This window comes from Thermobia domestica, chromosome 15 (assembly GCF_964235325.1).
Source record: "Thermobia domestica chromosome 15, izTheDome1.hap1.1, whole genome shotgun sequence".
Taxonomy (NCBI): Eukaryota; Metazoa; Arthropoda; class Insecta; order Zygentoma; family Lepismatidae; genus Thermobia; species Thermobia domestica.
In genome coordinates, this window is record NC_137468.1 from 4,817,604 (window position 1) to 4,939,590 (window position 121,987).

Consider the following 121,987-nt stretch of genomic DNA (forward strand, 5'->3'; position numbering starts at 1 on the left):
TGAATGACCCCTATGTTTGACTAAGTAATTAAAGCCGTGACTTCCATAACCGCTCAAGTCCAGCTGAAAAGATATTGAGAAACTCAATAAAAACTGAATATTGGTTGGAAATCAGATCTTTCATACTTAGTAACATTTGTTATTCAGCAAAGTGTAAGTATGAAAAAAAAAGTCTGATTTCCAAGACGACTCGATCGGGAGAGTAATGCTCCCGCAAGTACGTTTTTCGCGCGCTACTCTAGCCAGCTGTTTTACGCGCTATCCTAGCCAGTTGTTTTAAGTCGGTCACAAAATTTATATCATGGAGTACAAGGGGAACAAAACGAGCCCTGCGGGGCTTCTAACCCGTTCCTACTACTACTACTACTTATCTGTACTAAAGTAAGTAAATCACTTTTTTGAGTATTTTCATATTATTTTAATTTAAAAAGTGTTATAAAAATGTAAAAAAAAAAACTCCCTCGGGCCAGGTTTGAACTCACACTACAAGAGACTTTTTGTTAATGGTATATAGCGCTAGCCCACTCGGCCACGAAGACTAACAGCAACAAGCGTTTGATTTCTGCTATTTGACTACAATGTGGCAAGAAATGAATAGCGCCAACCAATCACAACTGCGTTTTTCGTTTCTACGTCCGGGAGCATTACTCTCCTGAGCTAGTCCTTTTCCAAGTTCACATTTCCAACCAATATTCAGTTTTTATTGAGTTTCTCAATATCTTTTCAGCTGAACTTGTACGGTTATGGAACTCATCTCTTCAATTGAGTCTGATATTTCATGCTGATTTGAAATTAAAGATACTTAGATGTTGTTTTTTTTCTTTTTACGGAAATGTTATTGGAAAAAAGTGTAGAGGACAAACCCTTCTTCCAATTTTCTTCCTTTTTCCTAATTTATTGTCATCTTACCTTTCCTTTCTTCCATAGTATCCAAAACTAATTCCCGTACTTTGGTGCCCCATTTTGCAAGCCTAGGGAAATGAAGAAGTTCAGAGTAGCAGACATAATTACTTAAGCAGAACAATGGACGAATAATTCAATAATAATAATAATAATAGTCACAAAGTTGCTTAGGAAGCGTCTATACAGGGTATTTCAAAACAACACGACAACGTTTGGGAGGTGATTCCTGACACCAAGATAAGACAAAAAGTATAGACCAACCTGGGTGCACAAATGCTTCCTTTCGGAGTTATAAGCTGCCGAAAACATGAAAAAATGAACTTTGAAGGTCCATAGCTCCAACGTAGTCGGATCAAGGCTTGACTTAGGAACTAGTATTTCTATGTGCCCTAACCAAATATCCTTTTTCAGAACCCTGCGATACACATGCAACAATTTTTATACAGGGAATTTGGCTACAGCTATATAACTTGAAGTACTCCCCAACTACCTCTATAAAAATTGTTGCGGAAGTACTCAAGATTCTGAAACTTAGGTATTTGGATAGGGCACATACTAATTCCTAAGAGAAGTCTTGCCCCGACTACGGTAGGTTCCATAGTTTTGGAGCTACGGAACTTTAACCCTTTTAAATTATGATGGCACAACACCTGTGCCATGGCGTCGACCTTCGGAATTTGCTTTATAAGTCTCTAGTAAAGCTTTCTAAAGCGTGTTTTTTGCATTCATTCAAATATGGAAGCATCATAGAACATATTTTATGCGCATTTTGCAGCCTCGTGTGCTCTGTCTCAGGGCAGTGACGTCACAAACATGGACGATGGGTTTTAAAAAAAGGGTATATTTGGGAAGTTTTTTCAAAAATTCCCTGACACAGTACCATTTACCCTAGAATCATGGTTTGTACCTCGTTGGTTTCGTTATAAGACATGCTTTCGAAATGTACTACTCAAATTTCCCTATCGTGTACCAGAAGCGGGAAAATCTCGTCCAAAATGGAAAAAAAGGGGCTTTTTTAGAAAAATTCCCCTTTTCCCCATATTTCTCTTTACACGATAGCGAAATTTGAGTGGTACCATTTGAAAGGCTGCCTTACGCTGAAGAAAATGAGGTATGACTCATGTTACTAGAGTCAACAGACGTGTGTCAAAAAAAACTCGATTTCTTTATTTTTTTAATTTTTTACACATTTTTAGTCAATTACTTTAGTAAAGTATCTACAGTATTATCACTATTTATTCTAAAGTCATCGTACATACCTCGTTTTCTTTCGCATGAACCAGTCTTTCAAACGGAACCATTCGCATGTCTCTAGCGTGTACCATACTGGAGAAAATTTGCAAAAAAGGGAAATTTTTGTTAAAAATTACCTTTTCCCCGATTTTGGGCCCCTCTGGCCGGCCCCCGTGTCACCCCACAGAGCCCTAAAAAATCTCAAACATACTAAATACTATGCGTAATAACTGTACGAAGTTTCAATGTTATATCTTGAAAAATGTTTATATAAAAATGGGTTATCCATTGTTCACATAGGGGAAAGCTGATACTGTTTGCACATGAGGCAATATTTTTTCCTCTCTTATTTTGCAAGATATAACATTGAAACTTCGTACAGTTATTACACATAGTATGTAGTATGTTTGAGTTTTTTGGGGCTCTGTGGGTTGACACAGGGGCCGGCCAGAGGGGCCTAAAATCGGGGAAAAGGGATTTTTTGACAACAATTTTCTTTTTTCGCGAATTTTCTCCACTATGGTACATGCTAGAGACATGCGAGTGTTGCCGTTTGAAAGACTGGTTCATGGTAAAGAAGCCGAGGTAAATTCACGTTCCCACAATGAACAGTCATCATGATGATAATGATAGTATAGAAATTCACTAAAAAGGTATTATCAAGGGAAAATATGTAAATCGGCTGTAGCATCAAAACTATTCATCCCAAGGCCACTCTTTGTATCTCATTCTCTTCACCATAAAGCAAAGTTTTTTTAGTAGCATTCGCATGATCGTATCCTATACCAAAGGGGATATATTCGCGATAAAAAGGGATTTTTAAAAAAGAAAATCCCTTTTCCCCACTTTGAGCGGAAATTTCCCGCACTTGGTACACTTTAGGGAAATTGTACGGACGCAGTTGGAAACACTGTTTTACTAGAAACAAAGCGGGGTATAAACCATGATCCTACGATAAATAGTCTTGATGCAATACATGATTGAGTGAAAGTCTACGAAATACCTCAAAAAAGCCATAATTTAAAAGGGTTAAAGTTCATATTTTCATGTTTTCGCAGCCTGTAATTCCGAAAGGAAGCATTTGTGCACCCAGGTTGGTCTATACTTTTTGTCTTATCTTGGTATCAAAAATCACCTCCCAAACGTTGTCTGCGTTGCTATGAAACGCCGTGTATTTGATAAGTAACTGTACAGTTTGGATAAACAACCTTCATCATTATCAACAATGTTGGGGGAACTTGCGCTGCGATCACATCATTCCTTGTAAGATAAACTTGAGCATTCTTGTTCTAATGTTTCGAAGAGTGAAAACATTTGTCAACTTGTATGTTTGAAGAAACTTTAAAATTTGCCCATACGAAACAGAATGACAAAAATTAATATATATTATATATATATATATATATATATATATATATATATATATATATATATATATATATAGTATTAAAATAAAAACTTACTAAAATAAAAAATAACTCCTTAAATTTCTTCGTGGTGGTTTATATAAAACAGGAATAATTAATGTGAAAACATTAACAGTAATCTTCTTGGACAAATTGCGTTCTGGAACATGTTAAAAACAAGTTAGCTCTGAACGTTTACAAAATTTACGCATCGGAATGTCAGCTGAGCCTAATCACTGAGAAATTAAAATACAGTTAATTTTACAATAATTATGTGATATCTTCAGATAGATAAAAGAGATCGAAATGAGCTCCTCCGTGGCTAAGTGGTTATCGTACGTGCCTTTGGGTTCGATTCCCGGCGGGGGCACATGTGGTTCGGATTCCATATTAATTAGTAAGCCTAGGTTCCGTCTCATATAGCCTCGCTGCTGAAAGGGATGTTAAACTCAAAATCAACTCAACCCATAATCGAAATGAGGGACAAGAACGCACTACATAAAAATATTTTGCATGAGGTACCGTTATCACGACTCACCTAGTAGCTTTGCGTTTGCATAAACGCGAAAATAAATGCCGATTTTCTAAGTGGATGGAAATCAAAAGCAGATAACTGAGTCCTGATAACAGTATATCATGCAAAATAATATTGTCTAACGCGCTCTTGTTCCACTTTTCGATTATCTTTTATCTATTTGAAAGTATCACATAATTACGGTAAAATTAGCGGTATTTTAATTTCGCCGCGATGGGGCCTCTTTATCTCACAAGAAGTGAAGTGACGGCAGCGAAAGTTCTCTCAACACTGTTGATAATGATGGAAATTATCCATCGGAACTGTATGGTTATTTATAAAGTATAGACTCTTACTAGTTATTATTAGGTAAATAATTATTACAGATAACTTAAATGCATAATATTGCTGAGATAATGTAAAATATCAACTATGTGATAAACATCGAAGTATTTCTATTAAGCAGTCTTTTTTACTATTATGTATTTGGTTTTTGAGTTTTGGGTCCTTTTCAACACAAAGGTACCGGTATAAAGATAAAGACAAAGATCAACATGGGTTCCGATTTACATAAGTACCAGCCAGGAATAGAACACGCTATAAAGTCATAAACATTAACTATTTATCCAAGAAAAAAGCTCATATTTCATAAATCCGATTTAAACTACTCGCCGAGCAAATCAATACGTTTACTGTAAAAATTAGTAACGTGTAATAGTTTCGCCAACTATCCACTTGGCTCCATTAGACACTATCTTCAATCTGATGGCTCAGTGGTACAATGCTCAGCTCTGCTGTGAGGAGCCTCTGGTTTGATTCCTGGTCGTTGAGTTTGTGGAGGACGACATGGCGACCGTGAGATCTTCAGGTTTATTCTGTTTCCTTCCAGATCCACATTCCACCAATATTTCATAATCTTCCAGAATTTAGGATTTAGATTTCTGGGCTTTCGGCATTTATGGCCATTTAGCATGAGCGCCCGAAGGTGGGGGCAGGGTGGGGCCTGGGACCCTCCCTGACTCAAGAAAATATATACGTAATATAGCAAATAATGTATATTAAATATCAGAAATACCAGACGTAATATACCAACCATGGAGATGGGCTCCCCTCTAGAAAATTTTCTTCGGGCGCCCCTGCCATTTAGCCTGTCACGTATCAGGGATGACGTCCCCCGGTGAGCACACTATCCGGCGAAAGGGAAGGAAGGAAGCGGCCTGGGACCTATAATTTAGGTACCATCCCAGCATTTGCGCAGTATGAATGTGGAAAACCCAGGAAAACCTCATTCAGGATAACTGGCCTGAAAAACCTTTTTACACTTTTCCGACCGGGTGCCCCCACCGGGAATAGAATCATAATTTTCCAGTCTCATTAATCATTCATGTCGTTATCCTAAAAGGCATAAATATGGATATTAAAATTACAGCAAAATCATGTCGTTCAACAAAATATATATATATATTTACATTATTTCGTCTACTATCAGATTACGTATTTATTTTTAAATAATAACACATTTAGTAAATGAAAATATTACTGATAGTTTTCCTACAATGAAAATTTTTGATGGGATTACGAAATAAACAACTGTACTCACACTGATTTATCGTAGTAAGTAGTCGTTCCTCGATCATCTGGTTGAGGAGACATCCGACAGATATTAGAGAAAGAGCAAATGTAAGTTTGAGCAAAGGCTAAAAAACCAGAGGACGGTAGGGCTTTGGCGTCGAAGTAACCTGCAAAATTATACACACATCCTTTGGATTAGTTTGTAGTAGAAAAATATACTATTACTTGCATTAAACGAATAATAGTTACCATTTCATAACACACTCGTGATATATTCCTGTTCTTATCAAGTTTAATCAAAAAGAAATATTACCAAGAGTCACCATACTTTGGAGAAAATTGAAACAGAGATCAACTTTAACATGGTGCTGAGCTGTTTTAAAACAAAAAAAATACCAGAATAGAGTACACATGGGGTTACCAGTACTTTTTTTTTAACTAGCCATGAATGATTCTAATGTTGAACCTTGCATCTGGGGACAACCTTTATATTTCCTGAAAGGATTTGTCGAGCAACTTCCAAACAGGTCTCAATTTCTTGCCCGGAAGTGACTCCGCCAATCAGGGGTGGAAATATATAGAACATCTTGACCAGGACCGGTGTTAGAAGTTTTGCCACCCTGGCCGGTACTTTCACATGCCGCCCCTTTAATATTTTCTTTCTCAAATTTTGCCGCTCCTCCATTCTTTTCTTTTTCAATTTTTTCCGTCCATCAGACTTGCCGCCCTGGGCGGTAGCACGGCTAGAACCCACCCCCTGTGCCGGCCCTGATCTTGACCTATATGTCCCATATATCAAAATGCTCTGCATGACTAGTAGATTAAGAATATATAGCCACAAAGAAAGAGCTTTTCGGATGGAGTAAATAAGCTCAAATTATCACCATGATTAGTTTTCACCTAATTAGTACCTCAAAATCTATTGAACATTTTTTTTTTACCGTGTCACCTATCAAACAACTTGTCTAGATGAGCAGTTGAAGAATATATAATGAACATACTGATTTGACAACGCATATAGGTGAAATCAAAGAAAATATAGAAGTTGAAATACACCGAATGTGTCACATCTAGCCAAAATGTTTGTCTAGTTGATGAGTCACATTAGTTGTGATACCAAATGACTAGATACACGATTTTTTGGTGACACGCGAAAACGCGAAATGTATCAGTTTTGTTTGAAAATGTTGTGTACCTAAAATATATTTTTTTCACTATTTGTTAGGCCATATAACGCTCGCGATTAAACGCGAAATTCTGTCGAATTAGCGAAATTTTGCCACAAGTCTCGATATTCCACGAAATTTACGCAAAAGTGACAGTTTTTCGACGCTTTTACGATTTATTCATTACCATTATTTGGCAATTACTAGCAACGTGCTGAAAATTCTCTTTTTTGAGAAAACAGACCACCATGAATTTTTCAAATTTTACATGCAGTTACAAAATGAGCTCCAAACGGTATCTACTGGTAAAGTGGATAGTGGAAGGAGTGTTGTGGGGTATGTTAGATACAGGGGTAAAAGTGGATCTGAAAATGTAGGGGGACGGATGATGACAAACCGTTCCCCATGCCTATCTTTGCCCATTGTATTTTTTTTTAGGAAGTGGAGGTTCGTCATGGATATTTTGTGGAAGTGGAGGAACGAAGTCTTCCCGCGACCTCCTCACTTTTAGTGGTTAGATGAGCATTCAGAAATCGCTAGAAAGTGTTTCCAACAAATGTATATACATATCAGTTTCGAATGTTGATGTGGAGAGGGTTCTCTCTTCTTACAATGACATACGTATCGACAAAAGAACAAATTTAACACCAGAAAACATTGAAACAATACTTACGTATTATTTGCATAAGTAAACTGTCAACACTAAAATTATTTTTTTTATTAATGTTCTGTGAGTGTATGTGTGTGTGTATTTTTTCCTTATATGATACTTTTGTTCAATAAGGATGCTTAGTGTTATTTTTTAAAAAACTCAAATATTGTTTAATTTAGTTATACGTGAGCTCATGTCATGATAATTGATGAGTGGAAATTAAGGTGAAATAAAAGGTAACTAATTGTAATTGCCAGGAAAAATAGTGTTCTTACATTAAATTTTTATTCACCGATTTTATCCCGCTTTACGTATATTTTTATAACGAAATTACGAGTTCTTATTTATCACAAAATCGTGTCTCTATAATTGATTTGTTGTTGACTGGATATTATGGATATGCTTTTCTTAACTTTATAGGACCACTAATATACGATATTTATAGTGAAATAATCAATTTTTTGGCTTTATTACCTTAATATACGATATAATTGGGTAGTTTACATTATATTCTTAATCTACTAGTCATGCAGAGCACTTTGATATATAGGGCATATAGGTCAAACTGTTCTATATATTTCCATCCCTGAAGGGGTGGTGTCACTTCCGGGCAAGAAATTGAAACCTGTTTGGAACTTACTCGACAAACCCTTTCAGGAAATATATAGGTTATCCCCAGATTCAAGGTTCATCTCTGGAATCATCCCGGGTGCATATTATTTCATGCTCGAGCTTAGCCATAGGAACTAAATACACGTTTCTGATTGGTTGGAACTTGAGAGTGTCCAAACCTTCTGGTGCATGTATTGTGTATTGTAGTAATAGAAGAAAATTGTCACTTTGTTCAAATTGAAGAAGAAAATTGAAGAAGCAGCTGAGGTTAAATTTATATCACTGGGTCAAAGTGGAACAAAACGAGCCCTGCAGTGCTTCTAACTCGTTCCTGATACTACTACTACTACTACTACTACTACTACTAATAATAATAATAATAATAATAATAATAATAATAATAATAATAATACTGTGAGTTCGTATAGCAAAACTGCACGCATAACGTAAGTAAATCACTTTTAGAGTATCATTTTTATCTTATTTTAATGAAAAAAATGTTATGAAAATTTAAAAAAAATAAAAAAGAACTTTCCTTGGGTCGCGTTTGAACCCACGCCGAAAGCAATTACTATTACCAGCCTGTTGCGTTAGCATGCTCCGCCACAAGGACTGTCAGCAGTAAGTGTTTCCTTTCTACTGTATGTGTGCTACAAGGTGAGAAACGAAAACTTCTACCAATAAGAACCGCGTATTTAGCTCTGATGGCTAGAGTCAAGCGTGATTAACATTGTGCATCCCGAGCAACAGAAATTGTTACGACCTTACGATTATTATCAATGATAAAATATTTGAGATTCAAAACATTTTGTTCTATAGTGCCGGACATAAGTCATTGATCAGGTACTGGCGACTGCTTTGAAAAAATCCGAGTATTAGAATTAAATCTGTGATATCTGTAGTTTCGTGTGGAGAAGAAACAAACTTGTGAACCAAAGGTTTAAGAACAACTCAAGTTATTAATATAAACTTTGCCGAAGACTATTCACTTATGTCATAATAAAAGAAATACGATTTGAAACGACGGTTTGAAACGAAGAAATATAACTTTGCAAGCGGAGGCAAAGAAATCTAAAGTAACCAGACTAAAGACAAATTACTTACCACGTAGTGATCTTGGATCAGATGTCAAGGCGCTCGACCAATAATCTGGAGGTTCTTGGTTCGAATCCACGTCGGGATTAGTTTACTTTAGGATTTTTGATGGCGATTGATCAGCGATGACACACGTTTTATTATATCCAGATATTTGAATACTCGGATGTTTCAATACTTGAATTATCAAATCTTCAGGAATAATAATTATTATCTCGGAGAAGATTAAAAGCTAGGAGCTAATTATCGCTCAAGTCATACCATTACAAGCAGAAACGTGACATTTGGAAAGAATATTTCGGTTTGGTTTAATGTTGCCCACGAGAAGAGGAATTTCTCATCTCGTTTCTAAAACAAACAGAATAACATGAGAATTAACATTTTACATTCGAGGCGTGACAAGGCTAACTCAAATTATCGTCTCGCTTTGGAGATGAGAATTGAGACGAGACGAGACGAAAAGTATCGTAAACATTTCTAGTCTTGTTTCGATTCTCGAAATTGTGTATGTCCATTCTTTAAGTAACAATTGCTCTGTAGACTGAATCTTATAGGCTAATTTGTTACTGTATATTTCAGAGCTCATTGAATTATGTTCTGTGTGTGCGAATTAGATAATCTATATTGGGGGGGATAAAATTAGGCCAAATGACATAGTCTGAAGGTTCAAATTTCAAAATGAGACAATAAATGCCTTACCCCCCATTATATATATATATATAATGTGTGTGTGTGTGTGTGACATCTGTAATAAATAAGAGATTTATTAATTTAATAAATCTACCGACAATAACTATGCATATATATATTGTCTGACATACACACACCTCACTAAACCTTTCTGAACGTGTTTTAATGTTGTACTCACTCTTGTCCCCGTAGCTCTCTAAGGTTTATTTAGTTAATAATTCGGCTCAAGCGATAGCCATGATCACAAGCATATGTTAATTTTTCCACTCATATTGAAAGCTTCCACTTTGCATTAATACATACAGGTTGCAAAAAGAAACCTACTTCAGTCTTGTGAAAACCACTAAAATTATCAGTTAAACCGGACATATCTTTTTTTCTTTTTCTTTTTTTTAAAAAGAAAATCTAGATATTAGCCTATCAAATAAGAAATGGATTGTTGCTGGTCCCGATTTTTCACATCAAGGTCAAATCGAAGGCCAAATATTTAAAATCTCGCAATTCAAATTTTGAGCTTGTGCTTCTACTTCCCGCTAAAGCTGTGCTCATCACGACTTTTTTTCTCCAAATATCGATTCCGTGATGGGCACAGAAAGTCAACACTTAAAAATTACTTTACTGTTAGGTTGAAGATGAGTTGATTCAATATGGGCTACGTTATTCAAATAAAGTAAAACATTACACTGAAGTTTTTTAGACAACATTAATTGCGTGGACAGCAAACTGTACAGCGAAAAGATGGAAAAATGAAGGGTTAACTTTAAAAAAACCCGCTCCAGTTGAAATGCTTATACAGACACGGACAATGACACGGAGAACCAGCCGTATTAACAAATGCTCAAAAAAATCTTGAATTATTCGCTTATTCACCTAAAACTCACTTTCATTAACATGTCTGCTCACTAGGAGCGTATCCCCCAGCGTGTACGTTAACATATACTTACGAGAGAATACCTATATCTCAGATTTTGAGTACAGTTTCAAAAGTTCATTTCCGTAAACTGTAAAAGCAGTGATTACTATGCTAATTATCACAAATTAAATGCAACTTTTGAGTTGCATACACACAACCTACTAGGGAATGAAGACCATGTGCTAACAAAGAGTACACTGGAAAATGAAATAAAATGTTATAACAAAAATTAAAATAAGATGATAATCGATACAAATATAGAGGATGAATATGACATATCCGAACTTCGCCAAGTATGGTAGAAGAAGCTATTTGTTTACTTCTTCTTGGCCAACCGCTAAGAACATTTATAAATCTATATGTGGCTTTGTTATACGCAATTAGTACATTCAAATTCACAAACGATGACGAACTGAAGGGTACGAAGGTACAGTTGCAAGTAACAACCGTAGTCATAATAATATAGTTCTACTAAACAACGTTGAAAATAGTGGGTAAATAGGTGGTAAGTAGAAATGACCAAAACTGAACAGTTTACATCGATCATTTCGAAATATAGCTAGAAGATTAAATTTACAAGAAATAACAAAAATCAGTGAAATTTGGAGTTATACTAAGCATAGTTTGAGGGGGAAAGCGAGCATCCCCGGTGGGGATACTTCAGCTGACTTCTTTGGGGGGGAACAAAATGTGATTGAGGGGGAAAATCCCCCTCATCCCCCCCGGTAATTCGCACCCTGTGTGTAGGTATTTTATAGCAAAGCTTTTATAATTACTCTGCATATCCTAAAAATTAGTTTATTATATACCTTACTGTTCAGTGATATTCAGTTATTTTTATTAGAGTTGTTTTCCGTAAAACGTTTCTGCTTGTGATGGTATGACGTGAAAACGATAATTAGCTTCTAGCCTTTAATCTTCTTATTATTCCTGATTATCTAATTATTATTCCTGAAGATTTGATAATTGAAGTATTGAACCATCCGAGTTTTCAAATATCTGGATATAATAAAACGTGTGTCATCGCCGATCAATCGCCATCAAAAATACTAAAGTAAAAAAACCTGACGTGGATTCGAACTAAGAACCTGCAGATTATTGGTCGAGCGCCTTGACCACTGATCCACGATCACTTTTTTTTTTTTTTGAAATCTTTATTAACAGTTCTATCACATGTACATTAGACAGTTATAAAAGCAATACAAGAGCTAGTTGATTAAAAAAAAACTGGTTATAAATCTGAAAAGTTTACAGAATTGTTATGGAGCTAAGACAACAAAATAATTTGCGAAGTGTTGTTTATACTGCACATTCATTTGCTGCAAATGGTACCTTAAATAAGACAAATACACATCGACATGATATGGTCGATGTGTGGTAAGCACATAAAGAAGCGTATATGCAGCGAGCCAGACTACACTGTTATTTTTTGCTTTAGGAAAATAGTTAAAATCTGGATATATCAGAACATCAGTAGCAGTAATATGAGATGGTGAAGAATGACAAATCTTACTTATGAGTGTACTAAATTTGGTCCATATATGTTGAATCTCTGTACAGTATTGGAAGCGATGCTCAAGAGTATCTATATTATGACAGTAGTCGCACAGATTACAAGACACTATACCGAGCTGATATAGTCTGTCTCGCGTTTCGTATTTATTATTAACGATAAAATACCAAAGAGATCGTTGCTGGGTAGTTAAAAAGGGAGCATTAATATTTTGCCAAATATAATTCCAATGAAGTTGTGGTTCTTTCAATTGAATGTGGGGCATGACGATATGTTGCGTTCTGAGATAATGTCTGTAGAGTGCTTTGACAGGCATTAACTCAATTTGTGCTCGTTCAATTAATGCATAAGCGATATCTAAGACGGGTTCACACAAGTGTGGGAATTTAATTCCCCAAGGAAAAATATGAATCGGAGCTTCAAGGTCGATGCAACCTAAACATGCGGAGAGAACAGATGACGACACACTGACCCTATCGTTCGTAAACAATTCAATGCTTCTTTTCAGCAGTAATGATTTTGCCTGGAGGGTTATGTTTACATACGCTACGCCACCCTGAGCTGGTAAAAGCTCAAGTTGATCACGTGCAATTCTCAACAGCTTGTGTTTCCACAGAAAGAACAAAGCGTGACTGTTGAGGAAGTTATATGTTTTTGTGGGAAGAGGGAAAATCTGACAGAAATACCACAAAAGACTCAATGCTTTTTGTTTGAGAAATGAATTCCTACTGATCATGTTCATATTGCGAGGCTTATGCTGTATTAAAAGACCACGTATTTTGTTTGCAATTATGACAGAATTGTAGTGAATGGTTTGTTTGGTGTTATTGAACCATTCAATACCTAGGATTTTAACTGAGTCAGCAATCGTATAGTGCGAACTGTATGTAGTTCGGTATTCGGGGTGTATACATAGTAGTTTTGTTTTGTCTTTATTTAAAATCGCTCCAGAAATTTGTTGATACCTGTGTAAAAGGCTCTGAATATCTTCTAAGGTAGATATACTGTTAACATAGAAATGAACGTCATCAAGATAACTTGCGACAGAAATGGAAGCTTGATAAACGTGTATGCCAGTGAGTCTGGTTTGTGCCGCGTATATGAGAGGTGCAACCGAGAAACTGAATAAAAGGCTCGACATGCTATCACCTTGAAGAATACCATTGCAGAAAGGAATGACACAACTGAGACTACCATTGAGTTTTAATGTAGTTGTCCTGTTATGATATACTCCTTGGAGCATGGACAAAAAGGCGCCATTGAAACCAAATTTTTAAAAAGATACTCGTGTGATACCCTATCAAAAGCTTTCGAGAAATCGGTAGATAAAATAGCAACGGGCGTAGGAGAGGCAGTCTCATGATAGGCTATAAAATCTCTTATGTTAGCTAAGGCTTCATGAATTAAAGCTTGTTGCCCATGTCCATATTGACAGGAACTTAATAACTCTCCCACATATTGTTTCATACGAAGCGCGAGACATCGTGTTAAAATTTTTAAGTCTGCACTTAAAAGGCTGATAGGACGATAATTGTCTATGAAGTTAGAGTTAGGCAGTTTAGGGATTAATACAGTAATACCCGTGGATAGAGATTCCCCTAAGGTACAGGTATCTCGATATTCATTGAAGAGATCCGTAAGAAACGGGGCAAGAATATCAATGAAAGTAATATAAAATTCTAATGGTAAAGAGTCAATACCAGTAGATTTACCACGTTTCCCTAATTGAATTGATCTCTTGACTTCATCAAGTGTGAAGGGACTGTTGAGATACTCTTGAGCATTTACATCTAGGTTTAGAGGAATAAAGTCCAAAAGAGATTCATCTTCATTATGTACATTAGGTTTTGTATACAATTGTTTATAATACTGAACAAATTGGGGAAGGACCTGCGAACCTTCATAAAGTTGGCCATCCTTGCCCTTAATAGAAGAAATTAGCTTTTGTTTGCCTCTGAGTCGTTCTTTGTGAATTTGCACGATGTTAGCTTGTTCCGTGTCATCGGCCTGGACAAGTTTGCTTCTAACAAAAAAACCGCGCATGCGTTGTTTATGCAACGACAATAAATGCGCTTTGATTTCTTGAATTTGAGGCCTGACCGGACGGCCTCGTAATTGTTCTTGCATGTATTCTTTGAGAAGACTAGAGTAATAGTTGTATTGAGTATTGTATGCCTGGGTCCGTTGAATACAATATTGTTTACTTATGGATCGAAATCTAGGTTTAATTCGCTTGTCCCAAAAATACATAAGTTTGCCCTGATAGCGTGATATTAACGGAAACAAGATCCGCCATTCCTCTCGAATTAAATGCTGATACTCAGGGTCCATAAGTATAGAGGTGTTAAAATACCAAAGGGGACTACTTCTCAAAAATTTGGATACTGGTAGGGTTATTCTCATAATTAGAGCATAGTGATCACTGAAACAAACAGGTTCGAGCTTAATATGGCGCACTTGTGCAACAAGTGAGCGGCTTATGTAAAAACGGTCCAAGCGACTAGATGATTGTGAAGTATGAAATGAGTGACCCGGGTCAGCGGGTCGAAAATGACGCCACACATCCACTAAATCATACGTATTTACTATGCGCTGGAGTTCGGGAGAAAAGTTAAAGTTCGGAGTCTGGTCAATGGGTTGTAAAACGGAATTAAAATCTCCACCTAATATACAAGGGTAAGTACCATTAAATAGAGCCTGAGCAAGGTCAGTATTGAAGAAATCTTGGCGCTCTCTCTTGTTATGAGAACCAGAGGGGACATAAATATTGCATAATTTGATGCTTTCAAGCATACCAAGGGAGATTCGTTCATTTGGGTAATCATTAATTGTCTTAAAAGCTAGATCACTACGATAGATAATTGCTGTACCTAGCCCATTCTCTGTAAAACGAGAATAGCATGTATGATTGGAAAGAGAACCATATTCTGGAAGGGCCACTTCTTGAGCGAACAACACATCAATATCTGCTTTGTAAATAAAATCTCTTAACGCTTCTTGTTTAACAGGAGAAGTAAATCCATTTAGGTTAATGGTGGCAAAACTAAAACTATACATAAACAAAAATAAAGTGAAACGAAGTGGTAAACACTGCATAAAGGGCTGAAAATGATACCACAATAATACAAAGAAAATAATTATAAATCTTCCCCAACAGGGGTACCAGCTTTCAACTTTTTCAAGGTGGCCCGTGTTCGTGCACCTGAAACAGGTGTAACATCTGAAGAACGACCTCCTTTAGAAGTTTTTGAAACTCCAGTAACAGTTGCCTTTAATTTGGAAAGTTTACGTTTTTCATATACAGGGGCACTAAGATCGGATTCATTGGCGGAATCACTTGTGAGTGATTGCACATTCCGGTCACGGGTGGTATTCGATTCGGCTACCAATGGCACAACAGACTGATTATCGTGGTCCAAGGGAGCACTAGAATCCATTTGTAAGTCCTTTACTGACTGTTGGTCACCTACCTGAGCTAGTTGTCCTTCCTTGAGAATTTCTTGGGCCTTGCATTCAGGAGTAGACTGAGGTACTGCAGTAGATTCCAGAGGGACAATAACTTCCGGGTCAGTAGTACGATCTTCTTCCATTTGTAGGTCGGGGCGAATGACGGGATCGTGGGATGTTTCAGGTGCTGGAACGTCAGGACTTGAAGAAATACCAGGGTGAGCAGAAGTGAGCAGAGGAAATTCCGTATAGTTATCAGTATGCAGAGACACCTTTTCATGTGGGAGATTATAAGGGGTACGAAGCGGTGGCAGTGGAGAGCTGCGAACTGGAGGGTGAACTTTGAAGGGCGGACCTTTTGTTCGGGGGCACTCTTGAACAAAATGGTCCTGTGAATTGCACAACGCGCAAGTTTGGATTTGACCGGAATAACTACAGAAGAGGCGCAAACCACACACAGTAATAAATGAAGGAATATTTTGTTTAACCTTCATTTTAATTAATTTACGTCCAGTACGGGTGACATAGACATGATCCGCAGAATACTGTTCGTCTAGGATTGACTGTATTTCACCATACTGAGAAAACACTCGTGTTAACTGTTGATTACTAAGTTCCATGGGGCACAAAGACACCTTAACGACGGTAATACTGTTGTCAGCGAGATCAATAGGAAGTAAATATTCCTTGTCACTATCGGTAAATTTGACTTCACCATGAGTAGAAGATAGAATTCGTTCACACAGAACCTTGTTGACTAACTTAATATACAGTTGTTTCTTGATATAGTCCAGTTCAATGCTGTGGATTTGATCTATGGTTAATTTAAACGTGTTTCGGATCCATTCATGGACAAAAATTGTAGAAGGCTTTTGACTTACTTGACCAAAATTTATGCGTAAGGTATTTTCACGTAAACAACTCATGTCGAAATTTCGTCGTAGAACGACCACAAAATCACTCGAAGAAATAAAGATATGAAGAGCTAGAAGACACTAATAAATTCAATATCCCACTAAGATAATCGCACAGTACACAAACTTAAATCGACTCGTCGTACACTAAGAGCGAGCGAGAGACGATGTGAATAGCACGAAGTCTCACGAACGTATATCACTAGGTGGTAAATAATTTGTCTTTAGTCTGGTTACGTTAGGTTTCTTTGCCTCCGCTTGCAAAGTTGTATGTTATATTTCTTCGTTTCAAAACGTCTTTCGTATTTCTTTTATGATGATAGTGAATAGTCTACGGCAAAGTTTATATTAATAACTTGAGTTGTTCTTAAACCTTTGGTTCACAAGTTTGTTTCTTCTCCGCACAAAACTATAGATATGACACATTTAATTTTCATACTCTGCATTTGTTTCAAAACAGTCGCCATTAATTGATCAAAGACTTCTGTTCTGCATTATACAGAACAGCTATAAAATGATTTGAGAGTACAGAAGATGAACTAATGTTCTGATTTGAAGCTGTTTTACTTACAACTTTGATAGCAGCAACATTGCTCTCTTTGGCAGTATTTTTGAATTGATATTTTGTCTTAAGTGTATAAAATTCGTCATAGAGATTATTTTTCAAATATATACTCCACAGATTTAAATGGCATTTCGTGGTGATTTCTTTTTAATACGGGAGATATAAAGTCCCCTATTAAATCAAATTGGGAGACGGCGCACCCGTATATGTAGGAAAGGTAACAACCCTAAACAACTATTCAACATCCATCAACCGGGTTATGAGATAATTAAATTATTGTGCGTTGTTTTTTTGAAATTTTGCTAGAAATATTTTGATAAATCCTATAAAAATATATCCAAAAATTTACAGATCTTTAAGTTAACTATGTGCAACTATTGATTACTTATACAATCATTTGATAAATCTGTTGAATGTGACTGTCCGTATTAGAACATTTTATAGATTTTCTTTGTTTTATTTGTTACCAGTAAATAATGTGTATCTATAAAGTAATTAATGTTGTCAACTGAAGGCACATGAAATGAAATTTTGAGTTTTACGTCCCACAGACTGAAGGTACCAAATATAACAGAAGTAAATCCCCACGTTAAGCGGGTTTGCATATCCAGGCTCCTAACTATGAAAACATTTACGATCACTCCAATCCCAATCATTTCACAGATTCAACCTGTTGTATATGTTATTAGCACGTAAATTTGAATGTAGTTTATACAAAAAAGACTTTTATGCATTGCAAGACCTGTAACGCACAAAAATTCACCACAAACTTATAGTGGTATCGACATAAACAAAAAAGTGTGGAGCAGGAAGCTACTTTACACAAAAGTCTAAAGAAGCTCAGTGAAGACGTACGAACTGGTCGAACGGTTTGGGTCAATAGTCTATCAATCATAAGTGTATATGTTCAAACCCTGTAGGAAGTAATTGTTTTGTTTTTCCCTAAAAGTGTGTTCCTATTTTCATCAGAGGACTGAGAACATTTCTTTGAATAAATCTTTGGCAACTACTTTTATCTCAAGTTCGATTAGAAGGGAACATTATATGAATTGCAAATCTAAAATACAAAGCAGAAAACAAAATATTAAGTATGTTCAATATTTCATTATTATCCTTTAATTTGTAATGAAAAACTAATTATAAGCATTGATGATTTCAGATTCTCCCCGGGTAATGACCAATATATATGAATGAGAAAACTGATAGAACATTATTAGTCCACTTTGAGCATGATCCAAGATCTGGCCACGAAGGGGGAAATTTATGTCGACAGGGTCTCAAATTCTCCCACAGGTCATGCCCGGAAATCATCACTGCTTGAAAAGTTTCCTTAACAAATACCTATATAGAATATTACATTTATTTCTCGTTCTACGTTTTGAAATGACAAAATCATAATTTTAAAGATAATTATAATACGATATGCATAAAGGTTTATAGAACTAATGAAGTAGATAGTATTGTGTAAGTTGTCGATTTCTACTCGGATTAAAACTCGAATATTCCTTTGCATCGTACTTTAAAGTAAATACTCTCTCTATATAATTCTTACTGGAAAGCATGTTTAACTCCAATTACTTAATCAATATTTTTAATAATATATTTTATTGTAATATTTTTACTATTCAATGTCGTATACACTTCATTTCCTAAAGCAAAACCTCGCAAATGTATAGTGGGCTAGTGAATATTATCAAATAAATTATCATTTAGTTTACGTAGATACTTGTTTGCTGATTTGAAACTTCGTACTTTAACTAATAATAATAATAATAATAATAATAATAATAATAATAATAATAATAATAATAATAATAATAATAATAATAATAATAATAATAAAATCATAGCCATATCTCATAAGAATTTAAGGCTTACTCAATAAATGAATTCAACGTGGTCTCTATCCGAAGTTCTATTTGTTCGAATCCGATAGAAATACAAAGAAAAACTTCGAGAACAGGTAAAAGAAAAATGTTACTTTGATGGGACTGGAACTAACCTTTAAGAGTTCTTTACAAATTAGAGACAAATGCCTTAGACACTTTGTCTCTTTTCTTTAAGTTAACTGATTCATGAACGTATCTGAGTAAGTTGTCTCTCTTTTCTACTCAGTTATACGTGTTTTACAATCATTTCCTTTAACTTTGAACGACAGGAACACGAATACAGAAACATTTAGGATAATTAAAATTCCAAAGTTCCCTCACGGAATCGAACCCGGGAATTCCAAAGTTCCCCCGTACACCAAAGGCACACGTACTAGCCACTATACCAGCGGTAAGAGCGAATGAAATGTATTTTGAATTGTCTGAAATTTATGCCTATTTCGCACTGATGTAATATGTCTATTGATGTTTTTATGTTTGCAGTATTCGTTACTTTGAGGAATGATATATGTTATTCATATGGGTTTTATTACGTATTTGTTCATAAATATTATATAAATTATCATATTCATGATCTTTCATGGAAATTCGCTGGTGCATGCACAGTAGACAGACAGCGTAATTGGAAGGTGAGTTCAACAGAGATTATGTATTTCGCCGACATTATTTAATAGCTATGTAGAAGAGATAGCAAAATCGAATCTACCTAATGAAGATGGAATTTCGGTAGGAGATAAAATGATGATGTGTATACGGTTTGGGGTTGATATGGTTGCTGTTGCAGAATCTAAAGGAAAATTAATAAGATGTAGAAAACTTGAGAAAGGCTTCTGAAGAATATGGAATGAAAATAAATGTTAGAAAGACAAACTCCATGGTGATTGAAACGAAGCGATCGGTGTCAAATATAGAAGAAGGAGAGGGAAAAAACAACAGGTGACTAGTTTTAGATATTTGAGTACTATTATTAGTGATGATATGAAATGCGAACCTGAAATAAAAGCAAGGATAGAAATGGCGAAAGAACCATTTAGGATGAAGAAAATACTATTTTGTAGGACCTTGAATAAAATTGAAAAAAGACTCATAAAATGATTCGTGTACTGTATTTTACTGTATTTATGTCGCAGAAATATAGACATTACGCAAAAATGATGAGAAGCAATTCAAGGCTTTCGAAATATGTGCATGGAGAAGAATGGAAAGAAAGAGCTGGGTTGAGAGGAAACCGAATGAGAGGGTGTTAGAAATGGAAGGAGAAAATTATTATTAAGAAGAGGAAGAGAACCTGGTTGGGATATTGGTTAAGAAGGAAATGCATCATGAGGGATGTGCTAGAGGGTATGGTGGCAGGAAAGATAGGGAGAAGATTAATTAGAGTACTGTATATAGAAACAGAATTAGGCTATTGGCGATATCAAAACAGAAAAATCGTATGTGAAGATGGAAAGGTTAACAGAAGATCGTGGAGCATGGCAGTTTCTCAACCGCGGTAAGTAACCCGCTGGTAATGGCGGAATACATCTGATATAATGATGCTGATGATGCACAGTAGAAACAGAAAAATCCACTTTACTGTCATTGCTAATACGAATCACAATGCAAATTTCTACAGGCTGTCGAAATGCCTTTCTCTAAAGGCTGTAGAGAACTGTCTGTTACTATGCGAGGGGAAATCATAGATCGAGTAACTATGTGACAAACTGCCATTCAGATAGCTAGGGATATGGGCTGTGACAAGAAAACAGTGAGGAAATTGATTTAGTGGTATGAAGAAGCTGGTGAATATTTCACATCTCGGCCAAGAAGTGGGAGACCAATAATAATAATAATAATAATAATAATAATAATAATAATAATAATAATAATAATAATAATAATAATAATAATAATAATAATAATAATAATAATCTCAGGCATGTATATTTATTTTCAGCAAGTCTTTAGCTTACCCTTCTGGTGCAGTATTAGTTTTTAAACAGTCATTATAAAATTGTCAAGCTAAATTTTAAAGAGTCATTATAAGTGGTGCTTTATTTATTTATTTCACAATTCCTGTCTGCCAGTAGCTTTCGCCCCCTTACTCCCTCTTCATGCTTAACCTGGAGGAAAGTGCGTGTCCTCAGGTTGGGAACCACTGCTTCCACTAAGGAATTCTGACAGCCTGTTAGAAATTTGTATTCGTACTAATATCAGTAAACTACATTCTTCTGTTTCTACTGTGCATGTACCAGTGGATTTCCATGGAAGATCATGAATAATTCTGATAATGTATATAATATTTATGGACGAATACGTAATAGAACCCATATGAATAACATGTATCATTCCTCAAAGTAACGAATACGGTAAACATTAAAAAATCAATAGACATATTACATCAGGGTCATATAGGTATAAACTTCTGACACTACAAAATACATTACATTCGCTCTTACCGCTGGTATAGTGGCTAGAACGTGTACCTTTGATGTACGGCGTCCCGGGTTCGATTACCGGTGGGGAACTTCGGAATTTGAATTTTTCTGAATGTTTTTGTATTCGTGTTCCTTTCGTTCAAAGTTAAAGGAAATGATTGTAAAACACGTATAACTGAGTAGAAAATAGAGACAACTTACTCAGATACGTTCATGAATCAGTTAACTTAAAGAAAAGAGACAAAGTGTCTAAAGCATTTGTCTCTAATTTGTAAAGAGCTCTTAAAGGTTAGTTCCAGTCCCATCAAAGTAACATTTTTCTTTTACCTGTTCTCGAAGTTTTTCTTTGTATTTCTATCGGATTCGAACAAATAGAACTTCGGATAGAGACCACGTTGAATTCATTTATTGAGTAAGCCTTAAATTCTTATGAGATATGGCTATGATTTTTTTATTATTATTATTATTATTATTATTATTATTATTATTATTATTAGTTAAAGTACGAAGTTTCAAATCAGCAAACAAGTATCTACGTAAACTAAATGATAATTTATTTGATAATATTCACTAGCCCACTATACATTTGCGAGGTTTTGCTTTAGGAAATGAAGTGTATACGACATTGAATAGTAAAAATATTACAATAAAATACATTATTAAAAATATTGATTAAGTAATTGGAGTTAAACATGCTTTCCAGTAAGAATTATATAGAGAGAGTATTTACTTTAAAGTACGATGCAAAGGAATATTCGAGTTTTAATCCGAGTAAAAATCGATAACTTACATAATAATATCTACTTCATTAGTTCTATAAATTTGAATGCTTATCGTATTATAATTCTCTTTAAAATTATGATTGTGCCATTTCAAAACGTAGAACGAGAAATAAATGTAATATTCTTGTTAAGGAAACATTTCAAACAGTGATGATTACAGGGCACGACCTGTGGGAGAATTTGAGACCCTGTCGACATAAATTTCCCCCTTCGTGGCCATATCTTTGATCATGCTCAAAGTAGACTAATAATGTTCTATCAGTTTTCTCTCATTCATATATTGACCATTAACCGGGGAGAATCTTCTGAAATCATCAATGCTTATAATTAGTTTTTTATTACAAATCAAAGGATAATAATGAAATATTGAACATACTTAATATTTTGTTTTCAGCTTTGGATTTTAGATTTGCAATTCATATAATGTTCCCTTCTAATCGAATTTGAGATAAAAGTAGTTGCCAAAGATTTATTCAAAGAAATGTTCTCAGTCCTCTGATGAAAATTGGACCACACTTTTAGGGAAAAACAAAACAATTACTTCCTACAGGGTTTGAACACATACACTTATGATTGATAGACTATTGACCCAAACAGTTTGACCAGTTCGAACGTCTTCTCTGCGCTTCTTTAGACTTGTGTGTAAAGTAGTTTCCTGCTCCACACTTTTTTTTTTTTTTATGTCGATATCACTGTAAGTTTGTGGTGAATATTTGGGCGTTACAGGTCTTGCAATGCATAAAAGTCTTTTTCATATAAACTACATTCAATATTACGTCCTAATAACTTATATACAACAGGTTGAATCTATGAAATGATTGGGATTGGAGTGATCGTAAATGTTTTCATAGTTAGGAGCCTGGATATGCAAACCCGCTTAACGTGGGGATGTACTTCTGTGAAATTTGTTACATGTTGAATATGTATGTATGCAAAGCGTTTCAAAATAAACACCGACAACGTTGTCGGTGCCCATTTTGGGCTTCTCTGGGAATCGTTTTGGACTTCATGAGCCTCGTCGTGTAGCGATTTGCGTTAACGCAACGAAAATTTTGTGTTTTACAGTAGTTTGCATAGCTCTTATAGACTGAGACTCCTACTTTCCTAATCGCCTGTTTCAGCATTCATTATTACTCGGACAGCTTCCATTTGCTCTGGTGAGTAGGGTTACCACCTATCCAATGCGAAATGTAGTGATACCTCATGCAATAAATAAAGCTAGAAATGTACGATCGTTTTTTGTTAATACTAATAAGATAATATGTCTTACTAGTAAAGAGAAAATGATATTTATCTACTTGATAAAAGGATGGTGTAAGTTTTTTTCTTATTTTGAAGATTGTATAATAACGTGGAAACTAAAGTATAATAATAATAATAATAATAATAATAATAATAATAATAATAATAATAATAATAATAATAATAATAATAATAATGTACAGATGTTATAAAGGTTAGTGGTAGCCCAAGCCATCAAACCAGTATACGCCACTGCTGCAAGAGTATATTCTTAGTATAAGTATATTTTAGGTCCACACTAACTTCCCCCCCACCTCGAAGTGCTTCAATTTCCACACTGCTATAGGTAGAACAAATTATAGCCTGGAATCGTTTTCTCCAACTACCAAATTTTATTATAAAATCATCCATAAACAGTATAAAACATCAGTTTAATGTACATTCTCTAATACTGGGTAAAGAGATGTGACCCAAGCCCCGAGCAAACTGGGTTGAGGGGTTTTAGGATCCCCAATGCTCCATTGGCGTGAGAAACTCGGGTTCGATTCCCGATGGGAGCTCATGTGGTACGGATTCCACTTTGATCAATAGGTCCCGTCTCATATAGTCTCGCTGCTTAAAAAGACGTTAAACTCAAAATCAACTCAACCCGATTGTTCATGCAAACAAAGGGGGTTAAGAGTCACAGAACTCCGACGCAAGCTAGGCGACTCAGTTTAGGAGTCCCAACAAAGCTCCGAACAAGCTGAGTGGGAAGAGAGGAAGCCTCGAGTTACGAGCAAACTAGAGCCTTTGGGTTAGGTATCTCCTTGAGCTCCGAATCAAGCTAACGGAGGGAGATGACCATTCGCAGACTGATGCTTGTTGCTAAAATCCTCTTGGTTATATAAGTGCTCCCGGTAGTGTCGCTGGTGCCTTTCGTCTGTAGCTGTAGTAATCCGTAGTAAGACGTATGTTGTAAGACGTAATGCGTTGTTGGTGTTTATCAATATAAGCATATGTTGGTTGTTTGTAAACAAAATCATGTGGGATATTATAATATTAAACTAATATTGTTATTTTGACTATGGCTAATATTATGTTTCCCCTAATACATTCTATAAAGAAGGTATCTTATACCACAACGTACTCACATGTAGGTTGACGTTCTGCTTTACCTTTGTTTCGAATAAACATTAGTATAATAAATAGGATCAGAGGCCACAAAATCTCCGCTAGGAAACGGATCTAAAATAATGCAAGAAAAGAATTTCTTTTAATATTAAGCCACAGAAACATACACTTGTTTAAATATTCTAAGAAACAACTTTTTTTTTAAGAAAATAAAAGTGAATCGTAGTATCATTAATAAATTAATTTGATTAAATCCTTAGTGATAGTATATTAATATGCAGAACCACACTGTATTTTTAATATGTTTTCTAGTACTTAAGATACCAGAGTCAAATGATGGTCCGGGTGATTTTTTACCTTCACCAAGTTTTATTACAAAATATAATAAATACAAGTGTCTCTAATTCAATGTCTCTTTCTCAATGACCAAGTGAAGGAATATTAAATTGTTTTGTCGTGTGTCCCTTCCACTTATGGCAGTTTCCAGAACACTTTGGCAGGTAGCAGGTTAGATTTGGATTATAAGTTTAAGATGGGATCCCTAGTCCAGTGCGACATAGGGTAAAAAAGAGGTGTTCCTAGTCCACAGCGACATAGGGTAATAAAGAGGTGCTCCTAGTCCACAGCGACATAAGAAAGTAAAGGTTAAGCGATTGTGTTGACTGATGCCGGGTACCTTGGTGGTTCGGTTTTTATCTATCGTCTTCGAGTCCTTCCGTGAGGTACGTCTTCTTTCGGTGTTCCTCGGTGTCTTTCGTGTCGGCTTTTCTTCTGCTACGCTGTTTACAGTCAATAGCACGTGTTGTGTTGACATGTGCTCTTGTTATGATGTGGGGATCCTTACAATATATATATATATATATATATATATATATATATATATATATATATATATATATATATAACTTTTTTCTCTTTTACATTATGCTGTAACTCTACCCTGTCAGGGGATTTTTGAGACACCCTGTATATATCTTTCCCTAGCACTGTTTTTCACAATCTTATGTATTTGTGTATATCTTTTCTCTTCTAACTTTTGAAGATACGATTTACACATGCTGCAGTGTTGAGACATGATTCTTAATTTTCTCTAGCCTCTCACTATTGGGAATGTAATTGTGTCTATATGCAAACCAGTTCGTTTCTGAAACAGTGTGTTCAATTTTCTATCAAAGTTTGCGTTCCACTCACTTACTACTAGTCATTGTTACTAATATCATTGAAATACATATAATGCTGTTCTTGAAGGAAGTTACATCGACATATACAAGGTCATTCACTAAATAACCGGAAAAGTTGTATAAAAACCACAAAGTTTTGCATCTTTGTTATTTATTGATTGTTATTATCAGCAGCGTTGAATTCAGACTTTTGTACAACGAGGCAATAAAAATTTAGGGGGTACCGTAAGACACGGTTACTTTGTACATCAGGGGTTACTTTGCACAAAATATGAAAAGTCGGTAAAGCCACTCGGTAAAGTTGTTCTTAAGTTCTAATGTCGCCTAGTGAAAATGTCTTAAAATATGCACTGATATGTAGATTTTCTGGTACTTAAACATTGTTCAACAAAAGAGGCTATTTTCTAATAATGTGGATTTATTCGTAACTGAACGTTGTTCTACTCATCTATAGTAAGATTTACTAAGAAGTACTGGTAAAAATCACAAACAAAAGATTTCTACGTTTTTGGATCAGTGCCTGGACATAGCTTGTGTGCTCATTAAAACATTGGATACATTGTATCCATCTTTCACCATCTTTGTCAAGTTTATACGGCTGTGAACAAAACACACATTCGTCATCCACTCTATTTTCCGCATCGATTGAAAGAAAAAAACTTAATGAATCGTCTGAAGAAGATGTTTCATCTATGATTTTTTTTAGAAGAACGCTTGCTCATAGGATCTGCGTTGCAGCAACAGTCTGGAACATAACCTCAGGATCCCACTTCTTCCTTCGAGTGATTTCTGTCATATGTAATAATCGAAGAATGACATCAGCAATACCGTTCCCTAATATCTGATATCCGATATTTGGCAACATAGGTCGTGTGGCAACTTTCAACTATATACATCAAGTCAACATAAACGAACTACCAAAACATCACGTAATATAAAACTACTCTTCTTACTCTATATTACAATTATAGTATGAATATAATTAAGTTACCTTCATGGACGACATAATGCAATAAACTACAATAAATATTAGAAATATTTTACGAGATCAAAATCACAAAACACTTCACCACACAAGTAAACATGTTGCGGGAGGTATTGTAACTAAGGCACTTAATGGCCCACCGATTAGTGTGCAGTTACGATAACGGCCGCTAGGCTGCAGCACTTTACATCGAATATTTCTCAGTATCCGATATTGGGAAACCATCCGATATTCGGCATCTCAATCTTATGGTATTTATAGTTATTATAACGCTTTTAAGATGTAATTCTCTTATATTTCCCACAATATAAGAATTGTTGGTAGCTTTTGCTAATTTTTAAAACACCTCCTAAAATATATTATTATTGTATGCATGGCCGCAAGCAGGATGGGGCAAAAGGATCAGTTACATCACCTATATTTTAGAAAAGTGTTCAATTCTTTGAAATACGTGTCAAAGTTGTTAAATTTTCTTGCTGATCCACTGTTGTATTTAATATATTAGTACGAAATTCTATAGTACTATAGATATTTACTATATTTAATATGGGCATATTGGCTTAGCCAGGATTTTATTTCGGGATGGGTCCGGGAGTCCTCCCCCGGAATGTTTTCGGCAATGAGGAAACTAAACGGAATTTTAATGGTTTATTTTAACAACTTTGAAACTTTCGGGGTCCAAGGGCCCTCAGTGTTTGGTAATGCTGGGACTGAAAACGTAAATTTAGGTTTTACTTTAACAATTTTCCAAAATTTCGAGGGAGGTCATCAAAACAAATAGTATTACGATTATGTCCTTTTCAGATATGATATACTAATATTGCTAGTTGTAGATTTACATATATATAATTTTATATTGAAATGTACCTTATATATGTTTAGTCGATTAACTTTCACGCACTATTTAAGCACACATTTTGATTGCCATCCATTCTGATTGCAAAATCTCTATTAAACTTTTGAAATGAAATGAAAAATGACATTTTTGTATTTGACATCTCAGGATTTGTTCTTAGGAGATGGATGATTAATGAAAGGAAGTGATTATGAAATTAAATTTTGTGTGCTGTTCCGCCAAAAATCGGGCTCGAGACTATGTACACAACAGGCGCACGCGCTAACCACTAGACCAGCAGGGTGACCGACATATATATATGCACAGACCTTGGTGCAAGTTAGCTGTAAATCTGGGGCCCCGCATCACCTAAGGCTGGCCCTATTTATGATAGTTTACTGCGTCCGCAATATTCATGTCCTTATTTCATTTAACGTTAATCTTAAGTTAATAATTCGCTTTGTTAACAAAACTATTAAAGGAATTCAACACAACTCCAAATGCTTTGATGAATGATAAAGTGGTTTATTCTTATGAGCATACAGCGACACTTCGTGTAGGGATTAAGACCTTTTTTGAAATCGATTTTCACAGCGTGGAATTATTTTAACGAATGAGGGAAAATGTAGACCGATACAAGGGGAACTTCTACATACTTAACTTGGGTAGCATCACTGTCGTAAGTTAAAAAAGAAACCTTTTCTACCTTACCGATATCTCAATAAGCCCTTCTCATTGTCAGTAAAAACAATGGTTTGTTGATTGTTCTCCTTCCCTAATCTTTTGAGGAGTATCAAAAAACACAACGGTTCACCGTTCAGGAAAAGAATGCCTGTACACAGAGAAAAATCCGTTCTCCGGACAGCGGTATATTGTACAAATATACGGTATCCTCCTGCTTACTATAGAAATCAGTACAGAGCATATGTTATCCGTATGCTACATAGGCACTGCCCTTAGATGTTACATCATGCCATTGCAGGATGTCTGACATCTAACAGTTTTTCGTATATCACATGCATATACTTATGTTACCTTCGTCAGCTATAGGTTATATATGTCCATTTCTATGTGAGATACTGACCGCCTACATTGTTTCATACAGAAAGTACGAATAGATGGAACACTTATACAGAAAGTATTATAAAACATGCGTTTTCAGTTATACTTCTGCTGTACGTTAAGTCCAAAAACTATAGGAATTACGCATGTAACCTATCTTTTTAAGTACGCCACCTACTTTTTTTTTTCTCAATGTAGTTCAAAATGTTTTGAATAAAGAACGAAACATGAAAATATTGCTAAGTTAACTCAGGACATTTTAAAAAAGGACATTTCTCGATTTTCCAGGCGTCTTCGCAACAATGCAGGACAGCTCTTTGAAAAGCAATACTGTACTGCGAAAATCAGTACGTCTGGTCACCCTAGGTTATAGAAATAATATGCATAACGGGTCATCGTTCACAGTAGAGAAACGGGAAGAATGAATTACTTAGACTTAGGGATCTACAAGATTGGCAGTATATTTGTTAGCTTAGTAAACCCAAAATCTCCCTTACGCATTCATTGTATCAAAGAATGTTAGCACACTCTCGGCTAATGAAAGCCAATACATGCCAGATAAGCAGAAAAACAATAACTTAACGTGTTTACATGATAAAGAGGCGTAAATTGTATATTTGACAATACAAACTGGATACAAAATTCTTACTCTTAAAAATTGACTTTTTGATGTCAGGAAAACATATCAAAAAAATTACATAAGGACGACACAATATGTTACCACATTTTAAAAGAGGAAACAGAACAGGTACACCTTGTCTCAAAAAGGTTGAGCGCATTCTTTATTGCTGTTTCGAGGCAAAAATTTTTTAAGTCCAACTTCGGGTATCTTCGGGAAAAAGTAAACCAGGTTCGAACCTCGAAGCCAACCTTTGCAATCGGGAAAAATCTTGCAGATGTGTTTTTCTTCTTTTAAATATAATAAGACTTGTTACCAATTATATATAAAAAAGCAACATTGATTGAAATACTTATTGATACAATATTTCGAAACTGTATTAATGCCAGCACATGCTTGTTTGTCATTTTGCTCTCCATACTTAATGGAATATTTAGATACGTAAACGAATCTTTCCATATGTAAAAGAATGGTGAAAGTTAAGACATAGAACATTATTCTCTCCTGAGTACTAAAATGAAAGTCAAAGTAGAACAAAAACAGCGTTTGCAGTGGATATGAATGTAATTATTATCTTAAATACCGGTATATATCGCTAGAAGTATTATTCGTTGAGCGCTTGTGTTAGCTCAGTGGTACGCCGTTGGATTTCAAATCGTAAGGTCGATGGTTCGATTCGCATTTGAGTCAATTTTTTTTTTATGAAATTCTATTTTCCGCAATGCATGAAAAATTATATAAAATAATTACATTAAAATACGTCAGTTGTATATATATAACATACAATCATTGCAGAACAAAGTGATTATTATGTTTAAAATATAACAGGTGTTCACAGTACGTTGGTATTCTATGATATATGTGAATGTTAAATACAAATTAAGAAAATAATATCATCGCAATGAATAAATTATGTAGTGTATTTATTTGCAGCTATTTGTCATCGGAAGTTACTTCTGAATTTTCTCATTACAGCAAGTGATTTACGCTTTCTGAAAGGTAAAGAGACTATTCGGGTATAAACAGAAATTATTATACAAACTCCAATCTTCGTTACAGACACAAAACTCCCGATCCCCAAAACTATGTAAACAGGAAATTTACGAACACGAAGTCATGTCTAAGAGACTTATTCATACTCGAGAAAGAAGGCAGAATAGGATTTCTTTCCAAAGGATTTTAGTTCAATAATCTGCAAGTCTTTTGTATATGGATGTGGTCCCTTTCTCTCCGCCAATATATATACAGTAAAAGCGATCGATATTAGTGTCGAATCCATAGTTCTCGTTGTTGCCGAAATTAATAATTACAACTCCGAAAGCGTTAAAGTCCAAATTTAACTCTCATCGTAAAGCTCATTTGTGGTTAAGCGTATAGCGTACACGCTTTCGGTGTGGGAGACCCAGATTCGGCTCCCAGCGAGAGCTCATGTAGTTCGCGTTAATTAGTAGGTCTACGTCTCATATAGCCTCACTGCTGACGGGACGTTAAACTCAAAATCAATTCAATTGATTCTAAACCCATTATTATAGCGGGCGATAAAGGATGAAAAATAAAATGTCTCAAGTGACTGAGATTAGTGTCAAATCCATAGTTTGAGTTCGTGACACTGTTACAAACACAATGTCATTTAATGCCACGTTTTGGTATGAGCGACTATGCCTCCTGAATTTTGAATTTACAGGAGCAACATCAAAAGCATTGCTCACACAGCTCTAAATGTTTTGATGTATGTATACGTGTATATTCCAGCGAAACTTCGGAACACTTTTGAATTCAGACATTTTCACCCGGGGGGGAATGTGAACTCCTCGGGAGGGAAGGGTTGTTTTTCTGTATTTTTGCAAGAAAGCAGCATATTTAACAATTCCATTCACATGCACATCTTACCTAATATTGAGACTAATTGCTGATATTAAATATTCAATGAGAGATTAATTAAAAAAAAACAATCGTTTAATTTTATCTAAAACATTAAATAAAGACTGGCAAAAATATTTTAGACTAAACTTTAACTGCTATTTACAGTAGCTATTTTTGTTATTATTTCCTATGTTCAGTAGTTACTAATGTAGAAGTTTTCAAAAAGATTTAAATTAACGCATTTTTTTTTTTTTTTTTTTTTTTTTGTCCTAAAACAAACACATAGGAAAATCTTAACAAAAACTTATCATTCTTTCTCACACTTCTGATTCTGAATCAAGCATATTAGCCTTGGTTTCTTCATTGCATATACATCAATAGTTTAGTTTACGAAATCTTCAGTAGGATTTTCCACGACTTTGTGCCGTGTCATGGAAAATCAGCGCTTGGGGCGAGAGTATACGACGGTAGCCCCGTACGTGTGAGTGAGGTCGACAGACCAGCTGCGAAAGGTGAGAAAATTTTAAAAAGTAAACCCTGCTTTTCCTTGATTTTGAGCACTTTTTATTACTTTTTTCCTTTCATTTTATATATGTGCACATGCCCACATGTGCATATGTGTTTCATTCCTCTCTTTTTCTTTCCTTCTTTTCTTTTCCTTTTCCCTTCCGAATTTTGCGCCCCTTACTTCGGCGCCCGGGGCCGTTGCCCCTCCCCCATTGCACGGCACTGAGCAGGATCTTCGTCACCTTCAATAGCAATCTTTCACTTATATACTACTATTATATTGATAAATTCTATATAAATCTCTAACCCAGGAGGGATAACTGTTCCTCCCTGATCCCTCTGAATCTCACCCTTTAACTCACTTATTTTTAGTTAAAGAAAGGTGTGTTTACTTTAACAATCGTCAAACACATGGAATTTAGGCGCTCTATTTCAAATAATGCAAGAACCGTACATTTTCAAGAACTGAATGAAGTCTGCTGACATCAGAGATCATATGGAATGATCAAAGCCCTATCTTTCCTTTCCTATCTCAATCTGTGCTAATGCTACCTACAGTACTAATATATAATATAGGGCGAGAGTATAGTACTTACTAAAATACAAACTTTTCTTCAACAGTTGAAAATTTCATGTTCTGCCAAACTCGGTCATAGCGTTAAGAAATATAGGTTTTATTGACTATTTTGGTATTCTATCTTAGTTTAATATTTATATACAATGGGTCTGCGTTATTTATATGTATATTGAGAGATCGGATTTCGTCTGCACGTGCACGGAAAGAAAAGCAAATAATTGGGTGAAGTAATTTCTACATTTTGTGACTGAAATTTTGGAAGTTTCTCCGGGGGGGAATGAATTTTCTTCGGGGGGAGATTTCCCCCCGGGCTACCCCCTGAATTCATCCCTGCTTCGGAATGTCTGGTGCAACTTTTACCTAACATGGGAGACATATTACTTTCAATCTAAGGAAAAAAATATTGTGGAATTCAGATACCTCAAGGGATTGAAGTTGGGAAGAGTGGCATGTAAAAATAGTGTAAAATGACTGATTGTAGAGTGTTATCCATTGTTTTCTCGGTCGTTGAGATGAGTAGTGAGGCACTCAATGGCGTTATATCCAAATTCATCCCCATCTTTACAGGATGAAGGGCTTGGAGATATGATTAATAAAATGTAAAAACTTACTTAAGTATTTGTCGAAGTAATAGTTTTCTGGGGTCGCGAAAGCGTTTCTAATAACTTTGGAGTGTAGTTTGTAACCACTTCAAGATGGGCTCTTTAATCATATCAATTTCTCACCTTAAGAAGAAATTACCATCTCAACTAGTATATGTATCAAGCTAGCCTTCGCAATCGAGAAAAAATTGTGTAGATGTATGTTTCGTCTTTTAAATGATACCGGTATACTAAATGTAAAATCAGAGATTGAGTTGGTCGGTGGGTCAAATGGGTCAAGATTTATGAGTGGGTCAGTGTATCGTAGGTAAGCAAGGCGTGACCCACTGCGAAACACCATCACTGTGACTCACACTGACCCATTGACCCACCAACCCATTCTGCTCAGTGCCTTCTAGATAGCATTTTCTGCACACTGGCAACTTTGTCTACGTTTTACTTTCAAGACCTCCATTTTTCTTCTTTTTTTTCATTTGGTTGTAATGAAGAAAGAAGTTCAGGCTCTTTTGGATTTTGATATTTCCAGTTGTAACAATGGCAATAGGACTTACTGCTTGGCTTTTGAGATGCAGGCTATGAGTTTTTAGAGGAGCTAACTACTGGGAAAAATTGGTTTATTACAAATATAACCTCTTAAGTCAGTAGAGAGGATGGCGTGGATAATGGATCAAACTTAATGACGATGTATTTTAGTGGGTCGGAGTTGGTCACAATGGTTCAGAGTTGTTTATATTTGGTGGTGGGTCAGAGTGGGTCATGGTGGGTGAATGGGTCACGTTGGGTGTTGAGTCATTGTGGGTCACGATGTGTAGTGGGTCAGTATTTTGTGGATCAAGGTTTCATTGACCCACACCATCTCTTGTCAACATTGCACTAAAGAGCAGAGTTTCCGAAGGTGCGCGTCGGCGATTTTCTCAAATTTTGCACATAGATAGGACCCCACAAGAAAGCAATAAATCTTGAAACGGTTCACAGTACCATCTCACAGAACTCGAGATAGAGGGATTTGTTTGATTGGCTAAATTAAGACATCAATAATTTATCCTTCTACAAGCGAGATTTTCTTCATCGTTTCCGTGGCGAAGTCAGAAGAATATGCGGCAAGTAAACTTAAGGTTGAAGGTTCGCGCCCACCTTGGGATACTTGCTTTTTTCCCCTAGTGTTTTTTACACTCACCTGAATATAAACAAATCAAGCATATGGGCGATTTAACATATTTTGGGGGAGAAATTTTGTGGTTCGTTGGCGTTTCGTTGAGTCTCTGCCGCTGGTGGTATAATTTTCAAAACCGAAGTGGGGCCACCACGGATCGTAGCTGCGGGATCACCAACTTTTGGCGAAATGTCGCCAGTTGCGCATCGGTGGTCCACTGACGCTTACGACATGGGGGCTTGTATCTGAAAACTAAGAGAATAAAGAAGCGTGGTATCCATGAAGCCCGTTGACACTAATAAAAGTCTGAAACGATGAAACAGATGTCAACACCGGAAAACATGTATTTTATAATTTCAAAGGTACCCCGTGTCGAGGAAAAAGATTTGCCCCAAGGTTCCCCGGTGGGTCTCAGGAGGGGTGCAACTCAAAATTTGAAAATGGTAAGGGGAATCAAGTAGTATGTCATTTAAAAGTATTACTAAAATTTAAAAAAAATGGTAAGAGTCCCGAGTCTTTATGCTAACTTGTGCAAAATAGCGAGCGTTCAAGATGGTAATAAATCCTTCATTGAAAACTCCTTGACCACCTCTACAAATGTGAAACTGTGAAACTACCCAGAAGAGGTAAACACTTGTCTTACCATTGCAAAAGTATAATGCACCAAGGTAAAACAAGAAGCGACCCATTATGGGTTTATTACATCACTAATATTAAATTCTACGTTCCACAATTGTGTCTTTAAGCTAAAGGACAAGGTGATTGTGAATTATGAAATTAATGGTAGAATACAGAATTGACCCACAACCAACTATGAACCACTCTGAACCATTGTGACCAACTCCGACCCACCAACGTAATCAACTCTGACGCATGATCCACGTCCTTCTCTCCATTGACTAAAGAGGTTACACTTGAAATAAAACAAGACTGTGAAATTTTCACTTATCGGAGTTTGAATTCCTACCGTCAATCGCTCAAGCACCGCTCTGTTACAATACCGGTGGATCTGACCTTTGCGATATACAATGGTAAAGTGTTTCTCATCTTCCAAATTAAGATGAATTTAAATTTATCATATATAATTATTTCTTTCTTTGCTTACATATACATATCAGTAGAAAACAGGATGAAATTTGAAAGTATCAAATCAAGATAAAGTAGACCAACGTAAGAAGAAAAGAAAGAAAAACTAGTTTTCCATATAATTAAGCATGCCGTACTAATTTAAAATGCTCATAAAATTAAGCTTGGAATACAAATGTTATGTCTATTTTTCTCACAACTTTGTGGTTTGATTGCCTTATGCTGTGAACGCTCCATATATTATACAACAGCTTCAGCAATCCTTAAATTAGAAAGCAGTGGGTATAAAATGCAAAGGACTGTAGTTTTCATCCTCAATTAGTTTCTCAACTAATATCAATCGTTTTCGATAATTTTTACAAATCAACCCACTACCAATTTTCAATATATAGAAAATCCCCCCCCCCCCCGCTCATAAAACACATTTTTAAAAATGCCAGGACACGTTCTGTTTATTTTTAGTAAAGAATTATATACTGAATTTAAGCTCTCTAAGTTGAACGGCTTGTAAGATACTCAGTTTTTCGCAAAAATTCGGAAACCTACTCCCCACTTAGGATATGTGTTATAATGAAAGTGATATGCGTATGATAACTTCCCAGTTGGGATTGGGACCTGATTATATACCAAATGTCATGTCATTTGACTTTGCAATTTGACCGTGATAATCACGCAGACGTAGTTACTTTCAGTTTTTATACTAGGTATAATAATTCATATATTACAGGTGATTCAAATTTTTTTTCAGCAGTTAGCTCCTCTAAAAGCTCACAAGCTGTATCTCAAAATTGAACTCCTCTTGGTATTGCCACTCTTACAATTGCAAATATCAAAATCCAAAAATGCCTGAGCTTTTTTCATTAGAAATGGAGATTCAGAAGAAGAAAAATGGAGATATTGAAAGTAAAACGTAGACAAGTTCACCAGTGTTCAGAAGATGCTGTCTACAATGCGCAGAACAGAATGGGACGGTGGGTAGTTGGGGGTCGTTTCGTCCAAAGATATTTCGTCCAAAGGATTTTCGTCCAGAGACATTTAGCCCAAACACATTTGGTCAGGGACATTTGGTCCAAAGGGTAATTTCTCCAAAGAACATTTTGTCCAAAAGACAATTGGTCCAAAGGACATTTCGTCCAAAAGACATTTGGCCCAAAGGACATTTCGTCCAAAACACAATTGGTTTAAAGAATATTTCGTCCAAAGGACATTTCGTCCAAAAGCCAATTGGTCCAAAGAACATTTCGTCCAAAAGCTAATTGGTCCAAAGAACATTTCGTCCAAAGGATTTTCGTCCAGAGACATTTAGTCCAAACACATTTGGTCCAGAAACATTTCGTCCAAAACACAATTGGTACAAAAGACAATTGTTCCAAAGAACATTTCGTCCAAAACACAATTGGTCCAAAAGATATTTGGTCCAAAGGGCATTTCGTCCAAAAAACAATTGGTCCAAGGGACATTTCGTCCAGGGATGTTTAGTTCAAAGCACATTTCGTCCAAGGAACATTTGGTCCGGTAACACTTGGGGGTCAAGGGTTTGCTTCTATTAGAAGAGTAAAAGTGATGCATATAACATTATGACTCACAAGTAATACCTCCCAAGTGTAACTCCGATTTTGCACCAAAAAAAAAAGGCTGGTAGATACTACACACAAAATAAACGAATACGCGTTTTTCTGCGGAAAAGTGGTTTTAGGGGGGGGAAAGCCCCTACTCAAAATTTTGAAAGTTGACGCCCGAAAGGCAAGAAGAAGTGGACCGAAGTGAACAAAATTGTGCACAAATATTGCAGACGTAAAATGAGGGAATACGTGTTTCGTATTTTCCTGGAAAAAATGGTTACGTGGGGCACAGACCCCTCCAAACCTTTGATCACGAAATATCAAAAATACTAATAACAGTATGTCAGATGTGTGTAAAGAACATGAAAAATTGCAACGAAAATTTGAGTAGGGACAATACGCAAAAAATAAATAAATACGTTTTTTTTATTTTCTGCGAAAGAACGGTTTTAGGGGGCAAAAGCCCCAATCCAAAAGTTTGAAACTTGAGGCCCGAAAGGTCACAAGAAATGAACCAAAGTGAATGAAATTGTGCAAAGATATTGTAGACATAAAATGAGGGAATACTGGTTTCGTATTTTCCTGAAAAAAAGAAAAAGGTTTGGGTGGGACACAGACCCCTACAAAACTTTGATCGTGAAACATCAAAAGTGCGAATAACAGTATGTCAGAAGTGCTTAAAGGACATGAAGAATTGGAACGACATATTGTGTAGGGACAATACGCAAAAAATAAACGAATGCGAGTTTATTTTCTGAGGAAAAACGGTTTTAAGGGACAAAATCCCCCACCACAAATTTTGAAATTTGAGGCCTAAAAGGCAAGAAGAAGTGTACAGAATTGAATGAAACTGTGCACAGATATTGTAGACGTAAATTGAGGTAATTGGGTTTCGTATTTTCCTTTTAAAAAAACGGTTGCGTATATCACGGACCTTTTAAACTGTTGATTACGAAATGTCAAAAGTGCAAATAATTATACGTCAGAGGTTCTTAAAGAGTATGGAGAATTGCAACGAAACCTCGTATAGGGACAATTCGCAAAACAATAAACGAAACGTGTTTTAATTTGTGCGGAAAACAGTGTTGGGGCCTAGGTCTTCTCCGAAAAAAAAGTAAATATTACCGTAATAGCGCAGGAAGTAGTGGACCAAAGCAAATGAAATTATGGGTAGACATTTTAGAGACCCTATGTAAAATAAGGTCTTTCGTGTTTCTGAAGTATCCCTATCTGTTTTGCTTCAAATTTGGCACATCAACAGCAAACAGGAAATTAATCGACACGTGTTTTTGTTTATGCGGAAAAACATTATAAGGGTTAAAGGTGCCTCCTGAAATGCTATAAAATACACTATACTGTTTGTGCTTGTTGTTGATCTGTCAAATTTGAAGAAATCAGATGGAGACACTTGTGAAACACGAAAGGCCTTATTTTACGTATCCAATATCTACATACAATTTCATTCACTTCGGTTTACTTCTTCTTGGCTTTCGGGCTTCAACTTTCAAAACTTTGGGTAGGAGTTTTTGCACCCTATAACCCTTTTTTCGCAGAAAATAAAAAACCTGTGTTCATTTATTTTTTGCATATTGTCCATACACAAAGTTTCGTTGCAATTCTTCATGTAAATTTAGGCACTTCTGACATACTGTTACTAGCACTTTTGATATTTCATGAGCAAAGGTTTATAGGGGTCCGCGCCCCACCCAACCATTCTTTCTAGAAAAACACGAAACCTGTATTCCCTCATTTTTCGTCTACAATATTTGTGCACGATTTCATTCATTTCGGCCCACTTCTTCTTGCCTTTCGGGCGACAATTTTCAAAATTTTGGGTGGGGGCTTTTGCCCCCTAAAACCGTTTTTCCGCAGAAAATAAAAAAAACACATATTTACTTAGTTTATGTGTAGTATCTGCCTGCCAAATTTTTATCAAAATTGGAGTGTTACACTTGGGAAGTGTTACTTGTGTAGCTTCTTATTTCTAAAGGAAATTTTGAAATAGAGATTTATTCCGCAATTTTCTTTTCGATAAAACAAATATATATTAAGATATTCAGAAAAAACGTAAACGCCTGAAAACTAAATGGCCACCTTTCTTTGCTTTCATTAATAATTTTACAAAAATACAGTTTTAGCTCCGCAGAAATACAGTTGTAGCTTCGTTGGTTAAGGAATTCACCTTCCAAAATGATAAACAACCCTTTGAAGAGCATACTCCCTCTTCGTTTGCGGACAACATTGCCTCCGTATGGTCATGTGAATCTTGTATTTGGTTTGAGACTTTGCAATGGATATCTGAAATGTACTGTGCTGTACCGAGAAAATTAATATGAAAGCAAAAGTATATAGTATATTTGCATAAGGAGTAACACTGAAATAAAAATACAAGACAAGTTAACAATTCTGGTTTGTCATACAACTCACTAATTATATAGAAACGTCTGCCGAAGTTACACACTATCAATAGTCTACAAATAGAAACCAGACTTGTGGTTAACCTGAAAAGATACGTATATTCTACACGAAATGTTCCAACTTTCATCTATAACAACCCGATTTTATGGTCGTAAAAGAAATGAATACATATCAGGCAAATTCTGGCTTGGATCGCCACTTATAACAATACGGGTTTTAAGTTATTATGTTCTGATGCTAAAGTACATAGAATCCTGGCTAAGATAAGCCAATTATAGCATACCGTTCTCAGGGTATTGAAAAAAAAAAAACAAAAAAAAATCAAGGTTATATTAGATTTAATGTTCAGGTTGCATTAGCTTTAGCAAAAGAAAAGAAAGACACAACGATAAAGCTATTATTTATCATCAGAAGTTTCCAGATTCTTGTTTTGTGGCCAACCAAGAATAAGAGTCAACATCGTCCAGCTTAATTAGTATATATAAAGAAAATAAGCAATTAGAACCTTCTAAGTTCAAGTTTATGAATTGCATTTGAAATCATAAAGTCAAATTCTCAAGACTAATTTATTTGTGCCATTAATTAACGATTACATAATAACAGATTTAAAAAAAATTGTGTCATTAAACATTTGCCTCCATCATGGTATCTCAAAGATACTTTATCAACATCTTATATGGAAATATGTTATCATAGTGGTTTAACATATTCGTATTATCAAACATGATTCTCAACATTGATACATATAGAAAATTCTTAATACTAAAACAAAATTGGCGATCCATCCTCTCTACTTCTATATTTCTAAATAAACATCTTAATTAAGCGTTCATTCTTTATATTATCCCTGTCGTATATCAAATAAAATACAAACATAGGCCATATCATTACTACTACAACGTCATTCTTTTAACTTAAAGTAAATAAGTAGCATTATTACTTCACTTTAGCCTATTCATCATTTTCATAATATATATAACGTGGAAAACACTGCTATCAATGAAGAATGAAATATTTACAAATGTATAGTGAGTGAAAGAAAAAAAAATCTACTCGACAGGTTCAAATATTAAAACGCCTTTCCAACTATTATTATTTTAACTTATTATTGTTTCTGTTCATAATCAGTTAAGCTTGAAGAGGGATGGATACGCGTAAGGAATCATATTCTAATTGGGTGAAGCAAGTTGAGACATATTCCAACGTTATTAGTTTCGATGAGACAAAATATATGTTTAATGGATAGGCACGTAACTATAATCGTGGCACGTTCAAAGTAAACATCTACCTACAGAAGAAAAGAAGGAAAAAAAACGTTGCACGAAGTGATAGTTTTAGGAATAATGATATTAAACCCAAAGGTATGTCCAAATAAAATTTCACCGGATTAGCACAGACCGATATCAACATCAAAGAATACGTTAATTTTCTCTTAAATTTTTCCTAACCTACGATACTAAATATATGTTGCGAAAACAATGTGACAAGACATATGAAAGAGAATTTTAAATTATGAGCATATTACGAGATACTATGAAAAAGGGCACATCACTAAATAATAGAACACGTTCAAAGTACAATTTTCCCGATTTCACACGTATTGCGCATGCAGAAATGTATTACTAATCAGTATTAAAAAAAAAAACACGATGAAATATGGAAAGCGCACATACAAAATATATATTACGAAATAATATCAAAAGAACACACGGCAAAATATGGAAAAACACGTTCAAAGTACAATTATTACCGGCTCTACACTTACGATATACTTTTCCCTAACCTACACAAATGTATTTTTTAAAAAAAAAAACACAGTAGTATATAGATGAAGACACTCCCAAAGAAATTTCATCATCATTAACATTTATCAATGGCATACGTTAAAGAGCATTTAATATTCTAACATAAACCGTCAAGTTATCACGAGTGCGTTCAAAGTGAAGCTCACCCGGCAAAATAAAATATATCACATGGCAAAACAAAAGGCACATATTAGGTTTGAAATCACAGGCAAAATTAAATTCTCTAACCTAACCAAAATATTATGGGACACATCTTTCAGATTTAACCTACCTACAGAGACATATTAAATTCGAAAGCACGGACAAAATTTAATTTCCTAACCTAGCCGACATAAATATTATGGTTTACACATTTAAGTTTGACCTAACCTAACCTACAGCAAATATTCCACAAAATAAAACGTCATCAAGGGACATGCGTTTAACTGAGCTTACCTAACCTAAACATTCAAAGATCTTAAAGTACATTACTATAGAAGAGTGCGTGCAAAGTAAAGGTTTACCGTATCAACACACAAGATTTTCAGGTTCACGTATCAAGTACATAAGATTTAATACTTCGATCATACATGCTTATGGCATGCAATTATAAGTACATGAATGGACTATGATAATGAGCTTGAAAGACGCGTAACGCTTTTCGATTTAACTACGCATAGTAATCTTGAAGCACTTCATGATTGAACAAGGAAAAAAAAACAAAGAAAAGATATTACCAGTTAGGAAGTTCCACAGGTTATGCAAGTCCAATCTTTCAGTTCAATAGGCAGATTTCGTATGCCCACTTCTTAAAATCCAAAAATTGATTCCACTGGATCACCAGTTCAATACCCTACAGTCGTAGGAGACCGTCCGTGTGGCCCATTGTCGTCAACTTTGAAAAATTACATCCCCTTTGCCATCACTATACTTCACCAGTAATGGCGGAGATGGTATTTGGCGGCCTTGGGCCTAAATGTGTTTAAGTTAATTTTGAAGTCAGGCTCCTCGGTTAATTTCTTCACTTTCTAATTGTCTCGGTTCACCAAAAGATTAGAATTTAGATAAGGTTAACTTCCCGAATATATACTTTAGCTATCAAATTTCCAAATTTAAAGGAGCCTAACTCAGACCGCCTTCTATGTTCTTTAATTCATGGTGGTCAACTACGTCATCTTAGTCGCGTCACCAGACCTTAATAAGCGCGGTTTTAATATTACATAATCGCCTACGAACTAAAACAAATTTATATGTCTTCTGTTACTATACAAAACCCTATTCAAATAAGCAGTCATTCTATCTATTAAATGACATTTCCTAATTATCAGAAATAACCACATAACAGAAATTTCAAACTCACCTAACCACGTCTTGAAAATAATTCCCGTTGCGATGACGACCGCTGCTCTCACTGTTTAAACAGGTCGCCATTTGTAAAATAGATGCCCGCATAGCGATTTAAGCGCCCTCTTGTAATGATAGCCAGACTGAGTAACAACTGAACATCAGAATGAGTAACAGATGAACATCAGAGTGCATAAAAAAAAACGATGGGTAGTATCACGTGAATAATTGACAGAAATACGTATATGAGGTAAAGTGAAAGTGTAGACTAGTTTTTACTATATTAAACTATGAATAGAATTATTACAGTAACGCGAAACAGTTGTAGAAAGAAACAGTTCGAAGTTTTAGTGGTAAATTATTGTTGTGTTTGCATATCTCTCATATAAAACTGATCACCTTTTGTGCCATTTATTTCATTAGCAACGAAACAAATTAACATCAAAACAAATCTTCGGAGGCACTCAGGTGCAGTATTACAATACACGAACCAACTTTAACACTGTGTAAACCACCGGTAAACATTAAAATACGGAAACCAACCCAAACAGAAATGTAACCGGTAATCGGTCGGTTACACATCTTATATTTGTCAATCTCTTTTCACAATGTTCCAGCCAAGAATGTGACTGTTTAAGAGTATTATCTCTGGACACTAAGAATATATTTCACACATGTGTATTTTTCTATTCTCAGTATTTCTTCAAAGATACATGACACATAATTTTTCACTTTTCTAACACAAGGGTTTGAATACCTAATATTTAACTTACTCAAATTTAAACTCCATTAATTTTAGTTACCGGTACTTATTTTAAAACTATTTCATTCACAACATGAAAATTTTAGATGTCATGTTAGCAGTTATTACAGCAACATACTTCACACTACAACCTTTCCCTCACTCCTGTTGTTCGGCCATCTTGTTTTCAGGCGTTTACGTTTTTCTGAATATCTCAGCATTATTTGTTCTATCAAAATGTAAATTGCGGAATAAATCTCTATTTCAAATTTCCTTTAGAAATAAGAAGCTACTGAGTCATAATGTTATATGAATCACTTTTACTCTTCTAATAGAAACAAACCCTTGACCCCCAAGCGTTACCGGACCAAATGTTCTTTGGACGAAATGTGCTTTGAACTAAACATCCCTGGACGAAATGTCCTTTGGACCAATTCTCCTTTGAACGAAATGTCCTTTGGACCAATTGTATTTTGGACGAAATGTCATTTGGACGAATTGTCCTTTGGACCAAATGTCTTTAGATTAAATGTCTCTGGACGAAATGTTCTTTGGACGAAATATCTTTGGACTAAAAGGGTGGCCACCGGGTGGGCCAGTGTGAGTCACGGTGAGTGGTGTTTCGTAGTAGGTCACGTCCTTTTGACCCACGATCCATTGATCCACTCACAAATCTTGACCCATTTCACCCACTTACCAACCGACCCACTGACCCACTCCATCTTTGATCTTAACATGTCTTGTTTCATTTAAAAGACGAAACATACATCCACATAATTTTTTCATCGATTGCGAAGGTTGGCTTAATATCATAATTGTAATGGTAATTTCTTCTTAAGGTGAGAAATTGATATGATTAAAAAGCCCATCTTGACGTGGGTACAAATTACCTTTCAAAGTTATTAGAAACGCTTTTTCACCCCGAAAACTATGAATTCGACAAATATTTAAGTAATTTTTGAGATTTTATTTTTAGCTCTCCCAGGCCATCATCCTGTGAAGATGGGGATGAATTTGGATGTCACCTCCATTGAGGGCAGCACTATCCATCTCAACGACCGAGAAAATTATGGATAAAATACTAAGATCAGTCGTTTTACATTATTTTTACATGTCACACCTCCCAAGTTGCATAACTTCATACTACTACAATATTTTCTTCTTAGATTGAAAGTAATATGTCCCCCAAGTTTGATAAAGATTGTCCCAGACATTCCAGAACTACGCTCTCCTTATTAGATGTGCTGGGGGATCTTACTCTTACTGGAAGTTGAACTTATAAGGTCATCAGAACTGCTCCCAATGAACTTGGCGACCACGAAAGATATGGGTTGTATACTAACATTGGTTATTTTAAATTATTTCTACATGTCACAAATTTCACAAACTCCTTCATTGTGTTAATGAGGGCTTAACTTACATAGCATCTGAAGTTCCAATCTTTACCTAAGAGACCCCCAAAATTATAGATTCGACACTAATGTAGGTCTTTTTTTATAATTTTGATGTCAGTCCCTTTCATTCCTCCTAGGACAGCAAACGGATACTTCCACTGCTAGGACTAAATTTGGTCTTAAATGGCATTAAAATTTCTACCAATTAATTTAGCGAACAGTGCTGCATTTAGAAGCTCGGCGTCCCTACGCACTTTTGCTCTCGGCGCCCCCAATAACTACACATTTCTCCGTTCCTTGATCCCTAACTTACAAATAAAACTTAATTCGAATATGCTTAATTAGTGAATTTATTGCAGTTAAATACCACTCACTAGATGCTACAGCTACAATTACGTAACAAAAAATAAATGGGAAACATGTTCTGAATTATTTTCAGATTTCTTACGCTATCATTAAATATATTAGAATAGTAAAAGAGGACTGCTCATGAAATAGTATATTTGCTCTCGATTTTTTAAACTTTTTCAAACGAAAAAAAAAATAAAAATTTAAACTTTGCGCTCTTCAAATATGTTGCCCTCTAGGCACGGGCCTAGTTGGACTAATGGGAAATGCGGCACTGAAAACTTACGCTTCGACTCTAATATTGGTTGATTTCGATTTTTTTTTTTTTTGTCGCTACGTAACCACCCTGGGTGCTAATGGGAGCTTAATTGGACTTGAATTGAAAGTAGAACTGTTTACCTAAGCGACCACAAAACTGGATTCGATACTAATATCGATCCTTTTCTAGCATTTTTGATATATATCCCGACAGTACTCTTTTCCAGACTGTAAGAAATATGGTTAAAATTGCTCTAGACATATCAGAATTATGTCGAAACACACACATACATCCACTTTCATATATATAAATACAGAGTGAGCGAGCGAGAAAGTGAGAGAGAGCACATTGCAAAAGCATATATCAGGTATTGAATTGAAAATCTATGTAAAGACTTTCTGCTGTGGCATGCTTCATAAGGACAATTCCAGTCTGCTCACGTGACCTTTGGGGTTCATGAATTTCTTGCGAGCGTTCCGACTTTGGATTCTCTGTTTATACCCTCTTTTTATGCCTCGGATAATTTTTCAAGAATATCAATGACATGCTGTAATACGAATGTTCAGAAGTAACCCCTATATGACAAATAACTGCAAATAAATACACTACATAATTTATTTATTGCGATGATATTATTTTCTTAATTTGTATTTAACATTCACATATATCATAGAATACCAACGTACTGTGAACACCTGTTATATTTTAAACATAATAATCACTTTCTTCTGCAATGATTGTATGTTATATATATACAACTGACGTATTTTAATGTAATTATTTTATATAATTTTTCATGCATTGCGGAAAATAGAATTTCATAAAAAAAAATTGACTCAGATGCGAATCGAACCATCGACCTTACGATTTGAAATCCAACGGCGTACCACTGAGCTAACACAAGCGCTCAACGAATAATACTTCTAGCGATATATACCGGTATTTAAGATAATAATTACATTCATATCCACTGCAAACGCTGTTTTTGTTCTACTTTGACTTTCATTTTAGTACTCAGGAGAGAATAATGTTCTATGTCTTAACTTTCACCATTCTTTTACATATGGAAAGATTCGTTTACGTATCTAAATATTCCATTAAGCATGGAGAGCAAAATGACAAACAAGCATGTGCTGGCATTAATACAGTTTCGAAATATTGTATCAATAAGTATTTCAATCAATGTTGCTTTTTTATATATAATTGGTAACAAGTCTTATTATATTTAAAAGAAGAAAAACACATCTGCAAGATTTTTCCCGATTGCAAAGGTTGGCTTCGAGGTTCGAACCTGGTTTACTTTTTCCCGAAGATACCCGAAGTTGGACTTAAAAAATTTTTGCCTCGAAACAGCAATAAAGAATGCGCTCAACCTTTTTGAGACAAGGTGTACATCAATTTTTCAACTCATCAAAAAAAGCTTTAAAAAATTCTACATAACTTTATTAGTTCTACCCCAAAAATATCAAAAAGTCACTGATAGATTGCGAGAGTTATCACACGGACAAGAACATAGGTTTGGGAATGTACGAAACCACTTGTTAATCCACAGTAAATTATAGAGGAATGGCAAACAAACATATAGAGTAGAATTAAGGAACATAGCAGGGATTCAATATAATATAAAGTAATATTTTTAAAAAAAAACTTTTTTTACCTTAGTTACCAAGCATTGTTAGAGTAATCAAGTATAGGAGCCTCAGTTGGGCAGGCCATATAGCCAGAATGGAAGAAAGTGGGAACAGTTTCAAAGTCTTAACTGGAAGACCAATCGGAAAACGACCATTAGGAAGACATAGATGCAAAAGGGAGGACAACATTAAGATGGCTCTCTCAGAAATAGGAATACAAAGTAGAAACTGGATCCAGTTGGCTAAGGATAGAAGTCAGTGGAGAGATTTTGTGAACGTGACACTGAACCTCTGGGTTCTATAGGCCATAGAGTTAGTTAGTTAGTTTACCTTAGTCCAGAAACTAATTAGTAATTAAAAGCAAAATTAATCAGAAGAAGAAAACATACAAAGGTAATATTAGCTCAAGTACAAAGTTAAATACAATACTATTATTAACATACATATTAATATTAATATATTAATATTACAAAGGTAATATTAGCTCAAGTACAAAGTTAAATACAATACTATTATTAACATATTTTATACTCACCTTTTGCCTTTTACGTAATAGAAAATTCTTCCAAATGATTAACTTCAATTGCGTACAGAAATGCATGATGACTGTATATCCTGTAAAACAAAAGTAACAATATCAGTCTCGCTTCAGTTGTACAAAGATTTGTTTGTTATAATACAAGCCTAAATACTTACGTCGTAATAAATATGAGTAGGTAGTCAGAAATAATATTGTAATTTCTGTAGAGTAACGGTACACGTGTTATCCCTCACCTTTTTTATTATAAAGATTTCTATACTGTTTGTACACTATATTGCAAATAAGTAAGTTTCTAAAAGTTCCTTCCTCCATTAGTTCCTTCATAGCAGCTGGGAGGTTTAGGGTTTGTTGGTTAAAAACAACCCGTCCTGTTGCAGCTGGGTCTAAAGAAACATCTTGCCCGATGCAGCTTAGAGGTAAGGTTGATATCTCCTGCTCGTTGCAGCACGGAGATAGGTGAGGACACCTCTTGCCCGACACAGCTCAGAAGTAAGGTTAGAGCAGTCTGTCCCGCGCAATGAAGCTTGGAGACATAGGTAGGATGTGACCAGTTGATAACTGGTCTTCTACCTCAGTGTGTCCATTTTCATAGACAGTCTTTGGAGGCAGAGCTCGAAGGGGTCCTCCTTGTACCTTTTCGTGTTCCTCGGTGACGGTATCTGTCGGTTGATTGTAGGTGCCTATGTCGAAGCACGTAGTTTTCTTCATTAATATGAGGAGATAGTCCACCGTGATCGTAAATTGGCAACAGACACTTGATTAGCCCTTTCGGTCCTGACGGTAATATATATGTACAAACTTTTTAAGGTTAATATAATTACTATGGAGTATTCAAAATAGCTGGGTTTTCATGTCAGTATTCTTTGAACTTGTATAAATGACTTTCCGCTATTTCTCTTGTGCCAGTCATTTGAATCCTCTAGAGTAATTATATTAATCTTAAAATATGATCTACACATATGTTGCTGTCAGGGCCGAAAAGGTTAGTAAATGGTTAGGAGTTCGAGCACTGTAGCGACCAAAGCATTTGTTGAAGATACTAATAACATAATTGACTAATATAACCCGAAAAGATATGAGGTATACAGAACAATTAGTCTTATATCACATGCAGTAAAAATTATAAATCGAATACTTAGCAGGAGGCTGTATGGGAAGAATAAATACGAAAGTTGAGAAGAGACAGTTCGAATATAAAACGAAAAAAATAGAAGATGAATCACGTAATTTTGTTACTTCCAATGATAACGAAAGTACAACACTTCGAAAGATATGTTATTGGTTTCAAAACTAGGAATGTCAGGTAAAGAAAAATAAGTTGATACATGAATTACATTCATTTTCAAGCAGGTACAGTTACTCACTCAAGGGTGCCCATCGCCGAAGGCCTTGGGCGTAATCCTCCCGAAGTTACCATTCTTTTCCCAAAAATTTACCATTTATCTCATTTACGATTCCAGCTCTTATATGTTGCGCTTCTCCGGTTTTCCTGTACCATCTTCAATCAATAACTATGTATCCTCCCCTCCAAAAAAATCATAGCGCAATCTATGCCTTAAAACATGGCTTTGAGCACTGTGAGCATCTTTGTATTTGCTCAATGTTTGATCCATTTATTTTTAGAGTGGTCTTCTTTCGAAACTATAGACAAAAAAAATACAATTCTAATTTAGATTCTAACGTTTATAGGTCAAACAATACAAATCCGTATTATAAATTTCTCACGTCCATTGTACATTTGTTGGGAAACTACTCGAAGTAAATAATACTAGAAGAACTTACCAAACATGAGTGCCAGAAGAATGTCATGTTTGACCCACGCAATGGTTTATAACGAGTAATCGGCAGAGATTTGTAGGAAAAGTCAAGGATATGTATGTAACGCTTTTGATCTAGAAAAGGCTTTGGACAGTGTGAACTAAGGAAGTGATAGGTGAACTAAGGAAGTGATAGTTTATTAAAAGAGATTGGAATGGAATAGAAGGATTGAAAACTCGTAAGAAACTTATATATAAACCAACATGTAATAATTGCAACAGGGAAAGAAGTTACAGAACAAAAGGAATTCGAATCAGATATTGACTTTGATCAATAATATTCAGAGTTTCTATTTGAAGCAGTGGTCGTCAAACTTACGAAGCTTCTGAGCAACCGTACCGCTTTTAGATCATACAACGAGCTATCAACCAAACGAACTACCGACTTTTTAAATCTTACTTGTTTATTGCCTATAAACTTACATTTCTAGTGAATATGAAGTCAAACTATCCAAGTTAGCAAATGTATAATATACACACGAAAAACATAACGTTTAGCAAACACCTAATATACACACGAAAAACATAACGTTTAGCAAATGTCTAATATACACACGAAAAACATAACGTTTAGCAAATGTCTAATATACACACGAAAAACATAACGTTTAGCAAATGTCTAATATACACACGAAAAACATAACGTTTAGCAAATGTCTAATATACACACGAAAAACATAACGTTTAGCAAATGTCTAATATACACACGAAAAACATAACGTTTAGTAAATGTCTAGTATACCCACGAAAAACATAACGTTAAGAAATGTCTAATATATCCACGAAAAACATAACGTTTAGCAAATGTCTAATATACACACGAAAAACATAACGTTTAGAAAATGTCTAATATACACACGAAAAACATAACGTTTAGCAAATGTCTAATATACACACGAAAAACATAACGTTTAGCAATTGTCTAATATACACACGAAAAACATAACGTTTAGCAAATGTCTAATATACCCACGAAAAACATAACGTTTAGCAAATGTCTAATATATCCACGGAAAACATAACGTTTAGTAAATGTCTAATATACACACGAAAAACATAACGTTTAGCACATATCTAATATACCCACGAAAAACATAACGTTTAGCAAATGTCTAATATACCCACGAAAAACATAACGTTTAGCAAATGTCTAACATACTCACGAAAAACATAACGTTTAGCAAATGTCTAATATACACACAAAAAACATAACGTTTAGCAAATGTCTAATATACCCACGAAAAACATAACGTGCACAACCCAAGCGTATACAATCAACTGGGAGACAAGGTTGACAATGGCAGCTGTGCGGAAGAAACAAGCAGTTGTTGTCGTCAGCTCAGTGGAGGAATCAAGGCTAGTCAATCGGATCGTTAACGCGATCTACCGAAAATGTCCCCGCGAGTTACGTACTAGTAGCCCGCGATAGACGGTTTGGTGATCACTGATTTAAAGGAAGCAGTTGAGAAGATGACGCTGACAAATTAAACTGGTTTCAGTTGATATTATAAACATATTCAATTCCATTCCTCTCGTGTAGACGTCAAAACGACTCTACATAAGGCGGAATAAATTTAATAATTTGAAAATCTATGTACTTACTAAAATTCCACAAGTTTGTGTAGAATACAATTATTTTAAATTTAAAGAAAACACACAAGCAAACTATGAGGAAAGTTTTCTATGCTCTTTCTCAGTGTTGGGTAAGTTACTTGTAAAAATGTAACGCGTTACAAGTTACGTTACTTTCTCTTAAAATGTAACGTATTATTTGTCCCAAAAAGTAACTGTTACTTTACTTCGAAAATAACGCGTTACTTTTAGGTCCGAAAGTTTGATTATGTGAAAGAAAAAGTTAATACTTTAAGTTTCCGTACTGCTATTACTACCGCTTATTATTATTATTATTATTATTATTATTATTATTATTATTATTACAAAAGTTTTACTTGACAGCTTTATGAACATTTTCAAATAACGTAACATTGACTAAAATGCCATTCTGCGTTACTCGTAGAGTTGGGCACGAGCGAGTTCGAGCGAGTTTTCTTTGAAACTCGAAACAGATATCTTTGAGCTCGACCCGAGAACTCGGCTCGAAAAATTTCACCCAACTCAATTCAAATTCGAGTCAAGTCGAGCCAAATCCGGTGTGTAGTTTCGAGTACTCTCTTCAAGTATCTTCCATAGACAATATAATTATTATCAATACTACTACTACTACTACTACAACTTATATTATTATTATTATTTATTAATTGATTATTTAATTAATTATAACCATTTAATTTAGTTTATTATAATTAACTAAACTAACTTAACCTAACAACCTAATATTGACTAATGTTTAGCAGAAGAGGTCCAGCAATTGTTTCTAATTAAAAAAATGTTACAACTACGGTAGTTTCTGTTCACATTAGTTTAGTTTAGGCTAGGGTAGGTTAGTTTAGGTGAGTTTAGGTTAGTTTCGGTTAGGTTAGTTTAGTTTATGCTACATTATGTTAGTGTAGGGGCCCAGCATAATTTTCCAAAAAATGAAAGAATTTCGCTTATTTCTACTAATATTAGGTTAGTTTAGGTTAGCTTCTGTAAGTTTAGGTTATCTTAGGTTAGATTTTGTTACGTTATGTTAGGTTTAAGCACTTGCATCATCCATTTCTCCTGTAAATTTTGTTTTTTACGTGCTTCTGGACCCCTTCTGCTAAAATATTAACAGAAATAAGCGGAATTTTATAAGTTGTTCGAAAATAAGGCTGCACCACTTTAACTAAACATAGGCCGACGGGTGATTAATTAAAACAAATGATTGTGAAATAGTAAGTGGAACAAGAATGTAGAAGGACATCGGAGAACTTCGAGAAAAATCATGGAGACATTATTGTCCACCAGGAATTCACATGGTTTTGGATTGAACCAAGGATCTCTCATACTAGAGGTGACCGCTCTTTCATTGAACCACTTTACCTGTTTACAGTGTAGTAAGTTTCTCATACCCCGAGAATTTTGGTATTGAACCTTCTACGGAGATTTTGATGATTAATATAATGGAGTTTATATATTAATTGTTCTGATTAACGAATTTTTCGAGTAACACAATTTTTTTTTCGTAGTATGTAACTTGGCTAATAAAACCTTTCCTATTGTCCATTCTTAGAAAAATTAAGTCTAAAGTATGCTCTATGAATATCTAGCTCTACTTAACTAACATATATCCTTACTTGACAAGTGATTTACAACTGGTCTCTAGTTAATTTCACAATAAATTTTCCGAAGTTCATAATCAGCAAATAGCATGTGTCATCATGACAATCTTGAAAGTTAGAAGTTTTAAATGTAAATATTATCATTATTATTCACAAAATAGCACACCATTTCTCAATTGTAATGTAATCTTTCTAAATCTTGATTAAGTTTTCTAACTTATTTTGTTTCTCTTTTCAAGTTACGGATCTTCGATACTATATATCGTGTTGTTCACTTTTCTCTAAGCATTCATTGCCCAATCATTATACCTATTTAAATTGATTCATATAAAAAGATTTCCAGGATTTTTAAAGAGGGAATAAATACAATGTCCTGGTTTAATTGAGGGAGAATACCAAATATACTTATCGAAAAGTTCAAACTTGTGTTCTTCCATTACATATACATATAGAGAGAACAATGGCTTAGTGATTGAGTGCTTATCTCTGATGCTTGAGGTCCTTGATTTGATCCCTAGCCTAGTAAGATTGCGGTGTACAACATCGTGTGCTTGGGTTTTCTTGTGATAGTTCCGTTTCCTCCTACATTCTCATTCCACTAATTCTTCTATCATAAATCATTGGCCTTAATTATCTATCTCCCTTAGCTTAAAGGGTGTAATCCTGGGTGTTAATCTGAAAGAAAACACATATTTGCAACATGCTTAAATAGAAAACCCTTTGAAAAGAGAAAATAGGTAAGTTGAATTCAAATGTTCCATTCCGCAACAGTTTTCGTCAACGCAATGCAAAATCTTTATTTTAGTTTGGGATAGTCAGCATGCCAGTTATCATTGATTTTTGCATGTTTTGTATGCATGTTTTACGTTTAGTGATGTTTATTTTTCTATGTATGGAAATTTGTGGGACATCCTTCAGATTCCACGTGTATATTCAGTTGTATGAACTGCTTGCAGAAAAAAACGGAGAGCAAAACTATGTTACGAGAAGAAATAATATCAATACCTCTTTGTTCTCTGCTCTGGCACGGCTGTCTCTGACTTGAAGAAGAAGATGCAAACTGCAAAGTTTGGAATGTTGTTTATCTAGTTGTCAATAATGAGTAGAATAAGTGCAAGCGTTGATAATTACGGTTTTAGTTTTCTTACAAAGTGAACAAAGTCGTAGTTTCAAATTACTTCATTGTTTTTGTGTTCAGCTTGATAAGCGCTCTTGAAACTGATAATTGACGTAAAAGGGTAATGTCATTTAAAATAATAATAAATAGGTACGAATTAATATAAGGGGGGTTCGATCCCAGCTCGCGCCTTGTGGACTTTGTGCTGGACAAACATTGTGCTCGTGGATTTTCTCGGGGTTCTCCCGTTTCCTCCCACTTTCTTCATTCCACCTTTTCACTCATCTCTCATCATCACCGTCTCCTTTAGCCTAACCGGCATAAACGTGGGACGTAAAACTTAAAAGATTTCATTTCATTTTTTCATTTTAATATAAGGGGCAGGAGCCCCGGTGGATCAGTGATAGAGCGTTCACCTCTGGTGTATGGGCTCCCTGGTTCGATCCCAGCTAGCGCCAAATGAACTTTGTGGTAGACAAACACCGTGTGCATGGGTTTCCTCGGGGTTTTCCATTTCATTCATTCCTCATCAGCACCGTGTCCTTTAGCCTAACCGTCATAATCGTGGGACGGAAATCTCAAAGATTTTTTTTCTTTAATTTTAGAGGCGTTGTATTCATCAGTTTCAAATTATTGTGCGACGAAACTATCTGGGTCGTGAATACTAATTTCGTGGTAATTTAGATTAGTCAGGCGCACATTTAATGTGCAAAATAGAAATTGAAATGTGTACTTCTAAGGATAAAGACTAAAGGGTACTTACGAAAGTTGCTTAACTGAAAAAATCTCCGTGGAGGTTTACTTTTGACGCAGCACTCGAAATAATTGTTGAAATATTATAATTCTTTCACTAATTTCCTTCCTATTGTCTTCTAAAAGATTTGCACTGGGCGACATGAAAATATCTCACTTGGCATAGATAAAATTCAAGGGGGCCACCACAAGAAATTGTTGAAAAATTACGACTCATTTTCAATTTATTCATAAATACGACTTTCGGGTGTATGGCATAAGAACTAGAATGCAAAAAGACAAATCAACTTGTGCGGCCACTATAAAACACGAAAGGTATCAAACCGAGTCAGCGAAGGGTAAAGGTGAGGTGCGTCCGAAGGGAGCGGGCGCGTCAGTTGTGGTGGGTATACGCGTAAGCGAGGATAGTGAAAACAAGTGGGTTTTGGCAAAGATACGAGATAGCACTTATCATGGTTTCATACTTGTAACGCTCCACTTGTAAACATAAAATACAGTGTCAGTATATTTTATAGAGATACACAGCCGGTGGAAGATAACATCTAATAGAGCCATCTTTCATATACACTCACTTATTTTATCCATCGTAACCCACCTGTAATGATTTTACACTAGTAACTCTACACTTGTAAATCTAAAATACAGGTGTATTACTTTGTATAAAATTCTGTCACCTACAGAAATGTGTGCTTTCATACAAACTATTTTACCAGTCCAAAATGTGGTGCGCCAAAGCTACACCAAAACCCTAGCCTCGAAATACCAATTAATGTACATACATTTAGCACTTAATTCTCCGTAAGAGAAGCATACGGCACATTCGGATAACCTACTTTTGTGGATTTTTTTTTAAAATAGTTCCAGCGCCATCGGCATCCTAAATCTGAATGTTCTTTTGCCTTCCGTCTAGTCTTCCATATGCCGGTGGATGATGAAATATTTCTTGTGTAAAACCATCTAGTTTTTTCTACCCTCGCTTATATGTATATTCACCATCGCTGACGCGCCTGTTCCTTTTGGACGCATCTCCGTGCTGTCGCACTTGCTCATTTGTTTCTCTCCCCCCCCCCCCGCCATTCGGTTAAATAACTTTTATGCTTTTTTGGTGGCCACCTAGCACAGATTAGTTTGTTTTTTGCACTAATTTTTAAGCCATACATTCGAAAACCGTATTTATACGCAAATCGTAAAATAATTGTAATTTTTCAACAAGTACTTCTGGTGGCCCCCTTGAATTTATATATGCTAAGTGACTTATTTTCATGGCGCCCACTGCAAATCTTTTAGGGGATAATATGGAAAAAAATATTGAAAGAATTATATTTTTCAACAGTTGGAGTGGTGCGCCAAAAGTATCCCTGCACAGTATTTTTCTTTTTACAAGCATACCTAATCGCAGGAGTTTTTACGAGGTTACTTCTACAAAATAAGTTAAAACTATAACGAGTGTCTTTATGCCACGTAAAATTAATATAATCATAAAATTAAAGAAACCTTTAGAATGGATTTTTAAGACAAATACTAACATGCTTTAATACTAAAAAGGATTACATTTATAAATATATTTATGCAGGTTTATTACAAACAATAACTAACTGAAATTTTGTTACAGTCCACCTGTTGGTTCATCACTCTGAGAGATAATCTACATCTTGCCTAATTTCGGTACAATGTGTATATCTGCGACTGAAGCTAAACATACAGAATTAGTACCGGAAATGGGTTAGCTCTCGCTTCGGCATTAGCACTGTATCGCCTGACAACACGGAAAATCAATAATAAAAAGAAAGTTTCAAAATGTACTAAATTAGAGTAGGTTACATCTCGAAAACAAGCGTGTAAACTTTTACAGGAAATCGAATATATATATGAATATTATTTAGTTTCTTCTCCAAATCACTTGGTAGAACTCTGGCTCAAGTACTACTCCGGAATCGATGGGCGTGTGGACTTGCATTCCTCTGTGCAGTTTCGCTTTAGGAGGACTTCAGTGCACGTATGCGATAAGCACAAAGACACTAACGAACGTGCTAGGTGTCCACTAAAAACTACAAATGCTGTCTAACCTAGTCAGGGCAGGAGTGCAGAAGAGGGGTGCGTCCGTAGGGAGTAGGCGCGTCAGTGATGGAGGTTATATACAAACAATGTTAGCACAAAACATAGTATATGGCATAAAACACTACTAAATGCGATCCGAAAAAAGTACCAAATGTGCTGGATTTGGTTGTATTAACAGAAACGTGTAAACTTTTCCAATTTCCAGTAGAAAACCGTGTACAATCGTGTAGATATATACGCGGGATTTCCATACTGCATTTCCCGCGACTAAATCATAACAAGTGTACCTCTCCGCCAAATAGTCCCTTCCGCCTGCACATATAGTACCGCTTACAACATCAAGAATAACTACTTTTTTAACTTTAACTATTCTCCTCACCTGACTTTCACTCACTCTTCTTCACAAATCAAAATAAATTCTGCAATCATCCCGGTAGATTTCCTAAAATTGGGACGGCAACACAGTGCTTAACCTTTCGCCTCCTTTTAGACTTTTGAAAAGATGTTTAAAAAAACTAGTAAAAAAAAACTTTTCGGAAGAACTACTGAACGAAATCTTATAGGATCCTGTTTATTCGTTTGTTTGTTATTTGTTTTCAAATCTTTATTCTTTCTTTTTTAACCTCATGAAATGTATTTTGTATGTACTATCTGCATACATCAAGTATATATAATAAATAAAGAAAGGAATTCCATCGTCGACATGTATCAGGATGTCTCGGAAAAAAGAAAACCTCAGTTTTTGAATTAATTTAATTGCATTTTCAGCCGTGAATTATGTGATGTACTATATAAATCTACAAATAGAAAGTTTTATTACTTTTTTTAAAAATTAATTTTATTATTTTTTTTAGCATTTTCAGTCCTATAAACCGATATTTCATCTCAGCCCATGACTATGGGTTAACATGACTATAAGAATTGCTTCTTTGATTGTGAATATTCTTCACCGAATAATCTTTTTTGTATTCAGTGTCTTTTGCGTAGACCTAAAATTTTTAAAAAGTTGAATTGAGACTTCTCGGTAGTCAAATAATAGAATTCTCGCTGAATGCTCTTTTCTGAACCAGGGTGTCTATCGGTCACGAAATCAGAAAATGGTCATGAAAGTCACGTTTTTTTTTTTTTTTTTTTTTCTGTTTAAAGGTAAGTACAGATTGGAAAATTTTGCTCTATAAAACGTCAAAGTTCACCACCAAAAATGTCTATGGTCGGCTTTAGACGCTACCAAATCGCAAGCAAAGTACGTTTTAATCGCATTCACCCAAATTCGCTCTTGAAAATATTAGAAAGTTTTATGATTTAGTAAAGAAAAGGTCACGAAATTTCATTTTGGAATTTTAGTAGACGCCCTATGAACACACTCCGCAGACCGCCTTTATAGCGATGTAACTACTGTCTGTTAGGAAATGTGTTAACTAAATCGTATTTTAGTCCTTATGGAACACTGAAATTATGAGGGACGGAATTAACTGTTAACGTTGTTATGATTACTATGGATGGCAAAAGAAACAAACAAGCTCGGGAATTGAACATGAGATCCAGCCGGCACCTGTACATTGACAGCTTTGCCAATAGCAACTTGAGTCCATATAAAGCTATCCACATACATACAATTGCTGTTACGATGTAAATTGTGATGTAAATCAAACAAAACGAAATTTTCTTCCAACCTCGCTACAAACAACCGTAATAAACCACAATATTAAGAGTTATATTGAAAACAATGTACTTTCGCAATTTGATTTCACTGTAAAAAACATAATATAACATTGATATGGCAGTGATATGCACATAACGAGCACCGAAGAAAATATTGAAGAAATTACACATATGATTCAATTAGTGTACTTTCTTTCTTCCCTAAGCATACATCTACATATTTACATCACGGTATATAGGTTAAATTAAAAGAAAAAAGGAAAAAAGATTCTTTACAAATAATTAAATAGAACTTATGACAGATCCTTCTATTTATCGGCCATCTTCTGCAATGACGCATCTTTCTTCCTGCTTCTCAGACGAAGCACCGCCCACAAGTCTATAACCCAGGCGTAAAAAATACTATTGAACCCCTCGTTTCATATAAATTTTATTCATTTCGTCTACGCATGCACTCTCATTAACTGAAGCATTTTCGTGACGTATAAACAAAGTCTATGAGAGTGTGTTATCACTCCAGTTCCCACAGATGAGGTTCAAACGTTAACAAAGGGCCTATTGCAACGTAAAATGAAAGAAAACGTAAAAATGAAAACTAAATACACTTCCGTAACTTCATTTCGCAAGTTAAAATGAATGTTTCAAAAATTGGTTCATAATGAAGATTCACTGTAACGTTGATACCGAATTACAACTAGGGCTTCAATCCGGGTACACAGGTCATCACGCAAGACTAATCCTCACAGTGGAGTTCGTTTCCCACCATATTATATCGGTAGCTGCATTCAAGAACTATGGTACCGGTTCCGCCTTAAACTTAAATGGTGTCACTTTGTAATTACAATATCATTGTATACTGCAACAAAAAAGTATATACTCGTTTTAGAAACAACGAAATGCTTTTCTAGACAACTATGTAAATACGAAGAAGGGTCATAAACTAAGGTCAAGGCCGATATTTCCGGAGTTTTGACTCTTATAGAGGAATGAGGTGTGTGGTAATTTTAATACATGGAGTTGGCAACTGTGCAAAGTTTCAGCCATCCGCCACGTACTACGCTAGTCGTACGTAAACACAAATGGAACTAGTTTGGAAAATGGAACTAGTTTGATCACTCCTTGTATGTACTATCTGATGGCTGTATTGGTTGTATGAAATAATATATACACGTTTCACTGCAGGCCTTGTAACCTTACTTTCTGATCACTCCTCGTATGTACTATCTGTTGGCTGTATTAGTTGTATGAAATAATATATACACGTTTCACTGCAGGCCTTGTAACCTTACTTTCTGATCATTCCTCGTATGTACCATCTGTTGGCTGTATTGGTTGTATGAAATAGTATATACACGTTTCACTGCAGGCCTTGTAACCTTACTTTCTGATCACTCCTCGTATGTACTATCTGTTGGCTGTATTGGTTGTATGAAATAATATATACACGTTTCACTGCAGGCCTTGTAACCTTACTTTCTGATCACTCCTCGTATGTACTATCTGTTGGCTGTATTGGTTATATGAAATAATATATACACGTTTCACTGCAGGCCTTGTAACCTTACTTTCTGATCACTCCTCGTATGTACTATCTGTTGGCTGTATTGGTTGTATGAAATAATATATACACGTTTCACTGCAGGCCTTGTAACCTTACTTTCTGATCATTCCTCGTATGTACTATCTGATGGCTGTATTGGTTGTATGAAATAATATATACACGTTTCACTGCAGGCCTTGTAACCTTACTTTCTGATCACTCCTCGTATGTACTATCTGTTGGCTGTATTGGTTGTATGAAATAATATATACACGTTTCACTGCAGGCCTTGTAACCTTACTTTCTGATCACTCCTCGTATGTACTATCTGTTGGCTGTATTGGTTGTATGAAATAATATATACACGTTTCACTGCAGGCCTTGTAACCTTACTTTCTGATCATTCCTCGTATGTACTATCTGTTGACTGTATTGGTTGTATGAAATAATATATACACGTTTCACTGCAGGCCTTGTAACCTTACTTTCTGATCACTCCTCGTATGTACTATCTGTTGGCTGTATTGGTTGTATGAAATAATATATACACGTTTCACTGCAGGCCTTGTAACCTTACTTTCTGATCACTCCTCGTATGTACTATCTGTTGGCTGTATTGGTTGTATGAAATAATATATACACGTTTCACTGCAGGCCTTGTAACCTTACTTTCTGATCATTCCTCGTATGTATAACCTGACCAGGATAGCTGTGCGGTTTTGGGAGGATGGCGCTGCTGTTGTGTTTACATCAGTTTCTTGGCAAGCGCGGTGGGACAGGGGAGCGGAGAGTTTCACTTTGCAGTGTATCCAACGGTTTTTTAAAGTTGCAGTTTAGATGTTGTGCATAGTCTAATCTCTTTACGCTTAATAAAAAACGCCGTAACTTATGTATGTATTGTAGTGAACCATCCCTGAAGTAATGCAGATGTATTGTGAATAGTGATTTATGAATGGAAATTCCAATTTAAGAACAACATAGCACAGTTGACAATTCAGTGAGCTTCTACCGTGTATTAAGCAGATTGTATAAAAATTGATTACGTTTTATTCGATTTCATTATAAAACAGTAGCAGCCTGTAAAACGCAGGAATGACAATGTCAGTGACTAAAAAATTAATTTTGGGTTGATAGCTTAGAGTTTTGCGCAATATCTTGTAACTGTAAGTTTAAATCAAGTTAAGGTTAAGGCTCATGATGCTGCTGTTTAAGTGTATGTTTATCGATTGACAAATAAATTATTTTTTCGAGTTTTAGCCAGGGAGGAATCTCGAAACGTTTCCTCTCGAGAACTGTGAAAGTCCTTTCCGCTGGTCTATTGGCTAGCGCATGTGCTTTTATTGTATGTGGTTCTGGGTTTGATTCCCATTGAGAGAACAAAATTTAATTTTACAATCCTTCACTTTCATTAATCATCTGTCTCCTCTAGCATAAACAACATAATCATGGGACGTTAAAATAAAGAAATTTCATTTTTTTTTTCGAGAAATGTGAACCCTTTGGGGAAAAAGGAGATGAAGAAATTTTTCCTTCATTTTTTTAAAGATTTGTGGGATTGGATAGCTTGCCTTTAGGGATTGATTTGTACAATTTGGTCAGTGAATCCTTCTTTTAGGATCATTATAGAAATCCAACCCTTTGGTAGAGTTCGAATATAAGTATTGATAAAACATCAGCGTATGGGTAGTGTAAGAGTATCATTGCTTCAGCACACAATAAATTTTATTTATGAGGAAAGAAATTACCTCTGGGCTAACTCTGAATTTCTCTTAGGTTTTAGCTATCAGGCCACAAAGAATTAAATCTACTAACTGTTTTCACACACAATATAATTTTGAAACTTGGGAGCCTAGTGTTATATTTGTGTCTGTAGTATATAATAATGCTGATACGTTATTCTGTTGAACATCTTAAAGGTATTTGTCGATTGACTTCAGAGGACTGAGTTTAGCCCGTAAACACAAGTTGCCTATAGTTCAAACATATCAGATGTACGGTCTTGTTTAATAAAACCTGCTCCTCCCTGTCCTCTATCTGAAAAGCCTATATGTTATTCACATATGAAATTCAAAGGCAAAGTCAATCGTCTTTATTCAGTTCTATTTTTATTTCAAGTGTAAGTATTAAAATGCGCTACACATGGTTGCAAGAGGTTGAGTGGCTTTTTTTTTTTTTTTTTTTTTTTTTTTTTTTTTTTTTAATACTGAACTGACATATCTAACATTGGCACTCATCTTCTTTATAAATTGATGTAAGAAACGGCCGATTGATTTCCAGCCATTACTTCATCACCAGTATCTTTGAGCAATGAGATAACAATGGAAGACAAACTTCGTTCTTTTCAAACTTGATACTTTGAAAAACTTATGAAAGTGGTTTTGTTATTCAAATACATATTCGCTCTAATCAATTTCAGAAGTAACATTAATATTAGAATAACCTAATGGCTGTAAGAGTTACCCTGAAAATGTATTTTGTATGTTTTCTTTTTTACGTAATTCAGAGATTTTGTCTGAATTTTACTGGAGTTATAAGGAACCTTCAATTATCAGACACCCCATTTTAATCGCTCCCCCTCCGCCGTCAATGCAACACTTCTAACCGTCTCCCCAGGGGTCCTGGGTCCACCCCTGATTGAGATGGTACATAAAAATAACTTTGTCTAATCCCTGTCATTATTTAGCATGGTTTAGTATTTTTTTTTTTAAATAAACGATAATTCTGCCACATTTTGAAAACTTTATGCGGGAAGTGGTTTATTACGAACAAGACAGAAAGAACTGTGATAGATTTATTACAAGTAGTCCGGTTAGAAACACTGCTGCTTGCATTTTAGTTCCAAAACCTGCCGCCCGCACTCGTTCGCTGGTTGTGTTATACTATCTGATGGCTGTATTGGTTGTATGAAATAATATATACACGTTTCACTGCAGGCCTTGTAACCTTACTTTCTGATCACTCCTCGTATGTACTATCTGATGGCTGTATTGGTTGTATGAAATAATATATACACGTTTCACTGCAGGCCTTGTAATCTTACTTTCTGATCACTCCTCGTATGTACTATCTGATGGCTGTATTGGTTGTATGAAATAATATATACACGTTTCACTGCAGGCCTTGTAACCTTACTTTCTGATCACTCCTCGTATGTACTATCTGATGGCTGTATTGGTTGTATGAAATAATATATACACGTTTCACTGCAGGCCTTGTAACCTTACTTTCTGATCACTCCTCGTATGTACTATCTGATGGCTGTATTGGTTGTATGAAATAATATATACACGTTTCACTGCAGGCCTTGTAACCTTACTTTCTGATCACTCCTCGTATGTACTATCTGATGGCTGTATTGGTTGTATGAAATAATATATACACGTTTCACTGCAGGCCTTGTAACCTTACTTTCTGATCACTCCTCGTATGTACTATCTGATGGCTGTATTGGTTGTATGAAATAATATATACACGTTTCACTGCAGGCCTTGTAATCTTACTTTCTGATCACTCCTCGTATGTACTATCTGTTGGCTGTATTGGTTGTATGAAATAATATATACACGTTTCACTGCAGGTTTTGTAACCTTACTTTCTGATCATTCCTCGTAAAAAGGAACGTAACACCGTTTGCTCATTAACTTCTGCTATGGCGCTGCACAGATTTCGATTTTTTTTTTTTTTATGTGAGCAAACCCTGGCCTAAATTAGGCTTTGTCACATTTTCGCAACGGGGGTGACATGTCAAAATAATCGAAAACGACCAATATTAGTATCCAATGCATAGTTTTCGGCGTCGCTGAGGTGAATACTGACATTCTCGATTCCGTTTAAATGCAAGTTCAGCCTCATCAGTGTCGAAAGTGGAAAGGAATTGATATTACGGATTTATATTATTGTACTTTCATTGAAATGTGTGTCAATATGCGGAACAGCGTACGCGCCTTTAGGAAGGCAGACCCGGGTTCGATTCCCGATGGAAGCTCGTGTGGTTCGGTTAAACTTGTGGGTGTATGTCTCATATAGCCTTACTGTTGAACGGGATGCTAAACTCAAATATAATCCAAATGCGTAACCTAATGAACGGATTTAAGTACTTTCCATAAACTTTTTCTGCCTGTGCGAGGAACAGGCATTATAGCTAACCCTCTATAAATAAATAAATAAATAGCCATAGAACTAAAAGATAGTACATAGTATGATTTATTCTAACGTAAAGAGCGAAAAAGGGATTGACTGGACCAGGACCTTCGGCATGCCATGCCGATGCGTTAACCACTGCGCCACCCAGTTTACTTCCCAGAACAGCCACTTAGTTTCTCACTCTCGGAAGACATGAGTTTACCACAGACCCTGCTGTGATTGGATTGTTCGGAGGAAACAACCGATTTTATTATTATTATTATTTTACAGATCAAAACCTCTAGAGGTACGAATTCTAACGAATTGTTTCCTCTTTTTATTAGTATATATGAAATTTTTAACCATGATAAGGTGCTCGGTATATGGACACAGTATTGTCTAATCACAGCAGGGGGCTGTGGTACAACCCACATTGTCCGAGATGAGAGCACCGACCTCGAGAGTGAGAGAGTGAGTGATTGGCTGTTCTGGGAAGCGGATTGGGTGGCGTAGGGGTTACGGCACTGTGTCGCTGGGGATCCCGGGTTCGAGTTCCAGTTTAGTCAGTCACTTTTCACTCTTTACGTTAGAATTCTCACATATATAGGATTTGGAGTGTAAAATAAAATAAATAAATAAATAAAAAGGTTGTTTCCTCCTTCCATTAGTATAGTATGATTTAATTCTAGTCTTCAAGCCACAACACTTTCGTCGTCAGAGTGTGGAAAGAAGAAAGTACAGAATACTAGAGACAATCATAGAACAATCTGATATATACCACTATTTACTTAATAAAAGAACTGGATTCCTTTGTTTTAAATATAAACTATGAAGAAAGCGAGATTATTTATTATGTACTGATAATTTACTCTTCTTGTGGTAAAGTATGGTACTATGAAATTCCAGTTTTATACGTGTGACTGGTTTTTGATTCTCTGACAACTACTTTCCCATTCTGTCGCTATGTGGTTTCGTTACTATTGTTATTATGAAACTGTCAGTAACATACGTGCTACGCTAACGATGTACTCAGTATAATTAACCATCTATTTTGATTCGATTCCCGGCGGGAGCTCATGTGGTTCGGATTCCACGCTAATCAGTAGGTCCACGTCTCATATAGCCTCGCTGCTGAACGGGACGTTAAACTCAAAAATCATCATCATAATCATAATTTACTTAATCACCTTCGGAACACACACACATTTGTTTCTCCGCTCTTGTGATTGGTGAAAACACTGACGAAAGGCCTCTTGTGATATCTTGCGAAGCGCAGCCGTCGCATCGGTTTTGATCTCTTCTGCGTTGGTGAAACGGAAAAAGCCCCAATTTTAGCTTGGGAAGAGCCAAACATCCGATGGTGCTAAACTGTTTTTAAGGCTATCAAAGTCTCCAAATCAGATTTTCCCCAATTTGCACATGAACTTGACTTTGTGCGTTGCTCGATCTGTGGAATTGCACCAACTGATCACTACACTCTTCCGTTGAGCTACACTATTCGTACACTGGTGTTAAGACGTGTTTACACTTGTTAAATCAGAATTAGACAAGATGCACGAGATTCGTTGTAATTGCATCATAAATGCCAGAACTACAACAGCATTCCAGGAACATTTTCAATGTCCCTCGCACTTTAGTATATAAACATATTTACGTCCATCTTCCTAAAACACACACGTCGGTAAGTTAAAGTATGCTTATTTACACACTGTACAAGAGCAGCCACTTTCGGTTGATATTTTTATTGAATTGAAAGCTTTTCTTTTTAAGTGCGGTACTTGTTGCTATATAATTACTCATTTGATATTTTTACAAATAGAAAGATATTGTGATCTAGACAAGAAGATAAAATGGTTTAAACAGGTATTATTGGATAAAACTGAGGAACTGGACAGTCTTAACCGTATCTGTACTTACTTGAACAGCAAATAGTCTGAGAGACTGGCTTGACGATGTCAGTAGCAATTCTGGAGACGAAATGTTACAAAGTATAAATCAAACTTGGTTAAGGTAATTAATATTCATTTACAGTAAATCAATTTGTTCTACATCCCAGTATTTACGAACTATTATAAGAAGTTGGCATTGGACGAGGGGTGTCCAATAAGTTATCAGACTAGACAGGAAATAATGCAGATAGGGTCACCTGGTCATCAGTGTTTTTCGATGTAGTTCGCATAGAGGTCTATGCACCGTCGGTATATTGTGGGCAGCGAAGAAATCCTAGAGAAAAAATAAGTCTTTGTCATGGCCATCAAACCCTGGGAAACAGCCTATTGGACCTCGTTGTGCGACGAAAAACGTCCCCGCAGATGTTCCTTGAGGTCTCGGAAGAGGAAATAGTCACTAGGATCCATGTCCAGACTGTAGGGAGGATGATTCAACACTTGGAAACCACACTCAGCAATGGGAGCGTGAACCTTCCGGGCCGTGTGCAAAGAAGTTCAAGTCCACACAAACATTTGCTACGCGGCGTAACACAAACAGTCTGCTCACAGCCACTACATTGCTCCGACTGACTTCAAATTGCGCGCGTGTCAGCCGTCATTATGCTCCGCCCCTCCCTTCCTGCCGAGGTAGATAACTTATTGGACGCCCCTCGTAACCTCTTGTCCCTGGCAGTTTTCAATCCTAAGCGATAGAAATAATTCCGCAACAACAACAAAAATCATGTTTTCTCCTTGGAATTGTTCACAGAAATGCATTTTTTTTTCTCTCAAATGTCGAATGATAGAATCGAATGAGTACATGTTTTTATGTTACCATGTTTTATTTCTTCCACAGAACCATGAATAGTGCTAATCGTTGGTTGGACGCTCATAGCGATCCCAATGCTTCGTTGTACACATTCAGCCACTGTATGACGCTGGCCAATCTCAACAGCGATGGAGATTACAAGTTGATCGTGGTTGATCTAGGCACTGGATCGTCAAATATTAAATTGAAGGTGAGATACAGATTGTTTAATCAATTAAATGCAATATATATCGGGTGGTCTAAAACTCGTGCTCAGTGGGAGGTAATACTAGATGTAGAAAGAAAACGGAAAGATAATGTGACCTGTAAACTATGGGGCCTTGTTTCGGCGGTAGAACCCGGTAAAGATACGACGATCTGGCAACACCGCATGATACATTAAAAGATAATTGTCTAACAGAAGAGTTACTACTGTTTTTCTTTGAATAGTAGTAATGTATGTGACTGGTAACCAAGTGATCCGTGTTCAAAACCCACCATGCGTTCCACTATTTTTTATGGTGCAAAATATTATTGCAAGTTCAATGTGAATGGAAGCAAAACAGGAATAGTGTGAAGAAACAGAAATAAGTACTGGTTTTGAGTTTAGCGTTCTGTTCAGACGTGGACCTAAACATGGGATCCGAACAACATGAGCTCTTGCTAGAAATCGACACCGGATCTTCTGTGCCGTAGCCTGGTACGCTAACCATGTAGCCACTAGGGAATTTACGCGCATTGGAGCTGAGCCTCCTTGACCGCTTCCATTTCGTAGCGCAGTATGGACGTTCACACATTTCGATAGTATGTCAGTGTACTCATTTTTATTTCTTCACACTATTTCCACTTTGTTTCATTAACATTTAACTTTCAATAATGTTTCGTGCCGTAACATAAAATAAATAAAAGAGTTGAAGCCGTGGTGGGACTTGAACACGGATCGCCTGGTTGCCTCTCACACAGGGTACCCCTACTTCATGACTTTTTTGAATCTAATTTCCTAAGATATGTGGAGAAGAAATTATTATTATTTCAATGTATGTTACATGGATACTTTCGTTATGTAGGTGTACAAAGGAACGTCTCTAATGACCGAGAACTCCATAGTGGATGTACCAACTGGAGTTGTTTCCTTTCACATGGACACATGCGAACCACGGGTACCAGGTAATTGTTATTGAAATATTTTCTTTCTCGGCGTCGTTGTGGCAAAAGTATTTAAGTTCAAAATATTACTTTCGAAATGTAGCTGTTTCAAAGTTGGATAACCATTGCTAAAATCAGTTTGACAATATTAATGCCAATGTGCATTTCATGTTCTTTCTAATCTTATATTATGCTACACATGATTGCACTTGCGCTGTTCAGTTTATTGTATTGACTTTTAAAAACTCAGATTGAGGGCGTTAATGACTTCTGCCAGAACGATAATGTTGTAATGTTCTCCATAAAGTTGCAGGTACTAAGTTTGTTAAAGAATATGTTAAAAACAACACTTACTAATATTTTTATTTAAATTTGTAACAGCAAGAATGATTCAGTTGCTCACTCCGTTTCTCGTCTGACTAAGAATCAGAAACAAAGCGAGAGAAAAAAAGATACATTAGGGTTAGATGACAATTTTTTTTTTATTTATTTTTTTTTTTAAAACGTCGATGGACTAAAAATAATCAAACATTGTGGGGGAATTTTGTTCAGTAACGCTACGATCGCTCTTTCATAATGGTATCTATATGGTATACAGTGAAACCTCTCAATAGCGGACACCAATGGGACATGAAGTTTTGTCCGTTACTGAGAGGTGTCCGTTATAGAGAGGTTACAGAAGTTTAATTTCTCATAACGGTAATTGTATGCTGTAATATATAGTAAATACATTTTGTATTAGCGTAAATATGTAAAATTCAATATGAAAATACTCTTATTTAGTACACATTTGAATTACTGGGAGGGATGAAGGAGAAATTCATTTCTGTTAAATCATTTTATTGCTGGGCAATGTTTAACGAAAAAGGCATGCTTTTTCCTCTACAACGGTAATAAAACTCATTAGCAAGTGTCCTCTAAAAATCCTCAGTACGATTACAGAAGAAACATGTGTGTGTGTGTGTTTGTGTACTGGCGTGGCATCTTCGTTGACAGAATGGATGAAAAGGCAAGCTATTTGAGGTGCATATGTTTATTGACCCAGGCCTAATCACAAAGAATATCCTTTTAGAGAAAATGAAAAAGGAAGCCGGAAAACTCCAACCCACACTTGTTCCAGTATCATGAGTAAAAGAAAAAGGTTTATTTTCCGAAAAAGTAAGAGAGGAAACATTGCTCGTTGAAAATATTATTGTAAAACAAACAATGTTTGTTTTGCTATCTATGAAATTATCGGGAAACATGCAAGGTCCAGACGAAAAGGATTAAATTTGTTAGGGAAGGGAAGATTTTTCGCATAGAATTCCTGGTCTTACGACTAACCCTGCATGAGTGTTATTGCTTATTCAAAATTTTCTAGGATTTCCGCCAGAAAGCAGTTTATTGCGGGGAAAAAATGCAAGTTCAGCGGTTCTGTTTGATGGTTCACTCATGAGAAATACACTTATGGAGAAAAGACTGTAATATATCGCAGAACCGAGAACAATTCCTGTCCGTTATGAAGAGGTTATTGAAACGTTTGGGGAAAAAAAGGACTGTCCGCGTCCGTATCTGAAAGTGTCCGTAAAAGGGAGGGTTTTGTTCCGTAAGAGAACATATATTTTTGCCGGGACAAAAAAATCTGTCCGTATTATGGAGGTGTCCGTTATTGAGAGGTGTCCGTTAAGGGAGGTTTCACTGTAGTTACACGTCGATAACTCGAATCGCTCTTCTAGAATTTTCTCTCAAATTTTCATCACATGTGACATTAGCTTGATTCTTCTCCAGTTTCCACAGTCCTGTACATCTCCCTTCTTCTTGAAAATAGGTATTGTAATACTCTCCTCGATTGACTTGGCTTTTTTCATGTTCGTAGACTTTTTTGCATCGGATCCCATACAATATCCATACCTTCCGACCGCAAATTGTACCATGCTTCTACTGGTATGTCTTCTGCACTTGTCGCTTTTCCCGTCATCATTTTCTCTAACACTTTCTCTACGTCTTTCCTGCTTATTCTGGATGTTGCCACGAGGCTGCGGTGGCTCAGTGCTAGAGCGTTTACCTCTAGTGCAAGGGGTTCTTGATTCAATACCAGCTCGCGCCAACTGAGCTTTGTGGTGGACCAAGACCGTGTGCGTGAGTTTTCTCGGGATTCTCCCGTTTCCTCTCACTTTCTTCATTCTACCATTTCTTTCATTTCGCATCATCACCGACTTCTTTAGCCTAGCAGGCATAAGCTTGGGACGTAAAACTTAAAGATTTCACTTCACTTCATTTCTTGATGTTGCTCCAAGATTGGAGCTCCATGATAGAAAGCCTTCCTCTGATTTTCCTCATTTAAAAGCTTTTCGAAATAACCGGCCTATCTTTCATTGATGTTATCTTTATCGGTAACCACCAATCCTTGGCCATCTTTTATTTGCCAAATATGAGTAATATCTTTTCCGTGTCTCTAAATTCCGTAAACCTAAATAGCTTTTTCACTCAATCTGATGTTCCAAGTTCCAACTGTGACACATTTCATCCGAGATTAGCGCGTTTACTCTAGCCACTGCCCTCTTTGCTGCCTTATTAGCCGCCTTTAAGCTACATTCATCTTCTTTTGTTCCCGAAGCATCCCACTTTTAGCTTCTTGCATTTTCTCGTTCCTTCACCACATCACTTTTTCTACAGGGGGACTCTTTCTTGAAGTTGTACTCATAGTCTTGTCTGCGTCAATTAATATAATTGTACTGTTAATGCTCCAACTAGCTTTGCACATCCTCTGTTTGCAGGTTTACTTCTTCCATGACACTTTTTTTTTTTTTAAGGATCTCCTTAATTTGTCCTTATTAACTTCTGTAAATAGACTGACATTAATTAATTATTGATTAAATAATACACTATTTAGCTTTAATAGAATAATTTGGAGCTTAGCGTAAGAACAGGTAGAAACTTTTCTATAGGAAGTTTCTGTTATCAAATATATCCAGGTACGAGGGATGATCAGAAAGTAAGGTTACAAAGCCTGCAGTGAAACATGTATATATTATTTCATACAACCAATACAGCCAACAGATAGTACATACGAGGAGTGATCAGAAAGTAAGGTTACAAAGCCTACAGTGAAACGTGTATATATTATTTGATACAACCAATACAGCCAACAGATAGTACATACGAGGAGTGATCAGAAAGTAAGGTTACAAAGCCTGCAGTGAAACATGTATATATTATTTCATACAACCAATACAGCCAACAGATAGTACATATAGTAAATTATTTAAGTATGAGGATTGATCAGAAAGTAAGGTTACAAAGCCTGCAGTGAAACATGTATATATTATTTCATACAACCAATACAGCCAACAGATAGTACATACGAGGAGTGATCAGAAAGTAAGGTTACAAAGCCTGCAGTGAAACATGTATATATTATTTCATACAACCAATACAGCCAACAGATAGTACATATAGTAAATTATTTAAGTATGAGGATTGATCAGAAAGTAAGGTTACAAAGCCTGCAGTGAAACTTGGATATAGTATTTGATACAACCAATACAGCCAACGGATAGTACATACATTAGGTTATTTTTCGACATAGTCTCCGTATCGGTCGAAGCACCACTTGTCGCATCGTGGGATGAGTTTGAAGATTCCCTCCTGGTAAAAATCCTGTCCTTGCGTGTTCAACCACCTTCTCGTTTGAAGCGAAGCGACGGTCACCTAGTTGCTCCTTCAAGTGCGGGAACAAGTTAAACTCGCTTGGAGCGAGGTGAGGGCTGTTGTCCTGAAATCAGCTCCTCCACGCAAGCTCAGTTCAAATCTGTTGATGTCGTACTGGGTCGACCACTGTGCTGGTCGTCGGTGACGTTTTCTCTATCAGCCGCAAACTTTCAACATCGTTCTGCAACATGCTGACGAGACATTACAGTCTCTCCGTAAAGCAGCTGCTGTTACATGTGTCGGCAACAGAAATCGAATAACTGAGCGGATTCTTCGCCAGACAAGTTTTCCAAACGAGTCACCATTTGTGTATACCTACAACTAGCGCCTTAGGTGGCGGGTGGCTGAAACTTCAGAGTTGCCAACTCTATGTATTGAAATTACCGGACACTACCCCTTCCTCTACAACAGTTGAAACTCCGGAAATATCCTCCTTGTAACCTTACTTTCTGATCGTCCCTCGTATCTATAAATTTTCATAATTTTTTAATGCCACTAAAGTACTCTACTAGAATATATGATTTACCATCAATTTAACATAATTTAAGCTTGAACTATCCCAATGAAAGGCACTCGAGCCTTGTCCCATAATATCGATTGGCATTTGAAGATAATTTCACTCTGACAGGAGTACTTCAAGGTTAATCTTCTTGACTTAAGTAAATGAATTTGTAAACATCTATAGTTAGTATACAAAATAAGTGTAAATACTCAGTTTAGTGATCTCCTTATGCATGCCAATGTCTTAAGGCTACAAAGGTTTTGTTCCTTTTTCAAAAATTTGTCCCTCACACAAAGTTTTCACAGATTTGATCGAATTTTCCTTACAACCAGCTAGAAATTTAATCGTAGTTAAACACTCCTATTTTATTGAGATTAGTTTCTCGACCACGCATGTGAATTATTGTACGAGGGTAAATCAAAAATTATCCGCTATTTTGACATAACTCTTCTTACTTTGTTAATACTGACGTATGTTCTTGTGTATTTTATTGTTATGTTGTGACGGTCTTGGTATGAAAGTTTGATCCTAATTCCTCCATTTGTCTTCCTTTTGTTGCAGATAGATCATGGTCGCTCCATTAGAAGTTTGCACCAAAGAGGAACAATGAGCAGTGATCAGGGGCCAAAGTCCACCAAAGAGATTCGGCACAGTGCCTTGCCTCAGCAGAGTGTCTACAAATGGATTGAAAAATTTAAAAATGGTCGCACAAGTATTACGCACGAGGAAGGGTCCGGACGACCATCTATGGCCACAAATGATGACAACGTTGTGCGTGTCACGTGACAGTTGTGTTAGATAGACGAGTGACTATTGATAAAGTGGCACTTCCTGATACACCTTCCAACTACAAAAACCGGATCACTACTCGTTATTCCTCTTTGGTGCAAACTTCTAACGGAGCGGCCATGATTTATCTGCAATAAAAGGAAAACAAGAGGAGGAATTAGGATCAAACTTTTAATGCATGACCACAACAGCATAATAATAATAATAAAATAAACGAGAACAATCAGTATGAAGAATGTAAAAAGAGTTATGTCAAAATAGCGGATAATTTTTTTTACTTACGCTCGTACAATATGCCATGTGCTTTGTAAGTGATAAAATTGTTTTGATCTATAAACTCGTTGAGTTAATAATAATAATAATAATAATTTTCAGCTATTGCAATCGCATGCAGTGCTCATGTGTATGTGTACAAGAATTTGAGGCCATACTTCAAGTTCACTCTTCCATCGTTAGAGATCAATTCGCTGGAGAAGGATTTGTGGATACAAGTAAGTCTCGTATCAGAAGGCCTAATAACTCCAATAACTCTACGTTATTTGTATACAATTTTTACTAGTACCTACTGTTAGTTCTGTTTATATACTTATTTCAACTAGTACTCTCTCTGTTGCGTTTCGGAGAGTATGGTAGCTCACTGGTAGAGAGCTGACCTCTGGTGCATGTGGTATCTGGTTCGATCCCCGGTCAGGTAAGTTTGTGGTGGACAACAGCGTGTCCGTGCAGGTTTTCTCGGGGTGCTCCCGTTTCCTCCCACAATGTCATACCACCAATCCTTCCGTCATCGTTTACTTGTCTTAATTACCGTCTCCCTTAGTCTAAAGGGCATAACCGTGGGACGTTAAACTGAAAGATTTCATTTCATTTCCTCTGTTGCTTTTAGTTGTTGGATTGTCATTAAATGATGCATGGTAGGAAGTAGTTTACGCGCCATGGTGCTTCCCGATTTCCCTTATTTAATGTCAACGCACTGTAGTCAAAATCTTTACGTTATTGATTTTTATATACTTTTACCTAGACGACATACTATAAGGATATTGCTTGTCTTTACCGTTAAATTTTTATTTTTTTGTTTCATCCTGTTTATAATATTACAACAACATTTCAGTCTGTGAGTAACGCTAAACATTTAAGGGTTACAGGTTGCATAAACATCTAGGCAGATGTATTTAGAAATTCTTAAGCCTTATTATAAACGGTGCAAGACGTCTTAATTTGTCAGTCAAGATAATTCTTGTTAGTTCATAATGAGGCTAATTGTTGTCGCTACCTCGCACATGACGCCAAGATATGTCGCTAGCCGTGCAGGAAATTTGCAGACGAGCCGAAAGCTTGGAGGGAGCAACGAGTGTTATTAAATTATTTCATTTTATCTTTATTTTTATTTATTTTTTATTTTACTTATTTATTTATTTATTTTTTGTAACCCGGCCATTTTGACTTGTAAGATATTCATTATAGTATGTCTCCCGACTACGTACTAAGACATGACTGTAGTAGTAATTATCTCAACGCTAAGGCAATGTTTAATTCCAAAAATGAAATGAAATAATATCCCAGTTTAATATCCCATGATTATGCCCTTTAGGCTAAGGGAGACGGATGATTAAGGCAAGTGAATGCTAATGGAAGAATTGGTGGAATGAGAATTATTTCTCTTCTCTTATAAAATGAAATCTTTTAGTTTAACGTCCAACGATTATGCCCTTTAGGCTAAGGGAGACGGATGATTAAGGCAAGTGAATGATGATGGAAGAATTGGTGGAATGAGAATATGGGAGGAATCGAAAGTTCCCCGAGAAAATCCACGGGCACGACGTTGTCCATCACAAACTTATTTGGCTGGAGATAGAACCAGGGACCCCGCGCACCAGAGGTAAGAGCTCCACCACTGAGCCACCGTGCAATGTTTAGTTTCAAGCCAAGAGCACATACAAAGTCATGATGAAAAATACGCGATGGTTATTATAGAGTATCGGCTTATTGTTTATGATTATTGTTACCTTATGCTCAGCATAACGTAACATGGCCCGGTGCTTTTGAGCACCTTGTATATTGGAAGGGAAATTTTAATTTTATTTAGAATGTAAGAAAACTGTTTTATTTTATAGTAGGAAAAACGTAGGTCGAAAATTTTGTGTAATTTTAGTAAAGTAAATCGTTTCAATGAAGATTACATGATTATTAATTATATTTTGTATATTTTACGTATTTATCCAAGAATATATCATTATTTTAGACAAATAAGTGTATATTCCAGCCTTTTTAATAATTCTCAGTTTATTTTTATTCATATTTCGGCATAGGGAATCCTCAAAAGAAAGCTAAAAATTTTATTTCGTAAAATCTTCTTCAAAATTCCAAATTAAGAAAGTCAGCCATAATTTCTTCTTGGTGCATCTCTTTGTTTTCGAAGTAAATTATTTGATTGGATAATCCACAATCACAGCTGCGGCTGAGATTTCGGTTTTCTTTGATCTTCGCACAGAAGCCTATCATCCGATAGTTACGTCACGATTATCTTCCAATTAGGGATCATCTTCATGCAATTCTTTGTCTTACGGCGTCAGCCATTTCAGGAGACAGACGTGCAGTGTTCGGCGTCTGTAGAAATTGTGGAATAATTTGTTGTTACTTTAAAACTGTGATAAATTCTTCGTTTTGGATAGTGTTAGAAGTTGTCAGCAGAGATAAACGTGCTGTGTTTGGTGTTTTAACGAAATTATTAAACCAGTAATATTCTAAACTGTGAAGTGATTTTTCGTCTTGCATAAAGGATACTAGTATGGGATATGCTTATGGTTACGGAATGAGCTCATTGGCAAATTTTACGTTCTCGGTCAGCGAGAGAACGTAGGAGAAGCCGGAAGAGACGGTGACGGAGAGTAAATATTGAGTCGTGCAGGCATCGAAGAAGAAGAAGTTGAGTGACGCTCAACGGCTTTTTAGATCGGTGCTACAGTAGTTCGTATCCGAAATTATTTTTGGGACCACAAGTTGAGAGTCTCCCAGGAGACTCTAGTGGAGTAATTCATCAGAAAAACCTTTTTTTTTTTTAATATATCCGTTTAGTCTCTGTCAAAGGAATGAAACTCACGTAAGTAGGAACCAGTGAAAGTAAAATTCCAATCCAAGGTATTTGGCATCCTCAAAAGTCCTTGTCTCGAGAAAACAAGCATGTGTGATTATATTTTCTGGTGCATGTGTGAAATTCATAACATGATGTGTTAAGTGCATAAAGTTTCCCTCAACGCCGCACACATGCAGATTCGGTCAATGTGACATCGTGATTTCATTCAATGAGGGGGGGAAAAGAAAGCTAGATTATCTCAGCACAGAGCGATTGTTGTAACCTCAAGAAAATGTGTGTACCACACACACATTTTCCCCCAGTGAAGAAAATATGTTTAGATTCCCTGAAATCTTGAAATTATTCAATTTTTTTTTCGGTAACACTGCTCGAAATTAAGTTTTGTTTATTTTGACATGTTTTCTTTGGTTTTGAAACAAAATAATTCTAAACGTTGATTTTGGCAGTAAGTGTTAGAGTCACGGCTACAGTTAAGTGCAAGGGTACATGAAGTTTGCGTACTGGTAACTGAAAACTTTCGACAATAGGCTAAACCTTCGTAACATTTTAATCTGATACCCATCAAGTTTTAGAAATTTCAGTTTTTTTTTTAATAATTTCTGATAAATACCTTTTCCTTCTTTACTAAGAAACTTAGAAATTTCAGAGCGACACTAATACAAGTAACCACTGCGTCTTCGGTCTGAATGTGGTAGCGAAACAAAAACAAAAATATAAATATAAAATAAGGATGGTGCTTCATGAAATATATGTGTGATTTTTTTTATATATTCTTGTTTAGGTTAAGTTAGTGTAGTTAGAATAGGGATTTAGGTTTAAGTTATGGCAATATGTAAGTGAGTGTTTACCTGTGCTAGATTGTCCAGAGGGTCCGAGCTGTAAGAGAGGTCGCGAAGAGCGCAAATCCTCTATGCCGGCCACAATCTCTATGCACAGAGAAGTTTAAGCACCAAAGAATAAATAAAGAAAAGTGAAAGTAGCTAACCACAACATTATGCAGTGAAGTATTATTTTCAATAGTGTAATGTATTTATATTGTGTCTTTTCATTTGTTTTGCGTGTCGATTCAATGTAAATGTTCTGAAAGTCAAGAATATTAAATGAAGAATATTAAATGAATATGAATATTTTGGGAATATATGTGCAAAAGTAAATAATGTTTTGGCTCTAAAAGATATAGAAATTGATCATATTATTTTCTTAGATGGGTATGTCGGTTTAGTGTAAAGATTTTACTGTTATCAAATATTTTGTCCAACACTACTTTCATGAAGATTTTCGAATAAAACTTACTAGCCGTGAAAACATCTTTCTTTTCGAATACAGAAATATAATTATCTTGTAGTTTTAAGAAGTAGTAGAAATATGGAGTTGATGTTTTGGTATGCATGCGAAGCATGATCAAAGCAAAGAGCAGTACGTACATAATAAGTTTACTGGGGAGATGAAATAGCTGTGAATCCAGGGAAGACTTTCCTTAGTGTGACCGGGGTTGAAAACAACCGAATCTGTAGAAATTTTCTCATTTTATCCGTTTAAATCAAAATCTCAGTTTGGATTTTTTTTTTTTTTTTGCAAAATTCTGTTTTTCGAGATTTGTAAGATTTTTTTTTTTTTTTTTTTTAAATTCAGATAGGGCTTTTACAGACAACATCAAGATCTTCATTGTGCTCATTGCCAGCTCCACTCGTAGGTCGGTGTCCTGCGTCTGTAGTCGTGGTTCACAACCTATTTCCGGATGGGATGTGGATGATGAACTGCAGGCCTGGATATCGGACTGTGAGTCGAGATGGAAGAGAGTTTGGAAGCTTTATATTTCGGGCCAGATTTGAGTTCTATTTTCCGTAGATGATTGGCTTGGTGAGTGTGTCAGTGACTGTTGATGACGAGCTCATGCGGGCCCAGTAGGTTCGGTGTCACTAGTCAGTGATACATTCAACATAGCATGTAATCTCAAGGAAAGGGAACATCATACAAAACACAACAGACATTAACTTATTTATTTATTTATTCATCATTTATTCATTTTTTTTTTTTTTTTTAAGTAAAAATTGGCGACCCTTAGCCAGGACTTCTGTTGTTTCAATCCTACGCGAGCGCTAAGGAAAACAAACAATCACAGCAAAGTATTTGTAAGGGGGATCATTATGACAATCGCCGCATTGAATGAATCATGGTCACTTCTGGATCTGTATGTGCGTGATGTTGTGGGAAACAAATTTAATGAAAGTGAAAATGTCTGTGGGTAGCAGATCGAGTAACGAATCTCGTCATCCGAACGAATATATATGCTGTAGTGACGAAATTGCAGGGTTCAGTGTATATTGTGACAGTTGTTTTAGATGGGTACATGCCCAATGTTATGGTTTGTCGGAGGAACAAGTTCAGGAATTAGACAAGAGTAGTGAGCCGTGGCTATGTAAGCCTTGCCTGGCGAAACAGGTGACAGTGTTGCCACTTCCGAAATCATCGGAATCCGATAGTGAGGAAGGTGAACGTGTAACGCGGGGTAGCCCGAACGATTCTGACAAGGAGGAAGGAAGTCGAGGAAACGTAGCTTCCGGTTCCAATGTACAATTAACTGACTTTGCAGCCATGATGGAACGCTTCAGTCAAACTTTAACTGTAACGCTGAACGAAAAGTTTGAAAAAGTCGATAGTAAATTCCAGGATATTAATAGTAACTTTCAGGCAGTGAATCAGAAATTGGACAATGTCAAATTTGAATTGTTGCAAACGATTAATGAAAAGGTAGCCCATGTAAACGAAGACGTAGAGGCTGTTAGGTCGGAAGTTCGCGATCTATATACCTCTGTTGGGAACTATCAGACTAAAATAGACGCGCGGGTAGATGCCGTTGAGGAAGGTCTCCGGTTATCGGTTGAGGCGCAGAATCGACGATGTGATGACTTGACTAAGGAGTTCTCACATCTCGAACTAAGTACCCAAAGGTCGTGTCAGGCACTTGAAGCCAGGATTCAGACGTTGGAAGAGAAACAAAACCAAAGAAAAGACAAACGGTGTGGACGTAAACGATCGCGAGACTTTGTTGTCGGTGATGGAATCGAGTCTGACGGGACCGAGTCAGACATCCACGTGGATGTACCGGTCTCTTCAGTTGGGGAGACTCGTACTATTCCCACGGTGAGTGTCTCTGTCTGTCAGCCGACCAACATTCACGGCACAAATGTCCTTCCCTTTGAATTATCCTCACATACGTTGAAGTTAAGCAAGTTGCGTACATCCTGTGTTGAGACAATAGGTTGTCAGGCGTTGTCCAGGAGGTCGAATCCATTGTTAGTTTCACCTCAGGTGTCAGGATCTTCCAATACTAGTTGTCGGTTGAACCATGTGGTGTCCTCTAGTAATGTAGCAGACATGACTCCTTCGTGTGCTGGAGTTCAGGAGGGAATGTGTGGTCACGCGGTGGTATCGATGCCAGACAATTTAACTTCCGGACAAAATTACCAACACTATTCTATTTTCGGTCAAAATCACTCGGGTGCAAAGAGCCCCGTCGTTGGCCACAATTCTCCCGTGAACCCCAGTAAAAGCGAGGAAGGCTTTGGTAAACGAACTCTAAATTTAAGACTTTCTGAACTAAATCATTTACCTACATTCTCTGGTGAATACGGTTTGGCTAGATCATTCTTAGAAAATTTAGAACAAACTTTTAAGGTAATTTCGGCATCAGAACACGAACGTCTAACCTTGGTACCTTGTTGCTTAACAGCTGGGGCCAAGACGTGGTTTCAGACTGTGTGTCAAGACGTCAATAGTTACGAGGATTTTGTGCGTCTGTTCCGGGAACACTATTTTTCGGCCAGGATGGAAAGGTTGCAAAAGAAGTTCATTCAAGGAATGAAGTATGATCGAGCGAAGTACAACCGATTGACGGACTTTGCATGGAAAATTGTAGCAGAATATTATGCGGTGGCACAACACCCGGATGAAACCGAACTTATTGAGATAGTCTTGGATTGTTTACCAGCTGGTGATGCCAAGTTGTTCAGGGCTGTTGAGCCGAAAAACATTCAACACCTTATGGTCAAAATAGCCGAGATAGAGGGACATCCGGAGCCGAGTGAACCGGTCACTGACAAGAAGTTTAGACGCTTTCAGGTGCGTCAGGCGAAAGTCGTCAAAAAGGCCGAAAAGTCAGGAAAACAAACCACCAAAGATACTTCGTCTCAGACGGAGGAAGACGAAGGCAAGAGGAAGGAAGGAAATTCCAATGGCAAAGGAGGAGATGACCGATTTTCTGGAAACAGGGGTCGAAGAAGGAACTTTCAGTCTCGAAGACCTTGGCCCAATCAAGGAAGACCGAATTGGGTAAGAGATGGTAATGGAAATCGGAATGCTCCGTATGGGTACAACCAACGCTACCATCCAGCAGCGATGAGTTACGGGTATCCGCGGGGTACATCTCAGACATGCGCGCCAAACGCGATGAACTCAGCAGGAGCGCAAGCCTATCCGGGATACGCGCCGAATTTACTTCCTGGAGGGGGAGTGGCGGCTCCCACGTCCACTTCTTCCCCAGGAGTGAACATGGCGATGTCCACTGGATGGCCTCCGCAATATACGACATTCGTACCTATGATGGCTCAGCCACCGGAAACGAACGGGAATAGTTTGGGAAATGCATACCGCAGCCCTCATTAGGGGAGAGTGTGGACTGCGATGTGGATTCCTCAACTCCCACGAAAGAACAAGATCGGTTAGCGAGTAGTCGAAATCCCAATTTGGTAACAACCTCGTTCGATTTTGATATCAACCCTCCAAATTCAAAATTCAATGTTTTGGCAGATTCCGAAAATCGGGAAACAAAATTGGGCACGCCTCTGTTCTCGATTCGTTTCGTGATCGACGAGAAGGAGTGTGACTCCATTGCGGAGAAAGGTATTCTTTTAACTTATCCTTCACCTACGTTAAGTTGTTCAGTTGGGAGTTTAACTTTAGTTTGTATCCTAGATTCTGGAGCGGATACGAATTTGTTGTCTGGAGACGTTTGGAGGAGGATCAAGGAGATTTATCCGTCAGCTAAACTTCGTCCAAAATCCAACATTTCATTACGAGGTTTCGCAGGAGACGAATCTTTTCAAGTCAAGGGTTTTCAGATTCTAAATTTTACGATTCAAGGTTACGTTTTCGAGGTTCCAGCATATGTGATTCAGAAATTAAAAACAGATTGTATTCTAGGTTTCCCCTTTTTCATTCGGTATCATGTTCTTCTAAATTGCAAATCGAAAGAAGTCTCTCTTGAGACTGATTCTGGACAGACCATCTCCATCAACATGGAACAGCAGCATTGTTGTCGAGTCACAGTTGCGGAAGTATCATCGGATAAAGAGGAAGACTCTTTATACCAACCAGCTATTACGAAAGAAGACATTCAAAATTTTGTTTCTCAGAGAACTGATTTGGATTCAGATTCTAGGAATCGTTTATTTTCATTGTTAATCAGGTTTCGTTGTCTTTTTACAGAGAATCCCAGAGTCGTGAAGGTTGAGCCGTATAGAATACAGCTTTCAGACGACGTTCCCGTGGTAGGAAAGTTGTATCCTGTACCTGTTCACCTCCAGAAGGAATTTGAGCAAGTGCTGGACAAATGGTTGAAACTTGGAATCATCATAGAAGGTCCTTCACCTTACAGATGCCCTGTACATATTGTGCGTAAGGCGTCTGGAGAGCTAAGGCCTGTAGTTGATTTGCGTGGTATCAATGAGCGTGTGATTGCACCAAAGATTCAGGTCGAGCCGATCTCCGATCTAATCGCACGAGTCAGTGGTGCAACCATTTTCACCTCGTTGGACTGTACGCAATCATATCACAGTGTCCCGATCCATCCAGACTCTTACAAATATGTCAGTTTCATTTACAAAGGTCGTCAATATCAAATGACACGTCTAACCATGGGTTTGAAGTCATCTCCAGCAGTTTTCCAATCAATCATGCATACTTTTTTCGGCTTAGAACCTTTCAAAAATTTTCTCATTGTGTATCTTGATGACGTCCTTTGTTTTTCATCATCTATTGACGAACATTTTCAACATTTGGAAAAGGTCTTTGAAACTCTTCGTTCGGCAAATCTTTCGCTCAATTTTCAAAAGTGTAATTTTCTTCAATTACAAATTCCTTTTCTTGGCCACATTATTTCGGGATCATCAGTCAAAATTAATCCAAAAAGTAACGAGGCCATCCGTCACTTTCCTCTGCCGCGGACTAAGAAAGCTTTACGAAGATTTCTTGGTCTCGTGGGATGGCGAAAGCGACATTTCCCTGACTTTGCGGGGTTAACAGCTCCATTTTATGATCTTCTGAAAAAGGATCGAAAGATTGAATACTCTCCGGAGTTACTGGAAAAATTTGATCAGTTGAGAGAACTTTTAAGTAGTCCTCCCGCACTTGCGCAACCGGATTTCAATCTTGACTTTCATTTGTACAGCGATGCATCTGCGGAGTCATTGGCCGGCTATGTGGCACAATATCCCCCGGGACAGGATGATCCGGAGGTTATTGCGTATGCGAGTCGGCGAATGAAACCGCACGAGACCTCGTTGTCAGTGTTCCAGTTGGAATTAGCTGCAGTTCTTTTCCTCTGCGAAAAATTTTCATACTTCATATTAGGTCGACGGACTACGGTCCACTGTGACAATGCAGCAGTCACATATGCTTTCAGTTTGAAAAACCTAGATGCTCGAACTACTCGTCTTCTACTCAAACTGCAACGCTTTGATCTTCAGTTCATACACATCAAAGGTTCGGACAATGAAATCGCAGACCTATTGAGTCGCTATCCTCCAGAGATTCCTCAGGCAGAAGAGGATCATTTTGTAAATTTCTTGACCGCGGAGGACACTGACTTCTTGAATGTCACGGAACTGAGGCGAGAACAGCGGAAAGATCCGTATTGTAGAAAATTACATACCATTTGGAAGGGTTGTCAAAACAATACTAGGGTACGTGTGGAGAATAATTTAGTTTACGTCAGAAATTCTCAAAATTCTGTTTGGTTGCTGGTCATTCCTTCCAGCTCAGTGAAAAATATTGTTTCGGCAATCCACAATAAAGGCCATTTTGGAGTGAAGCGATGTTTGTCGTTCGCTAAGGCCATGTTCCACTGGAGAGGTATGCGTGAGACTTTTACAAAGTATATTCAAGAGTGCCTTCTTTGTGCACGAACCAAGTACTCCTACAGGGTGATTAGAAAGGAGCCCTGTCATGTTGAGGCGTCTTCTTCCTTTGAGAAGCAATGCCTGGACCTGGTCGGGCCTCTTCCTAAGAGCCAAGGATATAAATATATCTTGTCCATCCTGGACGTCTACAGTCGTTTTGTGTGTTTCTTCCCTCTTCGGACGGCACACACAAAAGAGATTGTGGCGGTCCTTGAAAAGAGATATTATTATCAGCTACCATACCCGAAGTATTTGGTGAGTGACCAAGGTCCGCAGTTCTTATCAAGCGTCTGGAAAGAGTTTTGTCAAAAACACCGGATAAAACATATACTTACCACGCCATACCATCCGGCTTCTCATGGCATTATCGAACGCGGACATCGTGACCTTCATCGCATTCTCCGCCTATATTGCAGTGACAACCAGTCCAAATGGAGTAATTTTCTAAAAGCCGCCCAAGATTTGTGCAATCACTCTTGGTGTGATGCTCTCGGATGTACTCCAGCAGAGCGTTTCTTATCGTATTCAGCATCCAAGAGCTTCAAAGAAAACTTCATTTGGCCCAAAGAGACGGTGCAAGTAAAGGAAGACAAGAAATTTGTAGTTTCTATTCCGGCAGCAGAACCGAAGAAAGAAAGAAAGCTGCGAAAACAACAAGACATCGTCACAGAAGGTTCTTTGGTGATGGTGAAAACTCACCATGTGTCGTCGATACCAAAAAAGGTATTCGCTAAGTTTATGCATACCTACGTCGGACCTTACAAAGTGGTATCTCTAACTCGAAATTCAGCGAGATTGCAAACTCTGAAGGGAGAAAGCATAGGAGTTCAGAGTTTTGACAATCTAAAATTGTTTCGTTGTTCCGAAGAGAAAAGAAAGGAATTATTAGAAGGATGAAAAAAAAAAAGGAGAAAAACTTAGTTTATAGGTTAAGGTTAGGTTAGGATATTATATTATATAGGGTTTATGTATAATTGTGATTAGAATCGAGAAAAAAAAACTGTTTTGTCTTGTATAATCTCCAGTAAAATTTTGTAGTAACAAAAAAAAAAACCAACTTAAGAAGAACTCATAAGTTCAGATTTTTTTATTTTTTATTTTTTCTTTTTTTTTCTCCGAAGCTCCCGGAGGATGTTACCTTATGCTCAGCATAACGTAACATGGCCCGGTGCTTTTGAGCACCTTGTATATTGGAAGGGAAATTTTAATTTTATTTAGAATGTAAGAAAACTGTTTTATTTTATAGTAGGAAAAACGTAGGTCGAAAATTTTGTGTAATTTTAGTAAAGTAAATCGTTTCAATGAAGATTACATGATTATTAATTATATTTTGTATATTTTACGTATTTATCCAAGAATATATCATTATTTTAGACAAATAAGTGTATATTCCAGCCTTTTTAATGATTCTCAGTTTATTTTTATTCATATTTCGGCATAGGGAATCCTCAAAAGAAAGCTAAAAATTTTATTTCGTAAAATCTTCTTCAAAATTCCAAATTAAGAAAGTCAGCCATAATTTCTTCTTGGTGCATCTCTTTGTTTTCGAAGTAAATTATTTGATTGGATAATCCACAATCACAGCTGCGGCTGAGATTTCGGTTTTCTTTGATCTTCGCACAGAAGCCTATCATCCGATAGTTACGTCACGATTATCTTCCAATTAGGGATCATCTTCATGCAATTCTTTGTCTTACGGCGTCAGCCATTTCAGGAGACAGACGTGCAGTGTTCGGCGTCTGTAGAAATTGTGGAATAATTTGTTGTTACTTTAAAACTGTGATAAATTCTTCGTTTTGGATAGTGTTAGAAGTTGTCAGCAGAGATAAACGTGCTGTGTTTGGTGTTTTAACGAAATTATTAAACCAGTAATATTCTAAACTGTGAAGTGATTTTTCGTCTTGCATAAAGGATACTAGTATGGGATATGCTTATGGTTACGGAATGAGCTCATTGGCAAATTTTACGTTCTCGGTCAGCGAGAGAACGTAGGAGAAGCCGGAAGAGACGGTGACGGAGAGTAAATATTGAGTCGTGCAGGCATCGAAGAAGAAGAAGTTGAGTGACGCTCAACGGCTTTTTAGATCGGTGCTACAGTAGTTCGTATCCGAAATTATTTTTGGGACCACAAGTTGAGAGTCTCCCAGGAGACTCTAGTGGAGTAATTCATCAGAAAAACCTTTTTTTTTTTTAATATATCCGTTTAGTCTCTGTCAAAGGAATGAAACTCACGTAAGTAGGAACCAGTGAAAGTAAAATTCCAATCCAAGGTATTTGGCATCTTCTAAAGTCCTTGTCTCGAGAAAACAAGCATGTGTGATTATATTTTCTGGTGCATGTGTGAAATTCATAACATGATGTGTTAAGTGCATAAAGTTTCCCTCAACGCCGCACACATGCAGATTCGGTCAATGTGACATCGTGATTTCATTCAATGAGGGGGGGAAAAGAAAGCTAGATTATCTCAGCACAGAGCGATTGTTGTAACCTCAAGAAAATGTGTGTACCACACACACATTTTCCCCCAGTGAAGAAAAGATGTTTAGATTCCCTGAAATCTTGAAATTATTCATTTTTTTTTTCGGTAACACTGCTCGAAATTAAGTTTTGTTTATTTTGACATGTTTTCTTTGGTTTTGAAACAAAATAATTCTAAACGTTGATTTTGGCAGTAAGTGTTAGAGTCACGGCTACAGTTAAGTGCAAGGGTACATGAAGTTTGCGTACTGGTAACTGAAAACTTTCGACAATAGGCTAAACCTTCGTAACATTTTAATCTGATACCCATCAAGTTTTAGAAATTTCAGTTTTTTTTTTTTTTTAATAATTTCTGATAAATACCTTTTCCTTCTTTACTAAGAAACTTAGAAATTTCAGAGCGACACTAATGCAAGTAACCACTGCGTCTTCGGTCTGAATGTGGTAGCGAAACAAAAACAAAAATATAAATATAAAATAAGGATGGTGCTTCATGAAATATATGTGTGATTTTTTTTATATATTCTTGTTTAGGTTAAGTTAGTGTAGTTAGAATAGGGATTTAGGTTTAAGTTATGGCAATATGTAAGTGAGTGTTTACCTGTGCTAGATTGTCCAGTGGGTCCGAGCTGTAAGAGAGGTCGCGAAGAGCGCAAATCCTCTATGCCGGCCACAATCTCTATGCACAGAGAAGTTTAAGCACCAAAGAATAAATAAAGAAAAGTGAAAGTAGCTAACCACAACATTATGCAGTGAAGTATTATTTTCAATAGTGTAATGTATTTATATTGTGTCTTTTCATTTGTTTTGCGTGTCGATTCAATGTAAATGTTCTGAAAGTCAAGAATATTAAATGAAGAATATTAAATGAATATGAATATTTTGGGAATATATGTGCAAAAGTAAATAATGTTTTGGCTCTGAAAGATATAGAAATTGATCAAATTATTTTCTTAGATGGGTATGTCGGTTTAGTGTAAAGATTTTTCTGTTATCAAATATTTTGTCCAACACTACTTTCATGAAGATTTTCGAATAAAACTTACTAGCCGTGAAAACATCTTTCTTTTCGAATACAGAAATATAATTATCTTGTAGTTTTAAGAAGTAGTAGAAATATGGAGTTGATGTTTTGGTATGCATGCGAAGCATGATCAAAGCAAAGAGCAGTACGTACATAATAAGTTTACTGGGGAGATGAAATAGCTGTGAATCCAGGGAAGAGACTTTCCTTAGTGTGACCGGGGTTGAAAACAACCGAATCTGTAGAAATTTTCTCATTTTATCCGTTTAAATCAAAATCTCAGTTTGGATTTTTTTTTTTTTTTTTTTTTTTTTTTTGCAAAATTCTGTTTTTCGAGATTTGTAAGATTTTTTTTTTTTTTTTTTTAAAATTCAGATAGGGCTTTTACAGACAACATCAAGATCTTCATTGTGCTCATTGCCAGCTCCACTCGTAGGTCGGTGTCCTGCGTCTGTAGTCGTGGTTCACAACCTATTTCCGGATGGGATGTGGATGATGAACTGCAGGCCTGGATATCGGACTGTGAGTCGAGATGGAAGAGAGTTTGGAAGCTTTATATTTCGGGCCAGATTTGAGTTCTATTTTCCGTAGATGATTGGCTTGGTGAGTGTGTCAGTGACTGTTGATGACGAGCCCATGCGGGCCCAGTAGGTTCGGTGTCACTAGTCAGTGATACATTCAACATAGCATGTAATCTCAAGGAAAGGGAACATCATACAAAACACAACAGACATTAACTTATTTATTTATTTATTCATCATTTATTCATTTTTTTTTTAAAGTAAAATTATTATAAGTGACTTTCTTGTTAACTTACTGTTCTTTAATAAAATATTTACAATCGGTATTCTCTAAGTTATCTGCGTTATATTCAGCTTCAACATATTTTTCCCAGATAAGAAATTGTTAACATTTGGATAAGAGTATGTTTTCAAATGCCTTCTGCTTTGACCATGCAAATGGCCTAACGGGTCCTTGGAAGGGACCGCGGTGGCTATAATAGAGCGCTCACCTCTAGTACGTGAGTCTCTGGTTCGATCCCAGCTCGCACCAAGTGCATTTTGTTGTAGGTAAAGTTTTCTTGGGGTTCTCTAGTTTCCTCCTACTTTTCTCATTTCATTCACCACCCTTTCTCTTAACCTTTGTGCATATTCCTGGCATGTTACTAGAAATTTTCATTTCGGTTCCTAGGATGTTATTTTTATTCATCTATTGTGTAGTTGATATCGTACGAGTCTTTTAACTTAACGCTTGCAAAGTTGAGTCTGCTCAACGTCTTTGGGGTAGGCTTTGAGACGAATAGGAGTTATTAGTTACATTACTTACATCAGTAATTTGTGACATATATATATTTTATAAGTAAAATATTTCGTACTCAAGGTACGAAATGTACTGACATTTTTTCTTTCTACGTAGACTGATTTCTTCTTTCTCACCTTAACCATAGGATGGTGGGCAACATGGAAATTTTAAGACTTTTCTCTCCCTTGGGAGAGCTGTTTTATATTTTGATAAGGTCTCTTCTTCGTAACTGCATCTAGATTTTCTATCCTTGGTCTTCCTCTTCTTGGTTTTCCTTCTGCCTTTCCCTCTATCAGCACAGTGATCCAATCGGAGTGTCGAATAAGATGGCCAAGCATGTTGTTTCTTCTTTTTCCTATTATCTTCCTGATCTGCCGTCCTTTATTAGCTTCCTTCTGTACATTTTCATTCCTTTTTCTTTCAGTCCATGATATGCAAAGCATTCTGCGCCAACACTATATTTCAAATGCTTCCAGCTTAAATATTTCAACTTTTCTCAATGTCTACGTCTCTGATCCATAAAGCGGCACACTCCATACCAGTCAGTGTCTTAATAAATCGTTTTCGAACGTCCAGCGACACATTTCTTTATGCTAACAGTCCTCTCTTTTCCTATTCAATGCTTGTTTAGCCTGCGCTACTCTGAAACTTACGTGTTTTTCACTCCTTCTGTCCGAGGATATTAGACTTCCTAAATAGGAGGACGTCTTAACGTCTTTGATTTTCTCTCTATCTAGCCATACGTTTGCCCCTACCTGTCCTGCTCTTGTGCACTTTATCACTTTGGTTTTCTGTAGGTCCGAATGTAGACTGATGAAGTTCGAGTATTTCGGATACTTTTAGCGAGTACCCTTTCTCAAGGACTAAAATTGTCTGAAATCACACTACGCTTTATGCATCAAATCAGTGATTTTTCTTAATCCAGTGATAGATAGAGATCCTAAGGAGAATAGAGAGTTCAAAATTTATGCCAAAAATATCTTACGGCTTTTTATCATTACTTTTTCATTGAAATATGTGGGCCGCGGTGGCTCAGTGGTAGAGCGTTCACCTCTGGTGCTTGGGGTCCCGGGTTCGATCCCAGCCCCCGCCAAGTGAACTTTGTGGTGGACAAACACCGTGTGTGTGGGTTTTCTCGGGGTTCTCCCGTTTCCTCCCACTTCCTTCATTCCACCATTTCATTCATTACTCATCATCACCGTCTCCTTTAGCCTAACCGGCATAACCGTGGGACGTAAAACTCAAAGATTTCATTTTTCATTGAAATATGTATCCTAAGAATGTTGAAATATTTTCCATAAATCTATTTCCCCGTGGTAAGAACGAGCATTTGATCTAGTAATGAATAAAATATGTGAACCTTTTTAAGAAAATACTTAATTCTGGTTCTGTTCGTGCAAAAAGGTGTTTTTTTAAGTAAAGCTGTAGTGCAAGTAATTTCTTACTAAACTGATCCTGATATTACATACAAGTGTATGTATAATTGTTGTGAAGTGTCGCTGAATACCTTGTAATTGTGTGTTGTCAGGTGCGAGATGATAACATAGAGGTCGAAATGCTTCATGAGATGCTACACAACCTTCGTCAAGACATCGGAGATTCTAACTTATCGTCTCGGTCACAACAATTCCTGATGTTGGAGCATTCCAAATGGAAATCCTTTGTGGAACAGCATAAGAACTTTCCTATTAAAAAGCAGGTAAGCAAGCATTTTATTTTACTAATGAGTGTAATACTACGGCATGCGATTTTGGTTTTATTTAGAAACCGATGATTTCGACACCTGGAATCCTCTGGTATCTTTAACAAAGTAAATTTCACCTTGGAGTAATTAATGGAGTTGAGAATTTACATGTTAATCCATTGATATCTTCATCCAGAATATTAAACTAAACAATTTCTTAAAAACATTGCAAAAAGGAAGAGATTATTTTATGGGAAATATAAAAGCACCTAACGTAAAACATAGCAGAAAATCGTAAGATCTGGTAACCCTAAGATCGTACTTCATATTGCTGGTCTCATCCTGCTGACAGAGGACGTAAATTAATCCATTAATCAATATTTAGACTACAGGCATAAACGACGAACGTTAAACTAAATACTGCATTTTCATTTCAGTTAAAACTAGTTCTGAGAATAAATGATATACTATAGTTCATCTATATAATTTATTCACGTTCATATTAAACAGTTAATACCTAGCATCGTTCTAAACGTATTTGTAATACCCATATGGGTTTTTGGACTCATCAAATGCTAATATCTGTTCACTGATGTCTTTTTTTAATTATATAAACCATATATTAATAAGGGGCCGCGGTGGCTCAGTGGTAGAGCGTTCACCTCTGGTGCTTGGGGTCCCGGGTTCGATCCCAGCCCCCGCCAACTGAACTTTGTGGTGGACAAACACCGTGTGCGTGGGTTTTCTCGGGGTTCTCCCGTTTCCTCCCACTTTCTTCATTCCACCATTTCATTCATTACTGATCATCACCGTCTCCTTTAGCCTAACCGGCATAACCGTGGGACGTAAAAGTTAAAGATTTTCATATATTAATAACAGGGTGTCTACCGGTTACGAAAGTCACTAAATTAGAAAACGGTCGTGAAAGTCAAGAAAAAGTCACGTAATTTAGCTTTTGGCTCACGATTTTTTTTAAATCTGTACAAGTATAAGTACAGACTGGAAAATTTTGTTTTATAAAACATCAAAATTCACCACCAAAAATATCTATTGTCGGCTTCAGACGCTACCAAATCGCTAGCAAAGCACGCTTTCATGCTGAAAATTCGGCCTAATTTCTATCCAAATTCCCTCTTGAGAATATTCCGAAATTTTATGGTTTGGTAAAGAAAAGGTCACGAAAATGTCACGAAATTCCATTTTGAAATTTTAGTAGACACCCTGGTAACTACAGTTCCGACAATTTAATACTTATTTTTATTAAAAGATATGAAAGCAATAAAGACTTTGTTATTTGATATAATTTTATATAAAAATGGAAGGATAAGGCGTTCTAAACCAAGGTAAAACAAGTCAGTTGATTTGAACTTGATGGTACATAGTAGGTTTACAATCTAAAATTCCATGTCATTGAGAAGTAACATGCGAATTTTAGATATAGGATGCAAATACAATGCAACAAAAGAATTCCTCTGTCTTATTTTTAGAGACTCCAAATTTGGACTTTTTTTTAAATAATAATAATAATAATAATGAAATGGACATCTATGGATTTACAAGTGAAAGATAGAAAGAAAACAAGTAGCGAAGTATGGTAATCATTGGATAAAGCTTAGAAATTATTCACTAAAGAATCATCATAAGATCCGTTCCCATAGATTCCTAACACAGCTTTCCCAGTAATGTTAGGCATATACAAAATTCGTATTTTCAAACTTTATTGCTGAATACATTTTATTTTGACATTCTTCAAATCATGAATTGAAAAATCGCTCATTCTATTACCATCTCTATTTGTTTATTAATTAGTAAATGAATATTCTTTTGTTGTTTCAATAGAATAAGCAGCAAATATTTGTAAATAAGATTTCAGGAATTATTGCAATGCTCGTTTCTTTTAGGAGAAATTATTATTATTATTACGAGGGTTGTTCAGAAAGTACCAGACGTTTTGGCCTATTGCGGCAGTGGGCGGGGCTAGAGTCTCCATCTTGGTGTCAGAACGTTGCCACACTCAGTACGCATCCAGTTGTGGTAGCGTGAGGACTGTGGTGCTCTTACTGTGCCTTCTTTGACGTGTTACAATGTGAGCTGCAATAGAAAATCCTGCCTCTTGTGAGGTGCGTTCTGTCATCAGGTTTTTGTTGGCAGAAAGCCACTAGCCAATTGAAATCCATCGTCAACTGTGTGACGTGTACGGACATAGAGTAATTTCATGTCCATACACTTCTCACGACAACGCATGTCCACACACGGCCAATCGTGTCCGAAAGAACTCCTGGATGATTTTGGATGGGAGGTGTTCGATCACTCACCATACAGCCCGAATTTGGCGCTAGGCGACTACCACCTCTTCCCAAGGATGAAGACTGGCTCGCTACAGAACGCTTTGATACTGACACCGAAATGCGTGCCGGTGTAAGCCAGTTGTTGAAATCGCAGGCGGTAGATTTCTAATGCGACGGTATTGAAAAACTTATGCCAAAGTATGATAAGGGTTTAATTTGGCGATTATGTGGGAAAATAGCTTAAGAGTGTACCTTTCAAATGTATATAATACATTTTCGTTTGTTCATTCTGTTACATTTTTTATTTCCAAACGTCTGTTACTTTCTGGAGAGTATTATTATTATTATTATTAGCAGTAAGCAGTGAATTTGTTTAGTTTATTTTGGCATCTTTCGGATTCCACGTTAATCAGTAGGTCCACGTCTCATATAGCCTCGCTGAAGGGACGCTAAACTAAAATCAAGTCAACTCAACTCAACTCAACTTCATGGTGTTAAGTGTATTTGTATGCTGATTCATCTTATGTCAATATTAAGTAAGATGATACCTAGTTTTTAAAATGGAGAAAAAGTTTGAGCTTTTATGAACTATTTATTTTCAGACAAGTGTGACGTGTATTTCGACTTTGAAAAAATCAATGGCAGAAGAAGATGCAATTTCCTGTCTTGTCCTGGGAACTGAAAACTGCAGTATTTTTATTTTAGATCCAGAGGCATTCACTATTCTAGACAATGTAAGTGAAAGCTTGCTGTTATTGTTGTAGTATATGCATGAGAAAGGTGGACACCAATTGTCAGGTTAAGAATGTTATCTCAAACCGTTTTGGAGACACGATAAAAAAGGTAAAATTTGCAACACTGCTTAAAATTGTTTAAATTCGAGATTTAATGTAACTACAACTAATTGTTGCTATAGCGTTACAGAATCAAAGGGAAGCAACCATGCTTTTAAAACTTGCCCACAAATACATCATTTTGAGGAATGTAGCAATGTCCAGTCATGTTTTTCCTATCTCCGGAATGGTTTAAGGAATCACATAGCTGTAAACGACATTATGATCTATATAAGTCTATTGAATATCATCTACGTGAGGAAGTGATATTAAATTAACCAGTTTTCCAAAATAAAGCCTTCTGGAAAAAAAAGTCAAGTTTTCAATCCTTTGTAACTTTGTTTTTATTTATTTATTTATTTATTTATTTTTATTTATTTATTTGTTTGTGTTTGTTTGTTTGAAACACTTTGTCACATTATGATCACAGTATTAAACACTAAAGTACTTTCGATGTACATTGCCCCTCCTTCTCACTATTGTAGAGGCTTCCGAAATGTTGATGTTTGTAACAATATAGTATGGTTAGTGTTCAGCATTCAATAACTCAACTCTGCAAACAATTCATCACAGTTTTGTTATTCATATTTAGTTACAAAAATTATTCATATTAATAACAGATCGTATTACATGTATGTGAAGTTTTATTGTAATCTGATAAAAATATGAGAAGTTAGTACGTTGGAAGAGCTCATTTTGGGATGACCTTTGTACAATAGCATTACAACAAAGCTGGCTATTTGCTTTTTTGGCCCTACATGTAGATGCTCCCATGTACCAACGCCGTAGCCGCATTCGAATACCACTTCTCGTGAGATCAACGAAATCAAGTGGAGTGGGGTTTGATCAGAGGAAAGATAGGTGATCGTTCATATCCACCAGATGCAGCTCGTGAGGACAATGGAGGAGCGACTTCAAATAGCAAACTACGGTCTAGAAAGTCCCTATTAGCAGCGAGGGAAGCTGATGAACTGACCTCACATCATTTTCAAAGACATAAGTGCCACAAGCCAGGTGGTAACCTGGCTGTTGCGCCAGGAGTTTAGTTTCTAGATGTAGCCAGTGCTATTATAACACGATCGGTTTGCCGCTTCTAGAAATTCGTTATATTGTGTAAAACCGAGGATAAGATTAAAAATTTATTTTAAAAACTGCTCATGTTAAATATTGTTTTCCATAAGGTAATTAGTGTGGTTATGCTTTGTATTATCAATGATCAACATATTAAAGGACGTACGCGAAAGGTAACGTGGTCATAGCAATAGCCAACTTTTTCATAGAAATCTAGACATCGATAATTCTTACACCAATATTCATGAACATTCTGTTTATGAAAAAAAAAAAAAAAAAGAAAAGAAAAACAATGGAATTCGGTGAATGATTTTTAATATGTGTAAGTTATATCTATTCATGTCTGTAGAATTATTTCCAAGTACTGTACCATGGCTAGGCATTAACAAATATGAAGTGAGTACATACAGTGAGTACCTGTACGTTAGACTTATTGATGTAACACAAGTCCCGTAGATGACACACTGCAGTATTCTTAAATATAGCTCTAATGTTCTGGTTGGATACAGCGTCCTCTTCTAACTGTTGTCAAACGTCGCAATGCCACGACTTAACGGAATCCAAGTCATTTTGTTCTTCGACTACTGGTGAGATCATGCACTTACTGTACTCGTGGTGAAATAGTAAGTGCGTGCATCTACCTGAATATACTTCTATCATCACGTTTGTCAATGCATAAACTTACACGATGACGTTGTATAAGGTAGCTGACTTCGGTACATGGAAACAAATTCAAAGACAGAATTGCGAAGCAGTTTTTACAGATAAAGTATTTTTAGGTTAATCATAAATGAGTTTTGAAATATCCAAAGTTCTTTGCGAAGTTTTTAAAAAATGAACTAAAAGTACAATCGCGGACGAAAGTTTAATAGATGAATTTAACGTAGTCTGTGACATCAGCAATGTTTGGAATTGTCTTTTTTTTTTTTTTCAAACAAACTATTCATAAAGGAAATTATCAAGATTTAACTATGTTGTGTTTATTTATTTGTAGATGACCTTACCAAGCATTCCGGTACAGTTGGCTGTATCAGGACTGTATGATGTGGAGTTCCATATCGTGGCTGCGTGTCGTAATGGAAACATCTGCCAGCTGAAAAGAGGATGGAAGGCGGCTCGAACACACATTGAGATGGGTGCTCAACCCGTAGGACTTCTGTTGATTGAAAACAACATTGTAGTTGGACTAATGGATGATACGTTGCATTGTTATTCGAAGAAGGTACGACTTAATACATAAATTAGAAATACGCTATATATATTAATTTAGTGTTAATGGAATAACTAGTGATGTTCTCGGACTTTAATTTTTAAGCAACCCAGAACAAATACGGAAGTGAATGCCAATTTTCTTCTCCATGCAGTAAAATACTAATATTGTGGCTTTTATGATTAATATAGAACGGGATGTATGGAGAAGTATTGTGCGAGGGTCATCCAGAATGTAAAGAACGTTTTGGCATGGTCAAATAAAAGCAAAAGATAACAGCCCAAACTTTATTTACAAAGCTACAAAACCTTACTCTACTTTTCTCGTTTGCGAACTATTTTCCATCCAGCAATAACCATATTTTTTAAGATATTGATAATTTTTACACTAATATTTATGAAAATTTTTGTTTGTGGGTGAAATAAAAAGAGATTAAGTTTTGAAGAATATTTATTTGTGTTTATTGAAATGCTCCAACTACCGTATTATGATTATGCATTGACAGACATGAAACGAATACATACTTTAGATTTATAGATGTAATTCGAATTTTATTAGATAGGCTGTCCGGATGGATTTCGTTTTAAGTATTACTGTCGTCACAATCAGATGATTTGGAGAATCTAAGTAATGTTGTGTTGTAAGTGTGGAGGTTACGAATATTTTGATCATTGTGTTTCTTAGTGCATGAACTTACACGATTATTGGTGTAAAGTAGTTGATTTTGGTACATGAAAACAAATTTAAATACTGAATTACATAGCAGTTTTTACAAATAAAGAATTTTTAAGTTAATCAAATTGAGTTTCGAAATATTAAAAGTTCTTTATTATTTTTTTAACAAATATTACATTCATTTACAACTTAACAGTTCTTAAAGGCCAAAGAGAATGCCAGGCTATTTATTCTCCACAAAATGATATCTACGTATTTCGTACACTATAAATATGCGACAGCAACGACCGATATTATTCAATAGTTTTCATCATTCAATGGTTTACCCAACATTGTTAGGGTCGTCAAGTCTAGAAGGCTTAGGTGGGCGGGTCATGTAGCTAGAATGGAAGAAAGTAGAAACGCTTTCAAAGTCTTGACTGGAAGACCAATCGGAAAACGACCATTAGGAAGACCTAGGCGCAGATGGGAGGACAATATTAAGATGGATCTTGCAGAGATTGGAATACAAAGTAGAAACTGGATCCAATTGGCTAAGGATAGAAGTCAGTGGAGAGCTTTTGTGAACGCGGCATTGAACCTCCGGGTTCCATAGGCCATAGAGTTAGTTAGTTAGTTAGTTAGTTTCATCATCGCTAAGTTAATTGATGGCAGTTCTGATGCTACTTAAATCCAGGTTCAGTCCCCTGTGGGGGTATTCCTAGGGAGGAGTGGAAAGGGAACATAAAAATGCTTAAAACGACCCATATTGGTGTTGAATCCATAGTTTTCGGGGTCGCTTAAGTAAAAAAAGCATCTGGAGTCTCACTATTTAAGTCGAAGTTCAGCCCCATTAGATACATCGGGGGACTGACATGGTGATATGTAAAAATAATCGAAAACATCTGATATTATAGTCTATAGTTTTCGAGGTCCCTAAGTTGATTGGTGACAGTGCCGATGCCCTTTAAATTCAAGCTTAGCTCCCGATGGGGTAAGACCCCCTAGCACTCCTAGGGGGAGTGAGAGAGCTGACTTATAAGAGTAATTAAAAATAATGGATATTAATATGGAATCCATAGATTTCGGGGTCACTGAAGTGAATCGCAACATTCCCAGTGCCACTTGAGTCCAGGTTCAGCCTCCATAAGTACGCCTGGAGGGGGAGGGGGAAGGGTGACATAAAATAATCGAAAAAGACTTACCGTATTTTACGGACTATAAGACCCTACTTAATTTTTAAGAATTTTTTAAAATACCGTAACACTTTTAACATTTTTGTTAATAGATTGCAAAGCCAGACAGTGTTAGCAAGCTTGTGAATCCCCGCAACTCATGTTCGTCGCATCGGTGCACTGCTGCTGCCAGTTGAATCCAATGTTGCCAGATAGAGAAAGGTTTCCTGCGGCATCGAATATATGGCCATTTTTAAGACTGGCGGGAATTATAATTCAAACACAGGACATTTTAATAGTAATTTCGAATATAAGACCCACCTGAATTTTGAAGGCAATTTTTAGAAGAAAAAAGTGCGTTTTATAATCCGTAAAATACGGTATATTAGTGTCGAGTCAATTGTTTTCGGGATTGCTAAGTTAATTGGTGACAGTCCCGACGCATTCAAATTCAAGTTTAGCTTCCAGTGTGAGTAAGATCCTCTAGCGCCTCTAAGGGATGTGAGAAGGGGAATTGTGTAAAAATAATCAAAAATGATTTATATTAGTGTTTAATCCTTAATTTTCAATATCTCTGAGATGAATAGTGACTTTCGATATCGTTTAAGTTCACGTTCAGTCCCCATTACCACCCTTAGGGGTTGGGTAGGGAGTGATATGCAAAAATAGTTGAAAACGACTGATATTAGTGTCAAATCTATACTTTCCCAGGTCGCTGAGGTAAATAGTCGTATTTCAGGTACGGTAAAGTCCAAATTCAGTTCCCATCGATGTGGAGGAGAATGAGAAGGAGCAAAAAATAAAATATCCAAGATAACCGAGTTTACTGTCGAATCCGTCGGGGCTCATCATCGATTACTCTGTTTCCGGGTTCGCTTAACTGTTAGATGCCATTCCCGATGACATTTCAGCCCAAGCCTAGGCAGGAACGGGCATGTCAACTTTCTCGGGAATTTACAGGGGCAACGCAAAGGCGTTACCTGTCATTAAGTTCTACTCGGTATTTACTTTGTGACAGGGGCAATGCCGAAATCGCAACTTGGACTTAACAGCGTAGGGAGTGTCAATATACATATTAGTGGCCCCCAAAACTATTTGTTGTTGTTGGTTTGGAGTTTAACGTCCCTTTCGGCAGCGAGGCTATATGAGACGGGACCTACTGATTAACGTGGAATCCGAACCACATGAGCTCCCACCGCGAATCGAATCCGGGCTCAAAACTATTTATTCGACATTAGTGTCTGCCTTTTTCCATTATTATGTTGTATTTGTTTTAAGTGCTTGGAAAATTCTAAAGTCGAATATTCTGTTCTTGCATTCGTAAGATGTTCTTTGATGCCATTTTTAAGTTTATGTAGGTATGTCAAAAGGAATATAGAAATGCGCGTTAAAAACATGTTACTAATTCGAAATAGATTAACTCGGTTTAGCTAAGTCATAAAGGCCGGTAAAATAATAAATAGGAGACAATCATCAGAAAATATATTTAGTACTGACACAATGAAATCACCTGTATGTATATGTGAAATATCTACTGTGGAATAGCAGATTGAATCTGTTGTTGTTTTATTTGTCCTAATGACAAACACGTGGTCCTAATAGTAGTGGGCCTATGCAACTTCTGTGTGCGTCATTTACGTGAATGTTTACGTGCGATGTCTTTAACTATGTCGTGTTTTTATTGGAAATCTTATCAATTTTCCTTTTTTTTTCCCCTAGGGAAAGAAACAATGGAATATCCAGTTAGAGGCTCCCGTAACAACTATTATCCAGGTTCCTCTGATGCACATTGGAATGACGTTAATTGGCGTAGCGCTCACCGGTGGATTAGTCCAATTCTATTGGGACAGGCATTTGGTAGATTCATTCAGGGTTTCTGATACAGTTTCTGCTATGTGTTTTGGTCGCTACGGACAGGAAGAGTACTCGCTCATCTTAGTGACACAAAGTACGAACCTTTGTTTCGTCTTAAGTATTTTAATTGTATATGTGCTAATTGTATTTCAAATGGAGCTAGAAATACCAATTTACCTGATTTCATAAATTCTCTGCAGCTTTATTCTGGGACATATCGTCGCATGAGAGCCAGAGGAACGTAACTCTATTTTCGTAGGTCTACAGGCGAGAAGACAAAAATATTATTTTCTTAGAGAGATATGTTTTTAATAAAATGATGATTGAGCTGCATTACAGCAGATGATCGACAAGGAGAACAGATGCCGTTACGTTCAATTTACACCAAGTGAGGCTTTCAAAATTGTGTCCAAACATGAAGAAAACGAAAACATCATTTTTGGAGTTACGTTCCTCTAGTTCTCATGTGACGATATTGTCACAAAACTTCGCAGATGTATTGAAAAACTCAAAAAGATTTATTGTGTTGCAGGTTTGCTTCTGATTTCTGCCACGAGAGCGCAGCAGCGAGCATTTATTCAAGATGACGACAGGCGCAGATAAATCTTATGTTGCCTCGAGTTTCATTCTCATTAGTCTGTCCCAACAGTGAAACGACACTTCCGAATGAAGCTCAACAAAGATCCACCAACTGTCAAGTTCATAGGCACACAAAAAATCGCATGGGGTTAGGTCTGGAGAGCGTGGAGGCCATGTCAGGAATTGGGGATCATCCACGACCGTTTCTACAGTCGCAGTAGGCGGACCACTTTATTTTCTCTTACAGAGGCATCCTTAAGCTGTAAACTATGCATACCATTGCCGAATGAACTTGACAGTTGGTAGATCTTGTTAAGCTTCATTTGGAAGTGTAGGTGCACTGTTAGGACAGACTGGTGTGAATGAAATTCGAGCACAACATAAGCTTTCTCTGCGCCTGTCGCCATCTTGAATAAATGCTCACTTCTGTGCTCTTGTGGCACAAATCAGAAGCGAACCTGCAACACCAAAGAAGTTTTTCAATACGTCCAATAACAAAGCTACTGTGTAATTTGGAAATCTTATAATTATGTGACTACTACCGCAATTTCAGCAATGAGTTTTCGTAAACCTCTTCACATAAACTTAAAAATTCCTCACCTGTAATATTCCTTCAATTAATGCTTTTTCAGCCTATATTTCAATTGAAGTCTTCTATAGATCCATATTAACATGACAGAAAGAAACTTGCATATCAAAATCAAAGAATGTCAAATAGGAGGCAAATGTAATGATCCTCTTGTCTCTAATTACATTTATATAGTTTACTAAAGTAAAAAAAATAAAATAAAATAAAATAAAATAAAATGTAACTGAAGGGCAAATGTTTGAAATAGTCGTCAACTGCATCGTGTATAATCCGATGAAGTTCACGAAATCCTTAGGGATATTACCCAAAGACATTTGACTTTTTTATTGCCAATATTTCCGTTGGACGATAAGTGTGTATATAGTGTGTGTGTGTTTATCTAGATACACCCATTCAACATTTAAAGTAATAGAAAAAAAGGTTGAAATTTTATACTATGTAAATATCGGTAAAAGGACATTGTTTCATACACATTCTGTGATATAACCAGGTCAACGGTGTTGCCAATCCAACATGAGTTTCTTTTTTCAAATAACACCACGTCAGGTTATTATATACTCCAAATGTACACGTCAAACGAAAATATAAATATTTTATTTGTTATTCAGGTTACAAACTAAAGACGTTACAATGTCACAAACATCTATATTTTGATCTCTTCTATAGCAGTAATAAGCAAGTGAGACGGACACAGCAATGCACATCCGAAGTATTTTACTGTCTAATACCAATGGCCATGATATTACGGATTTCGAATGAGTAGGCACAAAGATACAGAGGATTAAAAATTTGACTTTTTCAAAAGCCTTTATCTCGAAAACTGCTTGATAAGTGCCTTATGCAATTACCTAGATGGCTTTCAATCGATGTGAAGATCATAATGCCGTCTACATCAATTCAGTACTTCAAATCGTTCTGGAGACATGGTAAATACTGGTAAAGTTTGTAACACTGCTTAATATTATGGAATTCCGAGAACTTCTTGTAATTACACCTACCAAAAAAGGATTGTTGTAATGTTCTAAAATCAAAATCAGTTAAGAATTGTCTTAAAAAGTTCCAGACAATACGTCATTGGGCAATGTAACAACTTATATTTTCTTACTGTCTCCGGAAATGTAAAATATCAAATTGCTGTAAACGGCATTATCATCTTTATGTCTATTGAAAAGCATCTACAGAATTGAATGTGATATGTATCGAAATGCTTTTTCGAAATTAAGTTCTTTGGAAAAAGTTAAATTTTCAGTTCCTTGTAACTTTGATTCTACTTGTTCGAAATACATCACATCATATGATGACCATAGTATTCAAAACCAAATTACTTTGAATATGCGTTGTCCCGTTTGCCTCACTTGTGTTATTACTGTTGCAGAACCCTCCAAAATTTTGTTATTTTTCGAAGTTTGTGATATTGTAACGTCCTTAGTTTGCAACACTGCATAATGTGTGGTATTGTAAAGTTTTGTTTTACATGTAGATTTAAAATATGTAATAACATGACGTGCAAATTGTATGAAATACAACTTTATGTTGGGTTGGCAACACTGTTAATTGGATTATGCAGAATATGTCAAATATTGTTCCCTTCCGATATTTGCATGGTACGAAATTTCAGCGTCTTGTGTCTGTTAGTTTAAAAGTTACAACAGCGTATCAAGATAAATGGTTCACACTATATCAGGGTTGGCTGGTTTAAACCAAAACAAGAAAAATGTTCGTAAAATTGTAAGTGTTCGTAAAATCTTGATGAACACACATTTATGGGTTATCACGTTCCACTCCTGCATATTATTCGTATTATATTCAGACCTAAATTCCCTGTTCATTACTCAGAGATTATACTGCAAAAGCAACTTTTTTTATTATTTATAAGTTTATGAATGTTTCTTGTGATTTTTTTTTATTATTATTGTTTATTACGGTTATGGAATTGCAAAGAAAAATTGTAAATATTGTTTCGTTTTATTAATGTTTACTATTGATAAAATCGAAGTGTCGTACGTTTTATTATTATTATTTGGGAGGGGTCATACAAACCCCATGAGAGGCATTTATTGAAACCAGAAGTATCTTTGGTATCTATTTATATATAAATGGGTCAGAGTCAAAGTGGACTCAAATAATTCGTATTTTTATTCACTTTTTTTAGTGATATGCAAATTAAGTCGTTGTATTCCTTTAACTTGGACGAATAAGTCATAATGAACTAACTTGCACTAAATTAGTTCTTCTGTACTCTGGAATATTTTGAAATTGTCCATATGTAATTCTGTATGGACTGTCCATATGTAATGGTTTCACTTGTTCAGCTGTTTATCTTTTTGTCGTTCTGAAATGACTCTTGACTATTATAGTAACAAGTATGTAAAAATCAGTACAACGTATTTTTATCAAGAGTCCTTCGTGAGTGAGACGGCAGACGTATCGCATTTGTGGCCAATTAGTCCCGGTTTCGAGTTCAAATGGAAGACAATTCCTCTCGGATGTAAGCTTCCGTTTCCACTTCAAGCTTATGTGACCCCTTCCAGCATAACCCGGTTGTTGCATAATAACACCAAGGCGAAACAAACTTATTTCTTCTGTCCATATGTGATAAAAAATATAGAGCAAATTATTTAAACCAAAAAAAAACCTGGTTTAAACAAAAAAAAAATAGGTTTAAACAAAAAAAACTCTTTTTTTCAATAAAAACTGTTTTTTGCCAACCCTGCACTATATATAAGAGGGAGGATCAGAAACTAAGGTTACAAGGTCGATATATCAGGAGTTTCATCTGTTTTAGAGGAATGAGGAGAGAGCGGTAATTTTAATACATGAAGTTGGCAACTCTGCAGTTTCAGCCATCCATCTACGGTGCTATTTGCATGTAAACACAAATGGTGACTCGTTTGGAGAACTGGTCTTGCGAAGGAGTCCGCTCAGTTATTCGATTTCTGTGGGCGAAACCTGTAACTGCTGCTGAAATTCGCCGGCGAAGCAATCAGGAAGAAATGGCCAGGACTTCTCACCGAGAGCATCATCTTCCTTCACAACAACGCGCGCCCACATATAGCTCAGAAGACCATCACGCTGTTGAGTCAGTTTCGGTGGACATCATCAACCATCCTCTGTACAGCTCGGACCTCGCTCCAAGCGTCTTTCACCTGTTCCCGCACTTGAAGAAGTACCTAGGAGGCCGTCATTTCGCTTCAGACGAAAAGGTGAAACACTTAGTGACAGATGGCTGAACACGCAAGGACAGGATTTTTACCAGAAAGGAATTTTTAAAGTAATCCCACGATGCGACAAGTGCCTGGGCCTCCACCGATATGGAAACTTATGTCGAAAATAACGTAATGTATGTACTATTTGTTGGCTGTATTGGTTGTATCAAATAGTATATACATGTTTCACTGGAGGCTTTGTAACCTTATTTTTTGATCACTCCTCGTGTTTCGAATGGGATAGATTATAAAATATATCTTGATTCAAATGGAATATGTGGGTGATTCTTTGTAAGTTCTTTGTATTTGGATAGAATACACTTACAACATACGATTTCGTTCATGACTTTGCTTATTTTGCTGTTGTGCTTTTCACAAGTGTTGTTGATTAGCCTTTGTTTTGAAGTTACATTCTGTTGATGGAATAATTTTTTTCGCAGGTGGTTTCTTGATAGTGAAAATCTTGAAGAGAACAGCCCAATTTGGAATTCGCTCCACAGCGTCTGGGCTTCTTCAGTCACAACATATGAAAATGTATATCCCGAAGAAAACCAAGCTATTTGTGGATCAAACTATGAGGGAAAGGGAAAATTCTACATGTAAGTTATCTTCTCTTTATATATATATATATATATATATATATAGATAGATAGATAGATAGATAGATAGATAGATAGATAGATAGATATATAGATATAGATATATAGATATATATATATATATTACAGTATAAACTATTTTACATGAACATGTACAATAATTTAACTGTTATACATACTCTGTTATAATTCTTTCGTGTAAATGATGAAGTTATAATATACATATTGAATTATATAATGTATGCATATTATGACTTCCCTACAAATATTTAATACGGCTGACAGGTCTCCAGTATTCTTTATCATTTGTTATTTCTGTTAGACGCCGTTGGCCAACTGTTAGAGGCTTGAAAGATATGTCAATTGTTAGTGACTTCAATATTTTGTTATTCAAAAGTACAAAGTGCTTTTTTTAATTATGTAGATTACTTCGTATGTACTAGAGCGTTTCTATTTCAAGTGTGCTCCTGCTGGCGCTGCTGTCGATATGTTATTTTCCCGTATCTCCCTCGAAAGAGGAGGGGCAAGTTGCTGTAGCCGAGATCCTTCAATAGTTAGATGTGGACAGGATTGTCACATTGAATTATTTCACGAGCTTCGCTGTGCTCTGTCTTGTTAGCCATTCTAAGTAGCCTACGATCTTCACTCGCCAAGATCATACGACCGAATGACAAATTGGCAACAGCTGAGGTCATTCACTTCTTTTCCCAAAAGCAAAGGGAAGGTTTTCTCTGTAAGAGGGTCGCGGGGGGTTAGGCCGAAGTATGTTTCACATCTTTTACGAGGGCACAGTTGAAATAGAAAGGCCCTCTCTCCGCTGTTTTAGTAACTAGTGCGTATGCCTTTCGTGCACGGGATCTCTGGTTCGATCCCGGATGGGAAAGCCTTAAGGTTTAACGCACTACGGATTCCACCTTGAACTGTAGAACTACAAATAAAATTTTTGAGTAAAACATCCCAGGTTATACCCTTTAGGCCAACTGAGACAATGATTGAAGCAAGTGAATAATGATGAAATAATTGGTGGAATGAGAAAGTGGGAGGAAACGGGAATACCCTGAGAAAACCCCACGGAGAGAATGTTGTCCACCACAAACTTACTTGGCAGGGGATCGAACCAGGGACACCATGCACTAGAGATAAGCGCTCCAGCACTGAGTTGCCGTCTCATATAGCCTAATGCTGAAGACACGATAAACTTTACGAAACAAAAGCTTCAGTGTGCTTAGCGCATATGAAGTAACTTTGTAATTACTATACACAGAGCATGCCGAAGTTTCTCCAGCTTGAATAAGAACCGTTGTTGAACTATTCTGCAAATGGTCAGAAGATGGTTCATATCTGTAGTGTGTGTAGCAAGTAGAGCCCCAGAAGGCAGAAAAGCTGATATTACTGTTAGTTCAGTTGATAAGTTAGGATTCGAGTAACAATTCAGCGGGCATTTTGTTTGTGTGCTATTTCACTGTTATTTCAATTTATATACTTAAGTATTATGAAAATTAAAGTAAAAAGTAATTGCATAATTGTTTGGAGCATTATGACAGTTAAGGCGAGTGGGTTATTTTTCCTCTCTTATTAGTTGATAATTTTATGCTATATTATTCTTCAATAATTCATTGACTGTAGTAGTTTTGGTTGGTGTAAAAGAGAAAATCCTATCCATTTCTGTGCGTTTACAACTTTAATTTGCTACTTATCGCTGATCTATTCGCTAAGGCGTGTGCCTCCTGTGTAGTTGCTCCTAGGTTCAATTCTCAGTGAGAGAGGATAAAAGTTCGCACGCGTTAAGATGGTTTTTATTCTACCTCAAACTGTATGTCCACTCATGTGTCATGTGAGTCGCCCAGTTCTCTCTTGTCCATTTATATCAAATCCCAGAAAACCAAGAAGACCTGTAGAATCGATACGTTTTGTACAACTGAGAATATGTGAGGATGTTCAAGTTTTTCACGTAAACACACTGAAATATTCTCAGTTCTTCAAAACATGCAGATCTTACATTTTTTCTAAGTTTTCTGGGCTTTTCTGTATAAGGACAAGAGCTGTTTTGGAAGTGGGCGATTCATATAACCTTGATACTGAAAAGAGTCGCTAAACTTCAACAAACAAACAAACAAACAAGAACGATTATAATAAAATATTTTCTACACATTTTATATTCTGTATATGTTGTGTACAGTCAGCGACAAAACTTCTTACCGTTTGATGAATTAGTTTCGTGAATAACTTGATAATGGAAGGACAACTTGAGTACAGTTTTCAGTAAATTAAAAATAATGTAATTTTCTGTATGTTTCAGCCATACCACCGTTATTTAAAATATATAAAAAAAAAAAATACCAAACGGAAAGAACTTTTGTCGTTGGCTGTACATGAACTAATTCAAAAACTTTATAATATGCTATTACTAATTGATATTTCTTCCTTTGTAGTAATGCATCAAATCTTTCAACATGATTTGTTCAAGTTACGGCTGAACGCAGCAAGGGCTTGCGTCAATGCGATAGAAACATGTAACAACCCTGTATCAAGCAATGCACAAGAGCCTTTGAAACTCTCCGCTCAGGTAAATTCAGGGAGTAATTCGTATTAAATATTATGTAAAAGTCTCAGACATAGAATTTTAATGCATAACGCTATAGATTCTTTAAATCCAAATAGATGAAGAAAGAATTCAATTTTTCCTGGGGACGTGATTTTATTAATTCTTCTCGTGCTATCAGCCAGGTGAAGGTATTAACATCGGACGATTCGAATGCAGACATCGCATTCATCTTCGGAGATTGTAATGAAGATACCGGAGATATGAACATGTATATATGGTGACTATTTAGGGGCAGAGCTATGAATGGAGACTTGTGAGTAGCTGAGGGATCCTGGCTCCTGATTACCAATTCACAAAGCCATTTCTCGTAGCCACAACAACAGCCGATCAGGAGCCAACATTTCGCTCAGCCAGTCACAAGCCCCCATTCATAGCCCTGCCTCTAAATAGTCACCATATATACATACTCATATCTCCGATCTCTTCATTAGAATCTCTGAAGATGAATGCAATGCCTGCATTCGAAACGTCGGATGTCAATACCTTCACCTAACTTAAATAAAAATTGTCGTGACACAAATGTCTAAACTTACACGTTTCATTCTCCATTGGTAAACTTTGGTTTTAATGCTTAATTGAAAAATGAGATGAGATACAAAGTAATCCTTTTTAGCTACCATTTTTACCTTGCTTTTCCATTATTGTTTTCAGGAAGGGAAAAAAATACTGGATTTAAAGTTACTGTCTGTGTGATACAATTTAAAGTTGTTAACACGTCAACTATCGAAACACACTTGGATGTATTTTCATTCAATTAATTTTATTAAAATAAACCAATTTTCTTTGTAGGTCTTAGGCCTAGGGCCAACATTCAAGATTCACATCGTCCTTGAAAACATGTCTGGTTCAACAGCGTCCAGAGACTTGGCAATAGTATTTCATTGTGACGATAAGCTTTACAACATTGAGAAACCTTTTATCCCTGTAAGTAAATAAAACTTCATATTTTCACTTAATAGGTAACGTACAAAAAAAGGTAGTTTATACTTTCGTTGGATTAGAAGTATTGTGTTCCCATTATTATTTATGTATTTATTTGTGTGTGAATTTATGAGGGTACGAATTTCGTTATAGGTTATACAAAATATTGTTGCTTTATTTGTAGATGGGACAATAGAGATTGTGCGTCTCACTACTGCAAAAGTGACTTGCGTACTAGAGGAACTCTTCAGCTAGGCATGAAAAACATACAACACGAACTACTTGTAGACCCTAAACAAATTTTACTTCCCCCAGTACACATTAAATTAGGTCTTATAAAATGTTTTGTTTAAAATATGAACCAAGAGGGGGAGGCCCTGTAAGTAGTTAAGAGAAAAATTCCCTTGATTAAGCGATACCAAAGTTATGGAGGACATTTTCAGAGGCTCACGGATTCGATAGTTATTCAGAGATCAACAGTTCGATGAAATATTAGAACGTGATGAGGAAGCTTTAAGAATGTTTGTTTTCAGTTCATGAGACGACAGTGAGCAACAAATTACAAAGAACTTATGGCCAAGTTGTCAAGCTACGAAAAACTTGGTTACAATAAGTTCCTAAAACTCCATTTTCTTTATTCACACTTACACCTGCATTTCTTCCGTGAGAATTGTGAAGGAGTAAGTGTTGAACATGGTAAGTATTTTAAGATATTGCAGCCATGAAGAAAAGATATGAAGGAAAGATGAATTCTAAAATGTTGGCAGACTACTGTTAGGGATGCTCCAGTTGTACCCTATAAAAAGCAAGCTAAGCAAAAACGCTCAAATTAAACCCAACAGGAATGTTATCATGTACAAGGGCTTTTAACTTTTACATACATTAAAAAATAGTTGTTGATCTGAACTTTGTAATTTTCTCCCTGTCAAACCTTTGAGTTTTATCCGTATCATGCGTGTGACGTCTTATTTCACTATACCGGTATTATTCCGTAGTTAGCATTTTGTATACAGAAGAAAGAGGTTTTTGTACATTTATATATTTCTAGATTTTAAGGTTAATATTAAATTTGCAATTACTGTATTGTTCATGTTTATCTTGTACATTATTGTTTAATTTTCTGTAGTGGAACATTTCACATATTTTTCTTACTACCATCATTCGAGACATGTTACATGATATTGATTTTCTCATTTTAATATTAATGTATGTACAAGGTTCGTCGTCAAATTGGAAATGCGTCGGGATCCAAATTATGGATGCATTAAAATATCAAATAATACTTTGAATAAAGTGGAGACTTTCAAATATCTAGGTGATTATAGACAATAGACTACATTAAATCTGTTCCCCAAATGTTAATGAAAATACAAGGTGTTTCATAATAAATATCGGGCATTTAAGGCTTTGTTGTATTTATGACAATTAACTTACAATTATAATAATATATCAACTGCAAGGGCAACTAAAACAATTTTGTACGCACGCATGCGTATGCCTTGTTTCTTCTGTCTGCCGTTAGAAAGCGCTAGTAGCAAAGATGGCGACTAGTAAGCAGAAAGCGGTGAACCAACTATGATTGGTGCTTCTTATGTAACCCCGCGTAGCGTAGTCGCTAACGCTTTCGCCTTCAGTGCGAGCGGTCCCGAGTTCGATTCCCGGTGGGGGCACTCGGTCAAAAAAGTGTAAGAAGCAATTTCAAGCCAGCCATCCTGAATGAGGTTTCCCTCATTCACATCAGGCAAATGCCGAGGTGGTACCTAACTTAAAGGTCCCAGGTCGCTTCCGTCCTTGCCCAATCCTTTCTTCCTTCCCTTTCTCCGGATAGTGTGCTCACCGAAGAACATCATCCATCATACGTGACGGACTAAATGGCCATAGGTGCCGAAAGTCCAGAAAACTAAATCCCCTAAAAATCCTGGTACTTCTTATCTTGATGCGTTACAACTATGGCTCTTTCCTCAGTTGGAGGAAGGTGAACCAGAGAACTTTATTTGGCAGCAAGATGGTACGCCACCTCACTGACATACGCGATGGGTTAAATGACGTTGTACCGACCGCAAGGGGCCGAATGACAGAGCTTGTTTCACATGGCCTCTACGTTCACCAGATTTAACTCCATGAGGTTTTTTACTTTTGGGGATTCATAAAGGATCATGTGTATGTGCCTCCGCTACCGGCTGACCTACCCGACTTAAGTAATAGGATTGAAGCAGTTCTTGCAACAATTATTCTACACACACTTAAAACTCGCCTATTGACTCGATGTGTGCCGTGTGACGAACAGTGCTCACACTGAACACTTGTAGCAAAAACTGTTGAGTTGCTCTTTAATTTGATATATTATTTATAATTGTACATTAAGTGTAAAAGTACTACGAAGCCCTAAAACCCCGATATTTATTTTGAAATATACGGTGCAAATATACATGTGATACATAGGAATTGTTAGTGGGCAGTGTTAATTCTTTCGTTTTTTCTTCATGTTGCAGGTCCTGATGTTAATTCCTGGCTTAGCCTACGAATACGAGACTCTAGTCGAGTGTATCTCAGAAGTTGGAATCTCTGACCAAATTCGGGTGTTCATTACTAAAGCAAACCAATCTCAGCCTCTCGTAGCCGCTGTGATTAACATGCCAATAAGCGACCCAGGAGCTGCCGTCACATAGAAATCAATCCTTCAATCTAGTCGTGTGTTTCGTATACGTTATATCACTAGTCGTTGCACTGTGAGATTTAAATGTACCTGCAGGAACCAGCACTGTTTAACTATTTCAATGTGAAGAACGAATCCGTCCTGATCCTGTGCAATTACTTATAAGAATTGAAGTTTTGTCCTTTTGTACATATTTTGCGAAAGACATTAGAGAATTGACGCGTCTGGAAAACGCAGTTCCTTATAGTGCTGAAATTGCATTTATGCACTAATAAATAATAAGAGTCCAGATTGTTTATATAAATTAAAACTAAAACTAAACTCCTGGCGCCAACAGCCCTTAGGGAGTCAAGGCCTACCAGCCAGGTTGTGGCATTTATGCCAGCTTTCCAGACCAGAGTTCGCTACTTCTTTCTTTCCAGTAGCTCCCCAATTGTCGTCACGATGCTGGGTAGACTGCAATGCCAAAACCATCTGGTGAGTACAAATGATCACCCATCTTTCCCAGTCCCTTTGCTTTTAATACTAGCTTTCTAGACCGGAATTCGCTTCTTCTTTCTTTCAAGTAGCTCCTCGATTGCCCTCACGACGCTAAGAAAACACCGCAGTGCCAGCACTATTTGGTGACTACGATCACCCATCTTTTCCGGCCCCTTTGTTCTTAATACTAGTTTTCTAGACCGAAATTTACTACTTCAAGTAGCTCCCTGATTGTCCTCACGACTCTGGGTGGACGCCGCAATGCCAACATCATTTGGTAAGTGAACGAACGGTCACTCATCTTTCTTTGGCCAGACCTGGCACTGCTTGACTTCGTTGATCGCATAAGAAGTGGTATTTCTGTGCGGTTAGGGTGTTTTGTTTGTATAGATCAATTGATAAATAGATTACTCATTTTCTATTTGTCTTTCGGAAAATACATACAAATGGATAATTAGTTCCACAATTCTCAATATGCAACTCTTAAATAGTTTTTCTCTTTACTTTGAAAAGATTTATTTATTATATTTTTAATGTATTTATTGATAAATTCCTTATTATAAATTTTATATACAGAGTATACCTATTTATTAATAAATTTTGTCTATTAACCTTTAATTGTCTTTTTTTAAAACTTTTTTCCCGGCACACGCTTCAAATTAGAGATCAATGTCTTTAAAGCTATTACTTAAGAAAAATAAATAATTGGTGAACAACGAACTCTTTATTTATGGATGAACTTCCCCATGGCTATATAGTTAGTATACGCGCCTCCGGCTCTGCAAACCCGTGTTCGATTCTTCGTGAGTTATTCCTTTAGGCTAAAGAAGACGCATGACTAATGAAAGTTAATTATAATGAAAATAATTTTTATCTTCCACCGGGACTATGTGCACCAAAAGCACATGCACTAGAAATTAGACCAGCGGGTGGGTTACATTGTTCTCCAGTTATGGTCCGACCATTTTTCTGTAGCGGGGCTGTAATTTTGAAATAACGTATTTGCGCACTCAAACTAGTCTGTAATTATTTTCATGTTATCGTGTAAGGTCAGTCTCCAAAACTGCTTGGTGTAGTTTCCGAATACCTTTGTATATTTTATTTTTACAATGTTAGAGGTGTCTAAAATGATTTTCTCATTACCCTGAGATGTGACTGAAACAGCAGTGGGTGCTTATGTAAGTAATTCTGAAGAAGGAGAGAGTTCCAATTTAAAATTTGGCATTAATAAATATTTAGACGCATTCCTGAGTGGGCATATATATCTTGCGCCTTATGAATAATAGTTTACTGTTGACCAATAAAAACGAAACAAAATTTTAACTTTTGTTTGAAACAGTTCAAAATGATACTACGTATCGTTAGCCTATGTATACATAAAACATGATTGTTACTATTTTGTTTTTTTGTTCCACTATCTTGCTAAAATGTAAGCTGGTTAATGGACATTATATCGCCATATCTACGTTGAATTACCAATAAATGAACTAAGACAGTTTCAATTTGTAATTAATAAATAAACATTTAGATTTTTGTACAACATAATATATTTAAACAGTTAAAATATATGTATATATACAGTAAAGCTATTTTGATAGAAATCTGCTCGTCAAAACAAATCAAAAGAAGTAAAACAGTGACATAAATTAATTACAATTAACGTTAAGCGTTGCGTTTGCTCATATACATTCACAAAGTAAAATGTGTATCGTGTCTACACTTAAAACATAAATGTTATACCATAAAAGACTTTTCTCAATACTGCCTGTACGAATGTCACAAAGTTTTGATTACTGCACTCTATTTGCTTCTTAGCCTAAGACAAAATAGACAATCAAGAAAGCGCCGATCAAAAGAAGAAATGGTATCCATGTTTTCACACAACCCCAGACGCTGCAAGAAAGAAAAAAAAATAATCAGGTGATAAAATTGTAAATCGGGTTGACATATTTTTTAATTGTTGCAAAGTGTATTTACTTATTAACAAGTAGAAATGTCATAACCACTTTGCTGTCTCCATGTTCGGACCTTTCATCCTTCATATTTCGTCGCTGCAATAATAAAGAATAAACGTATCTTCAAATATGCCTGTTGACGTTTACACCGGAACCTTGTCTGATTTTACGAGACCCACCGATGGCTGGAAGAATCGAAGGCGATAGAAGCTTTATTTCTAAAATACAGAGGTGATAAGAAGGCGAAGCCGTCGGTAGATTTCGCAAAATCATATAAAGTACCGGTGTTAACTCAAAACAGCAAATTTTAAGATACGACTACTGGTTATTTCAACGAGGATTCATGAAACAAAACAAGTAAATTTGTCGTTATTACTTGAACTGTGGTACATGTGAACATGTATTTTTAGTAATATGCTCTTTCATTCTCCTACAACTACCAGAAGTGGATCAGAAAAATGAAAATGAAATCTTTAAGTTTTACGTCCCACTGTTATGCCGGTTAGGCTAAAGGAGACGGTGATGATGAGTAATGAATGAAATGGTGGAATGAAGAAAGTGGTAGGAAACGGGAGAACCCCGAGCGTCCACCACAAAGTCCACACGGCGCGAGCTGGGATCGAACCAGGGACCCCAAGCACCGGAGGTGAACGCTGTACCACTGAGCCACCGCGCCCCCAGAAATGGATCAGGAACATATCTTTAATGTACTCCTCGTAGTTATCCTTTTTCTCGTTTAACTATTTTGATTGCCTATTTCCATAAAATGGGATGACTATACTATTTTTGGATGGAAGAAATCTTTAACGTCCCACGAATATGTCTGTAAGGCCAAGGGAGACGATGAATAAAGCAAGTGAATGATGATGGAAGAATTAGTAGTGTGAGAAATTGGGAGTGCCCTGAGAAAACCCACGAGCACGACGTTGTCCACCGGGGATTGAACCAGGAACCCCACGCACAGGAGATAAGCGCTCTACCACTGAGTTACTGCTCCCATGGAAGAAATTAACTCAGCTCGGTCTTGACTTGGGGAACAGTACTTTAGGAGAGAGAGATGGCCAATTTCTAACGCACTGCGGGCCAGAACAAAAGAAGAATCAAACTCAAACTTCCATCATCATCACTTTCATACCCGTCTCCCATGATTTGCTGAATGCGCGTTATTCATTCATTTGCTAAGTCACTGTTGTATTCTTCGTACCCTGCTGCTTGTTTCAACGCCTAGAACCTGTCCAGTTCTGGTGTGCCCTCGGAAAATATGCGAATTATACCTCAGTCCCACCCCCGCCCTCTGACGGAGGAAACCGTCCCTTTGCTTAGGATAAAGAAGTGAATGACCTCAACTGTGTTGCCAATTTATCATTTAGTCATTTGGTCTTGACGAGTGAAGATCATAGGCTACTAAAAATGGCTAAGAAGAAAATTCACAGCGGAATCCGTGAAATAATTCATTGTGGCAACGCTTCCGCATCCAACAATTGAAAAATCTCGGCCGCAGCAACTTGTCCCTCCTCTTTTGAGGGAGGTACGGGAAAACAAACATCGACAGCGGCGCCAGAAGGGGCACAGTTGATACAGAAACGCTGTAGCCAATTACAGCCTAAGGCAGGGTTTCTCAACCTTTTCCACTCGCGTACCACCAAAGGCGTACTTCCATAACGCACTTACCATCAACAGCGTCCCGCGTACCACAGATTGAGAACCCCTGGCCTAAGGCGAACGTTTGAGAGTAACTACGTGAAATTACGTACATTAAAAAAAAAATCGGCCTTGTGCTAATGACCATATCTTGCAGAATGGACATTGTAACCAAAAGGTAAAGAAAATATTTTCACAACTAACAACCAAATCTTAATTCACGTATATTACGATGGTCAACTACACACGTCCTGTTTCGCCTAGAGTTAAAAAAAAAAAAAAAAAACGCATCATTTTTATTCGCAGGCTGCACGAAACACACTAGCGGGCCGAATTTGGCCAGCAGACAGCTATTTGGCCATCACTGGTTTAAAAAATAGATTACGATAAGATCTTGATTGTGCCTAACTATTTCTATTCAATCAAGTGAATGTACTATTTTCGACAGAGAGAAAGAGTTTTACCTAAGTCTCTACTTCGGGAGAAGTAATTTATTGAGACCACTTGGGCAGGAATGGGTGAAGCGACCAGAATTAGAGTAAATTTTCTTACCCTAACGAGAAGAATCTGCAGATAGAATATTAATTACCCCCTCCTCCCCCCACAAGAAAAGTATCCTATAAATGTCTAACCTACGAATGCTTGCTTACACAATTCTCTTACCGATTCAGTCATTTTTGAAACTTACAACAGATTATATACAAGGTGTATCTAAAGTCCCTTACCACCTCTTCAAAAATCCACACGGATGTAGTTTCATTGACTGTTGGATGGGCGATATACATTAGAAACAGAGGGACACTTCTGGAAGTATACCACACAGACGACTGCCATCTTAGGTTCAAAATCTTTATTATGAACGATAGGTGGGTAGTGTGATATATGATCATGGGCCACAATTTTCTCAGGATGTCAAATGTAACTTTATTTGTTGAAAAGTTATTGGCAACTAAAAGTTACGTCTACCTCTTACTTGCACGTGGGGAAACATGCCGTTAACACGTGAGGTATGCATCCAGATAATCAAATAGTGGGGCAAAAGGAGGACCTGTGCAGTGGCTGCCGATTTCAACCAACGTAATCCTATATCACATGTTGTGACACAGTTGTTAACCAAATTTGAGGAGACGAGTACAGTCGTGGAAAGATCTCGTATTGGACGAAACAACAGCTACCGCAGTGCTGACTTCCTTCTCGATGTTATTCCAGCGAAATAAACGTCGTTTATCAATGTCATGTGGGATGAATCATAGTTCAGTGCACAGGTAAAAGTGGCATCCATATAAGGTGCACATGCAACATCTCTCTGAGGATGATCCTGATTGCCCAGTGCGGTTTTGTGAGGGGACTATTCAGCAATGACTAAACCCCAACTTTGCTATGCAGATATCCCATTCGGATGAAGCTCTCTTCTATGTAAACAGGAAAGTTAATACGCAGAACATGCGTTATTGGTCACCTTACAACCCCATATGGGCAGATTCGTCCAAAATGACCGGTGCAGAAATTATGGTGCGAGCAGGCATACAATCTGTCCCTTTTTCATTCCAGGAACTTTAAATGCGGAACGATACCTCGTGCTGTTACAGGACCAGATACTACCAGCTGCGATGTCTAAAACTGGTACATTCCCGTTTTTTTCAACACGATGACGCTCCCCTATTATAGACTCGTGGTGCGTCAATATTTCGGTGGATAATTCCCTGGGACACTGATATGTCGAAGTGTGCAAGTTGAATGGCCTGCCCGATCACCAGACCTAACGCTACTTGGTTTTTATTTTGGGGACATGTAAGGCTATGGTTTATGCTATGAAAATTCGTAATCTTCATCATCCGCAACAAACTATATCGCCGCTGCCTGTGCACAAACTTCACCCAATACCCTGCTTCGCGTCCCCAACAATTAGAAGAAGCGTCTACAAACGTGCATTGCTTAGCACGGACATGTGAAACAACACATTGTGTAACAAGTAAACATAACTTTCAGTTGCCAATAACTTTTCACCAACTAAAGTTACATGAAATCTGATTGTATATTTGATACCCTGAGAAAATTCTAGCTCATGGTCATGTATCACACTACCCATCTATCGTTTATAATAAAAATTTGGAATCCAAGATGGCTGCCGTCCGCGTGACATACTTCCAAAAGTGTCCCCTGGGCCTAATGTGTATTGTCCATCTCACGTTCAATGAAATTACATCCGCGTGGATTTTAAAAAGGGTGGTAAGGGTTTTCTGATACACCTTGTACATTCAGTTACTGCAACTTAAAAAGAAAAAAGAAGACAAAAAGAAAGCTGCAGTAAGCAAAGTGAATGGAAGTATTTCAGTAACGAAACTGATTAATGAAAAGTTGTGCTTTCTATACTGAAATACTATCCATAACACGGTTAATTAGCTGCAAGGAAGTTTGCGCTATGCAAAAACACCTTATTTGAGGTCTATTTAAAATAGTTTAAATTAAATTGGTTCATTGCAAAAATTTAGAATAATGAACAAATCTAAAAACGAACAGAAACTTCTGTTAAACATATAAAATAAAAGAAGATACTAAAGTACATATTTCAACTACAATTAAAATTAAATATTTCAGTTTTATGCCAACAGCTAAATGAGACGGTTGATGAGTGAATGTGAATGATTCTAAAATTAATTGATAGCATGAGAATGTGGGAGGAAAGAGAACCCGAAATTCTCGTAGAAACTACCATCATAAACTCCCATTGCCTGGAATCGAACCGCGATCCCTTCTCACCATAAGTGTGTGCTCTAAAGCAACCGTAATCCCATTCTTCAACCGTAGTTAATATCATCATATTACAAGCCAATACTCGGACTCAATATGTACACATTATTTCCATTTATCCATGTATTGTATACGTTCAAGTTACTACTTTTAATGTTATTTTCAAGAATATAAATTAGCAAATTTATTGCCAATTCGTAAATATGTGTAATAAACGCAGTAGGCAAAGTACATTCCTGTAAGATATTCCGTGTGCTGTAACAAGTTTAAAAGCAAAGGCTTACCTGACATATTTTCCATAAATTAACATGAAAAGGGCTAACTTCACCATATTCCATGATGTAGAGTCCTTGTAATGCATTAAGTTGAGGGCAAGAGCGACGTGGGAATGGCAGTTGTCACAACACAGATTATGCTGCAAAACAGGAATGCATCGTCACTAATGACTTTCAAATAATCAATCTAACGCTATTAATAGTTTCGCTGCAAGTGAAGTTGAACACTATTTATAACTACTTATCGAGCGTATAGAACATACTGTAACACTATTTAACCTGAATTTCAAGTCCATAATCATCGTGCGAAGAGAACTCTGGACACCAAAGCATACTTTTCATTGTCTTTCCGTATAATGTAGTCTTTTCTAATACAAAAATCAATGTAGAAGCATTTTGTTGTAATATTATCACTCCGGCCTGCATGTTTAAAAACGCAAAAGTTTGAACATTGTCGATTTTACAGTTAAAATGTACAGGATGTTCAATCCCATGCCGCCCGATGTGCACAAAATGGAAGTCTCAAATTAAACTATATGATACATAAAAATTAACCCATCTAATTGCTGCACAAGCTAAATGAATAATGCAGGGGATAAACTTTCGTGTGATCAATTCTTAAAATTTGAAATATTTAGAAGTAGTACTATCACAAAAGAAGGAACTCACCTTACGCATTCGTTAACTGAAATATTTTAAGCATACAGTTCGAGATTCGGTATCTTACAAAAGGCTTGTAATACGTTGCTTCATGTATTACATTCTAAAGAATCTTATTTGTAGACATGATGACTGAGTGTAAGGAAGACGTTGTCATTTTTTCCCCTAACTTCTCTGTGTGTTGTGTAGAATACTAAAGGCACAAGTAATTATTATATTCCAGTCATTTAAGTTTTAGATGTTTTAAGTTTCATACAGCGTCTACGAATAAGAAAATTGTAATAAAGTAGGCACGAGTCTTTTTCATGGCACCGAAAAAGGAGGCAGACGGCTTTTGAAACTGCTTTTAAGGTAAGTTCTTTCTTCAGTTGTTGAATATGCATCTGATTGTATCACTTAGCAAGCAGTACTATAGTTTGAAGAATATATTTGTAATAAATTATTTCCAGAAAGTAGTAAAAACCTAATAAAAAAAACACTACAAACACCTCCGCTACAAGTTTCACCAGATAAGGATGGGATACAAACAAAAGGCTGGGAAGCGACAAGATGTGTGCCCGCCAGGATGGTATTAATTTCTTCTCTGGGGGCCACAGTGTCTCAGTGATAGAGCGTTCACCTCTGGTGCATGGGGTCCTTGGTTCGATTCCAGCTTGCGCTGTGAGCTTTGTGGTGGACAAACACCGTGTGCGTGGGTTTTCTCGGGGTTTCCCAGTTTCCTCCCTTTCTTCATTCATTTCTCATCATCACCACGGGCATAAGCGGGGGACGTAAAACCTAAAGATTTTAACTTCTTCTCTGTTCTTTCCTTTTCTTTCAACTCCCCCTTATCTGATGAAGCATTTAGTGAAAGTGCTCAAGGTATACTTCTTTAATGTTATAATTATATTTTTAGTGGTGATTATATTTAGCAACAACTATAAGTAAAAAACAGCTTAGTACTCATCGCAGACCAGATGTTCACATAAGTAGTATTTTCAGAAATTACTATTTCCATCCTCAGCTTATCAATTCGAAAATGTCAATTTAAAAATGGGTAAAAAACCAGGTTAACAGTAGTAGTAGTAAAATAAAGCAAACCACTTTTCGTCAAAGGAAAGTTATGTCTCTTAACCACTTATCACTAATTACTGTTCATGTAAATGGTGAACAAACACTTGTACAGCTTTCTTAAACAAGAAATGGTCTACTTCATACTTTTTTTTACTACTTTTAACCTGGCTTTTTACCCATTTTTAAATTGTGTTTTTCGAATTGTTAAGCTGCGGATGGAAATAGTAATTTCCGAAGTACTACTTACTTGAACATTTGGTTTGAGGGGAGTACTACTTTTTTTTTTTTTTTTTTTTTTTAACTTATAGTTGTTTTCTAAATATAATCACCACTCGCAAAATGTAGTGATATAAATAAACTACTGCTTGCAAAGTACGTATATCCGCGTTTAATCTCCAGCACAGTTGCACATTTTCAGTTATTAACTTCAATGTTAATAATAGGAAAGCTGTCTTACCACCCTTGTTTTGTACTCCTCAGATGCTTCCATAATACTGCGATCCCAAGCCACCTGACCGCCTCTCGCTAAGTTTGGATTCAACTTCCAATATTTCGTGGGTTTTCCAAACGCCATATTATCTTCTGATACGAAATACGAACCTGCAAAATCACGAATAACCCCTGTCGAATAGGCTATGCCCATGTGTCCGATGAAGGGAAACAGCCATCTGAAAAATAGAATAAACAGTTTTACCATAATGTAATTGCCGCAAAGAACACGTTATATTTTAATCTCTCTTCTTTGTTTCACTTCATTGGAAGCTTTCAACACTCATGATTGCTTCTTCAGTTGGGTATGAAAGTTAGGGAAAACAGTTTTCTTTTCAGAGTGTTGTAGTATGGGTATTTGAATATACGGTACCAAATAATCTGAATGGATAATTTTTGACAGGAACCACTTCCATTTGCGTTCTCTTTACTCTCCCGCAAATGTTGCCAGAGCATGTTTGTCTTCCTATGATAATTTTATCCTTAACTACTGATCAGTGTTTGGTTTCAAATAGACATGAATGCCTGTCTAAAGGTTAGATTAAAGATTATGTGCTCAGTTAAGTTTCTGATAATTTTTGTTTCGGTTGGCCTGGCCCAAATTTAGTGTGGGTTTCTCTATAAGTGTAACAATTCGTGCTTTTGGATCCTGTAATATTTGCAGGGTGTCTCACAGGGACGAATCCAGCCCCCCCCCCTAGAAGACCAAACTTTATTTTATATATATAAAACCCATAACAGAGTTTGGAGCTCTTAAAAGTAGCTCAAGTAGCAGTATGACAACCCCACACCCAGAAGTCGGTCCTGCATCCGCCCCTGGTGTCTCTAAAGTCCCCTGACATAGGGTAACTCTCTTATTGCCGTATCAGAATTACAACAAAATGTAAGAAGAAACCGTCCTTAAATATGATGTCTTAAATCTAAAGTAATGGAGTATTTTAAATTCGACGAGCCGTTTGGTTGTAAACTCTTTATGCGCCCACTGTTAAATGAAAAAGCAACGTAGCCAATGACCTGTACCCACAACATAAGTGAAGTTACTGTTTGAAAAGGGGGCTGGCCATCGAGATGTTATCGTAAAATACAGTAATTTCATTCACTTATGTTGTGGGTACAGGTAAATGGGATCGTTGAATTTTCATTTAGCGCTGGGCGCATACAGAATGTACAACCCGAACGGCTCGTTCTATTTAAAAAATTACACCACATTTTACAAAATTTAATGCTCTGTATAAAAAGACATGCATATAAGGAACAAATTTCTGCACGCGGCAAAATTATATAATAAGTAATGCGGCTGTATTTCAGGTTTACAAATGTAGAGTTACGTTTGTCAAATCATTACAAGCACTTTAAACGGTTCAAATAAGTGATGCACATGAAAAATGACCAGACTATTTTCCACCGGCATAGTATCTCGCCACAGTGTACACTACAAGTGTGGCGTTATTAGTGTGAAACCATTATAAGTGATTTTGGAACTCGTACCATTGCCAAAACTCACATATTTTCACTGCCATACGCGCCTGAAACGAACCCCCGCACGGGATTACCAGCTTCGCCCTGTCCTGACGTAGTTACATAGCATTAGTGTTTTTAGAAGCAAAGTTAAGCCTGTACAATACCATACTAAAACCAATAGTTATGTGTGGTTCGGAAAGTTGGGTAATAAATACGAGAGAGGAGGAATGGCTAGCGAGATGGGAAACAAAAATCCTGAGAAAAATATATGGACCAATAAGGGAGAATAATGCATGGCGCATAAGAACGAATTTAGAATTACAAGAACTATACGACCAACCAAATATAATTGCACGAATCAAACAAGGAAGACTAAGATGGGCAGGACATGTACAGCGCATGCAGGAAAGTAGAACTGCTAAGAAAGTGTTTGTAGGGAAACCAGACGGTCGAAAGAGAAGAGGCAGGCCAAGACAAAGATGGATAGACGACATAGAAGAGGATGTAAAGAAATTAGAAATTAGAGGCTGGAGAAGAAAGGCAGAGAATCGGGAAGAACGGAGGAGAGTGGTTAGGGACGCCAAGGCCCTTCAAGGGCTGTAGCGCCGACCAGTAAGTAAGTGTTTTTAGAAGCCATCTATCACAGATTGGTTTGCTTTTTCTGCGCTGGAGATTTTATGCCACACACATTCGGACACTGTATTTATACCCAAATCTTGGAATTGTAATTTTTCAGCAGTTACTTTCGAAGCTCCCTTGAGCTTCATCTACGCTAAGTGGGGTAATGTCATGTCGCCGTGTAAATCTTTTGGACTATAGGGATATTAATGAAAGTTACGTTTTTTAAACATTTATTTCGAGTGGTATGCCTAAAGTTGACCTACATACAAAAGGTAACTGTATTGTTTACTATTAGATCGGCCGCCTGCAGAAATCCGTTCCTTATAAACCTGTCTTTGAAAATATGATGTACTTAAGTTGCACTACAAAAAGGGATAACAGCTTAATATCTTAGGACAGCTTTCCTCATATGCACTCATTTTAACCGTAAAATTACAACTGTTATGTCGATTTATTGTAATCCTGAATCATACGTAGTTTTAGTTCGGTATTTTTTATGTTACCACTTCGATAACCCTACCCTCACAACTTATATCCAGAAAATCAAATCATAAGCACATAAATAATATTTCCAACATACGTCAAACAAGGAATCGGAGTCCATACTATGCAAAATGGGTATCGTGACTTATTGTGATCCATGGGTAACTCAAGTCCATCATTTGCCAAATGATTGTCGTCTATAATATGATCGCTACTCGTATTGTCTGATAATGCAATGTCACCATGCATTGCACCACATCATTTCGTACACTGGTCAGTTGAAAATAAAAGTACCACTTTCTGCCGTGCACTCACTAGCAGACCATACTGCTAATTAGAGTTTCCTTAGGAAAATTTCCCTCAACTGTCACAAAATTTTCCCTTTTAAGAATTTTCCCTAGGTTGTTTAGGGCTTTATGCAGAGCCGTACTGAAACGTGATTAGTGTCATACTAAAGAAGTCCACAAACATATGCCGCCTTATGCAGAGTCGTTTCGACGTATGATTAGCATCATACTAAAAATCTGACTACTGCAGGAGACTTATGTTAGACGAACCCTTTAGTATGGCTCTAATCGCACTTCAAAACGATTCTGCATAAGGCCCATGTTTTCTACACCTTTAGTATGACTCTAATCATACTTCAAAATAACTCTGAATAAGGCGAACATTGACAAATTCCTATGACAAAAATTAGCGATAAGATTATTACTAGAGACTGGCCGCCTAATACAGAGTCGTTTTGAGGTATGATTAGAGTCATACTAAAGGCGTGACTACTGCAGGAAGCATATGTTTGTCGAACTCTTTAGTATGGCACTAATCATTTGTCAGAACGACTCTGCATAAGGCCCC

At 36.5% G+C, this 121,987-nt stretch overlaps 3 protein-coding genes across 3 annotated transcripts in view; 1 reads left to right on the forward strand and 2 right to left on the reverse strand.

The window, feature by feature from the left end:
* LOC145672005 (phospholipid-transporting ATPase ABCA1-like) overlaps positions 1 to 47,202 on the reverse strand; it is a 378,961-nt gene extending 331,759 nt beyond the window's left edge. The window contains exons 1-4 of the mRNA XM_081741187.1: positions 47,126 to 47,202; positions 24,659 to 24,752; positions 5,657 to 5,795; positions 910 to 971 (exon numbers count right to left, since the gene is read on the reverse strand). Coding sequence (XP_081597313.1) covers positions 910 to 971; positions 5,657 to 5,795; positions 24,659 to 24,752; positions 47,126 to 47,191 — 361 coding nt within the window. The 5' untranslated portion in view covers positions 47,192 to 47,202. The remainder of the gene's footprint in view (positions 1 to 909; positions 972 to 5,656; positions 5,796 to 24,658; positions 24,753 to 47,125) is intronic.
* Positions 47,203 to 53,196: 5,994 nt separating this feature from the next.
* BBS1 (Bardet-Biedl syndrome 1) lies at positions 53,197 to 109,990 on the forward strand. The gene is made up of 12 exons (XM_081741254.1): positions 53,197 to 53,389; positions 66,188 to 66,350; positions 67,207 to 67,306; positions 72,642 to 72,757; positions 88,868 to 89,038; positions 91,914 to 92,045; positions 94,210 to 94,437; positions 97,974 to 98,202; positions 102,923 to 103,081; positions 105,514 to 105,647; positions 106,476 to 106,610; positions 109,100 to 109,990. The coding sequence occupies exons 2-12, from the start codon at positions 66,192 to 66,194 to the stop codon at positions 109,274 to 109,276; spliced, it is 1,740 nt and encodes a 579-aa protein (XP_081597380.1). The 5' UTR covers positions 53,197 to 53,389; positions 66,188 to 66,191; the 3' UTR covers positions 109,277 to 109,990.
* Positions 109,991 to 111,285: 1,295 nt separating this feature from the next.
* On the reverse strand, positions 111,286 to 121,496 carry LOC145672043 (transmembrane protein 222). Its single transcript, XM_081741255.1, has 4 exons — positions 121,230 to 121,496; positions 118,536 to 118,746; positions 116,375 to 116,505; positions 111,286 to 111,636 (listed from the first exon to the last, which is right to left on the reverse strand). Exons 1-4 carry the CDS (start codon positions 121,379 to 121,381, stop codon positions 111,555 to 111,557), a joined length of 576 nt encoding a protein of 191 aa, XP_081597381.1. The 5' UTR covers positions 121,382 to 121,496; the 3' UTR covers positions 111,286 to 111,554.
* Positions 121,497 to 121,987: the final 491 nt, after the last annotated feature.

Bases quoted from the DNA above. Each gene is read 5' to 3' on its own strand.
- BBS1 (XM_081741254.1), top strand. From the start codon at position 66,192: ATGAATAGTGCTAATCGTTGGTTGGACGCTCATAGCGATCCCAATGCT. The intron at 92,046-94,209 runs GTAAGTGAAAGC...ATTTATTTGTAG, and splicing joins CATTCACTATTCTAGACAAT to ATGACCTTACCAAGCATTCC. The intron at 98,203-102,922 runs GTACGAACCTTT...TTTTTTTCGCAG, and splicing joins GCTCATCTTAGTGACACAAA to GTGGTTTCTTGATAGTGAAA.
- LOC145672043 (XM_081741255.1), bottom strand. From the start codon at position 121,381: ATGCATGGTGACATTGCATTATCAGACAATACGAGTAGCGATCATATT. The intron at 116,506-118,535 runs GTAAGACAGCTT...CCTGTTTTGCAG, and splicing joins AGGAGTACAAAACAAGGGTG to CATAATCTGTGTTGTGACAA. The intron at 111,637-116,374 runs GTAAGCCTTTGC...TCTTTCTTGCAG, and splicing joins ATTTATGGAAAATATGTCAG to CGTCTGGGGTTGTGTGAAAA.